Genomic DNA, 121,896 nt, shown 5'->3' with positions numbered 1-121,896 from the left:
GCTCAGATATGGTAAGTGTTAATCAGAACACCTCAATTTTGGGGTATTTGCTTCCCCCAAATAAAAGTTGTCTGCATTACAAAACCACTGCACATAGTTCTACCTTACTTGATATGTAATGCTGCCTTTGCAGAATAAATGCTCAAGGATAAATCTTGCATGACAAATAAATCGCCTCTTGCTCTCCTTGGCTCCTTCAGGTGAGGCAGGGATATAATGTAGAGTCAGCTAATGTGCAGACCTAGCAGAAAAATGGATCTTTTTTCCTACTTTAGGCATGTCATCAGAGGTGATATTTGAGACAAGTCTCTTACAGGTGCAGCTGAATCAATACAATGGTTTTTTTCCCCCAGATGACTCCTCTTCTTCCATTTCATAAACTCGTATTTTTAACAAGAGAAAAGGAAGCAGATGTTATTCAGTACAATGTTTCACGTCATATGGATCTCCCTTTTTTTGGCACATTGCTGCTTCAATAAGCCAGTTTCAGCAGTTTTAAGAAGGTTTTTTACATACTGTTTTCACTTAGCGCAGTGCAAATTTCTTTGGAAATCTATGACAATCAATTAAGTAAATGAGAAAATAGAATGCTTGTAATTAAGATAATCAAACTACATGAAATCCATCCTACAAGTGCTAATATCTGTATATCTCTAAGCTGTCTATTAATTAAACACCATGTAAGTGTTGCAATTGGACTCAGGCTGCTTTCATGAAAACGAGAGAAAGATGAAAATGATTGGAGGGGTTTTACTGTATGTGAAACTCTTAGTTGGTTTCAATCATCTCATTATGGTTTGTAAGGTTGCTGCATTGCTGCAGGCATTCCTGGGATGCCCGAGAACTCTGTAGCAGGCTTGAGCTGCTTCTGAAATAGGTGACACAAAGCAAATACACTTTGGTTTGCAAAAGCTCCCTTTCTGCTCAGGGATGGGTGTTATTTCCCCTTCAATTTCGGAAATGAAGCCAGTGGTCAAGATATTTCATTCGACCTAGGGAACGGCAAAGGGAACAATGGAGAGAGAGGAATTTTTATGACTAGTTCTTATAATAAAAGGGAAGTTTTCCTACTTTCGTGTTGTTTTGTGTTTTTATGTTGTTGTGAGGACCCTAAAGTCACCCAGACCTTCCTGCTAGAAAAAACAGCATCTTTGTATGTTTGTGTTGGTAAACAAACACTACATGAGGCTAACTGGGTAATCTGGGTGTATTCACATTGTGATTCTTCATTTATTTGCAGGTGCTTTTGGGGGGCTTGGGGAAGCAAAAGGCTCTGTTAGGGTCAATATGGATCTATGAGAGACCGGAGGAGGACCCTTTCCCTCTGTTTAGGTACCCTCCTGGTGGTCACACAGCAACTTCAAAGCAATTTATTGTGTTTTTATGAGATGTGGGGTTTGGGGCATTTGTGCTTTCTCTTTTTCTCCTGTGTGTAGTTTTTGATGACCGCAGGCACACATGTTATGATACCATGGAGGTAGCAAAAGAACCATGTTGTAGGGCCAAGGGAGTAAGAAAGCTTCACCACCTTAGAACAGCCAGACTTTGGTCTTATTGGCTGGGGATGCCAAACCAGCTAAACAGGGCAAAGCAGAAGATGAACCCATCTGCTACTTTGTCAGATATTGCCATGGCTACTTAATTATTATGTCTTTGGCTTCAAAGTAAGTAGTACACCTGATCCATGTGGACGTCAGCTTAATGAAGTTGTTGCACAAATGATGAATAAAAGTAGTATTTTGGGGTTTTTATTTTTTCAATTAGTATTTTAAAATCTGCTTTTACAGCACAATATTGTTCCTTATGACAAATGAGCCTATTCACTGATACCGTGTGTTCAGATAATACCATTTACATTTCTAGAAAGAAGCGAAGAAGAAAACTTACAGGACATCTTTAATTTTTCACTTGATTTTGTCATTTTGTTTTTGTTAAATTTTTTTTTATTTTTGACATTGATACAAAAAATAGTATCTTGATTAGCAGCTTTGCTGGCAATCCCACAAAACTGTAAATAATACATTAATCTAAAAGAATACACTCCTACAGACACTATAGATAAAACAATATATACAATTTAGACAAATAAATACATAAGTACAGCCAGTCATATATAATGATACACCTAAAGTTTGGTTACTGTTGACAAGCTTTTCTAGTTAATTACACTCTTCATTTACAAATTGCCATTGCCATCTACATTGGAAAGACAAAAAAAATCCCAATAAAGAATCAAAATTGATACTTATTATTGTTAGGAAAGATGGAAAATGAACCTTGAGACTTCTGTTCAAATATTCTCATGGGTTTAGCAAAAAAAGAAAAAGCTTTTGTGGAAAAACTCCTCCGAAAGAGGCACTTCTCCCTCAACCTGCTTTGCTCAATGTGCCTTGTTCATGTACATTTTGGAATCAAAATATGATTATAGTCACACTTTTGATGTGACTGGAAGCCAGCATGTCTAACTAAGTTGTCATTTGTCCCATGCTCAGTGAAACAAAATGACCTTTAAGGTAATGTAAATATTTCTTTGATTATTCCTTTGATTAAAGGAAGTCTATTGCAAATATTTGTTTGTTAACAGTATTCCATGTGGCAAAAATACTACTGAGTGGAAGGGGCAGCAGTCCCTGTGAGTAGATGTATTGCTCCTTTTCTATCTGCAGGCTGCAATACTGAAATTTCTGAGCAAAGAGAAAATAATAAATCTGAAGTGTAACAAGCTAGTGAAATTTAATATCAGAAAATTAATAGAAGTAGAAAATTAGGCTATTGTTGTGTTGCATTAAATTCACTTGACAGCAAAAGAAAAAATATCTTGTACATTCAAAAGTTAGGGCACACATGCTTAAGGCTCTTGAAACACTGGACAAATATGCCTCACTCAGCTCCATGCATAACAGACTGCTACATAGCAAGCAGACTTACACATATATACAGCTGAATACAGAAGAAAATGCCTTAGAAATATGTACATCAGTTTCAAGAAGAGCATTTACATTTCTGTTCAAGATCTATCTATTTATAAATGGCAGGAAATACACTTTTTCAGATACTATTTTCAAGGTGTACCTTGCAGTCGTTAATGCAGTCTACTTGTAGTAGGAGAAATTCAAGGCTACCATGCTACTTGAGCCCTGAGGTATCTGGACTGGGAGCCTTGCTGTCCTCTTGGTTACTAACCCAAGGCCACAGAAGCATCAGCAGAAGTAAGGCAACCAAATCCATTCGGTTGTGGATTCAGAAACCCCAAATTACTGCACAGTGCAGAGGAATAGCAGAAGTGATTGCAGCCTGTGGGTTCAAACTATTACTAAGTGTGTTCCTGATAGAGTGGCATCTATGCTGTCTGACTTACCCGAGGGCTGGGGATGAATTCCAGCCTCCTTTCTGTTCATAAACAAGCATATTCTGGGGCTTGGGTAAGAAAAGCTGAACTTAATGCAATCACTGTGTTATATATTCACTTATGCAGTCAGTTGTACCTTGTTTAGCTGGAGTTCTGAGTTTGACAGGAAGCAAAAGCAACTTTAACAAGGACTAGATCAACTAGGGAAGGATAAATCTTACTTATGCTGCAAGAGATTCAGTATTTTTATAAAAGTTACTGAATTTTTTTTTTTTTTATTTATGAAGGGTACACAAGCTCCTGTTGATTAACAGTAACTCCTAGGCTGTCTGTTGTATAACTTCATCTTTAGATCTGAAATAGATTTGTTTGAGATGGCTCCTGCTAGCGACTTGAAGGCCAGGCACACTTTACCTTACTTACAAGTAGTTTCTTTCAAAATGGTAGTGCTGCATCTGTGAATAAGACTAACAATATGACATGAAACTGCAAACCTTTTAGGGTAGCATCTTCATTCCTCTCTTACTGTTGTAAAGTGCTGTGTACACCTATGGCAAAATCAGGTCAGAGCTTTCCTTTAAATTCTTCTCAGTTAATTTCTGACAACTTTATAGACATTCTGAATAACATACAGACGTAACAGTTTTGCATATGTTGCACATAATGCTAACTGAAATGAATGAGGCTTTTGTGTGCGCTGTGGACGGTGTGAGTAATCTACAGCTAATAATATATTTGGTGAGTTTTGTATCTTTGTAACTTGTCTGTGAGTTCTTCATTCCAAGTTATTTGCTGAGTGATATCGTATTTTACTTCTTTGTTATAAGATGGTGCTGAATAGAGAGAGCTTGATTTATCGAAGAGTTTTCATGACATTTCATAAGCATTCATATTCAAAACACATATAAGCACGTTATACAACTTGAGTAAAATCTCGTGGATTTGATTTCTGTTGCATGCTCAGGGGATCTCCTGAGTGGCACCTCAGTGAGCGTTGGCTCTGTGATAAGTAACCTGAGAGCTTTAACAGGTTTTTAAAAAAGGCTAGAATATTTTTTTGTTGTCTGGCCTCTTTTACTAGATGCTTCTTAAAAGCCCTCTATTTTGGTGTGAAATTTGTACAATACTCTTATGTACTCTGCTACAACAGAAAATTGATTGCATTCTTTTATTGGACTAAATTCTTCCTTTCAACACCATTAAAAATGTGGTAGAATCTCATGCCTGTATGTACTATAGCAAAAAGTAGAGCTTACTTGTAAAAAGCTGCTTTTGTGTTCCTTTTTTTAGGTAAATATGGCACTGACTGACATTGAAGAAATATGCTGCTTATTGATACTTTTAGCATTCAATATAATTAGGTATTGCTACGCCAGATGTTTAGTTGAGAATCCATTGATACTAATGAGAGACATTACCTTGCTTTGAAATTAGAAGTTAAGATATTCATGCTTTTCTCATGTATCTTTAAGATAATTTTTCATACATCTCCCCTGTATTATTTCTCCTATAGATTCTACTTCATTTTTAAATTGTGTTACATCTTTTATGGGCTATTTTAGAAAGTGTAAAGAAATGGGGTGTCTTCTGAAATAAATTAAAGAAATACCATTTGGTAGATGAAAATATATTTCAGTGTGTGGGTTTGTTTCTAAGGCCAGTGGGACTTTGATGTTTTTACCTGTCTAAATTCTGCTATTACACCATCAGCAAGCTATTTGGGAATTGCACACATTGTACTTTAGAATATACATGTCAAGGTAGGTATATAACTTCAGTGCAAATGTATACTGCCTAATTTATTAACAAAGCTCTAAACAGAGATGGTTGTAGGGTGTCAGAAAAGAATAAAAGTTTCTTAGGGTCTGAGTCTTATCTCAGAGGCTGGGGCATGAACTGTTAACCAGCTCATAATAGCTTATTACTGTCCTTTTACACACAGATGCAAGAGCTGATAGTGTGATAGATAATATACAAAATCTGAGATTTGACTCGAGTTCCTTTAGGTTGGTGTAATGTCCTTACCAAAAAGAGCCTGAAGTTTGTAAACCAGTAGTCAAAGCGAGAATGAAAAATCAGTCATAAAAATCTTCTCACAGTTAATATCCCACAGTTTAACTTGTAAATCAGCAGATCACTTTGTCAAAAAATAACCAGACTAAACCAAAATTAAAAAAAAAAAAGGTATTTACATCTGTAAAAATCTTAACATCTAAGATGTTTCTTGCTGGACATGTCATTCCAAATTCTGTGCATTTCTTCTGGTGTTATCTGGTGTACTGTGATCACCCTGCGGTACCTGCACAAGCTGTAGGCCATTTTCCAGTGATTGAAGCCACTGTTTTGGAAGGGGTGAATGCCCAGCTTCCGAAGGCAAAGTCCAACGTACACATCTTCAAGATGAAGAAGTCTGGTATGAAGGGAGGTTTTGTAAATCAGTTCTGCTACGTCAGCTGAAAAAATGTAGCCAGTGCCTGAACAGAAGGGTGGGTAATTGCTGTCGGGATACAAATCTCTCGGCATGTACCACTTACTGCGAACATCTCTTATTGGTCCTCCATTTATAACGTAACCAGTGAAGTACCTTCTCCTTGGCTTGGTGTTAGGTTTGAGCAGCTTATAAATAAGATTGTCCATATTTACAAAAATATCACTGTCTGTCTTCATAACATACTTTGCTTTCGAACAAAACGTCGCTACCCACCTCATCCCCATCAATGTTTTCAGAGTGAGGTTATGGTAAGAGTCGATAAAATCCTCCACGATAATGTCATGAAAAATTTGGCTTTCTTGCTCTACCATTTGATTTAACACAGGATCTGTATTTTTTCCAAGAAGAAATAGTGTGGCGATTTTAATTCCTTTAAAGTTGTTTTCGTCTCCCCATGTTTCTCGAATGGCTTGCCTTGCATCAAACTCTTTGTGAGTTGTGCTGATGAGAATGACCAAGAAAGGGATGCTCTTCTCACATTTGTTGGGTTCATTGATAAGAAAGTCAAAGGAATGTGGATTTATAGGTCGAGTTCTTATGTTGCCAAAGGAAACGTTTTTTCTGGCTATGGATATGCTACTGACCTGTCTGTGGCCAGTGTAGGAAGAAGTAGGACGAGTTATACTTAAGTACCAAAGAGCACTTGCCCAACAAACAACTGTCAAAATGTATAAGCACGAGACCTTTGAAGCCATTGTTCCTCTAGCTCTTCTATTCCATGTGATGAATAAATAGCCTTTGTACGAGGAGCGCACCTATGTCCTGGAGAGGCAGCATAGTATTAAGGAAACTTGAAAGTTCGATATAGAAAAGTAACTCTGTAATCATTCATGGATCTCAAATAGGAGCTATTAACCCTGATGATACTCAGCTTTTCTTCTTTTACTAGCAGTGGCTTCCATTTCTTGGAATTTTCTGTTATTTCTGAAAAATATGAAGAAAAATTTTCCATTGCTAGATCATAAAAGCCTGGGGCAAGAAAAATGAGCTTATATATGGCTGGCCATTAATAAGCTAAGTGTCTTAATGCATTTCTCAGATATTCCTTTTTTTCTCATGAGGTACCACAGTGCACGATAGTGTACTAGAATAGAGCAGTGTAACTGAACTAATGGTTTTATGTTTGGTAATTTCTCATAGATGGTTTTATATAAAAAACATTAAGCATGCATAGCATGTTGTTATTTAGATAATTTAAAAGGTATGTGAAAATAATTTTCTGGTTTCTAGCATTTTCTTGCTTCCTAAATTTTTTCTGGACAATCTTTCAAAATGTGCTGTGGAACATTTTAAAATTATTTAAAGAATGAAAAATAATGTACTTTATCTTAGAATCAACAGCATGTGGCAGCTATGCACATAAATACCTACAAATCTGATTTGGTCTTAATGTTGTTAATGTCTGTCCTGCTAAGAAGAGCACGTTTTGTTGGAAATCAGACAGAATGGGACTGATTGGTAAAGGTACGGGAGAGGGAGAGAGAGAGATGTGTATGCTGTCTTACCCATGTAAAGATCAGCGCTGGAGTAGAGTCCGTAAAAGTCTAGAAATAAATTAATACAGTTCAGTTATTTTTGTTGGCTTGTTTCTCCTCTCCCCCCAAACCAGTTTTTTCATGAGCAAACATCATTTTTGTACCATGTAAGATAAACCATGATGGCAGCCCAGTAACAGTGTTGCCTTGGTGGCTGGCGTGCAGAGCACTTGCCAGCCTGGCCGGGGTTCCTGCAGCCCTATCCTGCTACTGTTCCAGACCTGCCTCCAGCACTGGATGGCTTTGAGGCTTTCCTGGATCCAGGGAGTGTGCAAGCCCTGTAGCTTCCTCTGCTCTTAGCAAGTTTGCTGGGAAACAGTTCTGTTTATCATAATTTTGAGGATATTAGAGAAGCTGCCTCAAGCCTGCCAGGTCAGTGCTGACTCCTCCAAGGAACACCAGCAGCTGGAGACTGCCTGCAGGCTCCGCCTTCCTGGGTTTTACCATTGCGTTACTTCTGAGCTAAAGGATAGCAGAAGCATGCAACAGAGGAGCTTTTTGTAAGAGTCTTTGAAATATTTCACATTTACTTTGGATAGAACAAAAAATATATGGATTTGGATAAAAAGATAGAAGCTCTGTCTGAGAAACGTCCTTTTTGATATCACACTCCTTTGACACAGACCCCTCCTCTAGGCAGGCCATCAGAGGGGAAGGACTGTTATCCTGTGTCACTATTTCACACTCAGGTTTAAAAATAGGAGAGAAACAATCTGAACAGTTGCTGAATCCATACAGACTTTAATCTTCCTACAAACGTTTATAACTAGCACTGTCCTGCTAGTCTTAATTACATGCACTTTTAGTTACTTAATGACCAGAACCCACATACTGCTCTCCCCTTCCACAAAACAGGGTAATGTGAATTTTTCACCTCTTCCAGAGCTCCATCAGTTTCAATTGGTTTTGCCCTATAACTGAGGGAATTTAATGAAGTTGACTGTGATCTCCTTCATCACTTGTCCCAAGACTCAGGGTTTATATTTTCCCACCAAGCAGTACCAGCAAACGTTTGGGAGCAGTGTATTTAAGTGAGACTTTTAATTGCTCCAAAGGGCTGCAGAGCACAAGGATCTTGGCATGGCAGGCACATGTACATCCTTATGAATAAATACAGTAGCGATCTATGTACACACAAATGCTACTGTAATGTCTGGAGAGGGGATCTATACTGCTGTAACAACCACTGTGATACAGTTCTGAGAAAGGCAAAACATATCCCTGATCTGGTGGGTTGGCTTTGTTTCTGGCTTTGTTTTTGAGCTCTGCAAACCACCCCTACTGGAAATGCCAGCGAGGAAAACCACCAAGTGCGAAATGCCATAATGGAATGAAGATGTAAGAGTGTAAAGTCTAGAAAACTCTGTTAATAAAGGAAGAAATACAGAAGTCATGGATTGGAGATACAGAATGACAGTTATGTAGGTCAGTGTATATAATGGACTCCAGCATTAAGATCTCACAAATAAGTATAATATTCTGCATATGATGTATTATTTTAGGAAACTATATATTGCATTGTCTAAATGTGTATGGTGTTCTACATCTTTTCTTTCATAAAGGCAGGTGCATTAGTTACCATGAACACTGTGCAGATATCTGAGGCAAAGGAAAATTGCAACCACTGCCTCTTACAAACTGCAAAATTACATAAAATAGCTTTTCAGTCCAGCAATGTCATGGCTGTGATATCCAATCTTGTGTGCTCTGAAAGGATTAGAAACAACAAAAACCTTACTCCAGTTTGAAGAAAGATCCCAAGGTATTGTAGGGATTTTTTTTTTCTCAGTTATGAGAGTTTTCTCAGTTATTTTCTCAGATAACTGTGTGGGATGAATGTTCATTATGTTGGCCCTTCAATTGCTGTCTCTTGAAACAAGTTTATCTTTTTCTGTTGTGTGTTTTGTTGGGGGGTTTTTGTTTGTTTTACTTTTTTTAAAGAAAAATAGGAGTTCAGATGGTATGCCTTGGCTTGGAGTATTTTACGCCATCCCTCTGGTAACTTTTGGGCAAAGTGCAGGTAAAGTGGTTAAGGGTGAACTGGCTGTAGTTTTCCCGATGAGCGAGGTTTTAAATTTAATTACTTTTTAGGGAGATTGAGAGGGGAAAAAAACCAAAAAGAGAGCTTTATGCTTTCCTATGATGGGTCTCTCTGCTATTCCTACTCTGTTGTGAGGTAAAGATGTAAAAATTAAAGTTCATGTTCCTGCTTTACTTGAGCTTTTTGCTATGTATGGGGAAGAGATTTGAAAGAAAATAGTATAAGCAAAATTGGCCAATACTGTAAATACAATACTAAATTAGCTGAGGAGTCTTGGTCTGTAATTTAGGTGAGATTATTGTTGCCTCCAGGACTGATCTCTCTCCCTCTTTGTAGTATCACAAAGGGGGTTGGATAAGTAGCTATGTCACATATTTTTTTTTGGCCGCAGGTCAAAGGCTCCTACAAATTATTTCTGGTAATGTTGTTTCTGCACAAGAGCTTCAATTATGTTTAGCTTGCACAAGTAAGAAAATACATAGCTTGATTAGGCAGGGAAATATGAACTAAGCAGTGAAATAGTTTGTGATGATTTAGTCAAGAATTTCTGAGTTTGCCAAATTCTGTTATTAAAGACAATGCTAATTAATCGAAGACCTAAATAAGCACCTAAGTCAGGCTTACTTTCAAAGCAGGAATAATCCTAGGAACCTTGCAAAATTATTCACAGCATCAAAGTCTGTGATAGCAAACCTTTTTGTCGTCATGTGTTGTGACTTGAAAATAAAATTTTCAGCCATATGCGGGACTTGTATATCAAAAATGTGAATTACACAGAATGAAATCAGAGTGCAGAATTAACGTACTCAAATTATAGTGAGTTAAAACTGTTGTGTTAATTCCTCATTTGGAAAAGAGGAGGAATAACGTATGTGAACTAAGATTGCTATGATCTAAATCATAGCTTCAATTGGCCGCATGTTACTGTGGTTCATTTAGCAGTTTGCCCAGAAGCTGTTCAGAACATTTTTAACCTAGTCAATAGTACTTATTTCTAAAGCTGTCTTCAATATTAAAGTGTGTAGCGAATTAATATATTGTGTTTTAGTCCTGATACTGGATTCAGTATATTGTCACTTAAGGATAACTGGTTTTTTTTCAGTTTTGCCATGATCTTCTTGAATTTAGTATTGAAATTTGAAGATCTTGTAACAAGAGGATATGGGTTATCACAGGGAGAGTGAAAAGCTGTTATCAGCTTTGGTTTTGTCTGTTGGAATAGGCTGTTTAACATCTGGGGACACACACAGACAAAGGGAAGTGACACCTTTCCTTTCTCAAGTGGAGCGAAAGGAAGCTTTTTAGCAGGGCAGTAGCAACGCTTTAAGCTCTTGGATCCTTGTTTTTAAAAATATTTTCATTCAATCTGTCCCTTTTCCCAACCTGTTTGTCACACTATAAGTAATCAAAGGCTCAAGCTTTGCTAAGGTAGCTGATTGCAAAAAGCAAATGTTTAGCATCATGTTTCCGTAGTGTGACATGAAGTTGAGCACTTAATTGCACTATTCACAGCTCATGCTGTGAAAGCCAGAGAAGCCACCCAGCCAGAGCACAGAAAGCTGTACTGTGTAACTTCTGTGAGTAATTGTCTTGATGAGGACTGTGAGGATTTGCAGCAAATCTTTTATGAACTGACTGCACATCAAGGATAATCCTCCAGATAATGAGCACATTTGAGAATCTTGCTAACTGTTCATAGGCAATTTTCAGGCAGACGTCAAAAGAGTTCAGCAAACATTACTCTCAACTGCAATATTTTGCCAACATTGTGGAACATTGCTGTCTCTGCTGAGAGGCTGTTGATCTTTCTTTCAAGAAAGCCCAACCTATGTAAGTGCAACAGCATTAACGTATCTAGATCTTGGTGGATGCACAGGATAGAAACCACAGCTCTTGAAGCCTGGCTTGTTGCCACAGTTGTAATCCATACTATGTCCCTACTGCTGAGGCAGGTGCTGAGTGGAGGCAGTCAGGATGCTGAGTCTGGGGGATGACCCTGGGTGAGAAGTTGAGGGAGATCACAGCTGCTCATCCAGACACCCAGGAGTCTGTTAGGTAGAGCACAACTGAGTCAAATTAACACTTTGCATCTGCCAGAATATAATTTGAAAAAAAAGACTGAATGCAGCTGCTAAATTATTTAGTAAATATAGCAAATTCTTCTCATTTTCCCCAAAGAGATGTTTCTGTAAGTTTTCTATGATCACGGCTTTCATCTGTATATAGACCAAGATGCTGAAATGTCTTCAACATTTATGAAGCCCTTAAATTACCAAATCTTGTTGAGAAGATAATTATCCTGAACATTAAGAACACATCTACAAAGAAGTCTGGGGATGCTGTTTTGCTCTTGGTTGCATGTTTTCATAGTAATTTCTTGAGGAAATTCTGGACAGATGGCATAGGTGATTCAACAGGAGATTGCAAACTCCTCTCTGGCAACTTCATTTGAATATTTCTTAAATATTCTAAATGGTTTTGCTGTGCCTGGGAGTAATGGACCTGAAACCAAACTGAAACTGCAAAGAAAGATCTTCCTCTCTGGAACATTGTGGAGAGGAATTGAAATAAATGTAGGAGCCACAGTCTTAGGCTGAAGGGAGGAAAGAAGAAGCATTCATTTCAGGTCCATGTTTTTCAGAAATATAAAATTTTCTATTTAGGGGGTTCCTAGCAGAGAATTGGGAACTGCTAGGTGGGCCACACACTGTTCAGTGGTTTTCACACAGAATTCCTCGGGGAGTTGGGCAACAGCAATTGGCCCTCAGTGTGTCTGGGAGGCAGCTGCCTTCTTTCATGGTGACCAGGCCCAGTATGCACCACATGTGGCTACATGGATCTTCTGTAGCTGCATTTTTTTTCCTCATAGGCCTGATTCTGAATAAAACTGGTCTTGGAGAACCCCTTTACTGGTGGTGGAGGACAAAGCAGTGAATGATCAAGATTCAAACTTGTCTAAACTGGACACTGCATTTGAATATTTCATAAAAGTAAAACACTGACACTAACCAGAAAAGAAGGTATGGTTTTGTAAAATTTGGTATTCATATGACATTGAAATGGGTTTTTATCCCATTTGGCACATCTTGGCATTACATTTTCAGTAGCTCTGCTACTGTTTTGGTAATTATTTAAAAACAAGTCTCTGTCACATACAATGATTATGACCACCTAGTCAACAATGGTATCACACAGCTCATTCCATGTGGAAGGAGATGAAAGGACAGATCAGGCAGACCCTGAGAAGTGCCTGTACAATGGATAGGTATCTAAAATTTTAGCAAATCAGCTATGCTTTGTCAGATATTAATCTAGAATTGTTATAAGCTAGATCTTACTCAAAATAATATTACAACTCGGGACATGCCAATCAACAGTTCTGTCTTGTTGTATTGCTGATTACAAGTGATTTACCAGAAGCCAGTGCATGCTGCTGTTAATTGGAGTTTTGGTACTGTCTTTAGTAGAAGGCATTTTAAACACGTATCATCCCTCACTAACTAAGAGGGACAGAAAAGAAATGGAAAACATAAAATGATAGAGCAGAATATTTTTAAGCAGAAATCTTTTTCTTTTCTTTTTTCTGTTCTTTTAAAGTCACTCATGAGATGTCAAGGGCCAGGTCTGTGCATTTTTCTCCATGAATGCTTTTCAGAAACAAATTTAAAAAACACTTTGTGACTTCATGTTGTGATAGGTCATTGTGACTACATCAATCATGTCCTTTTACATCAGTAACGTGTAAATTGCATCTCAGTATGGTTATAAACTGATGCAAATAACATATTTCACTTTGGGCTACCAGAGTCACAACTGTTATTTTTTTTGGCTATTCTGCTGTATTCTAGTGTGAAATCTCACAGCAAGGTTCCCTAGCTCATGTCACCACCAAACTGGTTACATCTAATGAAAGTTTAGGACCAAAACAAAAAAAGTCAAGTTCTTAAAAAAATTCAAGGAGAAAACCTTTAGAACTGCTTTAACAGAATCTTTATTACTCATGAAACAATTTCACATACCCCGTTACCAGAGTTCATAGCTTAAATTATTTTCAAGTAATAGTGTTTGAAATAAAGTATACTGCTGTTCCTGTCTTAACTTTCTTAAATTTCACTATTAGATTTCTTTTGTATTCACAGCAGTGACTGTGAAACTGTAGTTTGGGTTATGACACCAAGAATAGATGACAGTGGTCTTGATTATATAGATGCCTACCCTAGTGATACTGCTATCTTCAATTAATCTTTGTCAAAAAAGAAGGAGTAACAATTATGTGAGGACTGGAACATCTGAAGTCACAGTGTCTGTAGTGATGATAACTCATCAAACTGGATAATGAATCTACTTCCCATAATCCACATGCTAGTGGGGGCATTGAAAGAAAAATACAAATAATTAAAACTTTTTTATTTACTGGGAAGAATTCTAAAATAGTTTTGAACCTGCCCATCAAGGTATCAGTCATGATGCTTGAGGAACTATGGTTTTGAGCTCATCAAAACTGGGGGTGCTCGGGGCTGAAAACAGCTATGTATAAAGGCATCGTTATAATCTCAGAGCACAGTTGTTATTGTTAGACAGTGTCTGGAAGGATTCTGCAGTATCTCAGGCATATCTGTATGATACCTATATTTATTGTAATTGTTATGTATCTTTACATGAGAATGTTGGAGATATATTTTTTAAGACCTGAAAAATTCATGTTATTTTCTCATTTCTTCCACAGCAGTGAGGCTAGAAAATTTTGTAACAGTGAATTTAGTTGATTGTATAATAGCATAGTTCCAACTTCTTGTGCTTAAGAAAAAAGTTATGTATTATCAGATGTCCAAGGAAACTGTTGGATACTGTGACACTGTGTCTATATGGGTGTTTTTCTTCCTTTCTTTTCCCTGGAAATATTCCTCATGTTGAGAAGGTCTCAGAGCCCTGACTTGTCCTTGCAGGAACAGGTTGCAATACAATTTTTTCCATGTTTGCATTACAGTAATTAATGTGAATTTATGTCGTGAAGCATTTGTCCCTGTGAGTTGTTTATAATTCAAGCTTCAGGTTTCTAATTCCCTTTGTGAAGCAGTTGAGACACATTTGACACAAGCTATTGCTTTCAAAATTGCATGTCTCTCACAGAACTGTAACTTACAAAACCTCACAACCAAACAAATGACTTTTGTCTTCAACTTGGAAGATATGGCCCACATATCAGCCAGATAAACTTATTCTCAGATATGTGAAACACATTTCCTAGACATGCACTTCTTTCTTTTTTTCTTTTTTGGTAATTGGTTAGTCATGATTGAGATTCCCCATTTTATAGGGGCTTTCCTGTGCAGGGTTTTCTGAAAGCATTGCCTTAAATCTGGCAGAGACAAATAGCTGGAGCTCTCCCACAGGCAGGCAGTGGCTGCCTGCAGCTGGCTGTGCCCCTTCCCCTCCAGCTGGTAGGTATTCCTGGGAGGCTCCCTCCCACACCTCTCCAGCTGCCACACCAAGCACCTGCAGTGCTGGCTGAGCTTCCCAAGCAAGTTACCTTGCAGAGAAGGATAGTCCTGTTGGAAAAGTGAGATTTGCCTGCTCTTTGCACTGAAAAGAGATGGAATGACACTTGGTTGGCTTGGATGTTTTCCTTAAATACATGGAGTGGTGCTTTTCCACCCAAATGTTGGTGTGGCCACCAGCCGGTGTCCGTGCTCACAGGCCCACTGACCTCAGGGCAGCTGAGGGACGGCACTTCTGGCTGTTATCTCTGTATCGCTGCCTTACAATGAAGACTGAAAACATGTTGCTTTTCACTTTGTCATAACTAAATGATAGATGGGATTTTGCTTGAACTTAAACAAAAACCTGCTTATACTGGGGACTGAACAAGAAAACTTTCAGCTGCAGAAGAGAGGGCATTTTTTTGCAAAGCTGTTAATATTTGAGAGCAAGCTAGAGTCAAACTTTTTCAGCCGGCACATATGGATCATTTCACAGATGTGACCCCAGACTATTTGTCAGCATTTAGTTTTCTGAAGCTCGCGGTTGAAAGGACCATTGCACATTGTTACACTTAGGCATTCACTCAACACAAGAGGCCATATCTCTTGTGGCAAGATTTAAAAATGGGCTTATAATAACTGGAGTTTTTTGGATGAATCAAATAATGGAGAGCATGCTACAGTAAATTGGTAAATACGTATCCTGGTGAATCCACAGGAGTAAAACTGTCCTCTTTCTTCTACGATATTTCAAAAGTGCAGCAAATTGTGTCCTCGGCTGAGACACTAGTTTGAAAAATACTGTTTGGATTCATAAATGGGTTGCTGCCTCCTTAGCTACACTGTAAACCTGTTCTGGATTATCAGCTGTGCCTACCTAGTCCACCCTCTTTCCCAAAAAATTGTTTCTTTATTTTTCCACTTTATTTCCTTTATGAAAATTGTGAACATTATCTATTAATCTCAATGAAAGAAACCTGGGTGTCTCTGGAGAAAGCAACCAGTTAATAGCTTGTCCATTTTTGCTCAGATCAGCTTTTAACTTGAGCCCTATGGGAATCCTTAAAGGCAAAAATAGAGGAAGGTTTCTCGCAAACTGTTATTGATGAACATTTTGTGAGAATTTCTCTGTTAATAACTCTTATCTGCCAGCTGGGAAGAATATGGCTGACAGTCTTAGGTATCTGATAAAGCTGCAGGAAGAACTGCATTCTGGTAAAGAGTAAATCTGAAGTCTGGTTTCAACTCACTTTTATCACTTATGTCATTAGAGATGTCCTTCATGTGTACTTTTAAAACTTTCACTAGGGAACATAAATTTCAAATCCCAAAGATCTATGTGAGTAGTCAGGAATACTAACTCTGATTTCTTACATCTTTTGTCTGTGAGCATTCTTAATTAGGGGTATTTGCAGTGACTGGTAACTAGAAAAATAGCTAAGCAAAATTCTTCCTAATGTGTGTGCATGTGTGTTTGTCTGTCTTTTCACTAAACATAACAGGGGCCATTTCTATGGGCTCATTATGCTGCTAGCACATTTTACTTTCTCTTTTTCCTATTGTGACTAGGGAAGCATAACCATTGCAATTGCAACTTCTCAGAATAATTGGAAACTCTCCAGCTGGCTTCTCCACCTGTAATTGCATTGTCTCTAGTGGGCTGATGTAGGTGTAAATGTGGACTCATTGTCCATGTTGAAGGATTTCTCAAAAGAGAGGCAGAGAACTGTTATATAAAGGATGGCCTCAAGTATATTCAGAGTTGAAAAGCAGGGAAAACAGTCTCCCTCCTCCTCCTTGACTCTTACTGAAACTCTACTGTGGCACACGTAAAGCATGTGATTACAGTGCCTCTCTAGAGAAGATTTTGCAGCAACTTGAACACAGTGTTGCTCTGTTCATAGGATGTGCTGAGTGGGAAGGGACCCACCAGGATCATTGAGTCTGACTCCTAGTCCTGTGCAGGATACCCCACATGTCACACCTGAGAGCGTTATCCAAACACTTTTTGAACTCTGTCAGGCTTGGGGCTGTGAGCATTTCCCTGGGGAGCCTTTCCAGTGCCCAATCACCCTCTGAGTGAAAAACCTTTTCCTGATATCCAACCTACACCTCCCCTGACTCAGCTTCATGTCATTCCTTTGAGTCCTGTTACCGGTCATGAGAGTAAAGAGGTGCCTGCCCCTCTGCTTCCCTTCGTGGATGTTGAGGACCACAGCGAGATTGCTCTGCTTGGGCGTGTTGTGCCGTGAGCATCACTGACATCAAGGATGGCTGGCTGCTGCCTTGATTATGATGCAGCTCAACAGACAAAATTCTCTTTTTATCACCCACGTTTCTTTGGAATATGTTGGCTCCTGCTTGGATAGGAATGTAATGCACTTCTGATAGAAATCAACTTTGTGAAGCAATAAGCAGTAAATATGTTCTGTCACTGTGCCCAAGGGGAATCATACCATCCATGTGTTCAAGGCCAAGCCTTAAAGAAGAAGAGGGTACATGAATATCCAGTGTAAAAATATAGATTGCTTCTCTTTGCTCTCCATCTGTGGACCTTCAAGAACTTTATAAACACAAGCTCACCGAGTATCTGTATACCCCAAGGAGGTAGATAATACAGTAATAAAGTCTGCCAAGCAAGTTAAGGGTCCAAATCTTGATTCGTACCTCAGGGTTGTAAAAATTTAATAGAGTGGTTTCACAGAGAGACATTCTTCTGGGAGAGTTTTTCTTACAGAAGCAGCATAAGATCAAACTCCCCTTTTGATCATTTTCCAGATTTCGGGGTACTTAGCCTTTGAGCAGAATCAGAAGAGATTGCTGTATAAATAACATGAACTCAGACCTTCTCTGGAGGAAGTTGTTTGGCTTATAGGGTGGCTGGAAACAACAGGGATTCTCCTGACCATGTTTTAACTCTGCGTGGGTCTCCCTCAACATCCTAAACCCTTTTCTCACTTTTATCAGTCTCCTTTCAACATTATTTTAGTCCAAGAGATCTCTTGAACAAAAGAGATTTTAATGCAGTCTGCAGTCTTTGGTTCCATTTATTTCCCAGCTATTCTGATATCAAAGGCAGCATGAAGCAAAAATGAAATGAAATGTGGCAAAGCAGCTGTGGGGCGAACTGTTGTGGGATTGCAGAGGCCATGAAAGGAACACTGCTCTGCTCTGTGACCAAACGCTTGATGTGGGGTCTGTTAGATGACACAGCCAGTGTCTCCACTGGCGCTCTGTGTCTAGCAAGGAAGGTGTGCTCTGACTCATTCTTCTCATGTAGAAAAAGCTAGGAAACATGAGGCTTGATGCAAACATCAGTAATGCTTCCTCCTGATGCTCAGGAGAAAAGGATTGATTTCTTGACACTCTCAGCAAAGAAGGATAAGAGCTGCTGGGGAGGCAGAGGGTGTCTATCTAAACCCTGCTGGGTATACAGAGGAGGACAGACAATCCTGCCCGGGGTTTGTGGAGTGAAGCCTCCAGTGTGGTTCAAGGTTAGAGGAAGACAAATGATCCAAATGCACAAAATTTCAATTTATTCTTTAAAAACCTTTCTTGCTATTGATGCAATGAAGAGTAACGCCACAAAGCAAAGGGATTTCTTGATTGTATCTTTTGGCTATGTGGTAACAGTATAACTAAAAGCTGCCCCAGAACTTTTAATGAGAACTTCACTGTTTTGTTATTCTTTCTTGCTCTTCCTTTGTCTTTTTCTTTGAACAAATTAATTTCCCTGTCTGTATAGCTCAGAGTGCACACACTTTGCAAAGATGCTGCCATCTGCCATTTAGTCTTCTTTCTAAGCTGTGATCTTAGACATATATTTCAGGGAAAAGGAAACCAAGTGGTTGAGTTTATTTTCCCTTTGTGTGAACAACAATGAGAATAATTCCAGAGCCAGGCAGTAAGGCTGCCTGAAATGTCAACTGCAAATCACTTTTTCAGCGAGGTATTAATTCATTCTGTGAAAAATATGCTGGGTAAAAGAACTCCATTTCCATTCCTCCTCCTGTTCAGTGGCTGGATCAATTAAATTCCATATAACAAATTTTTGAGATTATGTCAAATAATTTTTTACTTTTTCTAACCCTTATTCCAGATCATTTTCTTGCCCTCTCAGCCCCTTGCTACATATGCCTCTTGCAGAAGACAGGGGAGAGGTGGAGGGTGCTGCTGGGCACATGGCAGGGCCAAGGCTGCCTGTCTTCAGGTCACCACAAGCTGTCACCTCTGGTCAGAGCATGGCCCTCCCAGCAGTCAGGAACCCCTTAGTGGATAAGGGGGAATAACAGTCCCTGCCTGCAGACAGAGGGAGTGAGAGGAGGAGAAAGGGGGTCATCCTGCCCCTCCTTGACTGTACCTTGTCTTTGGAGACAAGTACTTTCAGGAGCTGAGAAAAATACTACATGACATCAAGATGGAAAACAGTTCTTTGCATCTGGGAAATTAGAGCCATGGTGTGTGTCTGTGTGTGTGTAAGCTGGCAGTGCCACAAAAATATCCATGCATTTGTTAATACTTTATGATTATTTTTATTCTGATCAGTTCCCCAATCAGATGTGCCTCGTAGTCACACAAAAGCCTTGATCAGCACAGCTAAAGGGCATCATCAGTCTGAAGCAGATGGGGCAAAATGGGACAGATCTGTCTTCACAACTTCAGTCCCATCTTAAATGATTTTCAGAGAGCTGAGGTCTCCCCTTATTCCTCTGGGGACTGTAGAAGTAGCCCCAAGATTTCCTCTTACAAAAATAAGACCAGGAACACAGCTCTTTTCTTCCTCTTGCAGCAATTGAAAACAAGTCAAAAAACAAAAAGCCTTTGCCTGTCTTTTAAATATTTAGGTTTATATTTCAATGATTATTGGAAAGTTTTGGAAAACCAGTCAAGAACTTCTTGAGAATTAAAAAAAAATACTCTCCTTTTAAAATTTTTTTTCATTTTTTTTCACAATACCAAGTGATCTTTTGTACCCTTTGACTCTCCCAAGATCACTTTGAATTTAAACTGGAAACTTTACTGGATTTTAACATGAAACCTGGTCATGCATATAGCAGCTTTGAAGGGCATGAGTAGTGTAGTATTTGAGAATGTGCTGCTATTTTGTAGATTGATGTGATTTTCTGATTTTGACATAAAATGAAAACAGTGAGAGGCTGTCACAAGCCTCTGAATCAGCCAGATTCTTCTTAGAAGCCAAAGACAGCTTTTGGCTCAGGTAGCTATTCTCCCACACATGCATTTGCCAAAAGAGAGTGCGTGCCGGGGCTTTTTTTTTGCTGTTGTTTTTTTTCTCCAGATGGTGTAATGAGGGCTAGACTGCTTGTTGGTTGCCAAGAATTGTATAATATTGTGGTAAAATGCAATGCCAATCTGCAGTTTTGAAGGTAGCATATCAATCACTTACTCATCAGGTTCCTATACTTCTTGCTTGTAGGGTCAAACCTTTGTCATTAGGCCAAGCCTATTAACAAGTTTCATCCAAATGTTTTGAGAGGGATGAAATTTGGTATGTTTTCTTTCCAAATGTTGATTAAAGTGTCCACTGCTAGGAAGGTAAGAGCCAATATGCAGCTGATCCTTTTTAAAATTCTGTACCTCAAACCTAAATCACTAAATCCCTCAGCTCAGCTAAAGATTTGCTTTGGGTTTGCTTGTGATTTTTCTCTATAGTACATCTAAAGTAAAAGCAAGAGGTATTTGGTGTCACAAATAATTTACTTCTATGGTTGTGGTTTGAAACACACTGAGTGTTTTAACTTTTAAAAAATAATTTCTTGCACTTGAATGAAGTTATATTAATAAATAGAGATAAAAATTAGAACAGTTTTTCAACTAAAGAGCATGTAGTTTTTCACTGGATTGATTATGAGTCTTCCTCCTGCTGATGTGTCTTCAAAATCAACCTGATATTAACTTCATTGGGTAGTGCAGTTGCACCTTCTGCGCCCTTGAGAGTAGCGTGTACACCCTATTTAGTCACTGTACTTGAGACAGCTTTCAATAGAGAGGGTTAGCAACAAAAACATTTGGGGGAAGTCAATCATCTTCATCATCTTGCAGCTGTAAATTCTTTATTTTTCATAAACAGCTCTTGTTCTAGGGACTGTATTCACTCAGTCTCACAGAAATCCAAGGTAGCCAAAGTGGTGGTGACTTAAAATTAATGCACTGACATTTATGATAATAAAAGAAATTTTAATATGCTGATATGTTGTATTTTTCATAAACTACTAAAAATAGTCTCTGCCATGTTGCAGAAGAGGGCAGGGTACTTGGTGTTGTATAGTATTGTTTAAATACTTCAGAATGCCCGTATGACAAACACATGTAAGAAGAATTGCTTTGCCATGAGTGCTAAAACATAGGAAAAAAATCATAAAAAAACCCCAAGATTAGTCTTTAAAAGTGATTTGACAAGCTAAATAAGAGGATGCATGCTAATTTAGGCTGTTTGGACAGAACATGGATGAGATTTTAAGCATCTTAGTGATATGACAACAGATGAAGTCTACAGTCTTTCTTTAGGTGCCCTATACACTGTATTTGGACCACCAAAAGGATTTTCTTCCTCAAGCAATAGCAGATTATTATCCTGACTGGAAGGAAATAACCTATAAATTATATCTATATCTAGCACATATGGAAGAAAAGCCATCAGACAGTATCATACATGAAAAATTGGTTGCCTTGGTCGAGTAACTAAAAGTTTAGACACATCATCTTTTAATTTGAGAAATGATGAAACCAGCAGTGACAAGAACTACACTGCAAGTTTCCAAAAGTACACATATTGGATTGAGAGGTAGGTCATTTGTCAGCCACCCCCGTAGATAAAATAAAATGGAAGACAAAAAAGTTTGCTCTGTACCACAATCCAAAGATTGCAGCACAAGATTATGTATTCTAAGGTATCTGCCTCTCTCTCTGTGCACCTCTAGAGACATCAAAGAAGGTCTTAAATTTCAGCATGCTCCAGCATCTCAAGTTCTGGAGGGAGAGAGAGATTGCAGAGAGTTGTCTTTATACAGCTGACATCTGTAGCCTCGAATGCCATCCATAAATTAGGACCCTATCAAATAACAGTGCCCCCAGGCATCTGCTGCTTAAAAACTGCCCTTCAGAGGATGTGAGCAATCATTTGTAGGATGGATTAAGCATTTTACAGTCCTCGTAAGAAACCAATATGAAAAATAGTTACCGAACCAATTAAATAATCTCTGTTGGTGGATCTCCTTTAAGTCTTTAAAAACCCGCTGAAAGAAGTGAAGTCCTTTTGCAGTATTTTTTAGAAATTCTTTAGCTATAACTTTACTGATACAAGCAGAAAAGGAATATAGAGAGGCATTTCAATTCTGTCTTTCTTCTTTGTTTGGCAGTTGATCTTGAGTGCCCACAGAGCCTATTAAACTCATTTTGCTATAACTTTACTATTGACATTTGAGATTAAATGCCAGGGTATGAAAGACTTTTTTTTTTTAAGGGCTATGACTTTTTGTTTCAATACAACATTGTCAGGACCATAAGACTGTAACAGCCTACTGTAGTGTGTTATTCCATCATTTCTTCCTACCTAAGAAAAACATTTCTGATTAGCACAGCTACTGTCCCTTTGTTACAAGGTTTATACAAAATTCAGCAGCGTTAATGCAACTGAACTCAATGGGAACTGTGAATGCTTGGCGATGTCTTTTTTCTGTTTGCAGTGCTCACTTATCTCCTCTCATCTGATAAGCTACAAAACAGGACAACTCCTTTACCAAAGCAGGGGCGAATCTTGGCACTACAACACTACAATAAAAGATTTTTTCAGCGCTAAGACGATGCTTTACATATCGTATTCTCACCCCCCCAGCTGTCATTCAGTCTGAAAAAGATGGAGGCTGGAGACCTGGGATGCTTTAGAGGCTGGGCTAAGAGTGCCCGCCTGGACTGCCCTGCACACAGGGTGAGTCCAAAAGCCCTGTGTGAGGAGATGTGATGGAGAGCCAATGCCTAGAGGTTTTACCTCTAGTGTTTGTTCTGGGACAGCATCACAGCACATCTGTGTTAAGGCCTGGGAACCTAGTTCTGTATCTTCCTACCAAAAAACTAGGAGCATCCATGGAAAGTTCACACTGGATTTGGGAGCTATTGGCAAAATAAAGATGTACCACACAAATCACTGTTTTTCAATATTTTCAACTGTCAGCAATGTAAAACCCTGTAAGCTCTATTTTAACTCAGTAGATAGAATATTTTGTTCTAGTGCATCCTAGAATTGCTTTTAAATACTTGGTACTGTCTCTGAAATTATGATAGTAAAGGACAGAGCTAAAGTAATTTACAGATATTATGGATTTAGTGAAGACTTCAGAGTGATTTACATGCCGTGTGTTATATTGACATAAATTTAGAGCTCAATTCATCTCAATGAAAGAATTTTCATCAAAACTATTCCAAAATTAAGGCTCACCTAATTTTATATCTTAAAACTGCTGCTGTGTGATCAGATGCTTTTGCAGACTCAATCAAACAAAGCATTTACAGAAAACATATTCTTCTTATCATTATCCCCAACACTATGGACTTGAATGATTCTTATTTCAGAATAAACTACGCCTTTTACTGTTATCTGCTCTGTAATGGGCCACTGCAGCCTGCATCTCTTTCACATAATGTGTAGGTCTGCCTCATTGGACTGAAGATATTGGAGAACACCATCCATGGTACTGTTTGTTTCAGGTGTGTCATTACAATTCTTTCCTCCCTGTTCTTTCTTATTGTAGCTTGTCCATTACTTCCAAACTGGTCATGTAAAGCTAGTCCAGAGTGGTATCTTCACAGGTCCCCATGAACAGCCAAGTGCTTGTTCTCAGTGGTGGATGAAGCATTTAAATAACGATGGAAGCACTTGTAGGACAATAGTTGTGCTAAGAAGTCAGTAATGATTTTGGTTGCTACAGGTTTAGTGTAGCATGACTGCATTATATTTTTGTGTGCTTCATAAAATAACATTTTCCAATACTGTGTCTCACTTTTAGAAGTGGTAGGGCACACGTGTAAGTTAAAACTTTTTCAGTACTTTTTCACGGTCTGAAACAGTCCCAAACTTTCAAGGGCAATGAATGGTAGAAGAAGTGCTCATGAGGTGTTTATATAATTGTGATTGTGTGCAGTCTAATAATACACTTTCTGCTCTCCTGCTTAATGGAAGCTTTTTCTTGATGTCCACTGGATATTAAGCAATTTAATGACTTGGTGAATAAGAACAAGGTGATTGCAGAAGTACTCTTGGCCAGCTAAAATAGAGCACGCAGCTCTTTTTGCTGCTCTGCATTCTGTTTAAATGGTGCATTTAATTATAGGCATCACATCTGGGAGGAGTTCTTTGGTTTATGGCAGATGCCTGACAGTGTCATCTGGAGTTTTTCTCTGCTGCCCTGAATCAATGCATCTTATACTGAACATTACAGCAAAGAGTTTGCCTGAGGGTTTGCCTGAATGATGCCCTTGTATCGCACCCAGTGCATAAGGAAAGACCTTCAGGGAGCAAACCCAGCCCAGGTATCTACTGCTGAAGTCACCTAAAAGGACTCACAGCTTGCATGAGCTTTGAGCACAGTGCTTGGCTTGGCTAAGCCAAGACTGTGGCTGTCTTTCTTCTTGCTTTTGTGGGGTTATTGCAGTCTGCCTGGGCCTCCCAGTATAAATAGCATTTACACAACCAGTGTTGGCAGAGGTTATTTGAGGAGATTCTTCCTTTCTGCTGCTCACTCTCTCTGCTCCAAGAGCACATGCACGTACAGATACAGCTTACAGTTACAGTTTTGACTCCTAAATTTATAAATGACTCTCAAGCTTCTTGTTGTGCTACTGGTGTTGCTGTCATCTGCTTCATCTTTAGTGGGATGGGTCTTGTGACATGTGCAAGCTTTTTGTTTCTTAGTCTCTTCTTGAAAGGCACCCAAAATATTAAATACTTCTGAAATGCCTCCACAATATATTTCTAATATGTTTTCAGGCCTGTTATTTTTTTATTTTTAAAGTATTTTGAATAGAACCTAGATGTGAGATACAGTTTGAAGAAATAGAGCTCTTACTGTGACCCCTGTGTTGCTCCATGGCAGGCTACTGAACTACTAAACATCAGTAGCTTCTTACCAGGGACGTGTAGCAATGTCTGATCAGCAGCAACTGCACCACCATAGATTTCAAACAAAGGAAATCCAGAATGTCTTCTGAGGAAAGACTAATTTACCAAGGTCATTTGAAAGTCCTGCTGATGCCTGGTTTTCTGTCTCCTCTGTCTATAATTGGCCTGGGCAGTGCATGGCTGTTTGCATCTCATAACATGCAGTGGTTTATTTCTGTGGTAAAGGTTACACTGTTTAACTGATTAATTAACCAGTGCCAACAGGCTGCAGTGGCAGATCTTGGATTTTGAGAAGAGGCATTGACTTTGCAAATGTAACATCTGGCTTTTCTTACTTTAACATGTGATAATGTTTAAAGAGCTGGTCAGGCTTCTGGGATTTTAAATACCAGATGGGAATTTTATATTCCCTGTATACTTTGTCAATGTCTTGTGCAGGGCCAGTAGTTGGACTCAATGATCCTTGTGAGTCCCTTCCAGCTTGGCATGTTCTGTGATTCCGTCATCTAGTAAATACTGAAAGAAGTGGTGGCTAACTCAAAGGGAACCTGTGCTTTTCAACTCACAATTGTGCCTTCTACTGCACGTTACTATTTTTAGAATTCTCATTATCACCTTTGTTCCTTCACCACCTAAGCCTTGTCCATGTCCAGCATGTCTGCTTATCACTTCCCTAACACCTTTTTTTGGAGCAAGATGCTGTCTCATTCTTTTGTTGTCACAGTAGCTAAACTTAACAGCAAATGGCAGATAGGAACTGGGCTGTGCCCAGAGAAAGTTTGTAATGTTCTCAAGCATTTTAACATAAATACAATTATTTTCAAAATACATAAAGCCTGTAGAGTCTTTACTCTGCACTAGAAAAACAACAAGAGAAAGCCCAAGCAGATTACAAGGCAAACAGTTGGTTTTAAATGCTTATGGACTGGTGCTGATGCTGTTTTAATTTTTAAAATTAAGTATTTTAAAAGCTTTGAAATACTTCAATATATCTTATTTTTTATTTCTTATCATAAGTAGAAATGTAAACACCGGATAACTGGACAAAGAGTGCCTATTCACTTGAGATTTACAGCTCACTATTGCAGGTCCAGAAATTGAGTTGCTCATCTGAGCTTCAAAGCTTTAAATATTTGGTTTTGTCTTCTGACGTATAGGAATTCTTTTGAAAATATCAGATCACAAAACCTGCATAATTAGCACTGAATTCCCTGTATAATGAATGGAACTGTCAGACTATAATGTCTGTTCCTCATCATAAATCTGCTGCATAGCCATTGAATTATTATAGTATCATACGGTTAAGCAATTAAAATAAAAATGAAACGTGTTATCTGGCATTTTTTAATTGTGGTTTTAATGGACAACATGAAAACAGGAATAATGAAAGAAAAGTTTTATATTCCTTACACTTCACTGACCTTCATCCTTATTTCTAGCTTTTCCGCTAAATATCAAAAGATCTAGTGTAATAGAGAATGACAGGGAGCACATCTGACAAAACTCTCTCTTAAGTCTTGTTGAATAAAACATTTGGAGGAACTGCTTCTTAGCACCAGCAGGTTAGCATTAAAAGTTTTAAAGCAAACCTGAACACCCCCCTGACAAATGACAGTTCCAGATTTTAAAATTAAGATTACAGACGCTGCTGAAGTTATCAAAAGAAATGTGCCCAGCAGTTGCCCAGTGCACTTGCTCATGACAATCCTATTTGTCTGTCAGGAGATCACCCACACGGGTGATCTAATGCTGATGATGCTGGCACACATTATAAAAAGTAGAAGCCTTGATCATATTGTCAGTCACACAGCCACGGTTCTTGCCCTGCTCTCTAATACAAAAAGTTTCCCTTTCAGATTTCTCTAGCAGTTTGTCTGAGTTCTGAATAACAATTTGTTTTCATCTACTTGAACAGTAAATTAGAAAAAAACAGCCTATAAAAGCTATTTATTTTTCTTATTTGTTTTCAGTAATAACCATGCTAAAAACTAAAAATATGGAAGGATATTTTGAAGGACATAATCCTGGGCAGAACTCTCAAGGGCACTCTAAAGTGCCTTCCAATCCAAACCACTCTGTTTCTATGTTAAAGCCTAATATAATAGAGGAAACTCCAGGCAATTATTTGGGCTTAGCTTCACATGCTTCCCACACAGGGATTTTGCAGACCAGGTTTGAAAATCATAGACACGATACATGCTGAAGTTGACTCCTGCTGTGAACTAGTCAGTGCGTTTGCACAACTTTTCTAGCACTCTCCAGCCTGCCCAAAGCCACACCACCAGGAAGCATTCCCTCCTTCAACCTGTGATGCTGTCAGAAGAGCCCATTCATTATGGGTAATTATGAACACAGAATCCTTTTTCTGTATTTTACATAATATGTTCAATCATCTTGAATTGCTATTAGTATTTTTCCTAATTGAATTGAGGAATACGGATTTATTTTTTTTAATGCTTTATCTAGACACTTAAAATGAAAGATACCTAATATGGTCTCCTTGCCATTGGCTGTTGCTCAGGCAATAGTCATTGGATATGAGAATGAAGGTCTTGTCATCACTCATTTTGGAAAAGTTATCTTTCTGGGAACCATTTTTCCTCCTCTTTTCAAAAACAAATATCAATTAAACTTGGAAATTTAAATGTAGATTTCAAAGATCCATGTTAAAAAATGCGAGATGAAGTTTATCAGGCAATTCTGACCAAAATTGCTTTTTGTTTGGTTTCTTGATAACAGAGCTTAGAGATAAAATAAACAGAACATTGCTTAAGTTGATAGATACAGTTTTAGATTTTGAATATTTTTAAAACTTACAAAAAATGCCTCATTTTTCTCTTTAAAGCTCTGGTATCAGGTAATTATCAAAAAGTTGGGCTATTTTTTATTCAAAGGCAGTTCCGGTCTCATTATCCTCGTATAGACACAACTCTCATTGGAATCATCCTGAACTTTGCTTCTGTGACTAGTATGGGTTTAAATGAGACATTGACATTTCCAGGACGGTCATTGTTACACTTCTTCTACTTTGCTGTATCTTCCATTCCACTTCTCCTTTATTGTGGCTAACTTATTGCCCAGTTTTCTTTTGTTCCAAAAATCTATTCATTCTTTCTTTTCTAAAGAGAACAAAAATAGAGGGGAAAAAATCTCTGTATCAAAGAAAATGAATATTTGCGTCTCAAGGAATACTTCCTTTTAAAAGTTCCTTGAAAAACTTCAAGAAAATAAAACCTTAGATATATTCTGCATGTATTATGGTGTATAAATATCTGTATTTTAACCCAATCTGTTTCAAGCAAGTCCATTAACAAGAACACAATACATTTGACTTCTACATTTGTATAAAACAGCAATCAAATTAACTAGATGCTGAGTATATTTAAACTATAATTTCTCCTGCCAGTAGGTCTAATGGTGAAATAATTTTTCCAGAAATCTCTCCCCCTGCCTTCTAACAACCTGATGTTTCTTGTCACTGTTGACATCAGAAAGTTCTTGCAGACTAAAATATACTAAAGAAAGCATACATTAGCCAAGAAATAGTTGCAAAAGCCAGTACAATAAATGCTCCCTATCATGAAGTGGCCCATACCCATAGGATTTCCAGGGTGCAACAAACTTCATCCAGTGCATCAGATGTCCCTGGTGAAACTCTTTAGAGAAAATTAAGTAACCCCAGTGCACTGAGTGAATTCATTAAAGTATGTGAGAACAGACAAAAGTGTATAATTGTGAAAATACAGCTTCATCTCTAACATCAACCTGTCATGGAAGACGAGCTTGGAAAAGAAATTTCTTAGCACTCATGGATACAAATTCAATACATAGTGTTTTTATGGCACATTGCAGTTTCCTGTGTAAGACACCCTCAGTGTTCCAAGGAAAATAATTAATTGGTTATCTGTCAAGCTTATCCCACAGGACCTAATCATCTCCAGTTTTTCTAGCACTCCCTTCTCCAAAGGTGCTTTTTCTTTCAAATTTAATAAATGATTACCATAATTAATTTAAACACGGAGATTTGTTTGCAAGCTGCCCTTAGGCTGAAGTCTGTTGTTTCTTTTTCAGACCTTGCTGGTGTTTCATACCTAAAACCACGTCCGTTCTTTTGTCTGCTATATAATATCATCTCACAAACACTGCTACCTCTCCCTATAAATTCAGTCTAACTTAGAGACTACATTAATTAGTTTCCATTATCCTTCTACTTTGCATATTTTCTTCTCTACTTATAGTTTTATGTAATTTGCTTTGCTTGGCTTTGGGTTTTGGTTTTTTTTTTTTTTTATTAGACTGTGAGCTTTTAAATTCAGGGATATAACTTGATTTAATAGGATCTGATTTAATAAGATGCCAGCAGGTAGTACAGAACATAAATAGTAGAAATAATTGTCCATAAATGCTTATTAATGCAAAATATGTCTCCAGTACTTATCTTTGAGCATTTTATTCCAAATTTTCTATTTTGATCTAAAAGTTCTCTTTGTATTCTTTGCTCTCCTGCTCATCCAGCCTGTGAAGTAAAGCATTGAAAGTTCTGCTGCTGCCAGGGGGTCAAGGGGAAATGTGTCACCAGCTAAAAGTCAAACAGAGTGGTTTTAATTGCTATGTGCTACTAATTTGACAAACTCCACATAGGACAGGTGTAATAGGACATCTATTCAATGTTCCCTAGAGTTCAGATGTCCTTCCCTGTCTAAACAGAGTGCTGACATTTCTGTCATCGTGTTTTAGTTCAGAATCCCAAAGTTAAAGTAGTTTGAAACAAATGATTTTGTGAACTTTATGATGATGATTAAAGAGAAAAGAAGTTCTACCCTCTCCAGAACATTAATGACAAACCAGATGATGCATCTTCCATACTAGAAATAAGATTAAGCACTTCGAAAGCCAAGGCATATCAATAGAAGTGAAATTGAGCTTTTCAGAGCAGACTATCCAATCATCTCAGATAGCAAGTAAATCACTCAGCTCAGTGATTTTATAATGTGCAATGTTTTTGGAGTGCTATTGCAAACTTTGTACCATCCTCAAGCATAAAGCACCATACGCTTGCTATAGAACGGACCCTATTAGGGACAGCTGTACAAGTGACAAATCTGCACACAGATAAATAAAGTAGTACAAATTCTATGCAGTAGCTGTGCTATTTAAACCTTTCAGTTTTCTGAAATACACTTCTCTAATGATGCTCATGTTGTTATTCCAATAATAGATAACACCCAATCATTTCAGGATTTTAAAACTAGTCTGGGAAAATATCAGAAAATGTAATTTATCATGCATTTGCAGTCAGTTGTAGTGAGCGAATTGACAGGCCTTTCCTCTTCCTACATTTTTTTGATCACTTTTACGATTTGGTCATGAATTTTGGAAGGGTGATGCCAGGACATTCTACGCTCTTCTTACAACTGTGTTGGTGATGTTTGCTATCTCTGTCAAAGGGGGATAGAACAACGTTCATTTTCCCAAAATTGGAAACCTACTTTATCAAATTGCAACTTGTTTTTGCATCTCAAACCAATCAGAACTACGCTGGAGCAAAATTGCATGAGCAATCCTCACCAAATGTTCTTCCTTAAGCCACTAAGCCACCGGGTACCTGTTTCTTTTAAACCTTCTGATAAAGAAATAATGACATTTCAGCATACAACATTATTTAAAGTCCAGGCTTGAGATGTAACTTTTCATACTTTGAAAGTTTTCATATTTTTAAAATCTTTGATGCCTTCTTCATGGCCAGGCGATTTTGCAGGATGGAGAGATAGGAGGGTATTTTTATATAGTTGCTTGCTTTTGCTTTCTAACTTGCCAGTAAGAAAGCGTTGTTGCTTTTCAGAATATAATACTGTGCTTGTTTTTTGGTGAAGGCTGCAAAATTGGAGACTTGTGGCAGCTGTGGCGTATGTTTAGTTTTTCTCAGACAGATCTGGACTTCTGTTTCCAGAAGTCCAACCACAACCATGTGGTTCCAGCATAGACAATTGATAGGGAAAGCTGAAATTTTGCCAGAAAAATACTATTTTGCCTTAACCGATTGAGGTTGTGTCTGCAAGTTGACTTGTCCTTACTGTGACCTGCTTTATTCCTCTCACTCTGCTTGAGGAAAATGGGTCTAAATTCTGCATATATTATCCGAAGCACTTTGAATGTTTGTTTCACATTTTCATTGGATCTTTACTTATCAGTCGGTTTTAATCCTTTGCAAACATGGTTTAATAGAAAGCACAGAGGAAAGAACAAAGTAATCTAAATCTCCATGTGGATTTGCATCCGTGATGTAGCATCCCCCAAAGCTGTAGATCCTCAATTACAGTACTTGCCTTTTGCATGCTGCAGCAGCAGGAGCTGTCAAGTCTGCAGTTGTCCTCTGCACTGCTGCTGTTGGCTCACAGAGCAGAAGTTACCACTGCTTTGAGCCCCTCCTAAAATTTGGTTCCCAAAGGGATCTGCACCCTGCAGTGACTGCAAGGAGTGGTGGGTGGAACAGCTACTTTTTGTTTATCCTCACTCTCAGGCTCTGTCCTTGTTGGAAAGGAGCAGTAAATAGATGTCTGTGTGGGGAAGGAAATGTTCCCTTTGAGTGTCTTTTTTTTTCAGATTTCCTATCACTGAAGCCTGACAGGGACTTCATTATAAATAATTACTGTAATTTTCTGTTGCCAAATTGTAATGCAAAATGCCTGTGTGGATACTTTTATACATTTACAGTATTGTCTGGCAGTTGGGGACTTTGTAAAGATGGAACTTGTGAATTCTGGGTGATTTTATGAAGCCATTGTATCATGAATGCTTTGATATGAATGTGACCCATGATATGCTGTCACGGCAGTGTCAAGCCTCTCAGAACAGGACCTAGGACTGGTGAGGAGGAAATGAAATGGCTGCTGAGCAGCTCTTCAGAACATGGGTGCAGGAATGTGAAAATTCAATCTCTAAAGATTGCCTGAAGAGCTTGGAGCAGCTTATCCTTTCCCTGGAGTTGCAGCAAGCCTAAATTAGATTAATTATTTAATATTCTGACACTGTTTTATTGGTTAATTATATAGCATGCCTTTATATGACCTCTCTATATAGAAAATATTTCCAAAAAAGTTTGCAAGTTTTCCTTTTCCTTTTAGTGATTTAAATTAAACAGGAGAACCTTAACATGCTGTAGCTGTCTTTAAACCTTACGGCACAGCACCATGGTATGTTATTATTTTTTGTTAACTTGATAGTTTTGTCCATACCAAATGGAAAGGCTAACAAATGAAAAACACTAAAGCAGAATGCAGTAACAGATCATATACTATCGCTGCTCCTTTGACAAAATTTATCTTTTTGCTCTAATGTAATAGGATCAGTCTTGCCTCTCACTTCAAAATGTCATTGTATTGTAAATAGCACATACAGCATTCTGTATACATACTACAATTGCACTTAGGCTTGATTTGGTCTCATGCTTCTTGTTTCACTGAAGTCAGTGAGGTTCTGTGGTTAAGTGAGAGCACAATGCACTCCTTTCATTTAGATTAAAATGGCAAATTACAGCTCTGAGTGCTTCTGGGAACATAGTGAAACTCTCAATAAAATTAAAATATAATTCTGCATTGATCTGAAATGGGAAACTTTGAGTGCTCAGGAATTTTACAGACTGGAGCGACTACTGTTGAATTTTGGGCCTTTTTTCTTCATTGCATTTTCACCATCTCATTACAGCTTATTACAGAATTTGAGATCTGGCATAGCTTCTTGCAAAAGAGGAAAGTAGTTTTTTTCTAATGACAAAAGTAAAAGTGTTGGTCTCAATCTTACCAGAAAGAATTTTTAAAAATTAGTCGAAGAGAATAAAATTATTTTTGTAAGAGTGTTTCTTTTTTGAACACAGATATGGGCTGAGGTTAACAAAATTTCATAATAAAATACCAGAACAGTGACTTTATCTTCATCATCATCATTATTTTAAATATGAATGAAAAGGGTTGAGGTTTGCATGAGTCAGTACACACGTTCATTTGCATCAGATGTGCAAGCAAGACATGACTTTTTCCTACCTTAGCTTTTTCTGTTCATACTATGGTATTCTCTGCTCTTACACATGGAGTGAAATGGAAGATTATATCCTCAGATTCCAACACCCAATCCGAGTGTGAAAAATCACCTACATATATGCTTTAAAGACCAGCTTGTAGGATATCTACTACCTTTTTTATCCAGAAGTACAGAGCCCTAGCAGCATTTGTTATTTATCAGGCGCTCCAAAGAAGAGACTGGTTTCTTAAATCCGCTAGACTTGCCTGTCCTGGCTCAGAGCTGAATCTTGGACTATTGCTGAATTTTCAATTCAGTGGGATAGATGCTGCATGGGGGCAGTGAAGACAATGTCCTTATCATTAAGTGAGGAAAGCTTAGACAGCCTCTCAACAGCAGTGCTTGGTGTGGTGGCACACATAATGTTCTGGGGCATGTGTGAGGTATAGCAAGTATAGCAAGTGAGGGCAGTGGTGTAACTGCCAAAATTGTGCCAATTTCAGAAATCCAGGGAATTTGGTCTAAGGTATAACTTACAGTAAAACAGACAGAGGTATAAAGATGAATTGGTGGTGTACCAAAAGTTACAGGGATGAATGCTGATTCTCAACAGAAAGGCATGCTTCCTTGTGTTTAGTTTTATGTAGGAAAAAAAATCTAGTTTTAAATATCAGTAATATTTCTGCAAAAGTGAATATTATCTGGAGAAAAAAATTGGACACATCAACTGCACTGACTCACCTCTACTTAAGCAGCTACTTTTAATACCACACTGTGGAACCTTTCAGTGAATGGGTGGGTGTGTAGCATTGACCCAGGTGTTGCATGCGCAAAAAGTGGAACATGGCACTCTTGGCTCCAATTGCTCTCTCTTGCACTCTCAGAAGTATGCTAGAGAAGTACAGTTTTACATGAGCAACTTAGTTCCTTTCAGAAAGTCCTAGAGCAAATAAATGCCCCCAGCTATGGCTCTGCTTTTCACCGCACAGAGAGCTAATGTAGGCTGGTTAAACGGATCAAAGGAAAATGTAGCTTTTTCTTGTAGCTTGGGCACAAGAAAAATAAGTCCTCTAATTGATTGGGTCAAGAGGAGCTCAGGGACACCTGCTTGGATGAAAACGGAATGTAATTTACAGTAGAGGCAGGAAATCTGATCTAACACGGCTAAAACAACTCAGGAGCCTCAGAGGTTCGAGTTAAAACTGAATTTAGAGACAAACGTGAATAGCTGAAGCTGTGGAGGGCCAATCTTTCTATGCTCAGAGGCCATGTTCCTTCCCAGGCTGATAGATAGGCCAAACCACTATAGTTATATTTTCCATGAACAGCAGTTTTGCTAGGAAACCCTGCTCAATGCAAACAAAATCTCTGCGTCTTTCACTGGCTTTCTTAGCTGACCCCTCCACCCAGCTGCCAAATCTGGCAGGCTCATAGGTCAAATTAGGGTCCTGAACTGATTTGTTGGCCATTGTTAGTTGAAATCAATGTCAATTTGTGAGGACATGTGAAGCGACAACAACAAAACCAGCCACATCTTCCTATACATTAGAAATAGAGGATATCATGGGTTAAAGCTGCAGTTTTCAGGAAAAGCTCTTACATTCTTTCAGATGCATTCTGCAGAGGAAACTGAACAATAAATCCTTTATGCACTAAGAGCAACCCAGAACACTGTTGGTGATATAAAGAAAAATCTAAAATCAGCTCATAATACCAAGTATGCTCATTTTGCCTCTCCTTTCCATGCTAATATTTATATATTTTCCTACAAGTGCTCAGATTCAAGTCCCCAGCAGGATTCCCCTGGTAGGCAGAAAATGATGCAGCTGCCTCTTGCAGTTGCTAGTAAACATTTTATTGGACATGGGGCTCGGGAAGGTGAGCAGAGTGGTTTTGTGTATGATGAGTTACAATCTCCATTTATGCCCTCGTGGGAGGACCACAGCCACCTGGAACACATCAGTGCAAACAGCTTTAATGTGTTCAAAAGGTGGGGCAGGAGATCAGGACCCACCCCCTGGTGGTGTTGCTGTAGGGGAGCCTCAGAAATGTCAGCTCCCAAGGGGTCGGCAGCCTCAGGTTTCCTCTGACAGGTAAATGCTTTGCACAGGAGTAGATCCGTGACACAAGGGAGAGAAAAATCAGCTGTACTGACCCCAGCTTGTAAGCTGCACAAGTTTAAAAGAGTAAAGGATTAGCTCATGTATATTAATTACCCACAGGTATGTGTGGGAGAACGAGTGACTCAGTCTATGGGTTATCACTTGTATAACATATTTGTATATCTATGTACCTATAGAGAGACCTCTCTATAAGTATATAAATACAGATGGTTTGCTATGGCTGAATGAGGTAACCCCTTATTTTGTATTTGAAATTGATGTCTTTCTTTTCTAACTAGGATTTTAATAAGCCCCCAGGAAATGCTAACTTTTCAGAAAGTCTGTGATTATTACAACAGTTTTCTCTGAATTAATTGTCAGAAACTGGTCTTGACCTCATTTTCCAGACTTTGGACAAAATGAAGCAGTTGACAGCTACATATTAAATGACAACTTTGCACAATAATTTATTGTTAATTTTGTCTACTTGGAGATGACTGTCCTTGTACCTGTGGGTTATTAGTATTTTTCTATTATCTGCATTTTCCATTTAATAATGCTATTAGTGTTCTATACACTGTTTTAGTAATATAAAGTTTAGACTTTATTTTGGTTTTGTGAAATTGTTAATTATTTTTCTGTGCAGGTTTTTAGTGCAACTGCAGGAAGGAATGGTTCTGGTTTTGATATATTTTTGAAGCAAGATTCCTGAGGGCTGGATTCAATAATACAATCCATTTGTCTTAAGCACTGCAAAGGCTCATGGCAAAGCCCCGAAAATCAATTTTTTGAGAGACAGAGAGAAGATGTGTAACTGTACACAGGTTTTAGCAGTGCAGAACTGCACAGCACACACACAGAGAGGGGCAGAGGGTGGGAAGGAGATATTTTAGTCTTGATGGCATTGCCTTGAGTTCAGGTGGCTCCCCAGTGTGGAGCTGCTCTCAGGAGAAGTTCAGCTTTTGTCTGTGATGGAGCAACCTCCGCATCCTCCACAGCATCTCCAGCCAATCTGGTGTGAGCTCTGCCTGTCACCTCTCTGGAAGTCTGTCAGGCCACTGCCAGGAAGGCAAGTGCTCCAACGGGAGGTGGCGCTGGTGCCTTCTTTGGGAGTCCAGCCCCAGCTGGGGCTGGGGAAGCCACACAAGGGCCCTTGCTTGGTCACCAGCACAGTGAGCCCCATCTCATCAGGTTTAATCAAATTATAAAGGTTTATAAAGTAAGTTGATCATGAAATTGTTTCCAAGTTTGTGATTCAAGTTTAGGAATGAAAATGGGGCTCAGAGTCCTTTGAGTTATTCAGCCCTTTCTATAGGCAAAGAAGTTGCCCTATGAAACACGTTAATTCTAGACTGGAGTAAAGCCTCACTGTAGTAATCCTGAAAACTAAGCAGTGAAAATGCTATGGATAATATTATGCAAAACACAATGAAGGAACTGAAGTACGTTTCTGATTTGCAATGCAACAGAGAATATATCAAAAGGTCCTGTTTTGCTTTGCTACTGTGGAAGAAAGTCTGGGTGTGCAATATGTGTATTGGTTATATTCTACATAAATCCTTAAAATGTTAACATTGGAGTGGATTTGTTTGAACAGAATAGAGATATGTTCAGTGCATTGGAAGACTTCACAATATTCAGTGATAACAAAGCTGAGAAATAATTTAAGTAGACATTTTATTAAACATGGGAGACCTAATCTGTGTTTCAAAAAATGTATTTGCATGGTTTGAGGGAACTTCTGTGACTGAAAGATGGTGAAAAAGAGGCTTAAAAGTAAGGAATTTCATGGCAGTGAGACTTTAAAAAGACACTATGAATTTAATCCTATAAAGCCTGTAGGGGTTACAGGACAGGACTTCAGCTGATACGAAGTTTTTGTAGCCCCATTAAAGTAATTCTCCTGTATTTAAGGAGAAGATCTGCAGATTTGCATTCTTATATAAAAATTCATCTCTGAATGGAAGTTTGTGATTAGGGGTTCACCTAAATACAGGTTATATGACACTGCTGCCTCCTCCTTCTCACCCAGCCTGATGTAATGCCCAGAGCTGAAGACCGGGGCTGTACAGAGCCAGTGCTGAAAAGCAGGTGAGGTGATGGTCCACAGTGACATTTTAAAGCAGGGAAAAATCAGATTAACCAGAAATAATGATGTGCCACTTTCAAAAAAAGCAAGAAACATGCAAGAAAGCATCTTTCCCTGTTTTCACCCCCCTTCTCAGCTTGTCAGCCCTGGCACAGTGAGTCTGTTGCTGGGCACGCGAGATGGAGCGGGAGCTGTGAGCTGTGCCATCCTGCACACATCCTGCCCACGTGCAGGGAGATCTGCTCTGGCAGCTCTTTGCCCCACCTGTGCAACAATCATATGTTGGACTTGGTATATATGTGTGCGTGGTACGCACTTGCCCAATGCCTCAAAATGCCTTTCAGGTAGTTGAAAAGTTAGTATTGCTGTGGCCCATTTTTTGAAATGGATCCATGTGGCTGTATTTTTATTTCTTTTGTGAACTGCCCGACTCATACACATGAAACAAATGAACTTTTAAGCTCAAAAAGAAACCAATTCATGTACTGACCTGCTGCAGGGACTTTATAAGTAAGGACAGATGCTTCTTTTGCCTCCATGTCGCTTTTTTAAAGTGAGATGGATACCATGCAAATGTTGACGTATAGAAATATATTATTTGCTAAATTATTAGTAGGTTTGCTCCCTGTTATCTTAATAATTTTGGGGTGCTAACTGCTAGCAAATTCTCCCTTCTTAGTAGTGGTGACTACTTTTAAAGTTATGAAGTTTTTTGAGTCATAGCATTACATGGAATTACATGTAAATGCTAAACCCAGATATTTTACTTTGCCAAAAAATTAGTAAGGTGAAATTCCTGGATAGTTGTGTCTGTAACTTGTAGAATGAGTAATTTATATGATTAGTGTGGCCTTTTTTTCTGTTTGTGCGATATCAATAATGCATCATAATTTCCTAATGGTGTTCATGTTTATTTACCTAAATGTCTTCTGAGCTTTTATCTCAGAGGACTGCAATTTAAAAAAAATTGTGCTGTGATATTTAATTGTGCCTGTTTGGTTAAGCAAAATAGTAGAGCTTTATTTTAATCATTGGATAAATTTTCAAGTGTTTCTAGAACAGGTTTGTGTGTCTGAATTTACTATTTTATGTCTATGAATTCTCATACCTTCAGTTTTGAAATTTTTTCTTCTGTTTGTGCCAACAAGTACCTGAATATTCTAAAAAAAAAATGCTAGGTAGTGTAGAGGAAATCAAGTAGGTGATTTAGAATCTAAAATAAAGAACTGGTACTTTTTTTGTGAAATTATGGGGGAAAAAGTGGGATAATAATACTGGAGACCAGGAATTTATTTACTCATCTCCTAATTAGCATTAAAAGTGAAGAAATTCTAGAAATTATTCAGAAAATGTGAATTGAATGAAGGATCAATTAATGCAATCCTTACAAATTGAACAGAGTATTGAATGCATTTTATGCATTTATTATAAATTTTCTCTTGAGTCAAGGCTGATTCTACTGCTTTTAATCCCTTGACTGTTGATTTTTATTTTTAGGGGAGGATGTTTTTTATATTTTTTCCGATTTTGTAATTTATCAGTTGGGTCTCTGAAACATCCCTTATAAACTTGAGCGACTTCACATTATGGTACAAATAATTTAGCAGTTGCTGAAGTAGGATGAGGTTCGGACATTCCTGTAATGTTTTTTCTAAGCCTAGAGTAAATAAAGGGGAAATTCTACTTTTTCTCTGTGATATGTTTCTTGAGGAATTGGTTTATGAGAGAGATGTAGTCACGTTAAAGACTTGAGAAATTTTGGCAGGAGAAAGACTTGAAGGTTATGGACTAATTTAGATAGAGGTTTATTTCACAGGTAATTTATTTGGATTATTGGGATTTTACAAAAGGAGTCTGGGGAAATACATTCATTTCTTTGAAGTGACTAAAGTGTATGGTATTATGATTGTTCTCACTTTATTGGGTAATGCACCTTTCTGATTTCCTGATTTCCTTTTAATGGCTCCCCAGAATGTATTTATAACTTACAGGATCATGCCTAAGCTCAGTATCTGAACATGTGTTCATTGCCTGCATGTAATAATAAATGACAATGGAAGAAGAGTACTATTCTGTCAGATACGGGGATTAGAGACTTCTGTTTGATGACCATGAATAAGTAGAGCTGATGGAAGATAATTGAATTCGTGCATCTATTTATCTTTGTAGAAACATGGGGCATAGATTATGAGATACAAATATATGAAGAGAGGGGAAAATTGAGGACATATGCTGGGCATTCCAGCAGTATAGAGAATGTGCATTTAAGTGTGCTTATGAATAGGTCTATAAAGTTGAGCTAAACACCAAAGAACAAAAAAGTCAACCAGATGTGACCTTGTATGCCTTGTAAACCCTATTGAATAACTGCTTTTATTACTTTGAACACAGTGCTTTGCTAAATGTGATTATAGAGATCTTAAATCCATATTGGTTCAGGGTAATGCGAAAAGAGTCTGTTTAAAATCAGCAAGTAAATACATCCCATATTAATAGAAGCTATGTCGTCTAAGCTTGCCCGTGTGAGTCTTATTATCATGGTTGCCTTCATCTTAAATTGTATAATTAAAATGTTCCTAATTACCAGCTTATTAGAAGGGGCTTTGAATGAAGCTGTTGAGAAATTTGGATGAGAAAATAGGATAATTTTATGGTTTCATTGTTTTTTGTTCTTAGTGATGCTTGCTTCATCCTCACAAGCTATCACTGTGTGTGGTCGCTTTCCTTTGTTGCAAGGCTCTGTTCTCATCTTGTCATGACATCTGCTCACAGTCTGTGCTATGGATTTCACTGCAGTGTTGTTTTTCCTGATGCTGTCAAAGTTTCTTTTTAAAAAAATCCGGTTCAGAAGATGCAAACAATAAAGTGAGAGTTACTCACATAGTCTTTTATGTGAGTTCTGCTTCGCTACATTTCCTGGTTTTATACCATGGAACAAAACTTCATTGGAGAGCATGTAGTTACTGTGACCTCTCCTTACACTGTTGTTTGCTGTCTTCCAGTATTGCTGCAAAATTTTAGAGTAAATGAAAACTGTGAATACTGGAAATATTCACAGTGTCAGTACTAGGCGCTGCAGTGCTGTTGGCTCTATGAAGCTGGCAGAGGCTAAGCTCCACTTCTTTCTCTTCTGTTCCTTTCCTGCTGTAACTGCATTTCCTGAAACTAAGACCACCAAACTTTCTAGGGAAAATTTAAGATTTCATGCTAAATTTTACACTACTTCCATTTTTCTTGTAATGATTTAGGAAAATATACGCAAGAGATTGAGAAGTGATTCAGGTAAGGTATCAGATGAGAATGAAAACCAAAAATTTTGTCTCTGAGCTCATGGAAGAGAGTGTCAACCCTTATAGATAGACCCTTTTCTATTGCTGGCACTGCTCATACTGTTCACTATAGCTTATGAAAAAGCATAATACAGAGAATGACCTGATTCTTTTTTAATCTTGTCTGTCTTTTCCTTCTTTATACCTGGTACTTACTTCATGCTTTCAAACCCCAACTTCAGCCTTTAAAATTCCCTGTAGATAATTTTTTCTGCTAACTAATGTACCAAAAGTAGATTGAGTTTATGCCTTTGGATATAAGCTATGTCAATACTTGTCTATACAGAACATTTCATGAACTTCTCTGTAAAAGGAAAGTAGATAAAGGAAAAAAGATTGGGTTAGGAGCACAAAACCATATGCAACAGAGAGGACAGACTTTCTTGATTTAACCACCCAAAGTATAAAAGGTTTTGCAATATTTTTTTTCCCAGAGATTCAGTTTGTTGTTCCAAAATGCCTAGTGGTGTAATATCTGTGATGGAATCCATTTTCTTAATTTCTCAAGATTTCTGCTGTTTCTTGAGATGCAGAAAAAAAAAATCAGTGCATTTTAAAATTTATATTGTCTCCATTTATTGAATAAATCACCCTGAGAGGAGAGGAAATAGCTATTTCCCTGCTGTGGATATAAAAGATACACTCATCTTTGTACTGAACCTCTAGATCTCATGCATGTTATTGTAATAGACTTCGTTACTGCTGAGACATGGAATAAAGCTTCACCAAAGGTTTATTTTAAATGCAGTGGTTTTTGAAGCCTAAAGTGTGTGTTAAAGTAATGAAATGTTTCATATTCAGCTTTAGCACTGGACAATCACAGCAAAAAGGAAATGTTGCTCCATTCGACCAAGTATTTTGTATTTAATATTATTTATGTTAGGCAGGGAGAATAAGAGATGCAGAGGTAGCATGGAGATAGCTATGATTTTGCTAGAATTTTGCTTTTTGGGGTGGCTTATAGAAGCCAATGTTCTTTTAAGATTTTTTTTCTTTTTTTAATATTGCAAACTGTCATTGTTCTATTAAATATAAATTATGAAGTTTCAAGTCATTCCAGCTTCATTGTAACTTAGGGCCAGATTCCAAGCTCTGCATAAAGTGCACATCCTTCTGCCGGACCAGACTGTATCAGTCTTGAAAACTCTTTAACATCAAGGTAGCTTCTATAAATAGCAACACTAGTAATTTGAAAGGATGCAGAATGTCTCCTATTCCCTGGAAGTTCACATTAACTTCTTTCATTTCCTGAGATGTTTTACCACTTCTCTGTCCTTTAGAGAGGCGTGCCTCTGTTCAGTCTGCTTGATAGTAAAGGATGCGATAGCGGACAGTTACAAATGAACCTTTGGCTTAAGGGGAGGCATTAGGCAGACTGAGAAGGTCAGCTCCATTGAACCATCTGCTACATAAAAACAGGGCTGAATTAATGTAGACTTGAGTATCTGGACTGGTGAAAGCATAATTTATGAAAACTAAAAGATAAATGTTTTATGGGACTTTTACAACTGGAAGTGCAGAGAATACTAGGAAATAACAGTGCCTAGAGGGGCTGGTACCTAGTCAGGGTTGGAGATTCCATGCATCCATCATTTGTAGGAGCTGGATTTTATTAAAATCAGCAGGCATTTTACCACTCATATTCACTATGCTGATATCCCCTGTGCTATAAAAGCACTCAGACAAGTACAGAGCAGTTGTCAAATCTCACCATAAATTGTACATTCCTGCAAGCTTGTTGTGGCACACAGTTTATTCAGAATTTCAGTCATCCATAGCAAACCAAAGCATGTTATCAAAGTTTCTGTCAAATGAGTATGCAGTGATGCACAAAGCATGTATTTTAGATTCTGGATTGTTAGGAGATTATGTAGGCTTACATGGACTAATATGAAAGTAAGCTCTTTCACATCTGTCCCGAAACTAATGTTATTTTTAAGTGACACTTCAGTATTCCTGTATGTTTTTGCCAGCAGAACCTCTCCTACTGTTGCAGATATTTGCAATGCACTTTTTAGATGATTGCAACCACTGACAACTAGAAAATCTGAAAAGAGGTGTGTAAAGGAAATTAGAGTGTTCAGGTCTAGTAGAAAAACATCATAGGTTAGAATACTAGAAATATTATGTTAAAGGAAATAAAGTTTAAAATTTCACATGCTATTGTTCCTGAAACTGTTGCACCGTAGACACAAATAAAGAAAAAAAATCAGAAGTCCATCAAAAAGGCCAAGAAAGAAGAGTATCCTAAATATTTAGGTCCTGTGAGAGACAAGTTGATTTGTGTTACAGAATACATCAAAATATATTTTAAAATTCCTTCATAAATTCTCCTTTTCTAAGAACGTCAGAGGCTTCCTCAGTCTTAGCTTTAGTTGCAGTCCTAACTTGGACACACAGGTAGATTCAGTAAAGGGGTGTGGTCAGCTACAAATAAAGAAGGTCTCAGTCTACTGCTGTGTAGTGTGGTATCCCAAATTGTCATCATCTTCAGGCTTGTGCTCCGAATTCAGTGCTTCCCAGTGCTGGTTGAGGGTCTGTCTTAGACTGGTAAAGTAGGAGACACTGCACCGAAGGAAAGGTGCAGACCTCATAGGTATTCTATGTTTGAGCCCTTCCATATTAAGGTACTCATCCGAGCCTTTCTGTTCTGAATACAAAAGAAATAAATAGTCCTGGAAGTAAAAATTAGAGCTCCCTGTCTTAGAGCTCTTAGACTGCAAAACTCCTCCTTGCCTTCCTCCAGATCCATAAATCTCAGGAGAGTGTGCAACAGCTTTAACTGGCCAGATGGGCACTGTGACCATGGGATATTGCGGACAGGCCTGGATTTAGGGTCACTCAGATGCGTTTCACTTTGGAAAAGCACACTTCTGGACCAAGCTTAATCCCTATGCTGGTGGGCTGGACTGGGCTGATGGGTGAGTGCATAGCACTGATCACAGAGGTCAGGCCCAGCTTACACGTGTGCCAGAGTGCATTGGTGTGCCATGGCCTCCTCTGGCCTCTTGGGCACGGCACCTGCCTTTGCCGTGAGGAGCCTGCTCCTCACACTGTTGGTTACAGTGAAAAGCCATAGGGCTGCATTTCATGATGTGAGGAGTGGTGAAGGTGCAGGAGTAGGAAGAGAAGAGACCAACTTGTGAGTCCCATGAAAACTAAGCTGTCTGCCACCTGCATGTTGGATTCTTTGGTTCTGGGCTGAGCACCTGAAATGCCATCGCGACCTGCTGTTTTCAGGTATTGAAGATTTTCTCTTAGTGGCCGAACCAGAACCCTGCTCATTGCACACACCCATGCCAGGCTCTGTCAGGGCAGACACAGCTTTATTTACAAAGAGTCCAGGTAGGTACTGCTCAAGCTTGTCTCACCAAAGCTCTTTATTAAATAGTAAACTGAACCTTGGTAACCAGATTTGCCAATGTCTGTCAGAAATATTAATCTGAAAAAGGGAGATAGTTGCTGCTTTAACAAATATTATCCTCCAATGAAATACTTCCTAAAAGCTAAAACAGGAGTATATTTTAGGAGATATGAATTGTGCTGTAGGCTTTCCTGCTGATTTGGTCTATGGCCTCTGCTCTTCTCTATCTACAAAACTTAGGCGGTCTTATATCATTCAATGGTTCAGTGATGCTTATGTAATTAATAATTCTCAGATGCTCCTCTGAAAGTTGCATAGTAGGATAAATCTTATATGTGTTTCTGTACAGTTTGTCAATAGACAGGGAATTTCAGGCTTTTAAAAAAATATTTCTCTATTAAAATGAAGATGGGTCAGGAACACTGATTTTATGATGATGGATGCTGAATGAAGGCTTTAAAATAGATAGAGATGTATGTTAGTTATGTGTTGTTGCCCATTTCCTCTGGAGGTTTTTTTTCCTCATAATTTCTGGATGGATCTCTTCCTTTGGCAGGCTCCCAGAACAGCAAGTAACCATACTACGCTGCTGGGCATATGCTGTTAAAACTGATTGTCTGTGGCAGCGTTCAGACAATTTATATATTCCCTAAAACTTATTTTAAAAGGTCTTTTTGTTCACCCTCTCTCTTGAAAGTCAGTTTCAACAAGCAATACTGAGAGATTTTGATTTACTGTTACAAGTGATTGTTTTAAATGTGCTGGCACTTTCACAGGAAGATGAAAAACTCTTGTGTTATGTTTTTTCAGTCCTGCCTGGGATTTCAAATACATAAGGCAGATTGTGCTTTTGCTGTACAAGGGCTCCTCTGACATTCTCAATGACATTTAGCTATGGATCAATATTTTTGTTGATTATTTTTGGGCTAAGCATTACTAAATACAAAGTCTGAGTGTGTTGCAAACCTTTTATTCAGAGAATTATTCATTCTTATTATCTGTAAAAGGACCTGTCATTCCATAATTTCATTACAGTCAAATAATAAACAGTTATATACCTGGATGGGATTATAAAATACTAAGAAACTATGAATGCTACAGCTTTGTTCCTAGTAGGATTATTAACATTTTGAGGTTTCTGTCCATCAATTGTTCTATAGAAAACAACAGAGGTGACAAATTTGGGCAATGCTGAATCAGTGCTGAAATATTTGCGCTAGGAAAATGCCAAACTAAGTTTACAAATATTTTGTATTCATGAAGAATAAAGATAAGTGGGTATAGATAAAGACTGGGTATATAGAAAGATAATACCATTAATCACTCACCAGACAATACTGCCTCTCCATCCTTTTATTCAGAAACGAATGTTGTGTGAAGCTACCACAAGTGTAATCACTTTTATCTCACTGAATTTTTTTTCTGAATAAATATTTCATTAAGATGTTCTATTTTATTTATGTGTGCAATGTATATTTTTCTGAGAATGATTTGGCTTTGATTTAAAATTCTTCATACAGGATATTCTTGTTTCTAAGTTCAAAATTACATCTTAGAGTAGAAAATGAGCTTTTTTATTGATCTTTAAAATTCAGTCCTCAGCATGAAAAGGATAAGTGCTCAAACTAAACATTTGTAATAGCTTGAATTGTGACTTTTTTTAAAATAGGAATATGCTAGGTTGAATTTTTTTTAGGACAAGATTTTCAATTTCTCAAAATAAACAATAGTTGCTTACTCAGTTCTGCAAAAGTTCTATTTCACACTGAGCTGCTCGCAGCTATACATAACCTTTAGTGAAGGAGACTTCTAGAAAATTAAAGTCTGACTTTTGGTCTAATTTTGTTGTGACTAGTATGAAAAATTCAGAACAGCTCAGTTGCAGAGTACCATGGTTGTTACTATCTTGAGTGAATGGTGCTCCAGGCATCTAAAAAATGAGAGCCTCGGTTTTGCTTTTAATTATCGTCAGTGATCTTTTAAAATGTGGGTTTAATGGTGCGGTGAGTATTGCAGTTGCTCTAAGACTGGGATATTACTGAGGACATCTTCTTCTGGTTCAGTGACCCCAACAGATGTTCTTTATCTCTACTTTTTCTGCAACTTGAAATGAACTGAAATATGCATTTGCTTTAGTTCAAGCCTTAGCCCTTCATACGTTTAAGTAGAAGCATTGGTTACACAAATACCTGCTTGAGAAGTTTTACTTTGTGCATAGTTTGACTGACATGAGCTGTCTTTTCTTTCCACCTTACTACATATATATGATTGTCACATGACAGAATTTCCCAGTTCCTTTTTAACTGTATGGTGATACAGGCATAGGTGTGGTTGTGTGGTTTTAGGTGCTCTAGGATGGGAAGTTCTCTGTAGGATGTAAAAAATCTATTTCCTTGCCTTTTACTAGAGTCTTTCTAACTTTGACAAGACTAGATAATTATTAGCTTTTGAATGCTATGGTTAGAGACACATAGCTTCATATTTATGTGAACTATTAGGCAACTATTAACCAGGAACTAGTCTAATATCAAAGCTTTCCACTTATCAGAAGTTTTTCTGACATACTCTGAATCTTCTGCAAAACTGAATGGTTGTGTGATGCTATGGTGATGTCCAGAAAACTCCATGGTTATCAGTTTCAGCATAGGTATTTATATAAGCTCCCAGCCGTATATATATAAATACTCATAGGTATTTATATAAACTCTTATCTTGACATGCATAATTCTTCACAGTTCAGACCAGTGAGAAAAATCCTCATCAATGGAAAAGCACAATTCTAATGAAGCCAATATATTCTTTGCATGTTGTAAGAAATATCCTGAATTATTATTCTCTAAAAAGTAAAATTTGTATGTGCATATTTGCAAGGATCTGAGAAATATTAGCCACACATTGATAGCAGGAGAGAATAGTTGAGTTGTGTTGGGTTTTTTAATTATTATTTTTAAATTCCAAATAAATAGTTGAGGTTTTAATGATAGCAAAAACAGCACTCCAATGTCTTAAGAGAGTCATAACGACCATTGAAATGCTTGGATTTAATTAAATAAATGGCTTTATTTAAGTAAAAACCAAGAAGAGAAACAATAAAGGTAACTCAGCATCTTACAGTGGATTGTAAAATGCCACAAAAATTCCAGAAAGAACATTGCCCAAATTGAAACTTTTGAAGTCAGTGGGAATCTTGTATAACCTCGTGCTCAGCTATTGCAGTTGTGAAACCCACACACGAAGAAAAGAGTGCAACAATACTTTAATCTCTTTTTCTTGTATCCCGAGTGTTCTAATATACATTTTTATTGTGTTTATAGTGTCTTTAGGCTATGCAGTGTTAGCAGTTGTCCACTGCCTTTTACTCCTCCTTCCTTTCTCATTTATGCATTATAAATCAGATATGCCACTTATTTCTCTTGACAATCTCAATTTATAGTTGAGCTAGAGTACCTAGCTATAGCTAGTCATGGTTCTCAACAACTGCTTGTGTATGAGGCCATATTTTACTTTTCATGGACTTCTTAAGGATGATAGAACAGACCTTTGTCTAACTCCTTGTAACAGTCTTGACCAGCTACCCTGTAACCTCACTATGCATTTGTCATGTTTGCTAAGTCAACTAAAAACCTTTTTCAAATACCTTCTGCATTCCTTCACAGTGAAGCAAATGTCTTTGTGGTGCATTAGAGCATAGTTTGGGTAATGAAATTTCTAATCCGTGTGCATTTAGACAAACTTGATGACTGATAAGAGTAGAAAACGCTCAAAAAATTAAACTTTCATGTTGCTACCTCTTGCCTTATTGTTTAATTCTTTTAGATGCTATGATCCTCCTGAAATACACACAGAACGTTGAAGTTCTGTGTGGTTTACATTTTAATAGAACAGATGTATGATGGCTGATTCTTAGAACCTTGATTGGCAGAATCCTAGCATGCAGTGGGTGAAGTTTGATCCTTGGAACCATCTATCTGATTTGTATGAGCTACTTCTGCACTATATATGTAGCTAGAGGTACAATAAATGTGCTATGTGATGACATACAGAGCTCATATTAATACCTTGATACTACATATGGAAGGAAAAGAAAGACCTTTTCTCTAATAACGTGTAGAAAGACTGTTATGGATATTTTGTTATTTTTAACGGCATACACGTGCAGTAAAATGAAACCTAATATTGACATAGCTCTGAAGAAAATGAAAAGATTATTATTATAATTGCAAGTATTGACTAGTGTGCATTTAAGTAACTTGCAGATTACCTTCCTCTGAATTTTAATTCTATTTAGTTTATCTTCCTTTAAATTTATCAAGAAATTTCCTTCATCTCTTATCCTGTCTGTTTGCAAAATAGAAATACACCTAACTATATAAAATTTAAAACTTTTCCGGTAAACATGACCAAGTATCTGCCAGAAGCTTCCGTGAGGTAGGACATATACATTATGGTTGGCCACAATGTTATCAAGCTATTTTTAATCAATACTTTTATTCTGAGTCACTGTTCCATTAGTGACTTGCGTGATACTAACCCAACTTTTTTTGTGTCAAGGAGCCTGTGCAGACCTTAAAGTTTCAAACACCTTTCTGAACAACTAATAATCTGTGCAAAACAGGAATATTGGCTCTATGGAGACATGAAGTAGCATTATAAGTTTAAAATTATTAGAAAATAGCAAAAAAACCTCAAAACCCAAGGTAATCAGGCAAATCAAGAAAGATTAAAGATGTTAAATGTTCCCATTCCTAATCTCCCTGCTCACAAAGGTTTCTCAGGAGCACCTTCAGTGTGTTCAGTCACTGTGGTGGGAAATGTTTTCCTTACTTCCCTATCATGCCCTGATGCAATTTTAATTCTATGGTTATAGTCTGTCCCCTTAAAGCTAAAATCTCAGATTCTGTTTTCTTCAGAAATATTAGATCTGGGATATGAGCTTAAGCCATTTCCATATATTGGCAAGAAGGCCTGATATGAGCCATTGTTTCATCTTTGTAGTTTCAGTGTTTTGAATAGATGGAAACAAGAAGATAACTCTCATAGCAAACTGGGAATACGCAAGGTTTGGGCTCTGAATGTTATTCATTATTAATTAAAGGGAGCTTGAAACTGAGGGTATAACTGGTGAATGGCAGTGCCCATCCCTGGGCACTGTACAGTCACTTTGCTGCCTGGGTGGCAGTGTGATGCAGGGCTCTGCTTGGGTGACTCCCTGGGTTCATCATTGTTCTGCCGTTTGGTTATTTCACACACAGATGCTCTAGATATGTTGTACATTCAGAACTACACCCGGTGCACCAAGAAGAAAAACAGAATTGTTAAACACTTTTTTTTTTCTTTTTGAGACACTTCTCAATTTCCCAGAGCATTTGTTATTATTTTGGGGGAGGATGTATCTTTTGATGGTATTTCACAAAGATTGTTGTGTAATTGGGTAGCTATTAATCTATACTCAGTTTATTTTTGTGTTTCAGTATCATTGTCTTGTAGTGTCCAAAATAACTAGGCTTCAGACTTCAGCTTTGAACTTGCATAGGAGGAGACATTCAGAACACTGTGATTAAGATTCATTTCATACCTGTCAATAGAAATCATAAGTGGTGGTCTTGCCCCTTTACAATGCATAGAAAATTATGGCATAAACAAGAAGATACAAGTTATGTTACAGTTTAGGTAATTTTTGTGCTAGTTTTAGGAATAAAAATAATCACCTGCATAGAATTAAAAACATTCAATTGCACTGAAAATCTTGAAGGATGTGCAGTTACTACTACATCTAAAATGTGCCTTTGTCTGTCAATGTTGAATTGGTTTAAATTTTCTGTCTCGTTTTTTCTAGAGTTTTTCCGTAAATAGGATTTCTATCATGTATGTTGGGAAATAGTTGGTTTTCATGTAAAGTCCCTGTGTTTGGATTTGAGAATATTTACTGGTGGTGGTAGAAATGCTCATGCTTTGCTGAAAAATAGCAGCATTAGTCCTGTGCAATAATGTCACCATAGTACTTTGTCCAAGATAAAAGGAGAATTAATCATGTGTCCAACTTTTGCTTCGATTATTTTTCTTCAAAGGCTTTTATCAGATATTGCTAATGCATATTCTAGGTGAAAACAGTTAATGGTTCAACATATCTCAGCCTGAAAGTATTCTACAGGGTATGATGGATACACAAGACACTCGGAAGGAATGTCAGCTAGTTTATATCCAAGCTGATTCATAGCTGACTTTTTTTTTTTTTTTTGACAGAATCTTTTTTTGGTGTCACTTTACTTGGGCTAAAATCAATTTTGTATGGAAACTGTTTTGCAGTTTGTGTGGAATGAACGTGTGGTTTTGATTTGTTTCCTAATAAGATGGCCTTGCACAGTAACTGTGAAAACTGCCTTTACCTGATGCATTTTATGGTCCTTTTGTCAAGATTAAACAGATAAGAAAGACAGATCCTCAGGCAACTGAACATGTGGAGTTTAGATTGCCAGTGAGAGATGAAGTGAATAAGTTTGATCCTCATGATGTAGTGTCTGTTCTGTAAACAAACAAAAAATTCTCATCCACAGATATTTGTTTGGACATTTTCCCTGAAAGCTATTTTCATATATGAAAACCCAAAAAGTTTGAATGTATTTTGTAGCTTGGCAACCAGAAGATGTGCAGGCAGTCAAAGAAATGCTGATCCTATATTTCATTAACTTGTATGTCCTCTTTAATATAGAGGACACAGTTATGCTGTGTTGTATCTTTTATGGGGATATCAGGGTGCTGATTTTTACAACATGGAAAGAAGAACTAGAAGAGTCAGCAGGACAGGAACCTTTCTATGTTAGTAGCCAAAACAATAAAATCCGCCTTAGAATTACCACTTCCCAGAAGCAGTAATTCCAACGAAGACATAAAAGTACTCCTGAGCAGCTTATACATGAATAGAAAGGAATAATCACTGGTTGACATGTTACTAGCATTTTTTTTAATTTCATCTGTTTCCTAAGTTTAGTCTAAATTTGGAACTTTTTAAAAGCCACTTATAAGTGGTGTATACATTTATCCTATTATTCATTAATAGGATTAATGAGTGTACCTCCTGTATTAAGCTTTGAAAATGAACCCCTTAGGTCCCAAGCTTCCTTTTTTTGTGAATTGATTGTCAAGATAATCCAAATATATGCAAAAAAAAATAATCTAATATATTCATTCATCTATAACTTCAAACACAAATAGACAAATTAATATATTATGAAGATCAAAGTACTAGTGCATTATTAAAGTTGCAAACAGCTTTCTTAGCTCATAATGTTCTGGCTGCTGTTTTTTCCCTAAACTGAGCAGATACTGATGTGAAAGACAGACATTGTGTGTCTCACTTTAAAGATCCAAAGTTGTTTTGAGGGCAAGTTCATTTTCAGAAGTATTTCAGTGTTCCTACAAGACTGAAGTTTTGCAAAGGCAGGTTCTTCTTTCTGTGTGAACCTAAAAATGTGCTAGAATTGCTAAGAACAAAACTTAGCTATCAATTGAAAAGAAACACTAGATTTCCTAATGATGTCATACTTTTCTTGTATTTGAAGTCCACTTCATCAAATTCAGAGGCAAAATGCTTATGTCTGCCAGCAGTTTTCAAGCTGGGATGTGGTTCAAATGGTGAATTAGAGTTGTTTGTGTTTTTTTTTTTTTTTTTTTTAATTTATTTCTGCACTGACATTGTGCCAGATGTGTCATCTAGTCAGCTTGCCTGCTTTGCCTCTGAAGAAGTCACGTCTATGTAGTATTATTTTACATCCGCAGGATTGTTTGGGGTTTTTTTACTGGCATATTTTACTCTCCAGAGATTTAAATTTGTTTTGTGAAGTGTTTCTTACTCCTGGAGAAAAAATAAATTGACAGAAACACAAAACATTTGCTACCTCTCTCTTAATGACTTTTCGCTTCAGTGTTTTAATTGTTCATCAAATGATTCTTCTCTGCAAAATTATGTTGTTACAGAAGACAGGCTGGCCATCTGCAAAGATAAATTCCAGAGGTCTTATATTGGCTTAATGAAAGTGTGAAAAAATATTTTAATTTTGCAATCAATAATACATTATTGATCTTTCCCTGAGCTTAACTCTTGATGTATTAGCAAAATCTAACATTATGTCTCTAATGCAATTCTAACAGAAAAATGGGTTTTGATCTACGCAAAATGTTTGTTATTCACTAATATGGCACTTAATATTAACTGATTAAGTTCAAGAACAGAATAAATTTATCTTTGTGCATATTTTCTTGATGTCCTAGAACAGTCTTTTGGACACAAAATTAGCACGGTCTTAAGAAAATTAAGTTAGGGAATCAAAAAACATTTTGCAAAATACCTTATTTCCAATAGGTGTATATTTTCAGAGACAAAAGTACAAAACTCCACAACTTCATATGGAAATCAGTGGGAGTTCAGACCTAATTAGGCTTATGCAGTTTTAACCATTGTATTTCTGTGTCAAAATATGTAATGTATTTTTTTAATTTGGGTTTGCTCTGCATATGAAATATTATTGAGATGATTTTTATCATATATGTGAGTCTAAACCATTCTTATTTTATCAGTTCAGTGGATTAGCTTAAGTCTTTTAGGACATGATTGAAACTAAGAAACATGTTAATTGAAACATGTTATCTGCTTCTGTGCGTATCTTTTTGTGTGATTTTTGTCCTTTTGTTGTAACAGACAAAACAAGCACAATACTCCTGGCTATAGAAATATATTTCAAGAGACTTGTAAAACAGAGAGTAATTAGATGACATGGTCTGTAGGAATGGAGGCAGAAGTGTAAATGAACTTTAGATAGATGATACAGTCCAGACCTCTTCCATTCATGGTACATTTTCTCTACACAAACTTGCCAGAGCTAAACATACTTTGTGACCTTATAGAAGCCTGACATTTGCCTTTTTTTAGTTCTAGCTCTTATTAAATGCATTCAGTTTACTGTTAATAAGTGAAGAAAAAAGATTTGCAAAAAGGACAATAGAGGCATATATAGCTCTTTTGCTACTAAATCTAATAACTTTTTTTGTGTCAGTTGTGGGTTAACCATGGTAGGCAGCTATTTATCCATTTCAAGGAAAGTAGGGAGTCATTGTGCATAACAGTTACTTGGGAAGACAAACACTGTTATTCAGACCATCCCTCCTTCCCCTTTCTTTCCCCCAGCTTTATTGATCAGCTTGATGTAATGTGGTGTGAGTGGGATATTCCGCTGCTCATTTGGGCTTAGCTCCCCCGGCTGTGTCCTCTCCCAGTTCCTCGAGCACCCTCAGCCTACTCAGGGGTGGGGTGGCGTGAGAAACAGAGGTGACCTGGATGCTGTCAACACTGTTCTGACCACAAGTACAAAACACAGCACCATACAAACTGCTATGAAGAAAACTAGCTCTGCCCCAGCCAAAACCTTTTACAGTGTCTGAAAAGAAGGGAGAAAGTCAACAGGCAAAGAATTAATCCAATAAATAAAAAATAGGTGGCTGTAGTAGCCTGACCAGAAGAGAACAAAAGTTCCTGTCTGAGCTACTGAGAAGTTGTGCCTTAACTATAAGTGCTTTGGCACAGTAAAGAAAGCAATAGAGTGGCCATTAGCAAGGTGCATCGTACATCCAGTGGTTATCATGGAGCAATATGCAAGCTTGACACTATGGAGGACTGGGTCTATATATGTTTCTCGCACACTTCTGCATTTCTCCTGTAACACGACAGCATTCAGTGCTCATTTTTGTATGGGTGGATATCAGTGTTATTTAAACTTGTATAAGTAAAACAAGGAAAAGCTGTTTCTTTCTATGAGATATGATGCTTGAGTAAAGCGAAATTTCACCTCTTTGCTTTGCAGTGGAGGCATCACTGTCATGTTTAGCTGAAGATCAGTGCAGTTTGGTTTTGTCTGCCTAGCAAACTGAAGAGCAATTTCATGCCAGACCCGCCACCCTCTACAGAGGCCTAACCCCTGCATACACATACATAATTAACTGTAATTTTAGTATAGCTCCTCAGGTTGCCATCATGAAAATGGTATTGGGTTTGTTCTTTAATACACTGATTACAATAGATTATTCAGTAGCAGAGAGACCAGGCACAGCTGAACAGTATTGCCATGCTCATGGCATCAGGGCTGCTGTTCTTAACTTTATTTGAGAAAGTAAAATATGTCCTACTGATAAAGCTGAACTTGATGATGCAGAAGGTGGGGAGAAAAGAAAAAGGCATATCCCTCTGATGATTGATAGATTCTATTTATTTGCCTGTCTTTGAAAAGGCTATGTAAACCCATTGTCAACGTTTTCCATGTTTTCTTTGAATTAATGCAGATATTTGGTTTGTTTGTGTCTCCCACCTTGAGGATTCTCCTCTTTTTCTTTGCCATGTTCCTCAAGTCATCATTCACACAATTTGCTTCATGTAATCCCTGTTCTATTCTTGCCTTCAAGATGCCATTCAGTTTGAGTTTGAACAGGGAATTTTGCTTTTGGTTAGGTAAGCTAAGGTTTTTTCAGTTTGTTTCCTTCTTACCACCCTCCCGCTCCAAAGTTTCTATGTTTTTGAAGTCAGCCTTCTGGAAGAATATGAAACACCATGACAATCATAATTTTGTGTTAATGAATATGTTATTTTTTCAGTGAATTAATATTCTGAAGTGAATTTTTCAGGTAACTAAATATAAAAAGATACCAAAAACTGCAACAGGCCCTGCTATTTTGATGTTAAGTTCCATTTATTTGACACTGCCCCTTCAGCTTTCAGCATTATGCAGATTTTCTGCATTAACAGTAAAATCTAAAAATTTAAGAATGAATGAAAAGCACGTTCTGATCAGTTAACCATGGAAAAATAAAATCCTGTAGTTCAGCACCTGTCTACAAACCAAAAGTAATTGAATAAATTTTCAAGTTGTGGTCTCATAGTCTTGAGTAGCTGGAAATTAAATAATTGCTGCTGTAACTACTTAAATGCATTCTCTGTGATCTAACTGCTTTTTCTTTAAACGATTATCTGTGTTTCTCATTTAGCATTCCCAGTGCATCCACTTAGACTTCCTTACACAATTCATTTTGCCCTTGCTTTAGGATACACCAAAGCAATAGTGCTGTTGTACTCTGAATCAGGAAGTTACGGCTAAGAATGTGTAATTTATTTGAAACTCAGGTAAATGCTATTTAGGTTAACATCCAACCGCTGTGAAATAGGCCTCTGAAGGCACAGACTAGGACTGCTCTAGGCTGCAAGTGCTGCCTCCTGTGCCATTGAGGGTTCCCTGTATTTGTGCAAATATTCTGCACGTCAGGGTAGCAGTATATAGCAAACAGGGAGTGTGGGCACGGGGTTGTATATTCTACCCTAGGCTGTGCTTTTTTGCCCACTGCTAAATAGTCAGTTGCTTTGGTCACAGAAAATGTATATGCCAAGACTGAAGGGATATAGAATGGTCCCTTTTAAGGTGAAGGGATAACACTTAATGGCTGCTACTTGGCTGGCAGAACATTGTATGTAAATTAATGCATTTTGCCTTTTTCTGTAGGCAGATGGTAGGTTGAGGCAAACCTAAAGATATTTCCTCCCATTATGATTTTGTAAAGCAGCATAGCAAATTGTCAGTTTGTACACTGTTCTAATGGGACACATTTTTTGACTGCTGGGTTGCTGTGTGGTGCTAAAACTATGTGAATTATAGCTCAGTGCTGTATCCTGGTGAATTAATGTTTACAAGTGTCTGCAATCATAAAGATCAGATTCCTGAGTGACTCTGCTTGTGAAGGATAATCATTTCAGGCTTCTTAATCTCCCTTCCTTTAGTGCAGATGCCTAAAAATAAAGAACACAGTTGTGTTTAACTTTGTGAAATCCAGCATGTAACTTTTAATTTTGGTGACTTCAGTGGCTCCATCCAGCCACCTCTTCCTCCCCTTTCTCAAGGAAAATAACTTTCCTGACCCAGGTCCATTTCAGTCCCTCTAATGATGCGCTCCAGCTCTGAGTGGCTGAAGTGCCTTCTATTTTGACCTTTGCAGCCTCCTTTTGCCAGTATATAAAGACGTTGCTATTTGCTCTAAGAGACTGCTTGATATGCACTTCTGCAGTAAGTCTGTGAAACATTACTGTCCAAAACCAGCAGCTGAGGTACCCTTTGAAACAGAGGAGCCCTAACACCCACCTTAGTGGATTGACTCAGCATATCAATTTGAAATTTCAACCTCACTGCTGACCTCTATATTATATCAGTGTTGGGGTTTGAAATATAGCCTTGGATCATGCTTGTTTCTAAAGTTAACTTTATTCTCCTACTTCTGTTATAAATATATGTTAAAAGAAAACATATCAAGTTCCTGGAAAGGAATGGTTTAGGTTACTAAGCACTCCCCAAGCCTCTGATTTTTTGATTATGAAAAAGAAAGCAATATAAGCAGCAGCTGACTTGCTGATCTCTGTCTTCACTTAAAAGTCAGAGCTCAGGCATTAATTTCAGGACTGAATACCTTTTTTCACTAGAGTCTTTACAGTTCTGCCATTCACAGTTGATATTGATACTTTGCAGGGCAGGAAATATTACTAGTGAACGAATGCATCAACGCTGATTCTGCTTTGATGGAAGTTTAGTGGAAGTTTAACTATTGCTTGTAAAAGGAGGAAGATTATACCAAAAAGATTTATGTGTTAAGTATGTATCTGTATGATGCAGATTTACTCACACCAGTTTGAGTATACTTTAAAAGACTGCCCCTTATTTCCCAGGGCATTGTCTTGTTTTTAGTCTCTCCATAATTAGTTTCTATTTATGGAGCAGACCGAGGTAAGTAGCTAGCAGATGTCTGAAAGATACATGTTTTCGCATGTAAGAGTTTTTGTCCTTTAGCTTTATGCAAATATTAATGTTTTTTAAAGGACTACAGGAGGCATATAGACTCTTATTTTTTTCTTCATGATTAATACCAGTCATTTGTTTTTTGCTTTCATTTGTAAGTGCTTCAAACTCAGCCACAGAAAGGAAAAATGGGCTTATATGAAGATTAAAAGAATTGTAATCCTCATTTTTTTAGTCACCTACATCACAATAATGGGTCTGTAATATGAAAGTTCTATTTTACAAAATCTATTATCAGGGCTTATTTCTGTTTTTTGTCTTGGAAAATATTTTATTTCCAACTTAAGTTCTCACTACATATTTCTAAGTTCCCTTATATTATAAACACTTCTATGTCTCAAGAGAGATAGCTTTTGACTAAATAAAATTCTTTCAGGCAGTTATGCTACTGAAATTTTAATAAAATAATATGTTGAATTAAAAAAAAAGAAGTGATAAGTATTACTATTACTATCACCCTAATAACAAAGTTGGGTGTTTAAATGCATGTTCCTGTGAACTGTATTCTGTATGCTAGTATTCTTAAATATTCTATTCTGTATAAATTCAGTATCAGTTAAAAGATCTCTGTAGCACAAATAAAAAGTAACTATTCCCTTTTAATGTGATGCTAATAATGAAGTGGTAAATGCATAAACCAAAGGCATGTAGGTATTCTAGATATCATTAGTGTAGAAATTAAAGGCACCATGAACACTGACATACTTATATTTAAAGTGTGAGCCCTTTTATAGAGTTACAGAAACCTCCCATTCTTGACCTTTGAATGACCTCACTTACCACACTGCCTTAAAGATTAGATAATAGCGGAAATATCCTTTGTTTATAGTATCCCATGGAACACATAGAAATATCCTTTGTTTATAGTGGCTTTTGTATTTGTGCTATGCAAAATTTCTCAAAAGTTATTTTCAGCCTTTATATTGTATCTTCCATTTTGGATTGTAAGAGAGGAGGGCTTTCTTAGGTTTTCTTTTCCTGTTAAACATTTACATTTAGTGTAAAGACTCAAATCCAAATCTTTAATCATTTACAGGCCAAAGAACTGTTGAAGAATAAAAAAAGTCAGTCAACACAGTTTAATGAAGGCTATATAATCCAATTAAATCATATGATTGCGTGCACTTATACTATTGTATTAGCTATAAAGATCTAAGTCAGTCTATAAATCATACAGTTATGTAGGTACTTACCATTTTAAGAGCAGCATCAAGTGGAATTGGTGGAAAATCCCCAAGGCGTACTCAATAATTGATTAAAATGGTGAGCCGTTACGGTATTATTTTGAAATGCATCATCTGAAATCAGAAGGAATTTACTGACAGTTTTATATTTTGTTGACAGATTGCTCAGACATATATTAACCAAAAAATCTGTGTCTGTTGCCTTCTACAGAGTATAAGGAGAGTGATTCATTTTGAAATGTCTTTCAGCTGGGTAACTAGGTAACTTACACTGTGCTACATGAAAGAGCTTGGATTTCATTTTGTGAAGCTGGATTCCAGTGCAATGAGTGAAGGAAACAGATGGAATAAGAGGAGGACAGATGGGTATAAAAAAAATTACAGCCACTGTTTTCAGTACCTGTGCATTAACTGTTGTAAATCAATTTATTTTCATTTACTGAAACAGGAAAATGAAGATTATTAAGCCAAAGCGTTACAAAACACTCTATGTTGAAAGCATCTGTTTGTAGCAGTTAGTAAGAGTTCTAGATGAGTGACATCTGAGAATAAAGTTTTCTGTGGGCAAGAATGTTATCTCAGGTCTAGTCATTTCATTCTGTTAGGGAGATTTAAATCTCTCAGTGGGGGGAAGGTTAGTTGGTTAGCAGTTGCTGTGTTGGACAGCTGTAAAATTTTCCTTGTAGACAAGAGTTGGGCTGAAGTGATGTAGCGAGTGCTAAGGGGCTGCTCTACCATGAAGGCTTCAATCAGCCTGGGAAGGAGCTGAACCTGTAGAACTCAAAGTAAAGGCTGTGAGAGCAGGAGGCCACTTTCTCTCTCCTGCAGCAGCTTTGAATTGCAAGACATGAATGGTGGGTTAGAAAATCAAAACAGTATTGCTATATATATACACACCAGTAGTCCTCATTTGCTGCATGGCACAGCTGCTCTGTCACATACTTGACCTTGACTTAATTTGATCATCCCTGTGGTTAAATAGGAAGTTCAACTGTGAGCCAAATAATTTCTTACTATCCCTCACCCCACCAGTTCCTGCTAGCTTGTTGCTGATACTGTTGAATTTTTATATGAGCCCCTGTCCATTAGAAAGTGGATGGTGTTAATTTTACACTCATTTTAGAATGTCTTGCAATTAGTGGACTTGCAAAATTGTAGAATGCAAATAGAAATCACCCTTGTATTAAGAATATTTGAGGAATGAAGAAACACAGGTCGGAATACGTAATTGTTCTCTTTCTTGTTGAATTTATATCAGGAAATTTTATGCCTAGAGGTACTGCATGAATTGCCACTGTATTTTGGTGCAGCAAAGGCAAAAGTATGAAAAGGTCTGTAACTTGAGTACCTTGAAATTGATTTTTTTGTTAGATTTTATCACAGTTCCTTTTAAATTTTTCTATGAATAGTTTGAATTAAAAAAATCCACAGTTTTCTTGATTTTCTTTTTTTTTCTGAATAATTTTCTAATTAAAAAAAATTTAGGGGTTAGACTGACTACTTTTGTAATAAATCAAATATGGTGTTATGTTGTCATATGTAAAAAGATTGGTTAGACTTTATCTCTCAATCTATTAAATGCAATTTATAGCACAATGTGGCAAACACAAGTTTTTACCTTTGTTAGGTGTTTGGAGATTACCTCCCCAATACTGTCTCATTCAAGGTGAGCATTGTAGTGCTGGCTATTGTCAGTGCTAGAGGCTGGGTTACAGTCTTCAGCCATCAACAAATCCTGTTCAAAATGCATCATCTTCTCCTCCTACCTTTAAGGAAATCTCTGTTGGATGGGGATGTAGCCTATAAATCAGGCAAACAGTTGAGGAGGGGTGTGACGGAATAAATAGGAAGCAAAATGGTTTGCCTTGGTTTCATAACTGAAGTGGAAGAGATGTCACTGATCAGTTTCCTTCAGCTAGGAAATATTGGCAGTCTGAATCCTTCTGCAGAATGGCTCTATTTATGCAGATGCAAATATACTAGTTTTTAATTACAATTTTTGAGTTGTAGAAACATAAACACAGTTGTCATTATTTGTTTTCACTGGGGCTTCTTACAAAATTCTGTCTGCCCACAGTAACTGAGCTGCTTCTGCTCCCTCACCAATCACTCCTTTTCCAGTCTGAGTTTGGAATAAAAGAAATCTGAAGTAGTTCCTTTAAGCAGGTAGGAGATAAACTGTAAACTACACAGCATTCTTAAGCCATTGATCTGAAAGAGACCATTTAAAATCTTGAACAAGGTCAAAAGAGTGAGAAACTATTTCTGATTTTTATAGTTTAAAGTAATTAAGGTAATGGAAAGTAATTATAACTTAATAATTTTAAAAGCATAGAATTGATTTAGAAATTAAACTGAGATTGGAATTTACTATTTGCTGCTATAATTCTTTGTAAAACAAACAACCTTGCAACACACAAAGTAGTGACTCTTAAATCCCTATTAAATGTAATAGTCACTAATAAGTCTGCCCTAATAGATGACCCTTCAGCCCATTGAAATCTTGCAACATGTAGTGTCAGGAGCATTTTGGATACTAGTAGGGAAGAGCAGTCTAACTATGTGTTAGACTCGAAGAGACCAGGGAAAGGGAAGAGGCCATGCTGCTGTCAATACTTCTCAGCAGTAAGTTTAAGTGATGTGCAATTTCATTTATATATTTGATTTGTATTCAGCACGGGCTGAGATTGCCCTTTCTCAAACTGTCTGATCGTTTTTAATTCCTTGGAGGAATGCTTTTAGAAAAGACAGCAATCCTGCATGATGCTCTTGCTGATGACTAAATTTGGGGCTTCTTGCCCTGATGTGTAGAGACAAATTATGTGTATGCACTGCAGAGAAGAGGGCTCTTGGTTAAAGATATTCTGGCAGTCCTCAGCTGTTACACGCTGAAGGCTGGTTACTCAAGGACTGAGGCTAATCTAAGTTGCAGCAAAGAGGAAAAACTCTCTAAAGTAGTCAAAGCTCAAGTGCTTGGTCTTGTTTTTACCCACTACAAAAGCTGGTACGCTAGTTTAAGTGTTTCCTTGAGCTGTCATCCCTGTGGGTCTGGTTGTACTGTTCTTAGAGTGGGAGTCCATAGGCATTAGCTTATTAGGGTAACGTAAGATGACTGTGAAAGAGCTGTGGGGCATACATGTCAAAAGAAAGGTCATGATCTTCTTAAAAGTACAAATGGGAATAAATGCCCAGTGTATTTGCTGCTTTTGAAGCATCTGTCAAGAGCTGAGTGTCCAGCAAGAGTCCCATATAGGAAATTACTCTTACCAAAGAGTTGTTTCGTCCTGTATTTTTGTCAGACATCCGATCATTTACAAATGAGTTGAGCATGATCTAATCTGCCAGTTGAAACAAATGAATTCTGTTCTCCATGTATATGCAATATATATGAATTAGTCTAATGGACTAGTTAGTAAGTTCAACCAAACAGCAGATTCCATTCTGTATATAAAATTAGAATCTTACACTTAAACTGTCAGTATCAAATTTTCAGATAATGAAAAACCTTTAAAATAAATTACTTCAGTCTGTTTCTGCTTTGCTATCTCACTGTTAAGTAGTAGATTAAAAATGAAACTTAAATCTCAGTGTATAATTTTTAAAATATCCAATTCTGAATTTCTGACAATACTTTCTTCTCCCTCTTGACAACCATATTAGCAGTATAATAGGTTATGTTGTTTTTCCTTTTAAAATTTCTATATATATAAACTCTCTTACAAGTACAAAATACTGGGTACATACACAAATAAGAAGATGTTAAGGAGACAAGCTTGTGTGAGGAAGCTGATATTCTGATGATGAATGTTCTGCAGAATGGCTATCATGATATATCCTCCTACTTAGCAATAGGAGAGGGATGTATTACTAAATAACTCATCAGAACGATGAAGATCATGTTTAAGGCACATTCATTTTCCACATCCCTTTTTTCCCCCCAGACATCCAGCTTTGCTAGTGAGTTTATTTCTGCAAAGGATGATGTCTGGCGTATGACTGGTTTTATGCCAGCTGACTCTCACAGATGACCTTGTTTGTATGACCTTATTCCTTTGACTCCATCCAAAAGGAAAGGTGCAGGATCGTACGCCATTGTATGCCCTCGCATTGGAAAGTAGGCCAAGGCTTCATTTTTGCCATGCATTTAATCAAGCAGAGTAGTTGAATAAGCTTCAGCACTATCATTTTTAAGCAAACAGAAAACAGTTATGACTACTATCATAATTACTGTACTTCAAGCTAATGACTGATGAACTATTGATGAAGAACTAGAAACCACTGGCTGTGCCTAAACTTATACTTTTTAGAATTGTGGTGGTGTTCTTACTTTCTGTAGCTGGTTCTGTAAACCTAGAATTGAATCTCAAGTTTTGGTTTATTCTGGTGGCATTTCCATTTGGAAATGTCATGTATTTCAGGAGAAATTTTATTCCTAGAAGATCTTGAATTGAAGCCCTTTTACGCAAATTTTTTCCTTGAAAAGCTGAGTGGAATTCTAAATACACCCAATTCTAAACTTAAAACCTTTCTGAAACGTTTATGTTAAAATATGGACTCAGGGAAAAAACCCAACATTGTAAGTTAGTCTAAACTAATCTAATAGCGTATTGGGTACGTGTTTGTCTGTATATGGCAATGTAAGGCTAATATATGCAACTATAAATATCCATTTCTTTTGTCATGACTGCTGTAGATTGTAAGTGGGGCATCTGTATGCTGCCTGAGAAGAAGGGGTTGCTTCTTCAGTTAGTAGCAGCAGAATTTTGATCTCTTTTTTAAATAGCTGTTCATTGCAAAGTTCATGCCACCCTCAAAAACTGGAGCTCTACTGTATTTAGATTAAATAATGACCAAGGTTTAGTCCTGCACCCTACAATTATTTGAATTATTTTTGCTTTGTGCTGAAGTCAGCAGAACTTATCACAGGTCAGGGACTCAGAACTGGCTTTTTGTGTTTGTTGAGCACTGTAATCCCATGCCAGCTTGACTTCTAATTATGTTCCTGACACTCACTAAGTTTCTGTCTGTTTTATGCACAGTGACAAAGGCCACATATATTTTAAACAGAGACTTATCAAAATATTTTACAGTCTCATTAAAACTTTTGGCCAGTCTGATCTACAATTTCATCTTTTTTTAATGCATTTCCAATTTCTCTATTTTACCTACACATAGGAAATTTAGAGGAGATGTTACTTTATAAAGTGTCTGCTTTTGTTACAGCCATTTTACACTTATTTCATCATTATTGCATGAGATTTTTATTGAGTATATAATTTAGCTTGCTGCCTGCTCTGTGTTCAATCAAAACATGAATTCTCTGCTGTAGCACTTTCATAAAAAGAGAAAAAGGAAGCACTTAAACAGGATAAGGTTTGTTTTAGCGTGGTGTGCCAATTTGAAACATATTTGTGGATGCAGGTTGAATCCCCTACAGTTTTTCTTAAATAGCTGATGAGTATTTGGTTTATATGAAGGGCTTTAGGACTTTTGCTGCAGTTTATAACACAAAAGCTTCTGGCACCATTAAGACCCTTATTGTTCTGGCTGGAAGTCCCAAGGCAGAACAGGCAGGGAGTCAAAATTGCTGCAACACACATGAAATCTGGGCTGCTCTGACTTCAGTGGGAGTTTTGCCATAGATGACAGTGGGCCAAAGCTTTAATCCAGAAGTAGTCCTCCCTTGTTGATAATCCTAGTGTATGCCCTAGGGAAGTTTTGCTTTGCTGTCACCCAGACTGTGTCTGTCTGTGCAGAGAAGATACATGTCTCTTAGGGTGTCACACTATGCCTTTTACAAGCACAGCATTTCTGGGAAGGAAATCAGGACAGAGTAGAAATAAAACCCTAAATGTGGACACATACTATCTTGTTCCTCATGTCCTGAGTCATTCCCAGGAACATGGATGAAGCCCTCTGAACTGAGCAAGATTAGCTTCTTGAGACTGCAGTGGAGGGAGCCATCAGTGGCTACAGCCAGTGCATCTCCCAGTCCCTGCTTCTGCATTTGCAGGTTATCATTTAGTGACATTTAGTTTGTGAAGCAAGAGTATGTGCATTAGTTCAGTCCTACTTAGCCCAGGTAGACTGAGTTTTCCATGTAAATGTGACCTAGTGAGCTATTCTCAGAGACACTTCATAAATTTTTATGTTAAAAGACAACAGCAAATGGGAAGTGTTTGATACTTTTTTTGTTATGTGGAAGGTGTGTTGTGCAGAGTATCAGAATTTGCATTTAATCAGTGCTGTTTGAAAGAAGAAATAGCCTCAAGTTGTGCCAGGGGAGGTTTAGGTTGGATATTAGGAAAGATTTCTTCATGGAGAGGGTTATCCAGCACTGGAACAGGCTGCCCAATGAAGTGGTTGAGTCACCATCCATGGAGGTTTTTAAAAGACGCGTAGACATGGCACTTAAGGACAAGGTTTAGTGGTGGACTTGGCAGTGTTAGGTTAATGGTTGGACTTCATAATCTTAAAGTATTTTTCTTTTCCTTTATGATTATATAAGAGGAAAAACAGGTAAAATTATCTCCTTGTCTTTTAGGAAAATATATTTTATTCTTTCTATCAGCTGAAACTGTTCCCATTAAAAATATTCTCAAGTTGTCTGTTTTACAACAAGTTCTATGCATCCAATCTAAAACATTTTGTTGCTTTGTGAAATTGAATCAGAGACTTTCAAAATTCAGAATCACTTAGAATTGTAAATAATACGCGTCCTCCTATGAAGTACAAATAAATCACTACTGCTTCACAGTGCTGGGAGTAAAAATAGTCTCTGTTAATAGCTGTATTACTGTCTTAAGTCTTCAATTAAAAAAATTTACAAAGTAATTAAAAACAGTTTGGGGAGTTTTTTAAGAGTTAGTGTTTGCTGTCTGTCTTTATACATCTCAAATGTATAAAAAGAAATTGCTGTTGCTGCTTCTGTGGTACCAGAAATTAAATTCAGAAGTTGTTTACACAGTTAATAGTTCATTCATTTCATATTGAAGGTGGAAACTTGGTATTTTTATCTGTAATGAACTGAGAAGGCTCGTTAACTTCAAAGCATTGCTACAGTAGTTTATACAATATGAAAAAGAATTTCTACATATAGCACAATACATGTATCCATTACACTCACACAAGCCTTGTGTTCATTTTACAGAAAAACAAAGTAAACAAGTAATGGTGCTATAATTAACTTCACAGAAAATTATCAGATTCATTCTGTTACTTCAATCTTCACAGGACGTACTTCCTTTCTACAACAGATCATAGGTGGTGGCAACCCAAATAGCACTTGCTTGTTGGGTACTCATAACTATTACAATGCACTCCCATTTTTGGGTCTGAATGTGAGAAACTCTGCTAGATATGCATTATTCTAGATTTATCTCTCAATCAGTCCCTTCAATCACTCTTGAATCTTTGAATCCTTACAACATTCAATTCCCTTCTAGAATTCAAATATTAATGAAGTAAATGAAATATTCTTGCATCACTCAGAACAATTAAGTGTGAGCAAATATAAAAGTTGTATTCTGGGACAACATTTCTGATACCTTTACAGTGTATTTTGGGAGCAGAAATTAACTGGTACTTCTTTTGCACTTCACAAGAAGTTCTGTTTGTGTTGTATCTTTTCTGTAGTTTGTAGAAAAGTCTGGTCTTTGAGAAGACATCCTTTTAGTTCATTCTAATACTCTCTTCATACCAATTCTGATGTCACATCTCTACTCTTTGAGCTATCTGCATCAATTTAATTTTTGTATGACAAAACACTATACACATCTAGGCAGGTCTATAAATAAAAAGCAATAAGCTGACATCTTTCACCTGTATCAAACCTTTTTTTTTCTGGTATACTTGCTATTTAACTTCTGTCTCTATATCTATATTACCCATCTGTATTTCCCATGTCCCTCTTCTCCTCTTCTGTCAATTGACAGAATTTTCAGCTGCAGATGAAGTGTTATACCTCTTCTACCTCTGTGCTGATGGGTTCACACAGACATTACAGCCAGTTTTTCTGCTCTGGCATATAAAATAAACTGTCTACATCCACGTACATTTGCTTTCACACATATAAAGTACTTCTTTCAAGCAATATGTCTACATCTGGGGGAAAGTTGTGGATCTCCCTAAAATCTGTCTCTGAAATCAAGATGAGGCTAAAAAACCAGAAAACAACAATGGGCTGACATCACTGCCAACTCAAAGCTCTCAGTGATCTTATCAAGCCGCTTACTGCATAGCAGTATCTAATACATTTTAAGAGTCCACGTTATATTTGTGCATCGAGATTGTCCTGTATTTCTAAGATTCAGATGGACATTCATGCAGTCTTTTTTCAGGATTCAACTACAGCCAGTCACCTGGGTGTGACTGGTCTGCCAGGGTTGAAGACTGGTGTCTTAGCCTGACTGACAGCTGCCTGCCCATCAGCCACGGGAGCAAACTGCACTAATTGCTCTAGGACACTCAATAGGTTGCTTTTGTTTTTACTTCTACGGCATATTACTGTACCTTGTCCTTGTGGCTTGCTTATTATCCCTGCTATTTAGTCCTGCTCTTACTCCTAGAGCATCCACTTGCAGTGCAACCCCTCTCTGGGTTTTGCTCACTTATCTTCTTTACAGGCAGTACTCATATTTCTCAAGCTCTAGCATTCCATGATCCGTCCAGTTCTTGACTTAGAATCATCTTAACTAGATCTCTCATGTATTAAACAAAACGGCAAGTTGAGCAGAGACTTTGATGACAATTTCTGTATGAGCCTAAACTTAACACTTACTTCAGGTTATTGTCATAGAGTGGTCTGTCAATCCCTGTTAATGCTGTTTATGCATTCAGGTTTTATATAACTTTAGGTATTTTGGCCTTAAAAAATAACCTGTAAGCCCTGTAACACCAGAAAGTTCAGTTCTAATTTACAACCAAAAGACATTAAGACTTCTTTGTAAACACTTTTGGTTGAAGGATCTGAAAACCTAAGAAAAATGTCTTGTAAGATATTGTGAGATTTTTAACAGAATCACAAATTATGGAGATAATACAGTCTGTTACACTAAGGAAGTGCCAAGATTTATAAATCCAAGTAAAATGTTATGGAGAAATAGTGGAAAGGAGTAGATAACTTGGGTGTCAGCAGAAATAGTTGAGGTATTTCAGTTTGAATTTTATTCTTGTGTAGCAAGATATATAAATGAAGCTGAGTCTCTGGGTTGTTTTAAAATGTAAACATCAACATTAAAAATAGATGATGTCATATGTGAGAGGATGGAGAAAAAGAAAACAAACAAATTCTCAACAGGAGGTAAATCAACATGCCCTCAAGTGGTAACAATCAGACCTTTAGGGGTATGAGTCTGGTTCTTGTGTATTTGTCCTTTTTTATTTCCTTTTCCAGATGTTAGGGAAAATCCTATGGAATTTTGTCTTACAGCAATATCACTGATGGATGCTGTAGTTGTGATCTGTTCAAAGAACCAATGAAATGACATGGGGCTTTTAATCAAACTGCACTGCTCACTGCTTTTCTGTTGGTAAAATAACAAAATAATCAATGAATAAGTAAATTAAAAACCAAAATTCTGGCAGAAACCCTAAACAGAGAAATGTCCTAAGTAAAAAAGCAGCTCAGACTAATCTCGTGTTCACTTCTAATGCACAGGAGTGTAATCCTGTCAACAAAGGGAAGCATTTATATAGATGAAAATAAAAGGTCTTTATGTGCATAGGCTAAATCAAGATTTTCATATTATTGAGCTTTGCTGTGATTTTAGCATTAGTCTTGCAAGTGAAGAAGGGAGCTTTTGGTCATTTAAGACCATGAACTGAACTAATTGTCTACCTTTGTTTGGTCTTCCCACCTTCTGAATACTTTAAATACTTTTTCACATTATTCCATGTATGCAGCAGTAATCTTAGTCCTGTTTAAAAAGCTGAAATCTGCCTGGAACATAAAATTTTGGTGTATGGCTTTCATAGTCATGTACATTTGCCACATTTTTACACTTGATTTTGAAACTACAGATATAGCAGCTGGTGGTTTTAAAACTAAGAAGTGCCAGTCAGCAGAAGGACCCTTGCCAATGTGTACATTAGGATTGTTTATAATTCATTTTAATAAGTTTGAAAACAAAGCAAACAGTTTGAAACACAGTAAACTCTTTCTTTCTACTGAAAACCTGTACCTCTGTCTTACTCCAACGCAATTGCTTTTGTTGCTTACTGAACTGATTCCTTAGTTTTTCCTCAAACTGCTTCCCAATGATTATGGACAACAGCAGAATTCAACCTTCAATTTATATCTACCCTTTGAAAGAAATTAGTCTTATGCAGTCACATTATCTGTCTCTTTTTAACTCTTAATTGCATGCTTAAAAATATTTAACCATTTTTTTTCCTACTAAATTCAGACAAATTTGAAAGAATCATAGATTTCCTAAAGATCCCACAGACACTTTGTGAAAACCATCAGCACAAGTAAAGGAGAGACCAAAATTACTTTCCCTGCTAAGGGAATGAAAAGAATGACTCAGTATTTAGAGGTTCTGTTAGATAGCAGTTGCTGGTCAGTTTTAATATACATACTGAACACTGTAGTGGCACAAATGGAGAGAGCAGGGGCAGTGGGACATATAAGGATGTTGCTTTTGAAGATATTTCTGTGATATTCCTATGAGGCACGGGAGCATGACCCATTATATCAGCGTATCTCTGTGAATATTGGCCTTTCTTTTTAGTGGTTCAGTTATTATTTTACTTAACAAACTATCTTGAAGGTATTCGGAAACTTACCTTAAAGCACAATTTTAAATGCAAATAAATTTAGCAGGCTCTACTATGCATTATTCAGACTTCCCCCCTGAGCCCAGTCCCTGTGTGGACAAAATGAACTGGAGGAACCGGGGAGAGAGTTCCTTAAAATACGAAAAAATGTACGTATGTTAAATGGGAGGGAAGAATAACTCAACTGCAATACCACTTTTTAATTGCAAATATTACTGTCCCTGTCTTCAATATCAGCTGAATTAATGGCTTTCTTCAATTTTACCAGTGCAGGCAATAACATAATGTATTGCAAAGCCTGACAGCATACAGTATCTTGTATAGTATCAGTATGGTTGCAGTGCTCAGGTTTATCCTTATAAATGTATATCTGAAGGTTCCGATTTCGGATTTATCTGTGATATTAAGATCTCATGGGCACTACCACACAAGCTTGTAATGTGTAGAACTGAAACGTGAGATCATAATCTAAACAAAGAGAAAATAAAAAACACCACTCGAGAAAGAAGATAAAACCTTAGTTTAGGGCCTTCTTTTGCTTTAATACTTCAGTACTTTGGTGAATAAGTTTTTTGTGTGTGTGAGATCTAGCATTTATTGTAGGCTTGTTATGTGTAACAGCATGTTGGAGCACTAATTGTTATTCATATTAGGTTTTTCACTTCCTATTTTTCAGAAACTGTTTCAATGCCAAATAGTAGCAATCATCTGTCAGATAAGAGATAGGAATCTGGGAATGTAATCAAATGTAGCTATAGTACATGCACTTAAATACTAATTAAATGACACCAACTCTGAGATCATAATCTGAGTGGTTATAACTAGACTCAATTCATGAACTGATCTTATCCATATAAGATTTTTTTCATTCCTAATTCTTGTCTTGCATAAAAATAACTAAGAAGCTCTCATTCAATGAGAATTTCTTCTTAAAGTTCTTAAAACATAAAACAAAGCCTTTTGACAGATTTGATCTTCCACTGTTGGAATGCTATTCCAAACTGTTTTTGTGTTAGTTTGCAAAAGTGTTTAATTAGTTTTATGAGATTTTCTGTAATAAGTGTATGTTAGATGTGAGACAGGAAACAAGGCTATATTTACACTTCCCAGAACTTCTCATTATCATTGTAAGAGTTTTCATTCAGTTGCTAGGAGCTTAGCCAAACTTTTAAAATATTTGGGCTAAAATGTGGGTTTGTATTATGATGCAGACTTCAATTATGTGAGAGCACACTATTCTCCAACTCTTTCCCTGCCTGCCTCATTCAGGTTACAAGATGGATAGTACTCATTTAATAGGCAGTTTACAAACGGCATTTATAAATGCACTTCATTCAGTTTGTGGCCCCCTGGCCCACTGCAGCATTCAAATATTTCTCTAAATATGACACAATTGATTTCCTCAAAGAGTGATGGGCTCCACTGAAACTACAAACATTACCGTCTCCATTTTATAATACTCTTGTGAAATGAGTGTTTGTTATTATTTCTGTTTTACAATGGGGTACTATGGCACAGTAATATATCCTCAAAAGCAGTTTGGGTGACTAATGCGAAATAATTGTTACCTTATTTCTCAAAGAACACAATTTTTAATATTTGTCTAGAGCTGTAGTTTTTAAAACTGGCAAGTCAATTCACTTCACTTGTACCTATGAATTCTTAAAACTTCTGCAAACCAAAGCCTTTGTGTGTCACACTGAGTGCTCAGAATGCACAGCAGTTTTGACTGAAGCAATATGCCTCGGTTCATGCAGGAATCAGTGGCAGAACTAAGAAGGAAATTCAGTTCTCCGCTTTAATTTCTTAAGCATAAGAACTAGGCCTCCTTTCATTTCTATAGCAAAGGAAAGTGGGATTACAAACATCAAGGCCATTCTCTACACAGCTGGCTTTCATCCTCCAAACCTCATCTCTTCTGTGCACTGCAGTGACAAGATTTTTCTTTTTAAATTAAAAAAATGCTGATGCTTGATATTTGACAGATAAGTAGGAGTTAGCAAGACATATGTTATGTTTTATCTTCCTTCTTATGCCCATAGAAAAAGTCATCTTATTTAAATAATATGGAAGTCTTTCAAGAACAAACTTCATTCTTTAGTTTAACTTAAACCCCCCATTGCCATTTTTACCCCAGTCACTTGCAAAACACACATGCTTAGGATCTGTGTGATGCAGCCCATGCCATTGTTTGTTTTAAATTTATATCAGTATTTCAGGTCCACACTGAGACACACTGGAATAACCTAATGACATATTCCAGAATTCTTCTCTGGCAGTATCTTCAACAGTTTACTAAAAATGTGATTTGATGATAGAAGCTGGAAGTTGACCTTCCCCCCCCGCCCCCCCCCCATTCTTTTGTGAGCAGCCTGCTTTTGAAAATATGGAGCCAAAAGCTTCTCTTACAAGGTGGTAAGGTGGGCAAGCCCCTGCTCTGGAGCTAAAAGTCAGGATATAGGGCCTCTGGTGCTGAGGCTGGTTTAATCACTCATGACCACATGATCCTGCCTTAATGTAGTAAAAGACAGCTCCCATCTGTATTGGTTGAAATATATGCTGGCATAGGCGTACTAATTCGGGAAAACAGTATTTCTGGAGGGTTATTTTTAACCTGGATCAGTTCATGACATGGTTTAAAGCAGAATTTCACAAACGGTTACACTGCTTCAAAGGAAAAGTGGGAACCTCTTAAGCCAGCTTTTCACTGAAGTCCATTGATTGTGGAATTAGGAGTTAAGTATTGCAGTATGACACCTAACTAACATCCTAAATCTTGTCTGTTTGTGCAGTTAGTTACAAAGACTGTCAGTTCAGGTCAGGATTAACATGTTGTCTTATCCAAACCTACTTAGATGGAATCTGCGTTTATGGCAGCAAAACTGAGTTATCTTGCTCACCTTTTATGTATAGAATGGAAAAGGATGGAGATCAGACGTTGAATAAATTCCCAGGCAGAATGCTGCTGCTGTTGGATTTTTTTTTCCAACAGAACAGTGTAGGGACTCTCCATTTCCAAATGTACATTAAGGGACATGAAACCAGATACACAAGATATGACATTAACCTAAATTAAGCTCCAGGAAAATGAGTGTCAAGGACAGAATGGAGAATCCCCTCTGTCATTGGGATGATATGGATATGTAGTCAATTGTGATCCAATTGAAAAGAAATCTGATTCACGAGATGAAAGTGAGAAAATTAGTTTCGTGTGTGTTTTTGATAATGTACATCTAATTCATCTTTGAAGGTGTCCCACAAGACTTCTGAATAAGGCTGCACCCTACACTTCATTATGAACTGTAATACCACAGGGAGGCATGACCATGGTCATGAACACAATATTCAATACTCTGCGAGTAAATTGGGCACTATCTCCTTAGAACGTGGCATTTTAATATTAATAGATGGGCACAGTGGAAATACTTCAAAGTTATCTTTTTTTAGAAAATAAATAATTCTTTTGGGGAAGATGAGTGGCTAATTTGTTTTGTTCATTTGTATCTTATATGGCCTTTGCAATCTTCTAGGCCTGATTCATGCATCTCTAGGGCACCAGAAAAATGGAATATATTAAATAAGTACAAAGGTTGTTCTACACATTAAATATCAGTAGGAAGTAGACATTGGAGAAACTGCATGTGTTAGGCAGAATGAACAGTTTTCCCTTATTTTTTAAATGGCAGAGTTAGTTTTAATAAACTACAGAATCTAAATGAAAAAAAAATCAGCAAATCAAACTGCACTCTGAAGCAACTCTTTTACTAACATTGTCTTTCAGTCTATCATTCAAAATTTATTCAAACCTTAGTCAGTTTTTATATGAATATAACCATACCCTTCCTAAATCATAGAATGGTTTGGGTTGAAAGGGGCCTTAAAGTTCCTCTGGTTTCAACACCCTCTCTATATATGTAGACTAAAAAAATCAAAAGTAAGCCTTCTTGCACTTTTAGATATACTCGTAACTGAAGGTGAAAAAGAGGGAGAACTGTAATTACTCTTTCTCAGTAACAACTTCCATGAAACTGCCTCAAGACTCTAATGAAATGATTTTGTCCTGCTGAGCAGCTGTCAGTAAGAATGTTCTAAATTAATATTAAATGTCTTTCAGTAAATGTTGTCTACATCTGAATAAGAATTTTTATTTTCTGCACAATATTTTAATAAGAAATATTTGTCAAGAAGTAATCCTTCATCAATATGTTTGGAATTATTCAGTAGATAGCTGAAAGGAAAAAGAAATCATTTAGACAAAGTAGTGTTGCAAGGTGACACACAATTATAGATCTGGAGCAGTGTCAGCCAGTTAGATATTATTAATTTTTGTTAACTTCATGGAAGATTCCTTTAATATTCAGGAAAGAAGACTGCAAAATTGAAAACATATAACTGGTTACAAAATTATTCTGTATTTTGATAACCCGAGGAAAAGTAATTCTGTCTTGTAAGATTAAAATTCCAAATTGTCCGAGATTCATAATACAATATAATTCTTCTTTCTTCCAGTGAAGCATGCACATGAACTCTGTGTGTATTCTTTGCCAGAAATTAGAAGTGAGCTTGGTAGAATTTTCTTTCTATAATCAGTGTCACTTATCTATATCTCTGTGGCAGTGCTATTGCAGGCTTACTAAAAGGTTTTTGAAGAACTGCTGACAGATTTAGATTGTCCTGATGAACCTATCCTGGCAACACAGAGAAAAACACACCTCAAGGAGGTTCAATTCACTGGACCACTAGAACTTATTTCAAAAGTAGCAGTTTTCACACCTAACTCCTATATTTCTAAAGGGAACTGTAAATAGGAAGAAAGAATCATGGGGTATGCATTCAGTTTTTAGTACTTTATCTCCACTGCCTGATGACAGGCAGTGGCCAGCAAATGCACCTGAAGGCAGCTAAGCTAGCAGGCTGTCAGGTACCCATAGTGTATAATGTATTTGGAAAGGAGATGCAAATTCTGACATTCTGTGACCAAACAGCTATATTTGTGCTAGAAGTCCATTACGGTTATTTTTATTTTAGTTTAAAGGGTAAGCATATTAAAGTACTTTAAATTTTTTCTTAATCTTACACGGGCACTCATTAAAGCTTTTTCTTGCTTAAATAGTGAAAGTAATGTCCCTCTTCATAGCATCTCAGAAATTCATTTCAGGATTCATTAGCATTCCCAGTGTCTTAAAAACTGTGGGATGAACACTAAATCCAAAGATGCCACAATCTAGAGTGAATTCACTGTGGAGTTCTAGCTGTTGCACCTTGCTAGGTCTTGGGAACTAACACCAAAGTTCTGTTAAAAAACCCTGTGTTAAACAAGAAGATTCCTTGATGAGGCTGTAAAAATTTTGAATTTTCAGGAAATGCAGCAAAATTCTTGGAATTGTTTATAATATAGCTGGCAGCATGTAGTTTCTTAACGGGGGCTAGCCCAGTGACATGAATGTATTACACTTCCATGTGGGAGTGTTACATGTGATATTGTCTGTGGATTCATCCAAGACAACGCATAAAAAAGAGAAAATCTCATCTCCTAAAAAGGAAGGGAAAATCTCATCTAACAAGGAAGGAAAAAGACTCTCAATTGTCTACATGCAATATACCTCTGAAGAGATAATAAATGTAACCAGTGCACAGATTTCCAGTTGGAAAAAAGCATTAACCTTTCAGAGACTTGTCAGGAGTGATGGTCCTAGAATAATTATCCGTAATATCAAGGGAGAGATAATGGCTAGAGAATATGTAAAATGTGTAAAATTAATACAAAAATCTCTCAGAAGTTTTTGACAAGAGAAAAAAAATCCAACCCCTCCCTCCTGATATTTTTTCTGATTAAAATATATTCTAATTACTGTATTTTTCTATTATTCTGAATCCGTCTTGAGCTTCAAATGCTTTTTTATTCTAAACCACTCTTCCCACTGCATCATTCCCATTTTGTAAACGAGCATCACTAGCACAAAGATCAAAGCACACTGGTAAGAGAATGTAAGCAGCAATTCTACAAGAAAATATGACATCTTTCTTGGAAAGGAAGATATGGCTAAGCTGTCTTAGTATCCACAAGAGGAAATGGAGCAAAATTTTTAAAATTTATTTTTCAGTTGTACTATTTTCTAGAGTTGTTTCCCAAAGAGTCAAATTCTGAAGGATTTCTTTAGGATCCACTGGAACTATTAATTGTAGCATTCATTGAATTTTGAACTAGATCATTGCTACTATTAATAATATTACTGCCTTTGAGTTCAGATGAGATTAACCATGGGCGGGTGAGTCAGTATAAAATTCATCCCTCTGCAGAAAGGCCTTTGTGAGTTTGTGTGTCACTTTGATCTTATTTCAGTTCTGATTCTTAATGCTGTAGTCCTGAGCAGTAATTTGATGTGTGTTGCTGGCAAGCTGGGTGCAGCTGGGCAAATATTTTACCTCTCTCAAATTCATATGGGAGCTCTGCAATGCTACTGCCTTTCACCAATGGCATGTCTCTTGTATTTATTACATATCTCTCCATAGCTGGTGTTTCCCTTAAAGTCCCAGCTGCTAAATTAGGGTCTCAAAAATTTTTTAGGTCCTAATGATTACTGAAAGAAGTCTGAAAAAAATGAGCAAACGTATACCAACTCTCAAAAATCTGAAATAAAATAAAACCAGAAAAACAAAGTGAAAAGGCTTTAAGTTCTTGGCATGAGAGGGTAACCTCTATATACACTTGGAGGTGAGTTATGTGAAATTTCTGGGGCTGTAGAAGAGGTGTGTGATATGTGCACTTTCATTTTTTATATTTCCCTTTTCCTCTCCTGCTTCCCAGTAAAACCGTAGCAGTTTTAGAGTCACCCTGCAATGATGTAGCGATTCAGCGATTGCCATATTGCTTTAAGCAATGCTTGCAATACTTGGGAAAACTGGGTACAAGAAATGTGTAAACAAAAAGGCATCTGCTTTTGATGCTACGGTGTTCCTCTTTTCCACTATGAGGAGAATAATGGGATCTTCATGTTCAGTCATTTGAGTAACAGCTTAAAAACTGGGATTGTGCTACCTTTTATTGGTAGGCTTAGTTGGTCCTGAAGAAAAAGTATCCCCCAATATTTGTACAGATTTTAGAATTCAATTGTTTCATGCTGTTTGCTTTTTATGGATGCTCTAGCAGGTAAACTTTACAGGAGTGTTCACAGAAGAATACAATTTGAGTTTATATTGGAGAAAAGGGTATTTGGAGAACTCATACTGGTTATAAGAATAATGTTCAGGTAAATGCTAAACAAAGTCTAATACATGGCTTATTTAGTTTCACAGACTAAATTTTGAATAATAAACATTCATAATGGGATTGAGCTACAAAAGAGGAACTGTTTGCAGAAATTATTCAGCAAATAGTTGTAATGAATAATAAATATGAGAAAATTGTGATCCACTCATAGGCATTTCATTAGTAAGTTAAAAAGGCAAAAAATTCTCAAGTAAATTATGAATGGCAAGTAAATTATTAATCATTTCCACAAATTTACTGTTGCGAGATCATGTGCTGACTTTGAAACTCAGAGTAGGAATGTGATTTCTTCTCACTTGTTTTGTGTTATTTTAACATGACAGGTTCTGAGTTCAAAAAGCAGATGCTGCTGATGAGAGTTATAACCCCTAGTAAATTATAAATCCTAAGCACCATATTGCTCTAGAGGCATTTATCCATATGTAAAGTCATTTATCTAATAGAAATGAAAGGGCATATTTTTCTTCAAGCATATAAAAATGCTGGTTGACTTTGCTGGACTATTTACGTATCTGAAGGTAAGCAAACCCCCAAGTGTTTGCTGGATCCTAGGTTGGATTGCAGATAGGTAGTTGGGGCAGACTACCTTGCCACAGCTAGTGAATGAGAAGAACATGGCCCAAGTTCTTATTTTTGAAGTGCCACATAGCATAAGGTATCACCTTCTGGTAATAACAGCTGCATATTTCACTGGGCTTTACAACAGGGGTTTACAGCTCCCATTTTCAAAGAATCACAATAGCTGAGGTTGGAAGGGACCTCTGGAAGTCAATTGGTCCAACCTGCCTGCTCCAGCAGGGCCACCTAGAGCTGTTTGCCCCCAGCCATGTCCAGATGGACTTTGGCTATCTCCAAGGATGGAAGTTCTACTTCAAATGCAGTAGGGCTTTCATGCCACAGGGGTAAATGCTGCTGCTGGATTACCATGCTGGTGAGAGGGATTCTTTGTGGATCCCTAACCATCATAAGTGGTTATATCCTACTTACATGCTACAGAGTAAATATAGTTGTATTTATTGGTTGAAGACCATTGCAGGGAAAACAGAACTTCTGTATTATAAGGAAATTTCTTTAGGCTTTCTTGGCTTTACTTAGTTATCTGTAAATGCAATGAGTACATATCTGTGGTGTAATGATTTCTCATTGTTTATAAAGTTTTTGTGAGAAATCATTCTGGAAATTAGGAAGCTATATATTAGTACTTATTACACCAAACCACACTTTTAAGCAGAAGAGTAGAAGAATTTTGTTAGTTAAGTCATACACAATGAATGCAGGTTCACTGATGTACCTGATTATAATTTTCCTTTATCTTGCATAGCATTCTGAACAGGATACCAGTTCCAAAATATAAATAAAAATGTTGTTTTTTCCATGGCAATGTTTATCAGCAGAAATTATTTCCAAAATGTCTTACTAGAGTAAACTGTCGAGGAATTGGAGCTTTACAAAAATAAATAAATAGTAAAATTGCATTCCTTGGGAAATTTACAGGACTTATAGTTTGTGCATGAGTCCATAAATTTGTCTGTGATTGTCAATAACTGACAGACTTTTGTGGTTTTCTCACATTTTTTATATCCAGTAAAGCCAAAATGCACTTTTGAGAGGATATTTCTTCCCACATGTCACAAGGACATATGCTGGTTTTATAAATTACTATATTACTTTCAGACCCCAGTTTGTATACCACTGAGAGTAAAATGTGTTATTAACCATACATCTATATCACACATTTAGCGAGAATGATAAATGATAGTTTACCACATGTCCTTGAGAACTCCTTTTTTTCTCAAATTCCAGAAGCATTTATTCCATTCGAGTCCCTGAAAAGCTTTTTAAAAAGGTTTATTTTCTTATGCTTTTTATATCTTCCTATTTTTAAGATACAAATACTTTAGATTTCTAGATTAATGTGTTCCATGTCTAAGCTTTGGTTTTCACGTCTCTAAGTGTTTAAAAAGGAAAAAACAGTATTACTTAAGATGTTATTGTGCATTCTTACTGCTGTTATGCCAGTGGATGTTATGTTAGGGCTGGATGAGTTTGGTATTTAGTAAGAAGGATGCATGGTGTTATTAGCAAATTATAATTCCATCCTTGAAAAACTGTTCAATTATTTTTCATCTCTCAATGGGCTGTAATCAAAATTCCTTTTCCCTAATGGAAAAGCTTGTGCATGAACACCTAGTACATGTAATGTTCATTACAAGACCGGGTTCTGCAATATACACTGAATGAGTGAATAGGTAACTGTAAACTCTTTGCTTTCAAACGTGTGGCCAGGAAAAAAAAAAAGGAGCTTCAATTTAATGTATTTATTCCTGGAGCCACTGCAGTGTTAGTGAGCATGAGACGCAATCACCTCTTTTGACTGCAAAAGAATGAGAGAAATGAGAGAAATGAGAATGAGAGAAAACCTTTTCAGCTCTGGGTAACAGAAACTGATGTCTAGAGTGCCTGGCAAGTTTTCTTTTCCCATCTACTAATTTCCAAATGCTCATCTTTTCACTGTTGAACTGTAAATTTCCTACACTGGACAGAGAGAAGGTGGATGAAATTTACACCTTCTTTGCCTCAGTCCCCAAACACATCTGTTGGTGGTTTTTCAGAAAATCTTAACATAGCATCTTGAATCTCCACCAGTGATCTTGGCAGTTAGAGAACGTTCAATTTATCTTTTGAGACAGTCATTCTTGCTTCTGAATAAATTGAACAGTTTACCCACCTTTGTGGATAATAGTAAGCATTATTTAACACCAGGAGTAACACAGTTTCCAATATGGAAGACCAAAATGCCAAGTTATATTGAATTGTAAAGTTATAGAAAAACGATATGTTCTCTTTGTTCTGGATATTGATAATTACCTATGTTTCCATTATTATAAATCTGTACATAAGACCCTAATAGCATTTATTTGCCAAGTGAAATGGTGATGCCACTCCCAGTGTTATTTAGCCATTGTAACCAATGAAAATGTAATAATAGATGATGATTTTAAGTATGAAAAAGAGTTTCCAGTGGCATAACTCAAATCTAGCCTGATGGACAATGTGAGAAATCAATGAAGAACTTATTTCATTTGGGAAATATTATAGGTTGGGCATTTTTAATTGCAATACTGTGACAAGTTATTCTGTGATATGTTTGATAAACTCTGTGAAGAGATGGCAAATGGAACAGCTGCATGATTTTGACTGGGCTAGTTTCTATGTTTTAGCCTTCAGCAAGTTGCCAGCTGAGGGGTAAATTGCTACAAGAAAATCAGGGAAACTTCCTTTTGAGAAGACGGTTCTCTTTGCTTCCCCTGGAGACCTGCTTTTGAATTCTGCTGCAATTTTATTGGAATTGTTCAATTCTCTACATAATGGCTTGATTTTGACAAATCAGCAAATTCTCATAAAAAAATACTTCTGGTGCTCTTTCTTCTTTCTTTGATGCACTTTTATGGGACAGCACGGCTGAGGTATTCTGCAGTGCTGCATTCCACTACCTCTGCTGTAAGCAGGAGTAAATATATAGGTGGTAGTTATTTTCATCAGTGCACACCTGACAAGACCTTTTTTTTAAACAATTATCAGAAATATAGATGCTGACTATATACTGAGAAGTATAAAATTGTCAGCCAGCCAAGGTGTCAATTGGATGAATAAGATATGGGGATATATTTGACATATTTTCAAGGTTCCATTAACAGCAAAATACTGTGACTGGACTTCATTGGATATTATATTTAGTGTTATGGCTATGTTCTTACATATTTGATCTGATAATTTAATAACATCTTGTGATGTTCTTGTGTGTGTTCTTGTGAACACTTTTTGTTCTAACATAATTTCCAGTCTAGCTCTTCATGTTCACGAATGACTGCATTAGATTCCTGCTGTTCAGACTCTAAGAACAGCCAGAGAAGGAATTGTCTCAATACCTAGCCCTTAACTCCAAACCATGTAAACAGGACGAGACAGGATGAAAGTTTAGTTATCCTTTGTAAATAGTTTTGCAATGCAGACGTGATCTCAAAAGGTTAGTGTTGTAAGTTCTCACCGTTGCATTTCTCTGCTTTAATTTAAGGCATTTCCATTGGGATGCAACAGTCAACTTTTCTCATTTGATATTTACTTTATTTCCTCTGTGATTTAAACCTGCCCACATTTCAACTTCCTTACCTCTTTAGAAAATTCAGTGATGGCTTTTTCCCTTCCACTAAAATATCTTATTTCTAGGATTTTTATTTTTTTCTCTTGTCTAAGTTGGCAAGTTTTTAGTGAACTTCTTGGAAGTTTCATTGCTTCTTCAGTCATTAAAAGTCTCCTTAAAGTTTAAATGTAGGACTTGTCACAGTTCTTGTGTGCAGAAAGATTAATCAATGCTGAAATTTCCAGATTTCTCTTTTAATGCATATCTGGAGAAAGTTAGATAAATGAGAGACATTAGAGCTGAAGTAAATAATACCGTAGCAGCAAAATAACTTAAAATTATGTATAGGCTTCTTTTGTATAGGAAGGTCATGCTACAGTGTTACTTTTGCAGCTTGCTCTAAGAGACTGAGCTATTCTAAGACTCATATGAAACTGTTAAAATAATGTTGCTAATCAAAAAGTGTCTTCTGAATACTCTGCTTTCTTAAACAGCTACATGCACTGATTGTGGTTTAAAATTTGTTCTTGACTTCAGGGTTGGTGCATTGCAGCTGCTGAGAGTCACTCAATATCTAGGAGCTGGCTCATAATACATTTTTTTTCTTGCTTTGCTTAAGGTGTCTACTTTGCATTCTCTTCAAACATTTCACTGTTTCAAAAATTTCCAGTTGATAAGGAAGTGCTGACAGAAGTGTAGGTAACTGAACTGCTGAGTTCTGGATGCTTTTGGCTTCTGGCCTCTATATTTATTGGTGCACACAAGTGACTTTTAAGACCTTAGGTTGATTTCTCACTGGTTGTTACTGAGAAGGAAAATAGCTTAAGAAGTACTGCCATGGCCAGTAGATCTTAGTAATAAATACTAGTTTTGTTTTGTTGCTACTCTTCTACTGGCTGCATGTGATAATTTCAAACCTGATTTTTATATTTTGTTTAGCCATCAGTCTATTTCCTCTCCCGCTATGAATATGTTTCAACATGGGATTTGGCACACAGCAGATCTGTGTTCTGACTTTGTCAGCCTTCTGGGCTGGATGTTGTCTCTCTTACACAAACTCAGATCCCCTACACTCAGAGAGGGGGGCATGTAGAAAAAATGTTCTGGGCATGTACAAGCGCCTAAGAGATCACTTGGGCTGTAAAGTGACATTACTGACCAAAATGTATTGTCACCAATGCTTCAAGTAGTAGGCTGCTGATCAAGATCAACAGGTTAATTGCTGTCAGTGGAGGAGGCAGGATACTGGCAATCGTTATCAATCAACAAACTTGTAAGGAGTTTGGGAATAGGTTGTTGATAACATTTTACTGCTAGTCAGTGCAATTTCCTTTTCATTACAAACAGAATCAAGGTAAGAATTCCTTAGCCCTACAGGATTTAGTGGAATGTGAACCATTCCCCTTCTCTTACAGCTGAAGTCTCCAAGGTTTTGGAGATGAGCTTTTCTTCTCTACTTGCTAAAGAATGAGCCATAACCAGCATCAGCCTCTTGTGGGGAGGTTGGGAGGGGATGGTTGTAAAAACATTTCATGTCAATTCTCTGTGGGCTTCTGCCCCTCTTGTAGTTTTTGCCTCCCCTAGATCTAGTTGCCTTATTTATTATTTGTTAAATAATTAGGACTTCTGTACCAAAATACTTAATTGTTGCAAACTGCTACATGTCATAGTGATGGATTGGCAAAAAAATGCTTTCAATCGTGTAGTAATAATTTTAAAAATTACAAATGGGCATTAAATGAATAGCTAGCAAAGTTAAAGGATTGTACAGTCAAAGGTCAGAATAATTGTGGTGCTGTGAGTACTTCTCAAAAGGTTAACTCATCCATTTTAACTTCAGTGGCATTTTGGTGGCCTTTTAGAGAAGCAAGCAGGTCTGTACTGTTGCAACATTAAAATACACTTGACTTGGATTTTAGAATACTTTGAAAGAAGATCATGAAGGAGTTTTTATATTGAGATTTCCAGGTAATTTAACAGCAGTGTCCCTACATATTTCTGAAATTCATTTAACTTTCTTGGCAAGCTTTTTGTAGAAAAGAGAGAAATTATAATTTTAGTAATTGCAGCTTGAGATTTAGTTTTCAGTCAAGGTCAGGCCTTAAGTTCTTTGGGAAATGGGTTTTGGTCTGACAGACACTAAATCCTGGAAAACTATGCAAAGATCATTAACTGATTGCTCAACCAATCCTCCCAATTCTTAGGAAAGCTATTGAGATTTATTTTCTAAAATAAAGCAACATGAATAACAGTAGGTCAGTTCAAGCTGACTCATTATAAACAACTGTAGGTGTTTCTATTTTGGCATCAATTAAATTATAAGCAAATTATCATATTAAACAATATGTAAGCACTCTAAAAGATCTTAGAACTGTATATGCATATCTGTTTATAAAGAACAAATGGAACAACAGGACTAAGAAAGAGTAAGTCCTTTAAAATATATATGTTCTCCTTTCCAGTAGAACAAATGAATTAGGTTTGTACAGACACACAAGTCCTGGTCTGGACTGTAGGCAGGTATGAAGAATATTTATTGTTAAGTTATAAAGAATTACAGCAGTTGTGTTGACACTTTTCCTCAATATGGATATTTTGATAAAAGGAATAAATACAGCACCCAGCTGCAGAGATTTTCATCAGGTCTGAAGGAGAACAAGACAGTTTTCTGAGGTCACAGAATTTCTTGTAATCTCACTGTTGTCCTGGATGATATTTAGAGGACCTTTCTAAATTCTCTTTCTGAGTTGTCCTCATTACTTGAGTAATTCCAATTGTGGTCTGCATTAAATGTTGCTGATATTGCAAGGCTTGGAATGGATTAACACTGATTACACATTAAATTCAGTATGCATGTCACAATATCAGTGGCAAATAAATTTCAGTGCTTGCTGAGACATTTTAATTGGAATTTTTTGTATCATTAAGAACACCTTTGCTTTTGCTCCTCTTTTTCCTAGCTGATATTATCTCTGCCTCACATGTCACTATAGACCCAAAATTGGAATCCTTTTGCCTGGAAAAATGTCATATTTTTTTAGGGCATTTATTGAAAGACTGTTCATTCCTATTCCTTGGGCAAATGCTGTATCTACACTGCATGGTAGGAATAGGCAGTGAGTGCCAGCAGCCTGTATAAATCTGTGTGTTAGGTGCTCTCCGATCTCATTTGGCCCCCTCCCCAGCCTGACAGTTACAAACCATTGGGAAGCTGAGAACGATATGAGCTCTTCTATGTGTTTGATGACCTGCCCCAGCCTGATATTTAGCTAGGATTTCGGGGAACTGAGTTTGCCATGGAGGCATAGACGCCTATGTGCAGCCTCAGCAAACAGAAAAAGTGTTTTTTTCTGCTAAAATCAACCTGTTGAATTCAGACTATCCATTAAAATGCATGTCCAAATAGACATGGCTCCCTGTAGCCTAATCCAGTGTTCTGTGAATCCCAGTTACGGCAGCAGAATAAGAGATGACTTGTTGATTGATACCGATTGACTGAGAAATGGGGTTTGAAAGGGGGTGTTATCAAAGATGACTAGGATGAAGAGTTGCTTCTGTAAATGAGAGATAGTGATTGCATGGGATGCAGGAGGTTGTATCTGTGTGGTGTACAGTGCAAAGCATCCACACAACATTGGCAGGATATCATGCCCAACTAGGCTTTATGACACACTGTCTTATCCCACATGAGACTGATATCTTAAGCAGTTACAACATTGCAATGAAGAACAATGACATCCAGGTTCCCAACACTTCATCATTCATCCCTCACTCAGGTTCAGTATCCAGATATTTTCCCTGCACATTTTTCCTCTATCTCTTATCATCATTACAAATCCAGCACATTGCAAAGCAAACTTCATTCATCCTTCCTCATGCTTCACTGCCAGCTCTTATTTCCAGGTCTGCTGCAGGCTGTCCTTTCCATTCTTCTGAACTGTCACGACAGGACAGCTTCCATAATGTTTCTTTTCTCCCCTGTTACTGAAGTTCTTTTTCTTATTGTTCTCACTTGTGCTCTCTCTGACTTCTTGAACACCAAGCTCTTTTCTAATTCCCTCCCCTCCCCATATCATACCTGTCTGCAACAGTTTTATTTCCCTTAGTTTCTCCCTCCTGCCTTACTCACTGCTTGTCATGTCTCTCCTTCCTTCTTCCTTGATTTTTCTATTTTCTTTCATTTTAGAATAAAACAGAGTAGACCATTTCAGTTTGAAGGGACCTACAGGGATCATTTAGTACAATGGCCCGACTGATTCAGGACTGAAAAGTTAAAGTTTCTTAAACACTGTCAGGCTTGGGGCATCAACCATCTCACTAGGAAGCCTATTCCAGTGTTTGACCACCCTCTTGGTAAAGAAATACTTCGTAGTGTCCTGTCTAAACCTCCCCCGGCACAGCTTTGAAGCATTCCCACATGTTCTGTCACTAAATACCAGCGAGAAGAGATCACCATCTTCCCCTCCAAAGGAAGCTGTAGAGAGTGATATCACCCCTCAACCTCCTTTTCTCCAAACTAGACAAATGATGTCTTCATTAATGCTCCTCCTTGTATCTTGTCAGAATTAAATTTACTGTCTACAAGCTACACTTATCTCCTCTGTGCCCTTTTTTCTTTCTTTTCTATCTATCCTGAAAATATCATTCCACAAGTTCTTCCTCTGTTCCCCTCACAATATTGTTCTTTTTTGTCTTGCTCTTTTTGCATTTCATTAGACTGTGAGTTAATGTGTCTTTCTTACCTTTTCTAACTCTTTGTTACTCAACATCAGAATATACAAACAACTTTTGCTACTTCAATTAAATAAAAATGCTTTGTAATAGTGTGAACACAGAAATGCAACATTTTTCATGTATGTAGCTACTATTTATTTATAAAACACTTGCGAAAACATTGCTGGATAATAGGGTTTTTTATTTCTTTTCCAAACATACAGTTTTGACACCTAGATATTATTGTAATAGTATATTTATATAAAATGTTTTAGATTTTGTTGATCCTGCAGCATCTTGGCATATAAATGCAGAATTTATATACTAAACTTTTAAATACTATTAAAATGTTTTCCTGTCAGCTCAAATAAATAATATTTTAGAAGTATCACCACAAAAGAAGACAACATGTATATGCTTATTTACGTATGGGGGAAATTTAGATATTGCTGTGTGCTGTTTGCATTCCATTTGTATATATACTTTGTAAAGTACTACTGGCAACTGCCAATGTTACTAATATAACCCTAAGAGGCCAATAATTAATAAAGTATTTTGGTCAGGACAGCGTAATTTGCCCTTTGTGAGGTAAAACAATGTATTATAACACCCCATTGTAGTGCAACAGAACCCAATACCACAGCAAGAAATGATGCTGGAGCTGGTTGGATCCAGTGCCTTCTCACTGAGTGTAGTCTAAGCTACACTCAATTGCAGCCTCATGTGAGCATGTCTGATTTATCCCGTTCCTCTTGCATTTGTGCAAAAAAGGCTGGCTTACGAACAGCCACAACCTTCAAGGTGTACCTCAATATGGGACAAAAATTATTTCCATGTATTCAAATGACTTTTTCAGTCTCTTAAAATAGACTTCCTGGATCATAGAGGGAATGGAGCTAGTTGATGCTCACCTGAAGGGCCTGTGCTCAAGCTGATGCAGCAAGGCATGGCCAGGGCAGGGTGTTGTCTAAGCAAGGTAGACCTTAGACCACAGGCAGAATGAGCCCAAGGCTGCCTGTGGAAGACCCAACTATCTCTTTCTGTGTGTTCCCCTCACTTAACAGTATGCTCAGATCATGGCTATACCTCATATCAGATGGGCCAAGCGGGAAGGAGAAAAGAGGGAAAGGAGCCTCTTAATCAGTGTTTTGGGTGCATGGCCACACTGATGTGTCTGTAATGCTTCTGGTCTCTCAGGCTGGTACAATTGCATTGCATCTTTCTGCAACAGCGCTGTGCTACAGAAACACACCTGCATTCCGCACGGCATTCCGGCCAACTTGGCACTTGGCGTACAACGTGCCTACTGGCTTAAGGGAGTAAACAGCTGCAACACATCTGTTCAATACCTTGTTAGGGGTCTTGGGTTTTCACACTGGAACATCATTTCATGGTGCAAATTAGTCTGTGATAGAAGTAGCAGTGTCACTGCCCTTCCTCAAATGCCAATTATGAACATTTTCTATATCTTTGTAATACAAGTCACTTTTTACATTAGCAGTCTCAGCTACCTCCCAGAAGTACTTTTCTATTTGATAGTTTTTCATTTTTTTCCAGGAGATAATGGAAAGAGTGATTCTGTGACAGCGTCGTTCTTGACCTGCTTTGAAGGGAGGAATGGAAATGCTAATGTTTACGGTAGGTGAAAATGTGTCTCAGTCTCAGTCTCTTGGTGCAAGAATCAGTCTGTTGTGTTTGCCACAGAATACTTGGATACAGCATGCTCTAGCAATTGCTTTATTGAAAAATCAGATCTAAAGAAATGATATAAACCAAAGAAGGGGTCAGGTTCTTTATCTGATAAATTTATGCAGCATTCTGTGTATTTGAAATGCAGGGGACAAATGGATACACCTTTTTTTTTTTTTTTTTTTTGCTGTGAGCTAAAAAAACAGTGAAATATCTTCAAACTAAAGCTATATGAAAGAATAATTTTTCACAGCTCTAAGTGGAGGTCTGAAGAGGAGAAAAACTTGTTTTATATTAAATGCTTTTATTCCCAACAAAATAGAGAACAAAAACTTTTGATACAACACTGGTATTTATTAGAGAATTGCAGACATGACAGACTACAGTTTGTCTGTCATCTAACTAATGAGTTGCTCTGCTCAAAGACATATAGATATTTGTTCAGAGGGGCTTTGGGCAAGAGGGTTGATGATCACGAACTTGACATATCAGGAGTTCCATTTTACTTGCCAAAACAATTAGATGATTTTTATGTTATAAGCCAGATGTGGACATAGAGACTAGAATGAAGTTTCTAATTTGTCTGAAACTTCTTACTCAGCTTTACTGAGGATTGCTGTCCTGTCAGTGTTTTTCATAGCTTGTCTGTACAGATACTTTCAAAATTTTTCTCTTTACCTTGATGTGATTTTTTTACTTTTTTTTATCAAATACTTAATCATGTGCCATGTTTTTCCTTTCTGAGTGTAAGTATTTTTCCCCATGTTAATAATGTAAATGAAAGAACACTTGTACTAAATCTTATTAGAGCATAGTATAAAACTGGAGATTAATGAAGTCAGATGGTGTTCTGAATGTGTTATATCTTTTCAGAAATCCTAGTTGGCCTAACAGCATAAGTTGTGCTATTGATTAATTATAGTCCTGGAACTGACACTATAGCTATCATGGAGGCAGTACTTAGTGTTGAAAGATCATCTGCTTTCAGGCACTTAACATATTTCTGTCTGTAAAATGTTACTCTGAAATTTTTAATTTTCTGTCTTCCAGCTCAAAAGCAGAGTTATTTATGGTTTTGGGGTTGCTTAACTCTTCTTTACTACATCTCTTCCCCTCAGCATAGAAATAGCCAAAATTCACTTCTCATTCTGTTCACTACATACACTTCCAGATATTTTATATGGTTCTCAGATAAAACAGATTTTACAAAGGAACAAGGGGTTCTTTTATGCATCTGAAGAAGCATATTTTAGAACAAAAGTTGGAAAATTCTGCATAGCACTCAGAGAAGTAGGTTAGGCCAATTATTGAATGGATAGAACAGCCGTAAGTGACAGAATGGGTTTTCTGTGACCATGTGGCTCTGTAAAATTGAATGTTTGGAATATACCTTCACATAAATGTGTACCTGCTGCAGGCTGATTTCTGTTAAATTGAATGTTTGGAATATACCTTCACATAAATGTGTACCTGCTGCAGGCTGATTTAGAATGTCATATGAAAAGTTGTACATCTTGAGCTTAATTCCAGGAAATGAGCAAATGGAGTTGATCTATAGAGACAAATTATTTCTTCAGCTCCCAACTCCTAACTGTCTAGTTAGAAAAGCCAAGATACTGCTACAGTTGCATCTGAAAAAAAGGTTTATTCTTGAGATATTCTGCAGGGCCAACCTATTCAATCTTTTCTCTGGAGGACCCTGAGTGCATATGAATCCTAAGATAGATATTTTCCATCAGTATAAAGTCTGTCTTACACTGCTGGAGCTCCTAAAGGAGGCTAAGATGTCATTAACTAGTGACTTATTTATGATCTACAAGTAGTGTCCATATGTGCATTGCTACATTTCTATAAATTCTTACTCTGTTGTTATCACATTCTATCAGGATCTTCCAGTTGACTGTGCTGTTGGATTTTTAGGAGTTAAATTTGTTAATTCTGTGTTTGTAGAGACAATAAATCCTTTTCTAAGGTACAGAAGTGCTCTATGATCACCTTTTTTTACTGAAACAGTCTGCATCTCTTGCCTCTCTTCTTCTCAGATAGAGTTAATAAATCCCATACAAGTAACAGTTCACTGGTCCTTTGATTCCCCTACCCATTAAGCACAAGGGACTCTTATAAAGATGAACAGTCCTTGTGCTTCATTTGCACAGATTACTCACAATGATGTTCCTGGACAATGTCGGATTTAGGAGCTCAGCAGAGCTGTTCCCTCTGGGCTGAAGGATGAACATGCCGTTTGAGAGACTCTCTTGAGTGACTCTCTCACTGCATGAAGGTTCAACTGCTGGGAGGGATATGACTCACCCTCAGAAGTGGTGGCAGTTTTTGAGGTTAATTGTGTTTAATTGAATCTGACTCTGCATTTCCAGATAAACCATATAATATGTTCATTTGAATTTCCTATCAAACTTCTAATTCTTGGTTTTAAAAAGCCAAAGAAATTGCATGAGACAAAGTCCTGCGTTGTAATTACTGCTGGCATTTAAATAGACTAAGGAAATTCAATTCCTGTTTCAAAGATAAAGGGTTTTTTTAACAGAAACTTGGCCATAATGTATATATAAATTTAACTCATAGCAGAAATAGAAGAGGTTGAAGACATTTTTATACATAAAAGAAAGCTTATGAGAAACAAGAAGACATGATATTAAAATATATCATAAGAGTGTAAGAACAAGACATTAGACAAAGGACAAAGTTGTTGCCTTTTTTTCAAATACCTTGACTTTGGAAAAAAGGAATATATTGAGCTATAATATCTGTATGCCCATGTATAAGAATTCATGCAGTCATACATATGAATTACTTCTCCCTTCCACAGTAAATACATTTTTATGAACTGCTGCCATAGAAGCTAGGGCTAGAACTCTCATCAGTTTTAATGGCAGGGGAATCAGACCTTGCCTGTACTTTGTCATAAATATTTTCCAACTTCAGGCATTAGGATCAGGGATGTATGTTTATAGTGAATTATTTCTGTATTTTCATAGCCTCAGAACTTGGTTTAGCATTAACTTGAAGCATTTGATAATTATTATTGCTGTTGCTTCATTTGAAGCTTTAAGGACCATGTTTTCAAAGAATAAAGTCAGTATAACTATGAACACTTCCAACTGCCTACCTGTTCCACACAAACAAGCCCTCCTGCATGTGACAAATAACTGTTTTGCCCAGCAGAAGGCTGTTGGAGAGGAATCACTTGCACCTTCCTCTGTAGGTGAAAAAACACTTATCCATGTTTATGGAAAAAATAAGCCTATGGCAAGTCCTACTGCTGTAGGAAGGGAGGCACCAAACCTATAGGAAAGGGCTATGGAAAATTGTACTGCAATACTTTCAAGAGACTATTTTACCATTTAGGTAATAAAGCTACTTAATGGCTACTAAAGTGCCATTAAAATTAAGGCTTGAAATGTCTACCCTTTCTGTTATCCCAGTTGCTATATACTAGTCTAACCTTTTACAGTCTTGTATTCTTATATTCTTCAGATTACTTTCACACAGGGAGATCTCATATTATGTTCATCATTTAGGACCAAAATAATTGAATAGGGTCAAAGTGAGTTTGTTTCCTGTGAGCACTCAACAGCACTCTGTGTACCTTATGTTCCAGTTGTTTTGTATGGTGAATAAAATCTTACTTTGTGTTATACAAGACAGATAACTTCAATTAAAATTTTTAAATAGAAAATTGTAAAATTTTGCAGGGGACCTACCATTTGCAGAAACTTTTTTGTGTGTGTGTGCAATACTCTCTCTGAACTTTCTCAATAGATGTATGTTACCTCAATATAATGCAAGAAATAATATTTATGCATGTTACTATGACATCATCACTACTTCAGTGCTTGAAAGAATGTACGGTTGTAGGAAAAGAGGGTGTATTTTGCTAAAACTAGCTCATATGGCTGGGTAAAATAGATGTGCTTTTGGAAACATAATGTTTAATAGGTTTGTTGATTTCTTCCCCCCCCCCAGTTATGCCAGTTGGTCCAAAAAAAATACACTCTCTCTGCCTAAAAACTTTACCTCCCATATAACAGTTATGTCAGTCATAACTCAGTGTTTGATAAGAGAAGCCCCAGTGGTGTATGTTAATTTGTAGTTAAGGGTAGTGTTGTGACTCTGAACATGCCCTACGTCACGTTATTAGATTGATTATAATAGCGATATATTAAAAGGTGCTGTTCTAGATATCAAGAGGGAAATTTTCTAGGGATTAGAGTTTACATGAAAGCTGACAAGCTCCCATGGACGTTGCAAGAAGCAAAACCAGACCCACAATGTCCATTAATGTAATTCAAATACAATGAGGAGAAAATGGACTTATTTGAAGTTTTTTATCAATAATTAAGTTTTAGAGAACAGAAGAGTATTGTGAGGCTACTTCAAGTAATTACAATTATTTTCTCACCCAGACCTGTAATTTTTTTTTACACTGTGTCTGCCAGAACTACATGGGTTTTTTGAGGTTTTATAGGACCTACCTCAAAGGTACCACTCTTTTGCTACAACAAAAATTACAGTAAATTTTACATTTGCAGATCACTGCGAGGTAGAGATGGAATTTCTTTTTTACCCACAGGTAATCATCATCCCCTTAAAAGATTGTGTTGTGGGCAGTTGCATATCAAGGAAGTTCTATTGCTGTCTTCCAGTCATATTGATAGCTAAAGCAATTTATCAATGCTGTGCTTACGTGCTCTTTCAAATTGAACAATCTGTTACATTAATTTTCTTGCAGAACAGGAAAAATGACAGATTGTATTTTCAGGCTTTGCAAATGATTGCAGAGTCCTGGTGTAGAAAGCATTTATGATCACAGTGGAAGAATAAGTTTTGAAAAGAAAGCAGAATTTTAAAAAATCTTGCAGTTGGAGAGTTCTGTTATAATTCTGGAATATAATTAATGAACCCGTTTTGGACATCTAGAAGCTTAAATAGAAATCAGAGCTCTCATTGCAAAACATGAAAAAAGGCACAGAAATTTCCCAAAGCCTTGTATAGAGGTAGAATAAAGTCTTGAATTCTTATTTTAATTGAATACTTGCTCAATGCGCATTCAAAAATCAAAATATTTTTCTGCCCTTGTTCAAAGACCATAGCAACAACAGCCTACAAACTGAAGCCCCTTCATGTGAGCATTAGTTCTCAGAAAAGATTGCTGTTATCTGGCAGAGATTCTAATATACAATGCCAAAATGGGTTTTGGAATATTTCTCTTCCTTCTCTCTTTTCCCTAGAACTACTATTAAGAGGCAGGCCTTAGTTTAAATGTTTTGTTGTTTTCCCCCTAATTTCGACTTGGTTAGTGTGTTTTCCTGGCTATGTTTTATCTACTGCTGCCACAAATGTAAACACTATGTCATCTCCTATTAGGCATGGATACTTTATACAGATATTACATGAAGAGGTACATGAAATCTGATACTCGCATAAAGGCCTTGCCAGGGACATCTTCAGTGAAAGCACTGGTTTTTATAATGCATATTTTCAGATTATTTTGTACAGTGCTTGTTCCTGCACAGGCATTTTCTACTAAAAACCAACTTTTTATAACTTGGTACCAAAAATAACTACAATTTTCAAAGAAGGATGAAGACCATGGCTCAATGATTCATTCATTTATCCATCCTGCACAGCAGTTTGTGGTATGCTCTGAAGTTGGAGCAGCTGGATTAACATTTGCCAATATACATGGAGGCACAGGCTGTTCTCTCCACCCACAAATCTGTAAAAGCATGTGATTTTCATAGAATGTAGTAGTTAAAATTTAGCTGCTTTTTTCTTTTCCTTTGAAAAGATTGACAAGATTAACCATTTAATGTAGTTTATTGTTTTCCTATACTTTATGTTGTATCGTCACTGACAAACTGCAAAATAGCTAATGCTGGGCAGAATAAACCCATAGGGAAAAAAATTGCATTTCTACCATGAGCATGAAACTGAATTAGTTTATCCAGTCTTAATAGGCAGGATGCAATCCTTAAGTCCTTGTGACGTTCAAGGAGGTTTTACCAGCAACAAACAGCCTGCTCTTCAGTGGTTGGATATTTGATTTGAAACATCTATCTTACCTAAACACTAGACCAGATATGCCATGTTACCATAAAATTCTGTTTCATAATTGAATAAAATTAATTGCTGCAAGAATTCAGATTTTTTTTTGAAAACCAAGCCTTTTACTGAAGTGTGATTCCACAGTTACATGAAAATATGAAAATGATAGTCTAATGTACACCTGACGTAACACACTTGTTATTTTAGATATAGAAGTTAATTGAAATGACTTGAGTGTTTTTTTTACACCACCATACAGTGGAACTTACTGCAAAAATCCTCAAGACAATCCTCAAGTCAGCTGATGCATTCATATATTGTTGCTTGATGCTGCATGGAGATTCTAATTCAAATCCTGAAGCCAGCTGCCATTCAACAAGGCTAATTATTTCAGACCAAGCTTTGGATCTTCCAGTTTTGAAGCCAGGTGAGCAGCCAGCTGAGATTTCTTTATTTATAATCTATGATAAGGAGTGTGTATGCTTGTTGTCCCGGGAAAGAATCTTATGCTGGTCCTAAAGGTTGTCACTCAGGAAGTGCCTTGAGGAAGACAACACGAGGTTTACCCCAGTGGCTTATTTAGTGGTGTCACTAAAAGTTTTGTTTAACGGCAGGTTTTTGAAAAAAAGATAGAAGATATTTAAACCTGTAAATTCCTATTCACAAATGTGAAAGACTATAAAGAAATGAGAGATATCTACATGCAAATACTCTGTTATTTTGTACCGTGGTTCTTTCTTATTTTAGTCCATTAACACTATTGCAATTGCAAAAAAGAATTTATGCCAGCCTTTTAACTCCTCTGTCTGTAGTCAAAGGCATCAGGTAAGCGTAAGATGAACAATTTTACATACTTTGCTACATCTTATTTAATTTACATGGGCAGTTAGACTTTCAGCACATGAGAAAGCCACCTTCTTCTAGACTAGTTTCTTAGGAGGGGAAACTGTTGCATAAATTGCCAGCAGTTGAGGCAGCGATGGGTGAAATGGCCTTTCTTATGAAATGTCACAAGATTTAATGTCAGAGTATAATTGGGATGGAAAGATAACTGAGCTAAGCTCAACATGTCTTTTTCTGCTAACACATTATTAATCTACAGGAGTGTTAAAATATGTGTTATAAAGCCCTATTCACTTGAAAATTGTTGCTTCTTAAGGAAAAAAAAACCCAAACTGTTTTATTGCAGAGCTCATGAACAACAGTTTTGGACTTCTTTCACAGAGAATTTAATTTGTCGGTAAAGCACACAGCAGAATGGAGCACAATATGGAATTCATGAAACACATAGCTTTAAAGATTATTTTTTTCAACCAGCAAAAACCTACATATATAGCATCCAAACAACATAAAACATGTAACAACTGAGAACTGATTTCCATTTAAAATTTCAGCATTTAACTCTCATTGAGAATTTTCTTTTATTAATTTGACCTGATTAAATTTAACAAATAATTTATTGATGTACTGAATTCATGGTTAGTATCTCTTGCTAACTGCTTAACTAAGCAATTTGCTGATGAAAGCCTTTCTGTGTCAGTCAGAGACCAATGTAGAACATTGTTTTACACTGCCGTGTCTTGAAATTTTAGATTTTTCCATTACCTTTCAAGTAAAATACAATAGCAGTAGAGAAGCCTTTTGCAGACATCATTACGTTTCTGATGGTTTCTTTTTGAAATGTAAAAGAATTTTTTTATGGCACTGGTTATATCATAGAATCATGGAATCATTTAGATTGGAAAAGACCTCTAAGATCACCAAGTCCAACTATTAGCCCAGTGCTGCCAAGTCAACCAATAAACTGTGTCCCTAAAAGCCACATCTGCACATCTTTTAAATACCTCCAGAGATGGTGACTCAACCACTTCTCTGCACAGCCTGTTCCAATGCCTGACAACCTTTTCCATGAAGAATTTTTTCCCAATATCCAACCTAAACCTCCCCTTTCACAACCTGAGGCCATTTCCTCTTATCCTGTCACTTGTTACTTGGGAGCTCCCTCAGCTGCTCCTCATTAGACTTGTGCAAGATTCATTGCCTTTCTCTGGACCTGCTCCATCACCTCTGTGTCCTTCCTGAATTGAGGGGCCTAGAACTGGACACAGCACTCGAGGTATGGCCTGACCAGTGCTGAGTACAGGGGAACAATCACTGCCCTGGTCCTGCTGGCCACACTACTGCTGATACAAGCCAGGATGCCATTGGCCACCTTGCCCACCTGGGCACAGGCTGGCTCATGTTCAGGTCACAGTTGACCAGCACCCCCAGGTCCTTTTCCACTGAGCCACTTTCCAGCCACTGCCCCCAGCCCGTAGCACTGCTTGGGGTTACTGTGGCCAAATGCAGGACCCAGTGCTTTGCCTTGTTGAACCTCTTACGATTGGTCTCAGCCCATCAATCCAGCCTGTCCCAGGTACCTCTGCAGAGCCTTCCTGCTCTCCAGCAGATTAACACTCCGACCCAACTTGGTGTTGTCTGCAATATATTTATGTAATTTTTGGTAAGAAGACAGTTCCCATGAGAAAGATGACCAAATGTATGGATTAGTGTTCCAGTTATATCTATTTTGAAATTATATTTTTCTTTGTTTTTTTTTTTTTTTTTTTTTCCAAATGTTTTAAACTGTTTTTCCAGCTGGATGATGTAACATGAGTAAAGGAGACTATAATACACACACTCAAAATATATTGTAAGTGTTCAGCTCTACCTTGACATCTTCTGGGGAAGCAGTCTTTTATCACACAGCTTTTGCCACTAGGAATCATTTAGAAAGTTGAAAAAAAAATTCCCATAGCCCGTTATTACTGTTTCTCATTTGAAAGAAACATTGGGAAACAGTTAAAGAACATTTCTCTTGTACTTTATATCTTGTACTTTTTGCTTATTTCCAAATGGAAAACAGCTACTGTATTTGTCATCTTTTAAGGTGATGATGCCTTTTCACTCAGGAAGCATTCTTGTAAAAAAATTATTTTCAAACAAATGCTACAACTTCTACTCTAAAAAGTCAGAAATATTTCTAACCAGAAACATTTTCCAGTTAGAGTAGCCTCTCTAAACAAAACAAAAAGAACTACTTTCACTGAAAATGTGAGTGCCACTTTGCTGTGATTCAGAAGGTTACAAATTCCGCATGTGTTGGGATTGTTTTCTTTATCGGTGTGAATATATGAACTTTTTTATGCCAAATAAGTTGAAGTACTTAGGAAGCTAAATCTTGATAGTTCTGGAAAATGAAGCCTTACATTTTAAGAGTACCGACTCTAATTTTAAATGAAAAATAAGAGAAGGCTATCCAAGCAATATATTCTCTTGTCTTCTTCCTTCTCAAAGAAACAAAATAAACAAAGGGTGCCTATGCTGATTAATCAAAATAATAATAGACAGTGGAAATGTTTAGAATTTGATGCAAATTCACTCAGTCTCCAAATCTTTTTTCCCATTTAATCATTTCTTCATCAATTATGTTCTGCATAATTTATCACATTACCTTAATCTATATTCACACTCTGAGTTTACAAAATGTCTTAGTCATGCAGAATGGCTGAAGTAAATTGCAGAGAACTTCAGAATACTGCCATTTTTCTAAAATACCCAGAGTAGAAAAACATGGAAAACCAGATCCATCTGATAGTATTTGCATGAGAGGTTTAATATGAAGAAATTCTTCTTTCAAAGCAAAAAGTTAGAGTTAGAGGACTTCTTTTCTAATTCTTGGTTCCAGGAGGAAGTAATCAAAGACAAACAGCCAATTTGATAGCACTTGCTTCTATGCTCTTTTAATACAGTATCAGTTCAAATGTATTCAGGCTCCCAAGGAAGTAGAATGCCAGGCAGAGCAGGTAGTTAAAAGAATTCTACAACAAGCTATGCTGTTCTGTTGAACTGTAGTGCAGCCTCCCTATCTGTCAGTGGAGTAAGTTTAGCTCAGTTCTTTATAGGCTGAAAGAACTGGATGCATCCAACCTTATTCTTAAGTGACTAATTTAAAGGTGGTGATTCTGAGAAATGTATACTTAACAGGGATTCTGTCTTGTTGAGCTGCCAGACAGTAGTCCAGAGTTTATACATAGTATGCCTAGGGTGCCTATTTCTACAAAAATAGCTGAGGGGAAATCTCCTCTATAAGACAACTTCCACTGAAATGGAACTTGATGGAGTTCACTTGGAAATATTGCATAGGTGAAACTCAGAACTGTAACTCCCCGCAGAAGAACCATATGGCAAACTCACGTGTTTCCAGGTACTGATAAATTACTGTGCAGTTCTCCTCCTGGTATTTGTAGCCTAGCATTGGAGAATATAAAGAACTTTGCTTCAAAGAAAGGGAAAAATATTAAAAGTCAGCTCTTTAATTCCATATGGCTAAAAAATTCCTTGAAAATTTTCACAACTTGTCTATTTTCCTCAAATGTAAAAATTTTCACAACTTGTCTATTTTCCTCAAATGTATTTTTGGTTTTGGGGCCTCTGGTGGTCTAGTGGTTAGAGTGTCTGACTCTCACCGCTGCGACCCGGGTTCGATTCCCGGCCCCCTGGGCAGGTGAAGCTCGTCAGCCGTGGAAGGCAATCCACCTAAGAGAAGGTCACTCTAAACAAACCTACATCCTGGGGACCTCACTGCCACTGTCCAAGCTTTGCTCGGCCCCGGCAGATGAACCTCAGGACTAAAGGGTGGGCTCAGTTCAGCGCACGCTGTGTCTCACCTAAAAATCCACTGCGCAGGCTGGAAGGGTTAATGACCTTTCCCAAATCTTCGCTCGCGAAGACTGGCCATTATTATTATTATTATTATTTTTGGTTTTAGTTGAAAAAAAACCCAAGTACTTTTATTTTCAGGTCTGAGAGTTGCTGTTTGCTTGTTTCTTTTATAACAGAAATAAATTTTTGGCCAGTTTGTCTCCCTGTGAGTTCAAGAGGAAGAATCTTCATCAAAGTCAAATCCCAATGAATTATAGACAAGTTTTAGTGATTTTGTTTGGACTTTTGTTTTGTTTTAATCTCAGAACAATATAAATACTTCATACAAATTCTTTTTACTAAAAAACAGAGGTGGAAGAGCTCAAGGTGTATTTTTCCTATCATGGCTGGGCTTCGTGAACGAAGATTTGGGAAGGGCACTACCTACGTTTGTTGCAAGCGCATTAGGAAAAATATGGCAAAATATTTCAGCAGTAGCTCTTCTGTGAAATAAGGGAGACAAAGTGAGAGTTCCTCCCAGAATTAAATTACTGCTAATTAAGCTCTCTGTCTAGCCTGAGAAAAATAGCCTTTTATTCTGCTGGGCTCTTATAATTACTGATAGTCATACAAATCATAAGATAAAGTCTGTTCTTGTAGAAACAATTTGTAGCTAAGGCACATCAGGGAAACTTAACAAAACTGACAAAGCCTGACAAGAATTATTTCTTGAAAGTTGCACTCATTCTGTATCTGAAAAAGCATCTGTTGACTTCTTCTGTTTGAGATGATTTGTTTTCTTTTGTTTGCATGACGACACAGCTGCAGTTTCCTGCAGTATTATAAAGGCTTAAAGTGGCCATCATTAGTTTCTAAAATTTGTAGTACCTCTTAGAGGTCATTCTCAATGTTACTTTGGGAACCAGATATGAAAAGTGGAATTAATATGCCTTAAAAAAAGTTATTAAAAGAAGATTTCCATTTTGCAAGAATTGATCCCAGTTTTTCTCAAAACATCCTATTTGCTCAGAACTAAAAAAATGAACAGTTCTCTTTATCATGGTTTCCAAGATATCTGAGCATAATTTACTCAATGCACATAGGTATCAGCAATAGCAGTATCAGTATAAATGGTCAGACCACAATTGCTTTCATTGAGAGGAAAGGGCATGCTCACCGGTGCTAGCACAGAGAAATCATTCTGGCCATTGATGTAATCAGTGAACATCAAGTCAAGTGCCACCTAGAATAAAACTCAGGTCTGCAACTCCCTCTCCTGTATGTCTAGGAACTTTTCTGACCAGTGCTCAGGAAAACTTTTAAGTATGTGTGTGTTTTGAGTCCATGTTCTAGGCTAAAGCCACAAAATTTAATTTCACTCCCCAGGAGGCTGAACTGCAAGTGCACAAAGTAATTAAGCATTAGCAACTGATGTATGTTACAGTGCTGGAGAGGAAACTGCAGAGTATAGACCAATTACCTCCTGCCGGGAAAACTCAGGGAAGCTTTTGTCTGGTTATTAAGCATAAGTTATAGAAAGTAAGAAGGACAAGTTGGAGAAGGCATATGCCTGAAATCCATGCACCTGAGAAGTGTAACAATGATGTGAGTTAGCATAGAAGCTCTGATACAGACCTCTGTAAAATCTTCTTAGTATATAACTGTGTGTTTTTCCTGCTGTGAAAGTAGAGCAAATACTTGAGCCTTCTATTAAAAATTGTAGCCAAACTCTTTTATAGTTTAATTTTGTGTGTGTGTGTAACGCAGGAGTAGAAGAGAGAGAATTTTTACACTGGCTGTGTAGACTAAAAGAATCGTGCTTCTCCTGAAGTTCAGGAATAAAGCTACAAACTGTAAGCATAAACACAGCAGCAGTAAAATGTTAAGTTTTTATTTCTTCTATTAATCAGATAAATTCTCAAGCACTACAGTCACAACATATGCTTACCATTAGTAAAGAAGTAGAAAATCCCCAAATTCTAAAAGCCAGAGGTTTTAGAGTAAAGGTAAAAGATGATCTTCATCTCTCATATTAAATATAGTCTTCCAGAGCACAGTGTGTGAATTTATTCCCACTTCACTCCATAGTAATACAAGTAGTTTTCTGGACCGAGCCACTAGGAATACACAACATCTTCTGAAAAGATGGAGTAGCTAATGCTTAAGTGAGAGCTCTTCTAGCAGATGTTTTGACTGAATTTATAAAACACACTCAGACAACCTCAATTTCATGTGAACAAAAGAGTATTTGTGTGGCCTATTCCTGCTTTCTGCTTATAGCTTATGTTCTGCTTGGCTTCACTGTTCTCAATACTTACAGGTGCTATTCATAGTAAAAAAAAAAGAAAATAACAGACAATTCTTCAAAGCAGCAAACAGCTGGGTCTCAGCTTCTAAATTTTTGCATGTGTGTTCTGATGAGTTTAATGCTATTGAATGTATGCATATTTGAATTATCTTATTGCCCGAGGCATACTAAAACTGCTGGGTACATGAGAGCAAGAAAGGCACACAGAAACTAGAATCTATACCCCAAAAGTGACAACTAATGAAGCTCTCACATCCCTTGTTCTGCCCAGATGTATTGGCTTTCCCACGTCCCTGGAGTTTGCTTCAAGGCAATGTCTAGTTCCCTTACATGTTTGTAAAATGCTACATTTTGAAAACAGTACCTGAATTACCAACATGGATTATATGATGTTTCCAGAAATTTTTCAGTCATAAAATAAATAACCCACACCTGATAAATTCAGTGCTGGATATGGGACATATATTATGGGATTATCTTTGTTGGTATTGTCAAACATGAGAGCAATGAAAATGATTTGTCTGAATAAGACATTAGAATTGGATCTACAGCCATCGCAATGCCTGAATTTGTGTTTCACAATAGAAAGATTAATGTTTTATTAGATTATATCAAAGAATAGAACCAAATTGCTTTTTTGAACTCCCTCATCCTTCTGCATTGGATTACTGGCATACATCTGTATACTTTGTTCTCCTTAGTCACAATGGTTTACATTATAATTGTGAATTTAATTCAATGCCTTTTTTTCCTTTAAATTTTATTATCCAAATAACATTGGGAATTGAAAAGAAATTATAAGAAAAAATTGTTCTAGAAAACCCCCTAACTTACACTTAGCAGAAATCTACCTTGGGAATTGCAAAGCTGGTTATTTTTTGTATTTAGTCCCAACTTACTCTGCACTTGGTTTCACCTGGTCTATATAGCCCCTGCCACAGTAGAACATATACTAATTAGAGCTGTGAGGTGCTAATATGCAACAAATAACTAATAGTAGAATCATGAAACTGTAAGGAAAAAATATTTCTGAACAGATGGTCTGAAGGCAAGGAGCAAAGTAAATCAGAGAAGTTTTACATATATCTGTATAATCATCCAAACTTTCACAGTATGATTTTTCCAGGGAAACAAACGAGAATATCTTTGGAGGTTTTCCTATCACCAGCAGTAATTTTCTGCTTTTGCAAATCTGCACAAACTAATCAAATAGTAATAAGAAAGGTCTTGATCCTGTTCTCATTCATTTCATTCAGAGTTTGGCATTGACTTGGACATGATCACTACTGAATGGAGATGTGCAACAGACAGCAGTTTTGAGCTGGAATTTTGTTAGAATTATCATAGTCATTTTTACTATTGACTTCCCTTAACCTTGTTTGCTGAAATAATTTGGTGCTTCTTGGGGTAGGTTCTCATCTTACACTAGAATAACTTCCTTGTTTGGAAGAAAATTACAAGATTGAATTAGTAGAATTTTCTTTATTTGGGAGATTAGTTAGATAATTTGTTTAAGATTAAACTAGAAAAATAATCAAAATTATCAGTAAATTTTAAGAGCATGTTAAGAGACAAAGCAGAAGAAACATTTATTTACAGTATTGTCATAAAAATAGTATTCTCTGCATCAAAAAATTAAAGTCAAGGAGAGTCCTAGGCAAAAGCTCTTATGCAAGTGAAATCAGTATGTGCCTTGCTAATTAAGAAGCTTACTTTATAAAGTTCTTTCTCCACATTGTTCCCTTTTCCACTTTGTCGAACTTTATTCAGTGGTCTCTGACTTAGATCCTGACAATGTAGATGTCTGTGTTAGAAATGCACTGGCTTCCTGAGTGTCAGAATTTTTATCAGTATACTTATATTTTGAAGATTTATCTTACAAGCATGTTAAACTTCAGAGCCTGCTGATTTCTCAGTAAAGAAACTTTAAAAACTGTTCTAAGTTTAATGTAGTCACAATAAAGAATTATACCCTTTCCAATCTCTCACATTAAAGTCTGTGCACCATTTTGTCCTGATGCAGATGACATTTTCAATCAACTTAATCTTACATAGCTCTTTCTCTCTCCCCTGTCCACTCCTCTGTGCCAGTCCTTGATTCCTTCTCCCTTCCTGCTGTTTTTTTGTTTGTTTCTTTACTTTTTTTTCCTTCTGACTGCAGGAAGTTTTTTTACTGGAGAAAAGGCCAAAGGTGAGGATGCTTCTCGGTGATTCTCCAAAAATCCGTCTTTCACTTTACTGAAGATTTCCCCTCCTCTCTTCCGCCGTTCTGGAAATGACAGTTACTGCCTTACATCTACAGCCCAGCCAACTGTAGGCAGGACACTTGCAACTGGGTGGCTGTGCAACACTCCAATTCCAGCTGGTGCTCGATACCAAGGAACAGAAACTTTTCTTGCCTCTCTTAAACATTGCATCTTGCCTATCAAATAGTAGGGCAGAACCAATGTCGCTGACATTCAAACCCATCTTTACTGATACAGACCAAAGCACCCTGTACTTCTAGAGAAATGTAATTGAATAATTTTAATGACCATAAAAATTGTAATTCTCCAGATAAACATACATGTAATGAGAGTGATTACCATGCAACAATAAACTCTCATTGCTATTATAAAACCATAAACTGTTATTCAATATATTATAAAATTCAAAATCTAATTGAAAGTGCTAGTTTAGCATAATTCCCACAAGCCTTCAGTCTTTAATATTGTGAAATGAATGAGGGGTTTGTGGAGCTATTAATTGTTACTGACAAGCAATAACCACTAGAATGAAACTCCAATTATCAGCAGCCATTAATCACATCTACTGTCATCTGCGATGTCAAAAAAAATCAATAATATTCTAAACAGCAAAGAACTACTTATATCTCTTATGTTTTAACTCACTATAAAAATCAGATGGTCTTTTGGTGGGATAAGCAAGGAATTACAAAAGACTATTTTCATTCCTGTTCAGTCTTGTGTTTTCTGGTTTAAAAAAACCCTCCCGCTTTATTGCATTTTGATGGAGACTTAGATACCTCCCAGGTTTATTTCTATACAATTATGTACAATTTATAACATAAATGTTGCTAGCATGATGTTATTGCAGTCACTGCCTTTAAAAATAAGAAATTATAGTGATCATCTGAGCATGCAGTTCAGTAATCTGTTCCAGGAAAGCACTTAATGTTGCTTTTAGGATGCAGCTTGATCAGGAGGTGTTCTTGAAGATTAGGGTGTAAACAAGGGTGGCAGAGCCTCGCTCAGAAAACATAGTTCTATACTTTTCACCTTGTTCATTTTTCAGATTCTGTGTCTACTCAAATAATTGTCTTTGAACATACACAGTATATCAAAAACATACATGTACATCTTTGGGAATAAAAGGATAGGGATCTGTTCGGTACTAGTGAATGGATTGGCCAAATGTGCAGTGTGGGCACGGCAGTTAAAAAGCCTCACTTGCAAAATGGGATCTGCTTTCTGAAAATTTCCCCTGAAAATAAGAAATAACATTGTTCGACTATTAAGGACATATCATGGTCTTACTCTCAAATGATATTGAGGTTTTTACTGAACTGCAGAAAATACAGATCATGCTGAGTGCTCAGGAGAATTTGCCAGTTGTTTACCTTGAGAGTCTGTCAGCTTCTGCTGGCATAAAAAAGCTTAGATTTAGAATAAGGAAGTATTTTAGAAGCAGAATAAGGAAGAAGAATAAGGAAGAATAAGGAAGAATTCGGAAACACTGAATAACTGTGCTTTTTAGAAAAAGCACAGAAATCCTAATATATTTTGTTTACTACACCATGTTTTTCACTTACTATTTAATCAACACTTCATAATCTAGCAAAGATATAAGTACTCTAAGAGGAATCAGCAGAGCAGGTATAACATCTGTTCATAATGTACTGCAAATATGCAGCAGAGTATCTTTTTAGAAGAAACATATGAGAATTGACAGTTGAATATACATCAAAAGAAGCCCTAAAATATGCATAAATTGTATTTAGTTAGGTCTTAGGCACCTCTAAAGCATGGAGCGGATGCTTATTTTCCAAATTTTTGAGTAGAGGTGTATTTATAAAATTGAATATAGCAGTGCCTCTGGAAGTGAAAGTCAGAGGTTGACCATACTAAAAATTTTATTATTCTAGATTACATAACCAGTTTTCCAAGTTTTTAAATACTGTATTGTCACTAAAACTGGGGGGGTTGTGATTGACAATATCGTTTTATAGTGTACAATGTACTCTTGAATAGATCACGTCTTACAAATCATGTCTTTTCTCTCTGAAATTCTCTTAAGATATGGCCACCGTTCAACCTTGGTTACTTATAAACTGTGGTTGGATAAAAATACTTTACTTCTGATTTTCCTGCTAGATGTAATTGAGCATTCTACCTCTGCAGCATAGCAAATATTTGGCCTATCTGCATTTTCTTAAATTTATTGAAGACTTTAAAAGTGTACACATCTAAAATAATCAATATTATACTATAATACTCTCATGATCAATTAATAAAAAAAATTAACTGCCTAAAAAAGTGGAATAGCAGAAAAAACTTTGTCTGTCATGGGAAAACTTTGGAACATCATTCTTTCCTTGACTTAAATTCCCAAACTCTCCCATTTATCATTTTCTTGATGTTTTTCTGAGTTGTTCAATGTGAAGCTTGAAGGGTGTGTAAATTTAGTAAAAAATAATAGTAGAAATAACTACCATGCTATGACAAGATTTTAGTTTTAAAAATTCATACTGACATTCCATTTCCCATATTTAATTAAATATTTCTATCTTTTCAGCAGAAATTACTAAGTATTTTAAAAAAGTTATTTTCCAATACCAATTTAAAACTGCAGCAGTGAAAATTTATCATGACCTAACACATTCATTTATGCTTGTTGTCAGGGTAACAGAGCTTATCAGAATAGCAGAAATCAAAGTATTTAAAATGTAGTTGTAAATTCTCAATTTATTACGGTAAGGTAAACACTGATTCTGTCAAACTAGTTATCTTTCATTAGCATGGAATTGAATACATTCTTAGATGAAAAATATTACTCTATTTTGTAATAATAAACAGCTTTCCTTTAAAGAAGATAATAATGGACAAATGTTTGCTAATTTATTAAGTATATTTACAACACTGAGTCTTTAAACTTGAGCTGTCAGTTGTCAGTTAACTCATATTCAAGATTCCAGCTCACTTAAAAAGGAAGAAGACCCTTGAATATAATAGTGAGAACTGGCTTTTTCCCTCCTTCTCTCCCTCCCTTTCTTTCCTTATCTCTCACTGAATAATAACCCTCATTTAGAGACATCAGTCATTTTTGCCATCAGCCTATTTTATGGCTGGAACAGAAGCATGAGTGGCACACAGACTGAAATGTGTGAAAACTTCATAGATCTTGATAATACAGTGGAGAATGTGTTATGAGTTGGTGTTAACATTAGCTGAGAAATGAAAATGGATGCAGGAATTTGCACAGTAGTTGCAGCTCAGCCCCTCCTGCATTTACAAATGTAAACAATGCAGTGTCAAACCTTGGTACTGGTAAACTGCACTGGTTTTGGCAGTGAGTGCGAGCTTTACAAGGGCCATATAGCCACGAGCCTCTATTCTCTTTTCTGTGAGGTTCTGTTAGCTTTAAATGACCTTGAGTCACTTGAATGACTTACCAAAAAAAAAAAAATTATCTTTCTAATAGCTAGTAAAAACTAATAGGAAAGCAAAGTGCAAGTACAAATATTAAGAGTCACTAGAATTAATCTGATTTATTCCTACTAAAGATCTGGCTAATGGGAGCGATCTACTTTTTGGCTACTCAAACTGAACAGTTGAATAGATGATAGTTTTGAGGATATCATCTGAAATATTGCACAATTATCATGAATAATTTGAAAATGTTCTGTTCCTCTAACTTAAAATGCCTCATCTAATGGACTATGGCATTTAGAGCCAAACTAGGCCAAAAACCAGCAGGCCTGTATGTTTATGCTATTTGGTATCACAAAATTTGTCATTTAAAATGTAAGTGGTGACTGAATAATAGCTCCCAAAGAATGATCTAACCTTGGCTGGATTTTGTTTCAGAGTCAGATAACAGCTGCAAAGATGGCACTCCACGATAAGAGAGGGGTGAAGCTCAATTTATTGACATGCAAAGAATGGAATTTGCAGACAAATACTGTCATGTAAAATACAAAGTATTTTTTCATTGAACCGTCTTTCCTCAAATCTTGCTTAAGTTTTGGCCACATTCATAACAATCTGCTTGTGAATTCTGATATATTGTAAAGAGAAAGCCTTTTAAAGTTTGGAGATTCTGTTTGTTTGGAACTTCTTAGGCCCTGCGGACAGCTCACTTACCTGTATCAAAAGGATGCAATTAATTATTATGCTTTTACTTTAATTGTTTTCAGCAAATACCCTCCACTTTATTGTTCTAATAATTCATGTCATGGTTTTATTACGGCTGAGCATATGGGCTCTCATTTAGAGATTACTGATTAAATGTTTTCTCCAGCCTACCCCATGTAAAACTATTTTTGATGTAAAACCATATTTTGGGAATGTGTGTAGCATTACACATAGCATTTGCTGACTTTTGAGTCAACCTGCTTTGAGGTTGTCTGTAGGTTTTTACATATGGTGGCTAGCAATTTCTTTCTGTTTAAATATTCCTGATAGAGTTTATTACTTTTCAGGAGCTGGGAAGTAGTATAATGCACTTTCAGCTCTCATATTTAGTTCCGTCTCCATTTCAGTTACAGACTGTACTGATATAATTAAGAACTATGCAATTTGCCCTTATTATTCCATATACCTTGAGTGTGTTCTGTTCTTTCACTTTTAGCGCACTCCCCAAGGTAATACAAAATAATAACATGCCATATGGCAAATGGAATCAGCTGTAACACCACACAGCGTCTTTTATCACGTAGCTTTTACAATATGACATTCCCAAGTTTGCAACTGATGAATATTGCATGTCCTAGAGAAACTCCAGCTGTATGATGCTGCTTCTCCCATCAGAGGCATCCTTGCTGATACTCTGCATACATGCAGCAGCTATCAATCACCAATGTACAAAGGAATAGACAGAATGTCTCAGTGTGTGCCAATCCTACCAAAGTGCAGAAAGTTATCACGAACACGATATTGCATTATCAGCAATTGTGCGATGTATAATTAATATGATGCAACAGTAATAATGAGTTTTGAGGATTTTTGTTTGATTGGTTTTTAATGTCTTTAGAGCTCTTGATTCATACAACGTGTTATTTCAATAGTGAATTTCCATAGATTTGGAGTCAGTCTTCTGAAAAATGCTGTCTGGAAGCATTAGATGCTGTTCTATGAAAGTTAAATATAAACGTAACATTTTGTAGATGGGTTAAAGCACTTCTACAAACTCTAAAAGGATTTCTGTTTTGTGGATAAACTAAACGGATGTGATAAGGTGATGGTGTTACTCAGGAATGCAAAAACCTGTAAGTAACCATTTCTTAACACTTCGTGTGTGTTGCTATACCAGCATTCTTGAATTAGTGTTAGTTTTGTGAGTGGAAGGGAGAGGTAAGGATTAAGCAGATAGGTATGTAATGTTTAGCTATTATTTTGTTTCCACCTTCTGTTAGTGGTGAAAATGCAATTTCTGCAGTGTGCTTGTAATGCCCCAAGAGATCAGTTCAAGGACAGGATATACATTGTAAGGTTTGAGAACTTAGAACTGTCGAGAAGGAACAGTAACACACACAGCACAACATTCTTTTACTCCCCAGTCAAAATATTACTTGTCTGGCTTCCTGTAGAAATAGTACAATGTTTTACGTAAAGGAGAAATAAAATGAAATCTAGAAAATTTTATTAAAAGAAATGTCAAATACCAGTATAGTAAATATTTTCACTGAGGGTAAAACTTTGTTCAAAAACTAAATTCATTGTGTGAGTGAGTGTAAGTGGGGGTGGGGGTGTGTGTAGGTATGTCCATAGACACATGTAGCAGTAATTCTCAGAAATACTAGGAAGGGCAAGATAAACATACACTATTTGATACCATTCTTTTTACATTTTACACTTTATACAGAATCATCTGAATCACTTACCTTTTTTTTTTAGTAACTGCTCTGTCTTTTTGTCCTTAATTTTTCTTTCTTGCTTATCTGCATCACATGTACTGCCGTTCTCCACTGTTTGCTTGCCTCCTTGTCACATGTGAAACCAATGTGGACTCTATATTGATAAACCTGCATTGACAAATATCCTTGAGTTACATATGGGTAAATGAAAGACTTTTATTACCTTTTTTTCTGTCTTCCATGAAAACAGAGGTAGAACAATTAAGAGACTTGGGGTCAAGTAATGAAGTAGTAAGTTTGCAGATGTGAATACTGACATATTTTTATATTACTAACCACTTAGATCCATGCACAGAATCTGCTTATATACATTTTTTTCTGCATAAACTGTGGCAACACAAACATGTATAAATAATGTCTCGCAACATAAAACATGTGGGCTCATGAGAAACACAAACCACCAGTGTTTGGCAAATTTTCCTCTGTAAGACCAAGCAACACCTTTAGAACAACCAGTCAGATATGTCACAGTCTAGTTTAGTTACAGCACTGATCTCTTTTCTTTCAGGCCTAATCTTGAAGTTTACAACAAGGTGCCTATCTAAGACACGTCTACAAGGTTCAGCAATTTTCACAGAATTCTAATTGGGCTTGGAAGAATTATCCTTGTATTGTAAATGGTAACTTTGTACATTGCAGTTTTACGGAGGTTTGTTCTGTTCATTTTCTGTTTTATCTTTTTTGGTTTGTTGTTGTTGTTTTGTTTTTTTGGAGGGTTTTTTGTTGGTTTGTTTGTTTGGGGGTTTTTGGGTGTCTCCCCTCACTCCCTGAACTTATATCTTGGCTTTTTCCAGTTCCTAACAATCCCTCCTCCATTTCTTGTGCCTCTTTTCCCCACCTTTCCTTTTGAATAATCATGGCTTTTCGCAAGAATGTGTAAATTAAAATTGTATTGTCCAATGTTATGAACTTTAACTATTGCCAACATTCTTGTTTGTAAAACTCTGACCTCCTTAATTAAGTGCAAGATAAACACCTGTATCTGTAATCTGATGATGATTACTTGAAATGACACATTTTTGTCAAAGAAGCAGATACGAAAAATAATTAAATTTGGGAACATAGAATGGTGCCAAGGAATTTTAATTGTATTAAACTGTCAATTATTGGGACGCCCTTTATAGAATTAAAAGCATATCTTTGAAATAATTTTTACCTTCATGAGGAATTTATTTGCTTGAGGAGAACAACAGCTGTATTTGTTGACCCTTTTCCAGGAGGGTCAGAATGAAGACAAAAAGCATAGAAATACTTAAAATGGCTTCCTTTAAATGGTTCTACCTTTTAATGCAAGGACTCCTTGAGTGTCCAGTCCCAAGGACCTCACAAGCCTCTGCCCAAGCATGACTGACAACCGAGCCTGGACTATAACAGAGTTATACAAATTCACTTCCGACAAGTAACCGTTAGCTTGTGCATCATTTATCGCAGTTCTGTGGTTAGTCTCATCTTCATACTTCATATTACTTTAACATGTAATATGAGTTTCCTTAGAGCTTGCCACATTTTATTAAGGTATCCAGCTTTTCACAGGGACAATATTAAATGAAAAGCATTCTTATTTGCCTGGAAATTTATGCCATACACCAAATACCATTTTATCTCTGATTACTTAGCAGGAACCATCTGTCATGTCCCCACCCCCACAGTGCTGAGGAAGGCACAGACTGAAGGTGAGAAGTATATTTACTTTTGACTACAAAACCAGCTGTTGCCTTACTTTTAGCTGTAAGGCAAACATGCTGGAAAAGGTGACTATCTGTTGTGATTCTAGTGTACTGCGACCAACTATGTCTGTTGATGACAGCTGACCTCTTAAAATCTGGAAGAAAATTGCTTTATGGCTTACATCAGGAGGGCATGTACAAATACAGCTCCAGCTGGAAGCTGGAACCAAGAAGAAAAAACTTTGGGCTAGGAAAGTAGTGGGATGAATTCAAGTAAGAATCTGCCCCTTCTCATGCCTTCCTTTTGGTAGGAAATTGTATCGCAAAAGAGAATATTTTTCTCTAATGATAACACAAGATTCTGAAATTAAGCACAGCAGGTAGAAACATCCGGCACAGAATTAAAAAAAATGTTGCATATTGATATGCTGAAACCATTCCCAGCTAAATATTCCAAGTGGAAAAGGTACAAGCTCTGCTGTTCATTCTGCCAATTTCCCTTTGTAAAACTCTGGCACTGTGTTTTGGGGACTGTGTACTGTAATCCCTGTTATTCTTACCATCATCCATCAGACTAAGAAAGATATTTGCAGAGCCAAATCATTTTGACTTTGAATAGGATTGCAGAAAAGAGGTATATTTTCAAAATTATGTAAAAGGGAAAAGGGGTATTTCTTCACTAAAACCACGTAATTCCCCTGTTACCTTCTTTCATATTGTACAAGGGGAGTGCTGTGCTGAGATGTAAATGTACCTAGAGTATATTTCAGGACCACAATATAAACACTGTCGGGAAAGGGCACTTTATGCAAATGTGTATCCTGAGTGATGGCTCTTCCTCCCTGATGATTCTGGCAAGACATAATAATTTGGGAAAATAAGTGGAGTGCCCTGCCCTTCAGCTCTTTTCTCTAGAGCACCAACATCCCCTTGCAAATAGGATTATGACAAAATAAAAGGTTCATTTAGGTGGGAGCTTCTTTTAAAATATGTTCAATATATCACAGCAGAAAATAGTAGAGATAAAGCAGAGCTATAAATGCTCTCTCCTGCTTTTAGGAAGAGAAAACAGACCAACATACCTAACTCATATTGCACTCATTTTCCTTCTACAGCCCACCTGTCAGTCCTGTTATCGTTGTCTAGAGAAGAATTTACGGTAAGTCTTTGCTTCAATCAGTTTCCATGGTAACTTGGTTCTGTTTTAAAACCTTTACATAACAATGGCTTGGTTAAAATGATAATGAGCTGGTGTGCTCACCTATACCTGGACTACACCTTTCCCATTGCTCAGAAATAATCAGATAGGGATGTCACTCCATCTGCTCTAGGTCCTTCAGCTTCTACAACACTGTTTCACTAACCAAGTTGGATCAGATTGCCACCTGGAAATCCCACAGATATAGTTCAGGGTATGGGCTAGTGGTTACATATGACATGCTGTGAAGCAGAGTAAGGTGTGTTGGGGTCTGGAGTCTTGAGTTCACTGTGGCAGGATCCTGCATGTACAGTACCTACAGTGGGGCTGAAAGCTCCAAGGACCATGGCATCTTAAGATATGAACCAGAAGAGGCAGGTTGTCTCCCTTGTAGAAAACACTTTTCTCAAGGGAGTTAAAAATTACCTTTGGGCCAGATCGAGGGGAAAAAAAAAGTTCAGAAAAAAAATAATTAAAGTTTTAATTGATCCTAAGAATATTTTGATAATGTCCCACCATTGCAGATATGTATGTTTTTTCCAACTTTTAGTTATCCCTTATCCTAATTTCAAGCTCATCTCTTGGACTCATAATTTCTGATTCTCTGGCCCAATTTGATTTTGTCTTTGACAGTCTTTTTCATAATTTTGATTACTTTATACCATCTCAAATCTTATCTAGGAGAAAAATCAACATTCTTTTTTATGTAACTTAAATACTTCAGTAATAACACAAGTTTCAATTACAGGGAAATCTTAAAAGAACTTCTAGTGTGTGTCTGTTAGAGCTCTTCACCAAGTACTCTGAAAACTTGCTGCATTTCATAGAAGATGACACTTTCCCTCTGCTTTCAGATATTCTTAAAGTTCTGTACTAGATCTGCTCTTGTTGTATTGGGTAGCTTAATATTTGTATAGGAAGTTTTTTGTTCCATTTGAGGCACTGATTGAATTTATGAAAAATAATTTTACGCATCTGTTATCTTCTAGGCAGGCATTTAAAAAGCCACTGAATGTAGGTATACACCAGTTAATTTACAACTGAATTTTTCCAAAGACTTGGTACAGATCTCATGTTTCAGCATGGGACAACACAATATTATTTTCCCACGATAAGTGGTTGCCCAGCTGGCCTGGGCAACTTAAATAACAGAAACATGTCCACGTTTTCATTGTGTTTCATGGTTTGGATAGTGTGAGATTCCAATGCCTTGTCTGTAGCAAAACACAGCAGGGCACTGCTCAGGGATGTTTCCACATCTCCTCATTCCTGAATGGCATTACTACACAAGGTGTATGCACACATATCCTTACATGGGTTTATTTTTGTATAGACTCAATTTGGTCATTTACTGATTCCTCTAGATATTGTAATCTCCCTGATATTTACTTGCCATTTAAAGAAAGAATCAAATAAGGAAAGAATTAGTATCCTTGTCCCAAACCAAATAGTATGGGGGTGCTAGAATTTTGATTTAGACCTACATAAATCCTCCCAAAACAACTTGAAAAAACAAGCTTTCAAATGCATTTTTTCCCCAGCTCTTATTTTTAACTAACAGTTCCATTTACTCCTTATGTCCTAGCACTGTCCTAAAGTCATTAATTTCTGAGGGAAGGGCATTGTCAAATCAGGGTATCATAAATCTACTGAATTTCTTTCATCAGTCATGGCAGTAACGTCTTCACAGTACTCTTGTGTGTCAGTAAAGTATGACCTTCTCTGACTGATCTGTGCAGGCTATGCTTAATTGAACTGTGCTTTTCCAGCGAGCATTTTAACTTTCACACAATGATTTTTCAATAGCTGATGTCCAAACAACTGGACTCTGTTTTCTGGGTGAAAGAATAAATAACATCTGATGCTTTGTCAATTGAAAAATAGTAGTTGCTTATTTTTAATACCTTTAACATCTTTTAACTCAATTGAACAATTAAATATGCTTACAATTTCCATTTTTTTATTCCTTTCATAATCCTTTGTATGAAAAAGAGGAGTGATTCTGTGCCTCATTACTCTTATAGCATTATTGATTCCATCCTGATGCTAATCACTGCTCCAGAAATACTGTAGCTTGATGTGAAAACTGATCCTATGAGTTGGCTGCTTGAGATGGGAAATTCCTTGTTAGACTGGCTGTAATACAGTTCTTACTGTATTTAATTAATTTGGTGATTACTGTGTAGTGCAACAGGGTATATTTTCTTTTACCCTGAATATTGTCCATATATATAGCAGATCAATTGCTAACTGCAAAATTATCTTAAATGTATTATTTAATATTTCAGCCTCTGATTAAAAATTACTGTTAAATTAAGAGGGTCTTATTTCTTACTTTTTAGCTCATTATGCTGACTTACACTTTTAAAAAAATTCCTTTCTTTATTCTTTTTTATTTTGAACTGTCTTTTATCATCTTATATTAATTATCAAGTATTTGAGAATACCAGTATCTATTACTAATTTAGTTGCCTGCTTGTAGGAATTCCAAATAGTTTATCTCTATTCCTTAAATAATTACATGATTTTTTCCCCTGCTTTATGACTGCCCTCATGCTGCTCTACAATTTTTTTTTTTCATTTTTGCACAAAATTAATAAGATTTTATTTGGTACCTATTTTCCCCCTTACTGTGCTTTCTAAAGATATATATCATAATTTGAATGCTAGTTATATTGTGATAAAAGTAGAACAAAACTGTTTGGATAAAATAATTAAAGCTCAAATATTCATGTATCCATGAACCTTCACACTACAAATCTCAGACACCTCTGCTGATGAAGGCTGAATGGGCTACATATAAACAAGTATGTAAATTCAGAATTAGTATGGGAAGAAGTTCGCTGTGCCTGTATTTCCAGTTTGCTGCCATCTGTGGTATATGCTTTTGAGCTGGATAAACTTTGCAATGGTAAAATGAACCTCAGTCTCCCTTTTACTTTCCCGGTTCCTTTGGTCCTCTTATGTCCTACATGATGCATCCTCTAAACTCCCACAGTATGTCCTAAACTGACTTTTGAGATACCTCCCTCTGATTTTATTCTCCTTTTGCAAAGTATCTCCTTTCCCTGGTTATATGTGAGAAATCGTGTTTTGAAGTGTGCCACACAGAAAGAGCTGAGCAGAGGAATACCATTGTGAATGTCGTGGGAGGGGAACTGGAAGCACAGAGAGTTTGGGGAGGGTGAAGGCAGGGAAGGGCATTGCTTTGTTTTCTCTCTCTGCCTACTTCTCCTGTGAGTAGCACAGCCAAGACAGGAGTTTGAAAGCAAGTTTAGCAGGATCACTAAGTTGCTTGCTGCCAAATGATCAAGGTAGGAAGGCTCATAAAACTGAATCAGGCACTCTCCCTTTGGGATATGACATTTGTTTGAGTCACTACTGCCGCACATGAAGTCTTAAACTCTTTCACTTCTGCTGTTGTCTTGCCTCCAATCCTCCTCCTAATATCAGCACTGATGATGCTGATGATTTTTATTGTTGTGAGTAGTAAACAATAATTATTTTATAATGGTACAGAATAGGATAGAGTGAATAGGTGCAATGTGCAGAGGAGTTAAGAGCTCAAACCAAACCTTCAGGTACACTTCAGAGACCACCAAACCCTGTTCTGTTCTGGAAGACCAAAAAAAGGTTTTCAAGAAGTTTAATTTTAAACTAAGGTCATGTCCACTCAATTTAATTGAGAGTAGATACTAGATATGGTTGTGATCTCAGTTGAGACATGAGATGAATCTGATCAATATTTTTTTTGTTTTTTAGCAGAACTGTTTTTAAATAACACACATTTTGGTCCCACTAAAATTTTAAAAGTTCCACCTTACTGGAACATAACCGGTTATCAGTGAAAATAAGAAACACAAACAATGTTTTGATGTCACCTAACAGCACTGAATAAGTAGATACATATAATTTCAAACTAAGTTTGCTGTCTCAAAATGACAAAGACACAGTTAGCCATTAGGTCTAGATTATAACACAAGTAGGCCAGTGAGTGGGCTCGGGGAAGTTCAGATTTCTTGCATGGCTTCTGGGCTTTTCTCTCTCTTCTGTAAAATGGAGACCATGATACTTCTGTAATTTTTGCAATGGTAAGAAATACCATTTCTGTGATTCCCAACTTTTATAATGAAGAATGAGAGAGTTGTAGTGTATGTAAGTACCTAAACAGTAAATAGAAAATAAATATTTTCTATTTTCTGGTCAACTGTCATAATTTTATCTTGGTTTACTTCATGATTTGCATCTTCCAATGTGAAGCTTTTCAATGACATTACATAAATAAATCTAGTTTAACATATCATTCTTCCAAAATTTATATCAGTTCCTAGATCATTCCATTTCTAGAAAGAAATGCATGCTTCCCATATTACTCTTACAAGTATTGTATAACCAGTAATTTTCATCTGTGTACTGAGAATCTGGGGTTTAGGGATTTATTAATAAAGTCCAAATTAGGATGTTTGATTTTCCACCTTCTTTAAAAAAGTATAATTTGAAGGAAGCACAAAATCAGATTGAAGAAGTCAACTTGGGCTCTTGAGAATATATGGCAATTACATTTTCTTTTACAAAGGAAAAAGAATTAATCTTTTCTAAATTACAGTTGTGCAAAGAATCAGCTGTGGAGGTGTATGTCTTAAATAAGCTACAACAAGAGAAGCAGGGTCGATCAACAAGATAACTATCAATCTGGGTCTGGCATTGTTCTAGAAAATGGGGCAAATATTAATCTAATACTTAAAATATTGTGAATTCCAGTGTTACATATGCCATAGATACGTGGGTGATTCACCATCTTTGAAGTCCAGAGTGCCTTATAGATAAATGTGCTTTTAAACTAGAAGTAAAGTTCAGAGGGAAAGGGGTTTGATAATTTTTGCTAAGATGTCAGTTTAGTCAGAGAATTGCTCAGAAAAATAGTATTAGGGTGAAACACGAAGACTTTCACAAATCTGCCAATGTGTAAAAGTGTAAGCTTCCCAGGCCACCTGTATTTTTCCCCACCACCTCCAAAACCACAAATATAAAATCAAGACATATTTAAGACAGAGTAACCTGTAACATTGAAAGAAGTTCAGATTTAAAAGGTAGAAAAAGAAATCAAATCTATTCCTGTGAAAAAATTAGGGCAAGACTGTCCAACAAAGCACAATCCAAAACACATGCTGAGGAGCTGACTGCTGGTCTGACTCTAGTAAAAAATAATAATAATAAAAAAAAATCTGTAAATCAAGTTATATAGGTGATGTTCTAATCTTTATGATGTTCACGTGTATTCCTGTCAGAATTTTTCTACCCTACCTTTTTCCTCCCCTCCAAACCCTGCAAATCTCTAACGTTGACTTTAATACATATAAAATTAACTTTCTAGCATCTCTTTTATACTGGTAAACTGCCCAGTCCTTTATGCTCTATATTCAGAACCTTCAACAGCTAAATAACTTCTTTATGCATGACTTTCATTAGGAAAACACTGTAGTTAGTGATTAGTAGAACAAAAGCCCTCTGAATTACTACCCTAACTGGTTTTTATGGAGGAACTTAATAGGCAAGCATAAAAATGTGGCTTTTTTTCAGCAATTTTGTTTCAATAGTGCCATAGTAGTGGGACTTGTTCAATTGTTATTAGATTTTTTGTCTGATTTTTTTGCAACAGAAGTTGAAGGACGATTTTTTTGGCTCAACAAGCTTAGTCACTTGTGAATTTGTTACCTTCTTTACTACTATGAAATTTACAAGCCCAGTAATTTTTGAAAATTAAGTGACAATTAAGTAAAATTAGCCATGCCAGACTTAAAACCAACTAAAACATTATTTTTTTAAAATAAGTGTAATGAGTGCTGGGTAAGCGGAGTTGAGAGAAAACGATGACACATCCTACAAATACAATGGAAGAGGTCAGTATTTTTAAGGTCACTTCTCCTTGTTATGAATATCCCTGATGGCTGCCTAAGATCAATTAGATTTAATTTAGTCTGTTATTCCTCACTAAACTTCTGCTCCTCAGTCCTACAGTAACACATTTTATTAACAGTTGTGAGAGGGAAAACTGAGTTTTGGAGTTTTTAAAATCTAGAAAAAGAAAGAAGGAAAGAAGGAGAGAAAGAAAGAAAGATCATGAAAACAAATGCTGGTTGAATTGTGTTTTTCTTTTCCTCTTAGGTTTGCTTTTCATTTCTATGAATATTACATTGGGAAATAATTTTTTAGCTTTTTGTGTGTGTGTGTGTCAGATGCCCCGGTGGTATAAATTAGCTACATTGATTCCACTGATGGAGTATGGATTTTTATTCCCATGGAATGGAGAACATAGGTGTGTAACATAGCACAGCATAGCATAAAATCTTTCTCATTTAGCAGAGATTATCTATCTTCATTAGAAATTCCAGGTACTTAGTATCTTGGACTAAGGAATCAAAACTTGGTGGGAGCTTTACCACTACCTTCTCTGGAGCTAATGGGGAACATTCACACTACTCAATTTTAGGCTATTAGCTCAGATCAGATGATTACACAGAAATTTAGAAAAGGTAAAGTTGATTTTTTTTTATGGTCCAAGTCCTTATTTAACAAAAACGAAAGAACTGTGTTCTGTTAAGCTCTTTTTTGAAATTCAAATTATGTTGATACCTTAGGGAAAAGACTAACTAGAGGCTAACAGGGTTTGTGTGAGCTCCAGATGATTAACCTACTTTATATTGCTCTCACCATGCTGCATTGGTTAATCATTATCTTTTAGCAGTGTCTTTAACAATTAGATAAAACAGCATTTATCTCTTTTCTATATTTAGAAGACCTTATACAAATTAATCTTATTTTTCCTTTATTTTCTATCATGCTTGGCATATGATAGAATATGTACAGTAGAATTAATGTAAGAAAAAAAACCCAACTCTATCCTTGACTAGACTCAGAGGAGTTAATTCTTTACTGTCCCTCCAGGCCCACTGTCCATTACTGTTGAATGAGATACTATGACTTTCTAACTAGCAATGAGCAAATTTTAAAATTCAGTCAGGCATTTTCTCACTCAGAATCTGGTTTATCAGCTGATCTTTTTTTCTTGAAGCATTAGACAGCTGATTGGGAAATCTGGTAAAAGAACACAATTTTGAATATTCTTTCCAGAATGAAACAGTCAGTTGTTATGGTAGTTTTGTGAGACAGCCCTGAGTATGTGTGATGATTTTGTGGTGTATTGCAGCTCATAAAACAATTATGCTAAAGGTAGGAGAGATACTGGGTTGTCAGTTATTACAGATGAGCTTTTTAATGGTGATATACCTTGGGGGGGGATGGGAAGAAGAGTTTTTCAGGTTTGTTTCTAGGCCTACCAGCTGCCACTCTGCAGCCACAGTACTACTAGAGAGAGCTATCTAATCCATCTACTCTTCCCTTCTCCTGTTTCAGGGATATAAACTTTAGTCTTCAGCTTTTCAAGACAGTATTTCAGAATGTTTTCAACATTTGGTGTTTCAATGATTTTTTCAAATGGCGTGGGAATTTGCAATGGCCAGTTCTGCTCTGTGAGCAATATATTTGCAATTCTCAGAGGAATCTGACAAAGGGACTTGTATTGTTCCACTAGAAAGTTTTCTTTTTGTATCCTTACATCCTCTTATAAAACTTCTAGTATTTTTGTAAGAAAAATACATTAGCTGGTTCTTACAACAATGTGCATGCTTCAACCATAATGTCAAAAGTGCTGTTTTTCTTTTTAACTTTTCTTAAGATGCTAAACTAATGAAGAATTCAAAAGCATATTCTTTATTCATTTGCAAAAAGGCTATAAGTAAGAAAGGAACATACAGCTGTGTTTATTAGCATGCCTTATCATACCAATTTTTTTTCTGGTAGAAAACTAAATCAGCTTATTATTAAGTAGAAATATTATTAAGTAGAAATACATTTAGACATCTCTGAGAAAATCTTCTGGAGAAAAATAAATAGAAACATTTTATAAAATTTTTATATATAAACCAGAAAATTGCGAAGAAGTTTTTTTTCGTAAGGAATGCCATCACAATACCAGGCCATGTCATTTCCTTTGGGAGAAGGCACTTATATATGCCCAGTATCAGGGCAGAGTCAGCCTTTATGGCCTCAAATTAAGGAACCAATGATGAAGAAGTACAGAAAATGCAATAGCTGAGAAAAAGAGCAGATTTACACCTATTTACTTTGCTAGATTGTATAGCAGATCTGATCTTCATTCAGCTATGTGCTGAATTCCACAAGAATACTTAATTCTTGTAATTCATGAGACTATCAGGGTAAAGAAAATAATTCTCCCCGGACTTCAGACAATGAGCTAATGACACTGTCAAGAGTAATCCCCAGGTGGAGTTGATTTTTTTTTTTCAATCTTCCTGTACACCATGAAACAGAAATATCTGTCCCTAGAGAGACTAAGTTATTAAAAATCTTATATTCTTATTAAAAACACACAAATCCTTGCCAACTTCTATGTGGTATTGGAAAAGAGCCAAAGACATTGTGTGACATCAACATGTCCTACAAATAGAATAGAAGGAATGTTACCTGGTAAAAGTGCTCGAGTGACTGAGAAAAAGACTATACCACATGCTATAGAAGGAGGCAAATGAAAATCAAGAGCTCCCGCCTGTCTGATTCTGTGGTAACAAGGTCTGATTGTTGACTAACCTTGGGCATGTAACCACAATGCTCTAGTTGCAGACCATAATGTGCCTCTTTAACCCCTCAGAGCATTCCTGCACTGTGCTCAGCTTCCTGTGTCCAGCAGCAGCATGTGCATCTTAGCCAGGCACATGGCCCCATCACACCCACCTGCGCTCAAACACCTGCTCTATTTACACTGCCTCAAGATGCCCAAAGCAGCAATGTCAACCGAATAACTAAGACAAGTATATATTTGTGATGGCAAAGACTGGCTAATTTTGGAGACCTTTTATTTATGAGAATCCCATGCCATTTAAGAAAAGAATTATATATTGGGAGCATTTATTAAAAAAGAGAATCCCACATACAGAGTTCATGCATAATATTCTTTTTAATACATCTTCTTCTAATTGAAGGAATTCAGTGCCACGTTTTTAACATTTCCCAAGCGCATATGTTTCAGAAACTACGTATTTAAATCTCTCTTTCCCAGAACTGTAATAACAGAGGATTTCAGTAGCAACTTTTAGGTGTTTAAATTATTGCTGCAGAAACTGATATATTATAGTGCACACAGGAAAAAAGAGAATAGTTTCCCCCCCAGCATATTCTCAGTGTATATTACATGATTTATAGGGAGAACAATCACGTAAATGAACTGTGTTTTTCTGTTTGAAAAGATATAAAGCCAGATTTATACCCAAATTAAGAAAGTGTTATCAAAGTAAAATAAAAAATTCTCACTAGCAAAATCCCTAAATGAATACTAAGCACGTACTGTATATTCTGCATGTAAGCAGTATTTGAAAAGGTAAAAAGGTGGGGTTTTTTACAAAGAAACTGTGAGGAGCTGCTGTAAATTCTCGGAGACAAAAATGGTTTTCTAATGTATCATAACATAAATACTTTATGTTCCTGTGTGGTTTGGTTTTTTTTAATTTCTACACAGGCTATGTACTAGTGAAAAAATTTCTTTTTAATCCATCCATTCTACTTCATTTGACTTTTGTTGATTTTGTTTCACATGCTTGCTCAGTCTCATTTATTTAGTACAGACTCAACTCTTCCACTTCCCACACAGTTCCATGTTCCTTGGCCATGGTGGTAGCATGTCATGTACTTGCTGGGCAGCTCCTCTCCTGATCCTGGACCACACATGCTGCAGGTAGTGGGTCAGTAGATGGGTCAACTAGTTTTGCCTGCAGTATATTGTCCTGGGACAGAACAGGCACCAGCATAGCATTTCAATGGCGAATTTGTTGCTAGCTCTGAAGGGGTTTCTTTGTGCCACCACTCTTCCAGCCTCAAATTCTCTCCGCTCTGAGAGATGTTTTTCCCCTGCTGTCTCTAACTCCACTGGTCAGATTTACGAAAGAAAGGAGAATGCTGTGCTGGATTTGAGTATAGGCTTTTTAAGTCATGCCAACGGTGTTTTAAAATTACATGCTTACTATTTAACAATTAAAATAATGTGAAACTATCTATGCACTAGCTATTTCATTTTTATCCTGCACATGACCTCTCGTGTCCTTCTGTGTACTCTGAATTGCAGCTGAAGTACAATTATTTCTGACAACTCAAACACTGGCTGTGCATCTGCTGCAGAAAAGAACTTTATGTGGGATAAGAATCTATGTGGGAGCCCTTAATGCAGGTGGTCAGCTCACACTGAGCTTGCCTAACTACTGCCTTTGGCTTGGCAAACTGGTGCTTTGCTTGGATATGTTTATGCAAACTGCAGCCTACTTTTAACCACCTTGTAGACATGACCTCAATAGTAAACCTTTCACAACAAAATAATAACTCAAAATTTGAAAATCTGCATGGTAACATTTCTGTTGTGCTCCAGATGCTACCATGACACTATCTTACAGGCATAAAAAGTACTTTCACAGTGAATGCAGCTTATCAGCTTTTTGTTACTACAAACATTTAATTGGCTTGATAGCAAAATATTTTACTGAAAACTAGAAAATGCAAAACAAGAATTTGATTGAAAACATACTTCAAACAAACTCATTATCGGACTGTTTCTGACATGGTTTAGGATTGAGAAAGATATTTAAACAGACATATTTACTATATAGTACTAAATATTAAAACAGAGAACATGCTATAGCATCATTCTTAATGTACTGCATAATGAGTGGAAGGGGTAATTGGCACTGCCTCTCACTTTAGTTCATTGCTAGCCTCAGCCATTACTGTCCAAAGCTGCATTTTAGGCTGAATGCTGACTCTTCTGTCTGTGCAGAAACTTTCTGTTCACTCTAATTAAACTGGATAATGCAATTCATGAACTGTTTCTGGATCAGTGCTCTCCTCACTTTAATGGAAATCAATGAAAAATAAGTAGGCTTCTGCAGGAGGAAATAAAAGTACAAACTCAATCTCAGAAAAACAACCCATGAAGAACTGTCAAAAGTAGAGCACATTGGTGACCTGTAGCCTTAATGCACAGTGCTTGCCTTGGAAATGCTAATGGCCAGATGGTACTATTTCATCCTACTTCAAAATGAGTTATCAAGTCCTGCTGCTAGTACACAACCAAATAAGCCAGAGTTTTGAAATAAGTTATCAAATCTTGGCACCAGTGCACCACCAAACAGTGG

The 121,896-nt window shown here is 36.8% G+C and overlaps 1 protein-coding gene across 2 annotated transcripts; it reads right to left on the bottom strand.

Moving 5' to 3' along the window:
• Positions 1-1,732: 1,732 nt before the first annotated feature.
• On the bottom strand, positions 1,733-58,103 carry B3GALT1 (beta-1,3-galactosyltransferase 1). Of its 2 annotated transcripts, XM_039387986.1 has the most exons (4): positions 58,003-58,103; positions 51,827-51,921; positions 7,346-7,384; positions 1,733-6,764 (listed from the first exon to the last, which is right to left on the bottom strand). In XM_039387986.1, the coding sequence occupies exon 4, from the start codon at positions 6,533-6,535 to the stop codon at positions 5,555-5,557; it is 981 nt and encodes a 326-aa protein (XP_039243920.1). In that variant the 5' UTR covers positions 6,536-6,764; positions 7,346-7,384; positions 51,827-51,921; positions 58,003-58,103; the 3' UTR covers positions 1,733-5,554. The 2 variants fall into 2 exon arrangements, with proteins under 2 accessions (XP_039243920.1, XP_027589422.1); XM_027733621.2 differs by lacking the exon at positions 51,827-51,921.
• Positions 58,104-121,896: the final 63,793 nt, after the last annotated feature.

This window comes from Pipra filicauda, unplaced genomic scaffold (assembly GCF_003945595.2).
Source record: "Pipra filicauda isolate LSUMZ 115617 unplaced genomic scaffold, ASM394559v2 scaffold5_size6683894_pilon, whole genome shotgun sequence".
NCBI lineage: Eukaryota > Metazoa > Chordata > Aves > Passeriformes > Pipridae > Pipra > Pipra filicauda.
Note: the sequence above shows the minus strand (reverse complement) of the source record. Positions and strands in the feature narration are given on the sequence as shown.

What these genes read in the sequence shown, in the direction of transcription:
- B3GALT1 (XM_039387986.1), bottom strand. Translation starts at nt 6,535, where the DNA reads ATGGCTTCAAAGGTCTCGTGCTTATACATTTTGACAGTTGTTTGTTGG.